The sequence below is a fragment of the Schistocerca cancellata genome, chromosome 2 (genome assembly GCF_023864275.1).
Source record: "Schistocerca cancellata isolate TAMUIC-IGC-003103 chromosome 2, iqSchCanc2.1, whole genome shotgun sequence".
NCBI classification, from domain to species: Eukaryota; Metazoa; Arthropoda; class Insecta; order Orthoptera; family Acrididae; genus Schistocerca; species Schistocerca cancellata.
In genome coordinates, this window is record NC_064627.1 from 843,972,564 (window position 1) to 844,116,742 (window position 144,179).

At 39.6% G+C, this 144,179-nt stretch overlaps 1 protein-coding gene and 1 non-coding gene across 2 annotated transcripts; both read right to left on the bottom strand.

Annotated features, from left to right (window-relative positions):
* Positions 1–43,257: 43,257 nt before the first annotated feature.
* Positions 43,258–104,507, bottom strand: LOC126148564 (sodium-independent sulfate anion transporter-like). The gene is made up of 12 exons (XM_049915764.1): positions 104,322–104,507; positions 99,052–99,247; positions 94,868–95,088; positions 90,802–90,979; positions 90,500–90,676; positions 81,912–82,073; positions 60,455–60,595; positions 55,794–55,939; positions 54,168–54,332; positions 50,277–50,430; positions 43,745–43,881; positions 43,258–43,368 (listed from the first exon to the last, which is right to left on the bottom strand). The coding sequence occupies exons 1-11, from the start codon at positions 104,505–104,507 to the stop codon at positions 43,823–43,825; spliced, it is 1,785 nt and encodes a 594-aa protein (XP_049771721.1). The 3' UTR covers positions 43,258–43,368; positions 43,745–43,822.
* Positions 84,593–84,666, bottom strand: Trnas-cga (transfer RNA serine (anticodon CGA)). The gene has a single exon. It is a non-coding gene; the product is annotated as a tRNA-Ser (tRNA).
* Positions 104,508–144,179: the final 39,672 nt, after the last annotated feature.

The window sequence follows — 144,179 nt, forward strand, 5'->3', positions numbered from 1 at the left end:
TTTGAAACCTGTATTACAGGCAGGCCATGCAGCAGCAGACGACGCCGCTCTTTAGCCGCAGAGAACACAAATATACAAATGAAGACATTTAAAGAAAAAACATGGTGGACATATAAACGGAGACAAACACTTTTCGAAATACAAGGTGCCGTTCACGGGCGTAGAGTCCAAGATAAAATTGTTCAGACACTTCGACACAGGTAGAGACGAAAATTGTCACACGTGAACGTAGGGGCACAAAACGAATAACACTGAATCTTGTAGCACAAAACGACGGCACACACAGAACACGAGGCGTTGATCTCCGGCGCGCGAATTTTCACTATCCGTGTACGAGTCCGGGGACCTGCCAAGAGAGGAGGAGGGGGGGTGGGAGAGGGAGAGGGGAGAGCAGATGCCATTGGCAGGGGAGATAGGGGGAGGGAGGAAGGGGGAGGGGAACCCCGGGGAAGAGGGAAGGAGGGAGGGGATGGGGAAAAAGGAAAGAGAAGGGAGGGAGGGTGCCTAATGGAAAGGACACAGGAAGTGGGGGGGGGAGGATCAAAGCTGATAGGAGGGGTAGATGGAGGGGAGGAGGATATCATCAGGGAGGGAGAGCTGGCGGAAGCCACCTTGGGAGAGGGTGAGGAGGGTGGAGAGATGGAGACTGGGTGGGACGTGGGAATACAGGCGCGGCAGCGGCCGGGGGTGGGAGAGGATGGGTGAGACAAGCGGATGAGGAGGATCGAGTTTGCGGGAGGTGTACAGGGTCCGTATCCTTTCAAGGAAAAGGAGGAGGTGGGGGAAGGGGATGAGATCGTACAGGAGCCGCGTGGGGGAGGGGAGACGGATGCGATAGGCGAGGCGGAGAGCATGGCATTCAAGGATTTGGAGCGATTTATAAAAGGTAGGGGGGGGGGGGCGGAGATCCAGGCCGGATGGGCGTAACAAAGGATAGGGCGGATGAGGGATTTATAGGTGTGGAGGATTGTGGAGGGGTCCAAACCCCACGTACGGCAGGAAAAGGAGCTTGAGAAGACGGAGTCGGGAGCGTGCCTTGGCTTGGATTGTCCGGAGATGGGGAGTCCAGGAGAGGCGACGGTCGAGGGTGACGCCAGGGTACTTAAGGGTGGGAGTGAGGGCGATAGGACGGCCATAGATGGTGAGATAGAAATCAAGGAGGCGGAAGGAAGGGGTGGTTTTGCCTACAATGATCGCCTGGGTTTTGGAGGGATTGACCTTGAGCAACCACCGGTTGCACCAAGCGGTGAAACGGTCAAGATGGGATTGGAGAAGGTGTTGGGAGCGCTGCAGGGTGGGGGCAAGGGCAAGGAAGGCGGTGTCATCGGCAAACTGGAGAAGGTGGACGGGGGGTGACGGCGGCGGCATGTCCGCCGTGTACAAAAGGTACAGAAGGGGGAAGAGGACGGAGCCTTGGGGCACACCGGCGGAGGGGAAAGAGGTGTAGGAATCTGTGTTATGGATGGTGACATAGGAAGGACGGTGGGAGAGAAAGGAGCCGATCAGACGGACGCAGTTAATGGGAAGGGCGAAGGCTTGGAGCTTGAAGAGGACACCGGAATGCCATACGCTTTCATAAGCGCGTTCGAGGTCCAGGGAGAGGAAGATTGCGGAGCGACGGGAATTAAGCTGGTCGGAAAGGAGATGAGTGAGGTGAAGGAGAAGATCGTCGGAAGAGAAGGACGGAACCTGGGATGCCATCTGGTGGCCGGGCGGATCGTGGCCAAGTTGTTCCTGTTTGCAGGAAGGCTGGCTCCTACAAGTTATGTGACCACTTCCCTCGGATGTAATGTTGGTTGCCGGGTCGGTAGGCACACGGCCTACCTACAACACACCCAACGTGATCTGAATGCACAGTCACCTATCAGTCTTCCAGTTTGGTCAAAACTGCCAAATAGTGAGTAGCATATTTCTGTAATAATTTACATGCAATGACAACGAAAACTCCTGTTGTCTTAAAAGTAGGAGTCAAAAAGGATTCACTGACAGAGTCCCAAGGAAGTGCAATTAAGTGAAGTAACTGCTGTTTGGGCCTCAAACCTAGGGCTGGTTTCATGCGGTTCCTGTTACTTGCCAGCTATACTCTTTATTCGATACCACATCAGTCGTGTATACTTAGTGTTAATGTTGTTAACACTTTCCGTCAGTAGACCATCAACAAACAACATGCGAGGCAGTCGTGTGAACAGAGAGCTACTTGAGGTAGGGGCTACTGTGGGTGTACACAATCCTTGCCTTGGTGAGAACTTCGTCATTCAGGCACCGAAACCAGAATGCCAGAGGCAGGAATTGTGCGACACATTAATCAGCCTACGTCGAGTGTGTCTTGTTGGTATGTGGCTGTTTTGTAATACATGTAGACGCTCTTCACATATGTATGTAAAGGAACTATCACTGGGAATAATGCTTATCTGAATAGTTTGTACCTGTCTTCTTGGTTGTATATCTCAAGTAAATGGCGTCACAACAGAACTAACTATCTGAAAAGGTTATATATCCAAAATTTAAAAAAAAAAGTTAAGTAGTAAGGGATAAATGGCTGGGAAATCCTGAAGGACAGGTTCAGCCTTCTAATGGGAATGGTTTTCCCTTTGCTTCGCGCCCTCAGGCACCTTTCCTTCACGAAGTATGAGAGTTGGGTGTTTAAGTGTATGTGACTGTAATGGTGTGTGTTGTGTAGCGTCATTTTCGTGTGGGAGATGATGAGAAAAGGGAGAGGGTGAAACCTGGTGCCGTCTCACATCCCACTCCTCTCGAAGAGCACCAAGGGGACGGCCGAGCTTAACGTCCCCATTTGGCTGACGTATCACCATCAACAGACCCGCATGCACTCATTTCACGAGAAGAGGTTTGGAATTTAATCCAGTACTTTGACGCAGAGATTCGTTGTCAGGGACTTTGTGCTACCAATCCCCGTGTTCCCTCCGCCACAGAGGAAAAGGGACGATTTTCAACAGCTGGTGGGTATCTGGATGCTCACCCATCCAAGTATTGGCCACGGCCGACGGTGCTCAACTTCGTTGGCCTGATGGGAACCGGTGTATCCACCTCAGCACGGCCACTGACCATGTCTAATATTTACGAAGAAGCAAGATGTGTCAACCGCATACTTATGCGCAGATGTGGCTCCTTAATGTATAAAACATTCCTATAGCTCAGTAATGAAACTTTTCGACGGTCTGTAATCAATTATCAGAGCAAAAGCTGAGTGCATCATCGAGAAGATTGTCTTTCTATGCAAGGGAACCAGCTGTCTCAGTAGTTAAAGCACTAGACGTTGATACAGAGGACCGTGTCTTAAATCCCTACCTGGATATCCAAATATAAGTTTAACATAGTTTCCTTAAACCAAATAATGCAGTGGTATGGCCGATTTACACTCCGATATTTACATAATTTACTTTTCTGTGCATCTCTAATAACCTCCACGCTGAACTGATCTTAAACATGTGAACAATCTTCGATGTATATCGCTTTGCCATGAGCCTTGATTGCACTTATTTGTATGTTATTATGTAGGTGGCTTTCTCAGACTCTAGTATAAGAATGTTTTGAATGTATTATGTACACTGGATTTGGCCTGTTAAAACCCTATACTTGATCCTACACCCTTATCAGCAATCATGCACTTGAAAATGATAATGATGTCCAGATTGGCTAATCGTGGAAACTACAAATTGTTATTACAAAATACAACCTTGCAGGAAAAGGACTCCGTTTAATAAAAGGGGAAGAATTCATTATGAGTAATCCATGCATCATTATCCTGAATTAAGGTAATCGGCCTGTGGGAGAAGAACGCAAATATCGGCGCACTGAGACTATTTTTTACAGTCAATACATAGCAATCACTACAGTTCCGCAGACATTATGTCTCAAATCTACAAGATTTCCCCATAAATTGTAATGTGTTATCTATGTAGACAAAGAATGCAAGCAGCTGTAGTCTCTTCCTGAAGTCTCTTCAGCGCTTAACGTGTCAAAGACAGTCATTTCAAGGCACTGACGAGCATTTCGGTGAGTAGAAATTGTTTGTCACAGGGCAATATGAGTCCAACCGCGATAACTGCGCAATGGGGCCGATCTATAGCCTTAACTGCGCAAATAAGTCCTTGCCTGCAGAGCTTGCAGCTCTCTGAGAAGCTTCAGTTACACAACAAATGTATGTGAGACTCTCAGGAGCTGGTCTGTGTGCTGTAAGATAGTGCCCACTGCCGAAGTGTCAGAGGGCGTGTTTGAAAAGAGGAGAAGGCACCTGACAGGGGCAGAGCTGTCACAGGCCGGCAAGTGGGACGGGTAGGTGAACCCACGTCGTCGTCTCGGTCCTTCCAGGGGACTGTGGAAGGTGGAAAGATGGATGGGGTACCGCCAAGGATTGACAGTGGCTATGGTCAGTAAGTCCGAGATTAAGTAATAAATCGCAAAAACGTCCTACCAGAAATCTAAATTAACCAGTATGATCACAACAGTGCAGTGGGTGGGTTACCGCTTGATCGATAATTATACTCCAAAGTTATGGAAGTTGTATCGGCACAGTTACCTGAAACATTATTAGATAATCCTTTAAAAGTCAGTAACTAGTAAATGCATTGAGCGATAATTACAGTCAAGGCGACAGACGCTACCTGAGGCAGTCAGCTGTGGTCACTGATGGTCACGCATCACTATCTCACATACATTCTCAGTTTTATCGTATTTTAATTACAGATCATTATGTAAATGTGTCAGAACGGTGATTCCTCTAGAGAAACACTCATAATGGTTAGACCATGCTGTAACCATGTTTATTTTTCATATGTCTTCTGTAGAGTTTTTAGCTTCATTTATTACTTAAATAGTCATTTGCCCATTAACAAAGCTGCATGTCATTTCACACTGATGCAACTTACATATATTCTGTGACGATCATTAAAAAGAGCACAGAATGACTACCATACTTCTAAACAGGCCACGTTAATCCCTGTCTGTGTAAGTATTACGCATATTTGCACATAAGTTGTTTCTTAATATTGTTTGTCTTAGTTTGTCTTGCTTGGATGACCTAAGCTTCATGGTTCATTCATATGACGTGCGTCAACCTCTCCCCTCTGTGAACCATGCACCTTGTCGCGGTGGGGTGGCTCATGTGACTCAGTCACACAGGCAAAGGTAATGTAGGCACCACCCTGTACTCATCTGACCAAAACTCTTAATTCTCCTGCCACCAAACATCACAAATTACCACTATATCTAACTTCAACCTACCCATTTTTAAGGGTATCTTTTGAGAGGCCAGACAAAAGTGAAGGGGGTCAGAAGCCGTTTCAGCAGTTGCAGCGGGAACAGTCCGTATGGTTGACCGATCTGGCCTTGTAACATCAACTAAAATGACCTTACTATCCTGGTATTACGATCGTCTGAAAGCAAGGGGCATGCAGCTATACTGTACTTTGAAATGATGATGGCAGCCTCATTGGTAAAATATTCCAGAAGTAAAATACTCCCGCACTGGGATCTTCAGGTGAGGACAACACAGGAAGATGTCATCAGAAAAAAAAACTGGCCTTGTACGGATCGGAGCGTGGAATGTTAGATTCATTAATTGGGCACGTAGGTTAGAAAATTTAAAAAGGGAAATGGGAAGGTTGAAATGAGACACGCTGATCAGCCAGAATACTATGACCACCAACCTAGTAGCGATATAAACCCATCCAGACGACAGCAACATCACCTGGCGAGGAATTACTTCTAGTCAGACACACGCCTGGTGCATGTAGTATCAGTGAGCATGCTGTCCGTGTGTAGAATGGGGAAGGCATGTGATCTATCTGAGTTTGGTCGAGGGCGGATTTTGGGGCCCTGGGCGCTCGGCATGAGCATTCGGAAACTGACTGACTTGCCTGGTGTTCGAGGAGTGCTGTGGTGAGTGTCTTCATCACGTGCGAAACCAAGGTGAAACTACTTCCAGACTTCGTGGGGTTGGGCAGGCCATGCCTCATTACAGACGTCGGACGTCGTAGGCTGGAAAGACTGGTAATAAAGGACGGGTGGCGAACTGTGGCGGAACTAACATCAGACGTTAACTCTGGGCAGAGATAACAAGTGTGTCTGAACACACAGTGCACTGAACACTCCTAACGATGGGCCCCCACAGCCGACGATCCTTACATGTGTCAATGTTAGATCAAGACACAGGCAAATACGACAGAAATGGGCACGAGACCAGCAGTACTGGACAATGTCGCAGAGGCAGAGCGTTGTGTGGTCTGATGAATCACCATACCTTCATCGTGCCAGTGGGAGGGCGCGAATCAATCGTTTTCCAGGAGTAGGACGCAGGTAAGTTAGCGGCGGCTCCATTATGCTCTGGAGAACATTCACGTGGTCATCCATGGGTCCAGTGGAGCTCGTGCAAGCCACCATGACGGCCAGGAACTATAGTACACTGGTTGCAGACCATGTACACCCCTTCATGACGATCATGTTTCCCGGCAGGGGCATTTTTCAACAAGATAATGGGCCATGTCACAAGGCCAGGAGTATGATGGAGTGGTTCGAGAAACGCAGTGTCGAGTTCCAAGTGATGTGCTGGCCTCTCAACTCGCCATATCTGAACCCAGTCGAACACATCTGGGATGTGATTGAGCGTGGGATTCCCTCCCCGGAATTTATGGGAATTAGGTGACTTGTGTGTGCAGATGTGGTGTCAGCTCCATCCAGCGACCTACCAAGGCTTCCATGCTACGACGCGTGTCAAAGGTGGACATACTGGTTATTAAGTAATGGTCATAATGTTCTGGCTAATCAGTGTATAGTAGGAATTAATGAAGTTCGGTGGCAGGATGAGCAGGACCAAGTGAGTACAGGATTACAAATACAAAATCAAATAGGGATACAAAGGATTAGGTCTGATTATGAATAAGAAAAGAGGAATGCAAGTACCTTACAACGAACAGGATAGTGAACATATTATTTTAGCCAAAGCGGACACAAAGCCAACACCCGCTACAGTAGTGGAAATGTATATGCCAACTAGGTTGGCAGATGATGGAGAGACTTAAAGAATGTAAGATGAAATAAAATAAATTATTCAAATAGTTAAGGGAGAGCAAAATTTATAGTGACGACTGACTGGAATTCGAAAGTAGGTAAAAGAAGAGAATGAAAAATAGTAGGTGAATATGGACTAGTGGAAAGCAATGAAAGATGAAGCCGCCTGGTAGAATTTGGCACAGAAGATAATTTAATCATAGCTAACACTTCAGCGAAGAATCAGAAAAGAAGGGTGTATACGTGGAAGAGACATGGAGACACTGTAATTTTTCAGATTCATTGTACAACGGTAAATCAGAGATTTCGAAACCAGATCTTAAGTTTTAAGACATTTCGAGGGGCAGATGTTGACTCTGGCCACAGTTCATTGGTAGCTAACTGCAGATTAAAACCATAGAAATTGAGAAGAGGTAGGGAATTTAGAATATGGAACCTGGATACAGAAAAATTAAAGAGGCCTTTGGAGCTCAGACGGAAAACCAGTATTAAGCAAGGAAAACAGAGGTACAACGTAGAAGTAGCGTATAGAGGGGCTATACAAGGTAAATGAATTTAAAGGTACTATTATAGAAAGGGAAGAGGACATAGATGAAGATTATATGGGAGATATGATACTGCGAGAACAGTGTCACACAGCACTGAAAGACCTAAGCCGAAACAATGAACCGGGAGTAGACGACATTCAGTCAGAACTACTGACCGCCTTCGGAGAGCCAGCCATGACGAAACTTTCCCATCTGTCACGGAAGATGTCGAGACAGGCGAATTACCCTCATGCTCGAAGAAGACTAATATAAGAACGAAGTCTTTCGCGATGGCACTGTTGTATGATACATTCTCTGACTTCTTGCCACGTCAATTCAGGGTAAAACCTCGAGCTTTCGACGATTTCCACCAACGTCATCGTCAGGAGCAACTTACTATCAGACTCGTTGCTGTGGTGGTCCTATATAACCCAAAGGCGGCTTCCGATTGGTCGGTAATTACGTCATCGTCAGGAGCAATTTACTATCAGACTCGTTGCTGTAGTGGTCCTATATAACCCAAAGGCGGCTTCCGATTGGTCGGTAATTACGTCACGCTGACGCTGATGGTGTCAACGTCTGATCTAGTTGCGTCACCACTCCCGCCGTAGGGTAAACATAGCAACGGAATACTATGGCTCTTTTCTGCATTAACAGCTCACTTCCATGAACCGCTAAGATTATATCCGCCTTCACGGTTGAAGTTTTTCTCATATATTCTTATCTCTACAGCCTCTTTAATTATAGGGTCCCCCCATGTGGAAGCCTGGGACAAAACTTTTGTTTCGTCAAACAGTATTTTATGTTTGTTTGTGAGGTTGTGCTCTGCAACTGCTGACTACTTCAACTCACGATTTTCAATATGCCGTGTAGAACATCAACGGCATATTAAAAATCGTGCTGGAAATGCCCATGATTGTATTTGTTATCTTGTCACCTGCATTTACTAAAATATGACGAATTTCGTTTTTAAATTTTTCTTGTATGTTTTCATCTTGCTCCACAGCAAACTGCTGAACAGTATCTCCTGTTGTTCCCTGTGCAGTTTTGATTTTCACGACGTGCCAATACAAAGTATGCACTGTCGCAGGCAAATCTTTGTAAGCTTTCTTTAGTTCGGTAAATTCCGTTCTAATATTCTGAAAGTCAAGTGCTACATGGTTATAATTCTGATCCAAATCTGATCATAGCTGTGCGGTCACCTTGATCTGTAATGCAGATGCCACACATTCAAAGTTAGCTTCCAGCCACTTCGTTTGTTTTACAGCAACACCCTCTAAATTCGATCTTAACATCTCTTCAAAAAATTTGCAAAAATCAGGAAACGATCTGGGTAGCGTGTCAGCGGTGTACCGTGTGATCAGTGTGCAACAAGAATCATTCGGTCAAATGACATCCCTTCGCTTGCTCCAAAGTCCGTTGCTCACCCTGCAGTTTCCTGATTCTGGAGATCCTTTCGTGTTGTTTTGGAGCGATATCCAGTTCTGCAGTGACTTTTGCAGCTGTCGTCCTATTTTTCGTTAGAATCTTCTTTAATGACCGCCTGTCACGATAACTTAACATCCTCTTTCGTCTCCGCTGTGATTTAGTGAATTAAGTTTTTCTACTTTCTCTGTATGCGGCGTAAATTTTCGATACGATGCCTCTTGAAACTGCAAACACTTCGGATATCTTGGTTACTGAAGCACCCTCCATAAGGGCACCAAGAATGTGGCCACGTTCAAAGTCACTTAGCTCCAACACAATGCTCCCACAATTGCCCAGAACGCTGTGCAGGTAAGCAATGACTTTATTGCTCATATGACGTGTTTCGAAATTTATCCATTATCAGATACCCAGGACCGATTACTGCACGTAGATATAGCGTTTCACAAACAATTTGAAAGTGCTCCTAGCTGCCTGGTAATGGATAAAGCCCAGAATATGTCATATGAGTAATAAAGTCATTCCTTGCCTGACGTTTAACTTTTACGATAGTGATCCAGTCAGCCTGAATACAGAATTGCTCATTGTTTTAAGTTCAAGTTTGACGTCGGATAACAAATGACAAAAGAAATATTTTTTCATTTGATATAGTTATAAATTAATAGTTTTTCGCCAAATTCCATGATTCCAGGCCAACGGGATGTACCTTACACGTTTTCCTGAGCGAGTTTGCGAGAATTAAAATATGTGACATAAATGGCGGTATTTTTTGATTGCACTGACTTAAAAGTTTCAATTTTCTGCACCGCCAATAGACTATAGACCTCAGTATGAGATAAAAATTTCAACTTGATACGTCTACTCGTTTTTGAGAAAAAGGGTTTTTAATAACGGGACATACAAACGGACAACAATGCCATCGTTTAAGGGTTCCGTTTTTACCGACTGACGCACTAAACCCTAAAAAAGGAACTGAATACTATTAAACGAAAAGTTAATTGTGTTATCACACTGGAAAAATGTATAGAACCCTCAACTCGCTCATTTTAAATTTATTTATTGCACGCATTCGTGAGGATACGGAAATCAACTGCAACTGCTTCAAAACAACGCAGTCCATTTCCCATATGAGAACTCTGGGACAGAGTGGCATTTGTAATACTATTGATTGGCGACTCCATGTTGTCTTGTGCACTACGACCAGATAACAGGTATACTTGAAAAGAGAGTCTATGTGATTGCCGTAAGCTTAGTGACAACAGTGCATCCTAATTATACAATATAGCACTGGAGATGGTCGCTCAGTGACAGAAAATCGATTTTGCGATAGTAAAAAATATACGACCAATGCTGTCTCTCTTTTCAATTATATTTGTAATACTGATTGAAATTGCTTGGCAAATCGCTCGTATGTGGAGTGTCGAGGCGAGCGACGGATTACAGGCGATACCGCATGCTACGGACAGCTGAGAGCCGTCCCTCGTGTGAGGAGGGGCTCTTTAGGCAGCAGACAGTCCGACGCCAGATACAGCGCCTTTTCTCGAAATGACAATCGGTCGCCGGCAGAATTACAACTTCCCTCAGAATTCAGATGAAACTGGAGGGCAAAATTCGCTAAAATATGAAACTGGAACAATAGACTCTCCTACAAATGGACGAATTTTGCTATCTCAAAACTGGAATATCTAAAGTAGGAAAATGCAAAAATAAAAAAAAAAATCATGAAGCAGGACGGTTAGCTACAAAAAGAAACCGCTCGTAACATCGAAAAAAATGAACAATATTGCAAGAAAGGAAGACTCATGAAAAGCTGTGTTTGGAGTATAGCTCTGAATAGTTCTGAAACATGGACAACGTGGACGAGAGAAATGAAACGATTGGAAGCCTTCGAAATATGATATTTCAGGGGACTGTAGATAACACTGGTTCATCGAGTGAGGAATGAAAAAGTGTTTCGATAAGTCAACGAAACAAAATGCCTAATAACGAAGACAATCAAAAGGAGAGATGGAGTGGTCGGTCACGTATCACAACATCCATTTCTGTCGTTTCTGAAAACTTTAGTTGAAAGGGCGCTGGAAAAAAGGGCCGACTTCGGTATGTGTACTGTGTACATAAGGTAGATCACTGATGATGCAGACGCACCAGTTTTACTGTAATGAGAAGAACAGCTAGCAAGTGGCAGAATCGACAACTGCATCAAACCAAGCTTAGGTTTGGCGATGGAAACAACGAAAGTTATGTCTTTATTATAACTTTAACTTTATTATTTATTATCAAATATTGCAATAATGTGCGACAGCAGTGAGATGTTACACTATTTAACTGAAAAAATCGAAATTGTAAGTGAGTAATTTCGCTTATCCTTTAGCTTGCTTGACATGGAAATAATGATGCCAGAGATCGAAGTAGAAATGTTTCCAATAGCTGATATTAGTTTTACCGAGAACGCATGTTTTCCGAGCTGCAGAACAGAAGCTCAGAGGCGGATGTTTTTGTCGACAGAACGCGCGTTTGCCTAGTGGTGATCTCAGTTGTAGTTAAGACAGCGCCGATATTCTTGGGTGACGTAACTGATTAGCTACGGCTGTAGCAGGTGGTTTGGAATTCCTTTCGCAACTCCTGGAGTTGTTAATTACCGTAGTTTGTAATGCACAAGGAACTAGCTAATGGAATGTGATACTCAGCGCTATGCTTATGGCTTCAAAAATGGTTCAAATGGCTCTGAGCACTATGGGACTTAACAGCTATGGGCATCAGTCCCCTAGAACTTAGAACTACTTAAACCTAACTAACCTAAGGACAGCACACAACACCCAGCCATCACGAGGCAGAGAAAATCCCTGACCCCGCCGGGAATCGAACCCGGGAACCCGGGCGTGGGAAGCGAGAACGCTACCGCGCTATGCTTATGTTTACTGCAACTACTACACGCATGTCTTAGCTAAGAAGGTATAATTACAAACTGCATATATACAACCTGACTAACCAATGACTTGTATTTGATATATTTTTCCTCTAGAATGGTCTCCCGCAGGTCGGTGCTGTCGTTTCGTGATAGAGACGCGTTTTATGGTTGTTACAGCTTTCCAGCCGAATAAACGCCCAGAGACTTGCCTTCTTTCTGTAAATGAATTACGTAACGTATGGCCATTAAAACCAGAAAGTATATAAAGTGGCGAAATATTGCTTAATGTGCTCATACAGTGTAGCAGCAACCAACATAGCTGATTTGTAGGCATACACTGTGCTATATTTAGTACACAGAGCTGCCACCTCAGGGCAACATTGGCTGTGACCCGGCTGAAAATAGAGCCAACTGATGTTTGGATCACAGACACGAGTAAGTCGTTCCATACCTTTTGAACTGTATGCTAGAATTCATCAATACCCGTCCCGATACCCGTGCGTGTTAAAGCACTGCTTCCGGAACGGTGAGAGGCGCCGACCCCGGATCGAGTGCATCTGGCGGATTAACGACGAGGATCAGTGTGCTTGGCTGCCTGGATGTGGCTTTTAGGCGGTTTTCCACACAAACTGAGGTGAATTCTGGGCTGATACCCATGTTCCGCCTCCGTTATACATTTTGCAGACATTTAGAAAACTTTCGGTCACTTTGAAATGAATAACGCTACATGCAGACACCTGGGGTATGCATATTGCGTCCCATGAGGTGCCGGGGTGGCAATAGGAATGGCATTTGTCTACTCCTTGAAATTAACCACACCAAATTCGTTAGACCACGCCGACCCTGCGCTTATGGGGGCCAAAGGCACAAGAAAAAGAAGAGGATGTTACAGTTCAGTCCGCGAGCAAATGTTTTCATTGGGTGAGAGATCTGGAAAACGTCTTGGTCAGGACAACATTGTGGTTGACTAGGCCAGCACGGGCAACATACGGTCTTGTTATATCTTGTTGAATGGTAACATCATAGAGATGTCAAAGATAGGACGTATCCCCAGGCTATATCACGTACTGTCCAAATTACCATCCACACGAACCAGAGGTGACTGTGTTGTCTACCTTATGGCAAGGGGAATCACTGTAGTGGTCATCGTGCTGACACCCTGCAGTTGTCCGAACACTCCATGTGCATAAATGTCTTGCTGCAAAAACCCAATTTCGTGTCTCAAGCTTCGTGACATGACTGTTTGAGCGTGTATGGCCGGGAGAACAGTACAAAAGTCATGGGATAGCAATATGCACATATGCAGATTGCAGCAGTGTCACGTGGACAGGGTAGAAAAGGGCATTGCATTGGGGGAGCCGTCAATTGTATACGAGTGATTCATGTGAAAGGGTTTCCAACGTGATTATGGCCGCACGATGGGAATTAAGAGACTTTGAACGCATAATGATGGTTGGAGCTAGACGTATGGGACATTCCATTTCGGAAATCGTAGGAGAATTCAATGTTACGAGATTCACAGTGTCAAGAGTATACTGAGAATACCGAATTATAGACATTACGGACGACGCAGTGGCTGACGGCCGTCTGCTAACGACCGAGAGCAGCGGCATTTGCGTAATGCTGTCAGTGCTAGCAGACAAGCAAATAGCAGCAGAAATTAATGTGGGCGTACGACGACCGTTTCCTTTAGGACAGAGCTGCGATATTTGAAGTTAATGGGCCACAGCAGCAGACGAGAGATGCGGGTGTCTTTGCTGACGGCACGTCATCGCATGCAGCGCCTTTCCTGGGCTCGTGACACTGGACAACTGGAAAACCGTGCCCTGGTCTGATGAGCCCCGATTTCAGTTGGTAAAAGCTGATGGTACATTTCGAGTACGAAGACCCCACGAAGCCGTGGACCCAAGTTATAAACAAGGCCCTGTTGCAAGCTGGTGGTGGCTGAGTAATTGTGTGGCCTGTTCTCTGGTCCAACTGTAACGATCATTGAGTGGAAGTGATTATGTTCAGCTACTTGGAGACTATTTTCAGACAATCATGGGCTTGGTGTTCCCAGACAACGATGTAATTTTTATGATTGACAGTGCACCACGTCACGGGGCTACAACGTTCTGGACTACTCGAGCGAATGGTTTGGCCACCCATATCACCCGACATGTCCATCGAACGTTTATGAGACATAATAGAGACGTCAGTTCGTGCGAAAAATCCTGCACTGACAACACTTCCGCTTCTATGGACGGCTATAGAGGCAGCATGGTTCAATATTTCTGCAGGGGTCTTCCAACGACCTGTTGAGTCCATGCTGCGTCATTGTTAGATAATATTACTGCATTACTTCATGTTACATTCTGAAATCAGAACAGTATTTCTAATGAATAATTTACATTTTTTTTCCTCGTTTTCTGTAACAGCTTTCGAAAACGTTCTTCTTATTACTTATTACTTGTGAGGACACATTACTTGTGGTTGGCTTTGAAATTGGTGAATTTTAGGTATGGGAGAGGTTGTGCATTATATGTAGTTTATTTTTAACTCCTTTTTGTGGTATCCACGCAGCCATGCCCCCAGGAAAGAGTACTCGAAAATAGGCACTACATCATTGTTTACTAAACCTACAACTGTTCCAATAAACGTAGCTCCTTCCTGTGGGTAGTGCACATCTGACCTAGGAAGAAAGGTCCTAGAGTTATCCATCTGATAATGGGCGTATAGGAATTATCACCCAAGATCTCAGAATTGTCGAAGCCTTCCACTCGGCTCCAGACAAGACAGCCACTATCAGTTCTGGGAACGTAGTTGCAAAACGCAAACTGTGCTTCTACACCAAAAGTGTCTTCGATGACGAAGTCAGTAGGCTGTAAGAATCAAGGATGAACTCTGAACAGAGGCAGCAGGCGTCGTTCGTGACGACAAGAGTGACGATTTCCATACGGGTGCGCCTACTGCACTCAGTTGCGTGGATCCTGCCCTTCCTTTCCGGCAAGTCAACCTTTTTCACTAAGGGATTCTATCAACCACTTAAAACTGGAGATATCATTGGCCAGCAAATCCATCCTCTGCTCTTGTCCGAACTTTTCACGAAGATCGACCTCACTGACAACAGACGAGGTGCTCTGTGCTGGCTCAGATGTATCTTTAACAATGGACAGTATAATCTGTCGATAAACAGAAGAGGCAACAGAAGAATCCCCACTCTCTTCTACGCACAAGCTGTTTCACAATGGTATATCGACCCTCCTTCAGTATGCCATTTAAATGAGTGATTGCACATTTTCCAGACACACCAGAGTATGTTCCTTTTCGACTAAATGTTTTAACAATATATTGAACACTAATATAACTAACACAAGAAACTCACAAAAAAAGAAAATCTATGTATACCACCGCAGGCTACGTTGCAAGATGACAAACTGAGTCTTAGTTACCCTGTACGGTATGTAGGGTGTTGTTCGTCAACAGACCACAGTAATGTATACAGAACGATTCCCTGACATTGTTAACAGCCTTTCAGGGACGATGAAGAGGGGAAACTATATCAATTTGAGGTAGGGGTTCCTGGTCTCATAATGATCAAGTCGAAAGTTGTAAGCGAAAATCGTTTTTCTACCTCTGACAGTGGAATACATGTGCTTAGGATTATCTACATGCATGGAAAATGGTGGCACCCACGCCACCTTTTAGCCATCACGTGGCAAGCCCGTCCTCCTTATCTATCATGTGACACCCACCCTTCCTTCGCCCCTGCCCTCTCCATTCAATCACAGCTTAGTGTTAAAATGAGGCAGTGAAGCAGGATGTAGTTTCAATAAACAAATTAATTAAATAAAATTACAAAAATCCAACGAGCCCAGTTGTGCTTTATACCCATTCCCAGTCTTCCTCTGCAGCCAGTCTCAGTCATGTATTAAAATGATGTGTAAGAATGTAGTCAAGTTGAAATTAGGTAGCCTTCACTTTAAAATCGAAGATATGTGTTATTTCGGTAAAAGTCAATGAAATTTGTGTACACATACAGATCTCTGTATTTCATCGGCATCATATTAAAATGAGCCGTAAAAAATTAATGCCAACTTTTATTATTTCCTTGGAAGTCAAAGCTCGTATTTGTGTACATGCGTAATTTTGAAATGATGCATAATAATGGTGGTAAATTGCTTTACTTCCGTGAATGTCAATGAAAGTTGTCTCTGAATTGCGTGAGGGCGCGCGCGCACCCGCACCCACACGCACACGCACACACACACATACGTACCTCTCTATTTCATACGTCAAATCCCTTGTACACGCTGTCTTTCTTACAAAGAAAACCAGTAATTGTGTGTATAAAGCTTTATTTCCTTTCTTTTTCTTCATAAAAGCAGACATGCACGCAGGCACGCACGCTCACACACACACACACACACACACACACACACACACACACACACATTGCGTAACGTTCGACCTCTGTATTTCATCACTCTCTTGTTTTCATCCTTAATGTTTATGTCAGCGGCTCCACGCTAGGGTATTAACTTTATTTTGCAGTACAAAAAGTTTTCTATGCTCTATTGATAATGGTAAACATGCTGTGACACAGTAGAAACCACTGTCTTCGAACTGGACCGGCCGATGTAGCCGAGCGGTTCTAGGCGCTTCAGTCTGGAACCGCGCGACCGCTACGGTCGCAGGTTCGAAACCTGTCTCGGGCATGGATGTGTGTGCTGTCCTTAGGTTAGTTACGTTTAAGTACTTCTAAGTTCTAGGACCGAGCGAGGTGGCGCAGTGGTTAGCACACTGGACTCGCATTCGGGAGGACGACGGTTCAATCCCGTCTCCGGCCATCCTGATTTAGGTTTTCCGTGATTTCCCTAAATCGCTTCAGGCAAATGCCGGGATGGTTCCTTTGAAAGGGCGCGGCCGATTTCCTTCCCCATCCTTCCCTCACCCGAGCTTGCGCTCCGTCTCTAATGACCTCGTTGTCGACGGGACGTTAAACACTAATATCCTCCTCCTCCTCCTAAGTTCTAGGGTACTGATGACCTCAGATGATAAGTCCCTAAGTGCTCAGAGCCATTTGAACCATTTGAATTTGAACTGGATATTTTCCCGAAATTGTATGCGTCAGAGTCGTTCTGAGAACTGTGTACGATTTACTAGCATTTGCTAAGAGGTTTCAGCTGCTGCTGGGAGCGTCATCTACTGGAGGTGTTAGCTATGGGGTCTTAATACGTAAACGGTGAACGGTTAAACGGCTCAGTACTTTGTTAGGTTATATGCTGATATACTATCGACAGGAGCGACATAGTGTTTGTGGTGTCACCGCCAGACACCACACTTGCTAGGTGGTAGCATTTAAATCGACCGCGGTTGGTTAGTATACGTGGGACCCGCGTGTCGCCACTATCAGTGATTGCAGACCGAGCGCCGCCACACAGCAGGTCTAGTCTAGACTCCCTAGCACTCGCCCAGTTGTACAGCCGACTTTGCTAGCGATGGTTCACTGTCTACGATGGTTCACTGTCTACATACGCTATCATTTACAGAGACGACAGTTAAGCATAGCCTTCAGCTACGTCATTTGCTACGACCTAGCAAGGTACCACATTCAGTTACTATAATTACTATCTTCGAGAATGTTTTCTGAACAGATAATATTGTGAATCATGTACCGTCAAGAGCGACGTTCATCATTAATGGATTAAAGTTAAGTATCAAACTAATTACGTCCGCTTTCTGAATTCTCATTCCCTGTCATGTTCCAGACCTCACGTCAGTATAGTTCTTCCCTTTTCACGCCAGCCTGCGTGAGCTAAAACGCGTGCATTTCGGCCTCCACTCGTAACACGGTGTTGGCTCTTCAGCCAACACAAAAGTGTTTTTAAGCCATAAAAGAAGAAGTAACGATCTCATGCGGATGTGGTAGTGTTCACTAGGAATATCTATCGAACGAGATCAGTGTAATGTGCATGACGGCAACACTGAAATAGGAATTTTACGTGAGCTTTTTATAACGTTGTTTGTTGCATTAAGAGATAAGCTGTAAAATTACGTTGGTAACAGATAACGATGAAAATCGAAATACGAGGCAAGTTCATAAAATAAGTGTAGTAGACTTCTATACGATTTTAGACAAAGAGTTTTTGTAAAAATACTACACGATATTTTCGACACACTTGTTGAGCATTTCTATACATAACCGACATCCCATTCAGAGCATGCGGTGAGCCGTGGCACAAGCTACTTTGTGTCTCCTCGAAGATCTCTCACGAAAGCTCATTCCCCACTTCAGAACCTCTTTTTCCATCCGCTCATCGGCTGAAAACTTAATTCCACTTATCTGTGTCTTCATGGAGGTGAAAAAATGATAATTTGAAGGCTACAAATCAGGGAAATACGGGGAGGGGTTCAAATATCCCAAGCAAATGGATCGAAGAGTGCCTTGGTGGCTAAGGCTGCGTGAGGTCGGGCGTTGTCGTACGGCAAGCACACTCTTCTCTTCAGCATTCCCCTCCGCTTGTTTTTAATGCTCCTTTTGAGTTTTTTTTGCCATCCCACAATATCGTTGTGCATTTATGGTCTCCCCATGAGGCAGAAATTCGACCAAAATGATGCCTTTTCGGTTCCAAACAATGATCCCATGACTTTTTTTTTTGGCCGAAGTTGTGGTTTTCAAATTTTTGACTAAGGGGAATTGATATGATGCCACTATGACGACTGTCTTTTTGTCTCGGGCGTTTATTAAAACACACACGTCACAACAGAACTATGAAAATCGTCACCTTCCAGTTCAAGTCGCTCAAGAAATTCGCGGGAGCTACTGAGCCCATTTTTCTTGTGCTGCTCTGTGAGTTACGTTGGGACCCAGCTCGCGTACAGTTTCCGGTATCCCAGCGTTTCTGTGAGGGTTTCGCATAAGAGTTCTGGAGAGATGTGGAAAGATCGCAGAAATTTCACCCACTATCAATCGATGGTGTTCACGAGCAGTTTTATCGATTTTTGCACCAACTCACCACTCAAAATGGATGGTCTCCTCCCCTCCTGTTCGTCTTAAATATTTGTTCTGCCTGCACTAAACTCCCTACGCCAATTAAAGACACTCGTTCTGTTCATAACACTTTCGTCGAAAAAAGTTTTGCTTCGCGAAAAATCTTCTGTAGGTGTTATTCCATCAGCGAGTAGGAAGTGGATCACAGCGTGTGGCTCACACTTGGCGGGATTTCTTACTAACATCTTTCATGCAACTGGACACTACAACATGGGTTTACGCATTACCGTGTTGCTGCGACGCTCGCTCTGGTCAGGGGATCCCCTCTACCACTCAGTATTGCCAACCCTCAGAAAATAATGCCCACAGCGTGTTATGGTCACAGTACACTTACGTTCTGAAAAAGCCTCATATGTCAAAGATAATTTCCATACATAAGTACCACAAAGATATAATTATTGTTATCAAAGTAATAAGAGGAGCTTTATGTGTTAGTGAATATTTAGATAAAGGATACTCTAAGATTTCACGAAATTCCACTATAAATCTACATAAACGGACCCTAAGGTGTTTTGAGGAAATCTGAACAGCTACGTGAAGCTTAAAACGATAAATACCAAGCACATGGGCCAAGAAACATCTTTAGAGTAACTGCGTACTTATAGAATATCATCACCACCCTCGTACACTGCTTTTGATAAGGTAATATACTACATTCTCTTTAGCCCTAACCTGCTGGGTTATATGTCACTGACAATCTGTATCTGCTCCAAAATTTAACATCGGGACTTTCCATAATCAATGAGCGAGTTTTTTTAATTAGTATAATGTATTTGATTTAGATGTGAATATTTTAAAAATGTGATAGAGTAGAATTTAGGCACTGATATTTATCTACATACAATACAAATAAAACTTCTTGTCTACAGTTTAATATCACATACAATTAGTAACTTCTCATTTCAAAAATTATCAAGTCAACAACCTATGAGTACCTCTCTCTATTTCTCTCGTCCCCACAGAGACCAGTATTTTGTGGTACTCTACTGAAAATTATTTTGTAGTTAATCGATGACAAAACTACTCTCAAAATAATCAACATTTATATAAAAACAATTAAGCAACATTCACCTTTCATAATTTGCTGACTGCAGTAGGCACTGAGAGATGAAGAAGCTTGCACAGGATAGAGTAACATGGAGAGCTGCATCTCTGGATTGAAGACCACAACAACAACAACAACAATTTGCTGACTAGCTGTATAAAAGCTGTCGTCCAAAGTAGCTCATAGATCACCCTTTTATATAAAAATGTATGTGAAATGTTATGGGACTTAACTGCTAAGGTCATCAGTTCCTAAGCTTACACACTACTTAACCTAAATTATCCTAAGGACAAACACACACATCCATGCCCGAGGGAGGACTCGAACCTCCGCCGGGACAAGCCTCACCCTTTTATACACTCCTGGAAATGGAAAAAAGAACACATTGACACCGGTGTGTCAGACCCACCATACTTGCTCCGGACACTGCGAGAGGGCTGTACAAGCAATGATCACACGCACGGCACAGCGGACACACCAGGAACCGCGGTGTTGGCCGTCGAATGGCGCTAGCTGCGCAGCATTTGTGCACCGCCGCCGTCAGTGTCAGCCAGTTTGCCGTGGCATACGGAGCTCCATCGCAGTCTTTAACTCACGATAACATGTTAGAACAGTGAAGGGTAGCTTCCAAAAGTGTTCCGAATAAAAAACTGATAATAACGGACTTAGACTAAAAACGAAGACTAACATATGGTAGCAAATCTCGCAGAAAAGACTAGCTTAATATGAAGAAAACCAGTGTGAACAATACCCATACAGTGAAGGGAAACGATCATAATTCTGAATTATAGACATATTATAGGTAAAAGTCATAAACTGTCGATAGTGAAGAAAATTGATTACGAGTAACGTAAAGCGATACGCCGAGCGACGGAACGCAAAGTCCCGAGAGTAGGTCGCAGTGCGCCAGCTGACACGCACTACGCGTGAGTTTCGCAAGTAGGCCAAACTGCGCTGGCCGCAGCGAACCGGTGTTGCTAAGCACGACTCGTGTTTCCGCGCCCAACCGCGGGAGTCAGCAGCTTACGCGAGCTCACAGTCCCCACCTGGTCCCGCGAAGCACGTGGCCGGCTGACTTGCGGAGCTGACCGCGGCGCTCGGTGTCGATCGGACATCGCCGGCGAAGCCACCTAGCCCACATTCGGCCTCGTTCTGTGACGTATCGCTTTTGGGACTTACGTATCCCAATGTGGTGCCGCACACGCAACACCTACCAAATAACGGTCACTCTTTAAGAACAATAACACAGATCCGCAATCCTGGATCGAGCACGCCAACTAAGTGGTGCCAACACCACACCCAAGTCCACGAAAGGGACGCTTAGTAGAGCGCAGAGCAGCACCAGTTGCAAAGTATCGCCTATAGGCATGGCGTCTGGTGTCCACGAATATGCCGTCATGTCACCGAGCCAGAAGATCGCTGCAATTGACGAGTTATTAAATGACATTGGGGCGGAATTAAAGGCCAAACACGTATCGAGTAGCGTACTGAATACGATAAGGAATAAAATATTCCCTTTGGCTTTTCAACTCACGTCAGCAGAAGCAAAGGTCGAGCTGCTGCAAGAGCAGAACAAAGATCTACTGCGCGAACTTCAGCACTCAGCTGACCCAGTTAAGGACCTTAGAATTGAGTCTCTCACAGAACAGGTCAACAAACTCGAGGAAGACAATACAAAACTCGCTGAAATAAACCAAGAGCTCAGGGACCAAATTAGGGATCTGACAGGAAAGGTTACTGAACAGGCACAGCAACAGGCCAAGACACTAACATACGCTGCGGCACTCTCCACCGCACCCAAAGAACATAAACGCATTGAGGTGGCAAAAGCCAAGCAGGCAACCACTCTCTTCATAAAGTCTACCAACAACCAAGACACGAAAACAATAAAACAAACGTTGACAAAAAACATCAACCCAAGACGAGACAACCTACACATTAAGTCAATAAGAAACACGAAGACAGCTGTGATTGTCGAAGCAGCAACACAGGAGGACTGTAGGAAAATAATAGAAAAGACGAAAGATATTGAGAATATCGCGTGTGAGGGGCCCAGAAAGCGGCAACCTTTGGTGATAGTCTATCGAGTGACAGACACTATCTCGGATAGAGAATTTCTTGAGTGTTTATACGACCAAAATCTTAGTGACGATTTCACAAAAGACGAATTCGACAAAGACGTGAAAATCAGATTCCGCACAGGGCCCAAAGGAAAGGGATACAACCACCAAGTGTTGGAAGTCACACCAAGAATTTATTGGTACCTCACCAAAAAAGGAAGGGTGTACATAGACTTCCAATCCCTATCTGTCAAAGACTTTACGTCAGTGAGCCAGTGTTACAACTGTTGTGACCTTGGCCATACAACCAAAGCCTGCGCAGACACAGGTACGACCTGTTCAAGGTGTGGCAAAAAGGGCCACAAACGCGCGGACTGTCGAGCATCAGAGCCCATCGATTGCATCCCGTGCAGGAACAGAAACCGAATCTGCAATAAGAGCAGGGGTGGCGTCTGCCAGACCTACAAACAGCTGCTTGATAGACTAATTGACAGTACTGACTATGGCAACTGAACACCCCCCTGAGTCAAACAACATGCTCCATAAATCAACCCCTGTAAAAATAAGATCATACAAGTCACCATCCACCAGGCACAGAAACCATCTACGTGCAATACTCTGGCGTAAGAGGCAAAAACTATTACCTGACGACTACCCCAACAATGGTCACATTCCAGGCTTGATACACAATACAAACCTGGAGGACAGCCATCATGCAATCAATGAATACATAGACGACCTAACACTCACAGGACAAATGTCACCAGAAGCCGCCAAACTAATCAAAAGACAAATAATGTACTGGATGACATTCCAGACGACCCTTATGAACAGGATAGACGAACTCGAAGACGAACTACTGAGAATAGACATGATAACCCCAAATCCTGATACCGACAGACCAGAAAACCATACCACACATGACCAACCAAAGCAACTGCACAAAACAGCGTTGCTAACCACCCAAGACCACCCATCCACTCCAGCACAACGACGCACATACGACACTACAAAATGCGAAGGACGCATCAAACCAATCAAATTCATACAAGGTGAGACCTTGAACCCAACGGTGCTAAACACAACCGTAACGCAAGCCAGCACAACTGGAGCCGAAACGGAAAACATGGACAAATCAGACACCTCAGACTGTAATCAAATCAAACGCAAAATAACTCTCTCTGACTCACTGACAGAGGAAGAAGACGACGTCTATTATTGCCCTTACGCCAGAGATTGTAGTGTTCATAACAATGATATTCGAAACCGTAATACCGACCTTGAACAGGCCACAGCGCCGGCAGACACCACGAATGCCACACAAAAAGCCGCAGCAACAACCGCAACAAAAGTTTGCGGAGGGTCTGGCAACAGAGGCGACAGCGGGCATAACATACCAAAAGCTGTTATGTCTGTCACAGGTAGCGCAGACGAGCAGTCAAGTGGGAACCAAATCACGTCAAATCAATGCAGAATGGAGGCACAAACAACCAACACATCTGATACACATCAAGACTGCACAAACGAAACACACACAAAAAACAAAAGAATCATCGCAGCCTTTAGGAAACTAAAACCGCATAGAAAACCCAAACAGCCTAAGAGAGTCCCGAAAGTGAAAGCGTGTGACGACCAATCTCGGCAATCGCTGGCTGCCTCAAAACCTAGTGATACGAAAGTGCATACCCCTGATGATACCAACACCTTCGCAACCCCCCAACCAACAGCCTCAATGCCGACGCCCAAGGAAACCCCCACAACAACCAACGAGGAAGCCAATCCAGCGCCCCCGGCAGAGGTGCACAACAACGCCACTACACCATCACGACACGTCACGGCTGCAGAGACGCCAACACACGCCATCGACACCGATAGTTTTAGTTACGATAAGCTAGATATAAATGTAAAATTAAGTAGGCTAGAAAAAAGAGACATCTTAGAGACGGCACAGCGGATGCTCATCCGCACCCTACACCCGTACGGCCAATCTGTTTGTTTCCGTACATCAGAGCAAACCGATAGAGTGATTCTCAAAACGGAGAATATTCCAACAGATCCAGACAGCCTACTAGACCTGCTCATGCAAGTGTGCGCCCGCAGGGAGGAACCATTCGATATGGACAAGCTTTACAAGGATCACGTAAGGGCCTATGGGAGAACATACTTCGATTACAGTCAAACTGGCAGCAAGTGCTACGCCACAGTTAAACACCCAAACTGCTAATAGCACAGCTTAATGCTATGCGGAGTATACTTGTAAATTCGGAGCTCCCACGGGTCCTACGTGAACTAAAAAGTGACATTCTGTGCATACAGGAGCCCTACACTAGACAAGGGCATATCCCCAACTTTCCTCCAAGTGCGGTGACGGTTGCGGAGGGGACAGGCTGCATGGCATCTGTCATAATCCTAAACAAAGAAATACATCCAGTCAAAATTACAGAACTCTGTTCCGAGCACCTAGTTACAGTTGAAGTCACACACAAGGGGGATACTTGGATCATCGCGTCGCTTTACGCCCAATTCTGTCATTGCATCAAACCATACGCAGACCTCATCAGAGATGTTGCGCAATACGCTGGCAACAAAAAACTTCTCATCTGTGCAGACATAAATGCCAGATCAACCCTGTGGCATTCAGACAGAACTGACGACAGAGGTAGAATAATAAATGACATCATCCAAGAAAACAGACTACACGTACTCAACAAGGAAGGACATCACCCGACTCACATCGGACACAACGGTCATTCATCAAACATAGACATCACCCTCGTTAATAACGCCGCCATCAACCACGTACGAGACTGGACCGTACATGACCAGATCACTGCTAGCGACCACAACATCATCACACTAACCTTAAGTGGCACACCAAACGTCAACACAGAAACACTACCAAAAAGACTATTATTTGACAAAACAGATTGGGACAGGGTCAGACAAAAAATACATGAGCACAAACCGCAAGACATCACCGGCAGTGTTGATTACAGAGCACACATGCTGACAGATATCATCACACACATACAGAACACCTGCATACCCACAAAAAGAATGACAAAACACCAAAATATTCCCTGGACTACACAATTAACACGACTCAAACAAGACTCAAAACGTAAACGTAAACTTTACCAACGAGCAATTTCAGATAGAGAAAGACAATTACGACTACACGACTACCGGCTTGCCAAGGATAAATATAAACTTGAGCTGAATAAGACCAGGAAAGACCACTGGAACAGCCATGTAGCAGCACAAACACAACTAAACATTTGGGGGGAACCATACAAAATCGTGACAGAGAAAATTAAGAGCCCACTGGTTCTGGGAACGCTGCGACAGGAGGATGGTGAGATGACTAAGGGCTGGAGACGCACAGCGGAGTTCCTGCTGAGCAAACTCCTGCCCGACGACATCGCAGACACAGACACACCACAACATGCAGCGGTGAGACGCGAAGTAGACACAGTATACACCACACCAACCGTCACCTGTCCATTTGCGCAGGAAGAAGTGGCGACAGCGATCTCAGAACTCAAAAACAAAAAGGCGCCTGGACCGGATGGTATCCACTCTGAGGTACTGAAACAAATTGCACCGCAGATCATCCCGTTTCTCACAACGTTGTTAAACGATGCATTAAGGCTGGGCCGTGTGCCTGCAGTGTGGAAGACCTCGAAGGCGGTTATCATCAAAAAGGCTCCAGACAAAGACACATCAGACCCCAAGTCATACAGACCAATTTGCCTTATCAATACACTCGGTAAAGTACAAGAAAAACTACTCTGCAAAAGACTACAAGCACACCGAACACTACGGGGACTGACACCACACCAATATGGCTTCAGGGAAGGGAAATCTATAGACGACGCAATTAACAGAGCACTCCAAATAGTACACGACACACCCTCCAAATACACACTTGCAGTTATGATAGACATCTCAGGTGCCTTCGACAACCTCTGGTGGCCGGCCTTGTTCAAGAGGCTCAGACACCTGCAGGTACCGGAGTCTCTGTATAATAGTTTCATGGACTACTGCAGAGACAGAACGGTCGTTTGGCAAATGGACAACCAGAAAGTGATTAAACGAATTACAAAAGGCTGTCCACAAGGGTCGATCTGCGGCCCCATCTTCTGGGACATAGTTATAGAACCGCTCCTACTGTTGCTAGAGGAGCACATCTTGACAGATGGAGCTGTCGCTTATGCTGATGATCTACTCGTCGTAGTTTCAGCAAATAACCGTGCCCAGCTAGAAGAAAGAGCCAATGGAACACTTAGGACAATAACCCAATGGTGCACAGATAATAAATTAAAGATAGCAGGAAACAAAACAACTTATACATTGCTAAAGGGTATCCTGCGCAGGAACCCAATAGTCAAAATCAGGGACACTAACATAAAAAGACTAGCAGTCACACGCTATCTAGGAGTATACATTGATGAACGATTGAACTTCCACGGACACATGCGAATATGCACAAACAAAGCAGAAAAGATACTACACAAACTGGCTAGGCTAAATTCGGAACAATTCAGACTACCCCTGTCAGTGACACGAACATACCATTGCGCTCTCTTCGAGTCAGTACTATGCTTTGCTGCCAGTACGTGGGCCCACAGGTTAAATCTCTCAACCAACAGAACCATTGTACGTCGAGGCCAAAGAAGTGTTCTACTTCGACTAACAGGGGCATTTAACACAACATCAAATGACGCACTATGTGTCGTCATGGGAATTTTCCCCATAGATATCACCATCAGGTACCGCGCAGCAATGTACTGGCTTAGGATGGGGAGAATAGACCAGGTTCGGCAGATCGCTGGTGTACCGATTGAGACAACACGCCAACTCAGAGCATGGCGAGTGGATACCTGGCAGATCGAGTGGGCCAACAGCGATAAGGGCCGCCGTGTATACAACTTCTTCCCTGACATCCGGGAAAGACTAAAACTAAAACATATTGATCCCAGCCGCGGTATGGTACATTTCATCACAGGACATGGCCCTTATCCCACGCACCTGTACCGCGTGAGTCTGCAGCAGACTAATAGATGCACATGCGGGGAAGAAGGTTCCCCTGAACATACTGTCTTCTTCTGCGGACAACGCACGAACATAAGACACACAGTACACATAAATCGCCTGAACACACAGAACGAACTACATGCCATAATACGCGACCCGGAAAGGTGGACTGAACTCAACAAACTAACGGACGAAATCTCGAAGATCCAACAAATAGAATACTTGCGCAACAGACCCTACCGAAGGCAAGTCGGTCCAAACAGACGTCACGATGCCCAGGGGGACACAGATATGATTAGCACCACGAGTGATGAAGAAGAAACAGATACAGACCAGGACACCAACACAGATATTGAAGCGTCCAGCGCGGATGATCCATAGTGTCAACCAAGTTAAATTCAAAGAATAGAGTGGAACAACCGACAAGAGGTGCACAAGTCACACACAATCCTAAAAACAGATTGCACCTTATATATAAACAGTTAACAGCATCTCCATGTTCAATAAGAGCTTAAAGCTAGGTACCTCTTCAAGGGACCTACGCCTTCCGCTAAGAGGCAGCGCACAGTCTGTATGGAAGGATCTTAATTGTGGTCCCTCTCTTTTGAGCCCAACCCGACGGATACCTATGGTAGATCGGGGAAAACCACCGCTCAGGCTGTGTTGCTGGCGGGGCCGGAAGGTGCTAACTGCCACACCACGTATCATTGTAAGTCTCATTGGCTCAGTGTGAACTTTTTGTACAACTAACCTACACAGCCTATACCTCAACCTCCACTATACTAAGAACTTCTCATCTGAAGCTTAAAGTTGGGCACCTCTTCAAGGGACCCACGCCCCCCTGGTAAGAGGCGGCGCACGTCCTGGATGGAAGGATCTTAATTGTGGTTCCTCTCTTTTGAGCCCAACCCGACGGATACCTATGGTAGATCGGGGAAAACCACCGTTCAGGTCGTGTTGTCGGCGGGGCCGGGAGGTGCTTGCACCTGATGTACTCTACGAGGAGCCTTGTAGGCCCAACACAAACCGTTAGCGTCATTACCTTATTACTTTTACTACGAGTACCCTTTCATTAGCAACTTTGAGCCAAGCACAAAATCAGTTACCTCTCTATTGTATATCGTAAATAGTTTAGTAGGCTGGACATGGAGGTCTTAGTCTTAGTTTCTAGCTTTAACGTATCGTAATCTCTTCTAGTTAAGATAGTTTTTAGGATAGTAGATGTTAAAGGCATGGTGAGCAACGGCCAGCGTCTTGAGGTTCATTCCAAGACCCGGGCCGCCGCCCACAACCAGGTGACGGGCAATATTATACCCATAACTTCTCTATTCAGTTCTCTTCCCTCCTTCTTTCTAAATATTTAATTTCGTTTTGTTTATTAATTTCTTACTTGATTTTGTATTAGTTATACGTTTTTCTAATGCTGCACAAAAAAAAAAATAGATATCAAATGGATCTAAACAGAGCCCGCCTTCACGTGGCGGGACACGGGCAACGGTGTGAGTGGGGACGGGAGCCGGTGTGGTGTTACTTTCAGTCACTGCGGACCCCGGACCCAGTCACAGCGGCTAAGTGGCAATATACGACCCACCATAAGAAATTAGACGGTGGGTCATAAAATATAAGCAGCTAGTGAAAAAAAAAAAAAGTGTAGTCTTTAACACTGGTAGCATGCCGCGACAGCGTGGACGTGAACCGTATGTGCAGTTGACGGACTTTGAGCGAGGGCGTATAGTGGGCATGCGGGAGGCCGGGTGGACGTACCGCCGAATTGCTCAACACGTGGGGCGTGAGGTCTCCACAGTACATCGATGTTGTCGCCAGTGGTCGGCGGAAGGTGCACGTGCCCGTCGACCTGGGACCGGACCGCAGCGACGCACGGATGCACGCCAAGACCGTAGGATCCTACGCAGTGCCGTAGGGGACCGCACCGCCACTTCCCAGCAAATTAGGGACACTGTTGCTCCTGGGGTATCGGCGAGGACCATTCGCAACCGTCTCCATGAAGCTGGGCTACGGTCCCGCACACCGTTAGGCCGTCTTCCGCTCACGCCCCAACATCGTGCAGCCCGCCTCCAGTGGTGACGCGACAGGCGTGAATGGAGGGACGAATGGAGACGTGTCGTCTTCAGCGATGAGAGTCGCTTCTGCCTTGGTGCCAATGATGGTCGTATGCGTGTTTGGCGCCGTGCAAGTGAGCGCCACAATCAGGACTGCATACGACCGAGGCACACAGGGCCAACACCCGGCATCATGATGTGGGGAGCGATCTCATACACTGGCCGTACACCACTGGTGATCGTCGAGGGGACACTGAATAGTGCACGGTACATCCAAACCGTCATCGAACCCACCGTTCTACCATTCCTAGACCGGCAAGGGAACTTGCTGTTCCAACAGGACAATGCACGTCCGCATGTATCCCGTGCCACCCAACGTGCTCTACAAGGTGTAAGTCAACTACCCTGGCCAGCAAGATCTCCGGATCTGTCCCCCATTGAGCATGTTTGGGACTGGATGAAGCGTCGTCTCACGCGGTCTGCACGTCCAGCACGAACGCTGGTCCAACTGAGGCGCCAGGTGGAAATGGCATGGCAAGCCGTTCCACAGGACTACATCCAGCATCTCTACGATCGTCTCCATGGGAGAATAGCAGCCTGCATTGCTGCGAAAGGTGGATATACACTGTACTAGTGCCGACATTGTGCATGCTCTGTTGCCTGTGTCTATGTGCCTGTGGTTCTGTCAGTGTGATCATGTGATGTATCTGACCCCAGGAATGTGTCAATAAAGTTTCCCCTTCCTGGGACAATGAATTCACGGTGTTCTTATTTCAATTTCCAGGAGTGTATTTTATCATGTGTCGCTTAGATAGCAAAGTGAAAATTAATAATGTGCTGCATCCTGACACAAAATCCGGACATTTTAAGTCGTTACACGAATGGAGGAAAAGGCAGTATAAGAAAAAATTACCGAAAGAGTCTGCAGATGTACAAATAGTCTTCAGAAAATTATCACGAGGAAAAATAATTCACTGTTTGAGATGCTGGAAGTAGATACATTGTGGGCATGGTGCTGTGGTTTATACAAATACTCTTATGCAGTTTTCCAAGCAAAATGCGGGAACCTGTATTTTTAAGTATCTGAAGGGGCCTTGTATCTCTCTCTAAAGCTGCTGGTTCACAACGCGTTGTATTTTTCCGTCTTTAAGGCTGTCGTTTGTAGTTTACGTAATGGATAATGAGCAGAATTTTCTCTGGAAGCATCCTGTTTGAATTTCGAATCTATGTTTCTTGCAGGTAATGATATATGTACCACAAGGCGCAAATGCAGAAGGTATTGTTTGAATTTCGAAACGATACGACATGGACTCTCGAGAAAAAATGTACAGCACTTACATTATCCGTTGAATACTACACAAGGTGGGTGTGCAACATCTTTTAAATGGCAGAACTGACAAAGGCATAACTCAAGTTGTGCATAATTGCACACTGTGAGATTTGATGGCCGCCACCACCTCGCCGCCGCACACGAGCCATGTTGAAAAGTATTTGTATTTTACATCATAATCGAAAGTTCTCTGAACAATTTCTTGGACTTTTTAAAAACAATCAAGTATTTATCACACTATGGTTCAAATGGCTCTGAGCACTATGGGACTCAACTGCTGAGGTCATTAGTCCCCTAGAACTTAGAACTGGTTAAACCTAACTAACCTAAGGACATCACACACAACCATGCCCGAGGCAGGATTCGAACCTGCGACCGTAGCGGTCTCGCGGTTCCAGACTGCAGCGACAGAACCGCGCGGCCACTTCGGCCGGCTATCACACTATGGATGTAGGTTAATGATATATTACTTGATGAAATAAAACTTGATGTTTCTGTTAACCATTTCATTTCGTTAAATGGCTTACAATTCTGTCAATGCATTTTACTCTCAGCTTGGCGTATCAAGACACATCTGCTGATTAGGCAGCAGCAACACTGAGCTCACTGACTGAGCATTCAACAAATCCCATAGCCAACCATTGTATTATGGCACACGTGTCAATTAGGAACTGGCGAGCCTGAATTACTGACTTTATATTTTGCAAGCCTCAACTTGTTTTGACTGGGTGAAACACGAAATTTATGTACTGAAAAGTCTGAACTCTTTGACTGTGCATTTTGAGAGCTCCAAATTGTCTCTAGTTGACGAAATATCAAATTGATGCAGTGGCAAGCCTGAACTTGCTGACTATGCATTTTGGAAATCTCAGTTTGTCTGGACTTTTCGACTGAATGACGTATGCAACTGCATCAACGCACATTCGTAGATATCAGCAATTGCAGAACGCAGCTGTAAGGGACTATAATCACGAGAGAAATCACTCAAGGAGGATATTGATGTGTTATCAGAATATCCGTTAACATCACTTTCCGTCTACGTGAGCAGGTCTCCGAAAAAAATGTAAATATAACATATATACAGGGTGATTCAAAAAGAATACCACAACTTTAAAAATGTGTATTTAATGAAAGAAACATAATATAACCTTCTATTATACATCATTACAAAGAGTATTTAAAAAGGTTTTTTTTCACTCAAAAACAAGTTCAGAGATGTTCAATATGGCCCCCTCCAGACACTCGAGCAATATCAACCCGATACTCCAACTCGTTCCACACTCTCTGTAGCATATCATGAAACGTCCCCTTTGAACAGTTTATGCACGACTGTGCTTAACCTGACACACAATGTTTTTAGCGCAACGCAATCTGACTTTCAATAATCCCTACAAAACAATGGCCCTGACTAACTTTAACCTATACCTTTCACAAATCACTTACCTCACAAAAATCTTCGTTACTGGAACTACTGCAATACAGCGAGCGCCACTACTGCCAGCTAAATAGAAGATTCAAACTACTGAAGGCACTAACTACTGATAGGGATAGTTAGCAAATGAAAGATATTAATAGAGAACAAACAATGTATTTACCTTAATATCGTCACAAGTCATAATATATGTAATTTCAAAACTCCGCCATCTCTCTCCTCACATCCACCACTGCTGGCGGCTCACCTCCAACTGCGCAATGCTACGCGCTGTTAACATTCAGCTGCCCCTCTACAATGGCAGACAACAATGCAAACTAGCCACAGATTGCACACAGCACAGCCAGTGATTTTCGTACAGAGCGCTACGTAATGTTGCCAATAAGAAACATAAACTGCCTACTTACATTAAAGAAAGCATAAACAACCTACTTACATAGAGAAAACATAAACAGCCTACTTACAATCAGGCGTAACAGTTTGGATAGCTGCTGTTATTTCTCGTTTCAAATCATCAATGGTGGCTGGGAGAGGTGGCCGAAACACCATATCCTTAACATACCCCCATAAGAAAAAATCGCAGGGGGTAAGATGAGGGCTTCTTGGAGGCCAGTGATGAAGTGCTCTGTCACGGGCTGCCTGGCGGCCGATCCATCGCCTCGGGTAGTTGACGTTCAGGTAGTTACGGACAGATAAGTGCCAATGTGGTGGCGCTCCATCCAGCTGAAATATGAATTGTTGTGCTTCTTGTTCGAGCTGAGGGAACAGCCAATTCTCTAACATCTCCAGATACTGTAGTCCAGTTACAGTAGCACCTTCGAAGAAAAAGGGACCAAAAACTTTATTGGCTGAAGTGGCACAGAAAACGTTCACCTTAGGCGAGTCACGTTCATGCTGAGTTGTTTCCCGCAGATTCTCAGTGCCCCATATAGAGACATTGTGACGGTTGACTTTCCCGTTAGTGTGGAAAGTTACTTCATCACTAAACACAATCTTTGAAACGAAAGATTCACCTTTTTCCATTTGAGCAAGGATAAAATCACAGAAATCGATTCTTTTAATCTTATCAGCTGCAGACAGTGCTTGAACCAATTTCAGACGATAAGGTTTCATAACTAACCTTTTTCGTAGGACTCTCCATACAGTTGATTGTGGAATTTGCAGCTCTCTGCTAGCTCTGCGAGTCGATTTTCCTGGGCTGCGAACAAATGCTTGCTGGATGCGTGCTACATTTTCATCACTCGTTCTCGGCCGTCCAGAACTTTTCCCTTTGCACAAACACCCGTTCTCTGTAAACTGTTTATACCAACGTTTAATACACCACCTATCAGGAGGTTTAACACCATACTTCGTTCGAAATGCACGCTGAACAACTGTCATCGATTCACTTCTGCCGTACTCAATAACACAAAAAGCTTTCTGTTGAACGGTCGCCATCTTAGCATCAACTGACGCTGACGCCTAGTCAACAGCGCCTCAAGCGAACAAATGTACAACTAAATGAAACTTTATAGCTCCCTTAATTCGCCGACAGATAGTGCTTAGCTCTGCCTTTTGTCGTTGCAGAGTTTTAAATTCCTAAAGTTGTGGTATTCTTTTTGAATCACCCTGTATAATACTGTCAACAATATGACATCTTTTTACCACTGACTACTTGCTATATCTAAGGCATGTTTTTTCTGTTCCGTGTTGCAGAATATGCACTGCCATTTGTCTATAATGCTCGATCGGAACAGCGACCAAAGAAATGCAGCAGCTGTCGTAAAAATATCCTAAAATTGGATGCTTTTGGCAACATTCTAGAAGCAAATGTAAATCTTACATTTCTAACGACTGATTCTTCTTCTTGAAATGTTTCTGCTTAAACAGTTTGTTCAAAAAGCCTCTTCCAGTCTTCTCTTTTCTCCTGCAGGCATGTTTCAGACCTTGCCATATCTATGAATGCAACTACATTGTCTTTCCTAAAGCCTACTTTTTATTTCGTTCAATGTTGTAGAATCTGCAAGCAAAAATACAGCAGCTCGATCATTAGCAGTGCAGAACATGCAGCACTTAGTGCTCGATTGGTGTAGAAGAAGAATGTTGCCGACGGAGAAGTCTCTCTGCAGGCTAAATATCAGCGTTGCCAATTTTGAGACTTTGTTGTACTAGCAATAATGTGCGAAACAGCATCAAAATCATTAAATCAGGTCATCTTGAATAGACTATTGTTGACTCTGCATGTAGAAGGCGAATATCTACAGATGTGATTGATAATACGTTTGAGTTTAAGGAGCCTAGAAATTTCTTGGATCCATTTCATATTTTCAAGAACAGGGTTCGCCTAATTAACCAAGCGCTTAAATCAATTGTTCACTTTTTTGCAAGTTTCTCTTGCCCAAGTCACGCAAAGAAAGGCAAATGTATCTCAAGACAAACAATGTGTGTTTAATATCATCTGAACTTATTGATGATTGGTACTAAATTAATGTCATGGATAAGCTGCTAAAGTTAGTTCATACTTTTCAAAAGATAGATCCCCGTTGGGTATTGAAGGAAATAGTTATTTTGTGTACTGGTTGCATAGCTGTTTATAATTAACGCTCCACACACCTGTCTCTGCATGATTAAACATAATTTATAAATGTAATATTTTTGACAAACTGTTTTATGTGTATATGTAAGTATTGCTGCTAACAAGTATTGCTCGTATTTCTTACCATTATTTCCAAATAACCCTTCCACCTGAAAATTCCTGTATCCATGACGTGCATACATCAGGTGCTGAATAACGGTCTTTGACCGAAACCGGCCGCGCAAAAGAGAATACATTGAACAGCATTTTAACGTGTTGCATAACGCCGTTTCTACAGTTTATAAAAGCTATGGTACAGAATCTACATAACGTATTTCCATGCGTAATGTTCACAGTATCTCGGAGCGATATGCTTTTAATGTAAGAGGTTTCAAAATTTTCTTCATTATTTGTCAGCGTAGGATAGACTGCAAAACAATTTTTACTACGCATAAATTGCTCCTTTCCATACCAGAGAAAAGCCAAGCTTTAAATAGTGGAGTCATTTTTACTGTTAGTGTTGTATTTATAACTGTTTTCGTTATTTCTAAGCTGGTATCAGTTACTATCGACAAACTTCTCAAGGAAGTAAATGTCTTGCGAGGATGTTGTGAGAACACCTAGTTGTTCAAATAGTTGTTACAAAATTTAGATGATTAGCACAACGTATTGCATTTACTTGTGTAGTTCTTTCATATGACATTAATCACCCAAAAGAAACGTGAATCTTGCCACAGTTTGGTGGCTTGTGTGTCTCAACGATACAGATAGCCGAACGGTGAGTGCAAACCATAACAGAAGGGGAACCGGTGGAGAGGCAAGACAAACCTCGTATACACGGTCCAGTCTCATTAGTGTGGCGACCACCTATGCTTGACGTCAGAGTGGAATAACTACTCATAGATGTCACATGGTAGCACTAGCAGTGGAGGGTAAAAGCGAGACGAGAGAGGGTGAAGGGGACGCGGAAACAGTCCAGTCGTTGTCGTAACGCAGAAACGGAGAAATTTATCTGGCGTGCAGAAGGGCATGACCATTGGCTACGGTCCAGTAGTGGAAGCTTTCCCGAAGTGTCTAAATGTGTACACTGTTCTATCCATTTTGGTTAAAGTGTACCGTGAATGGCAAAATGGTGCTATCCAAAACCGACACCAAGGTAACTGTGGTACACCACAGACCATAGATGACAAGGGTGTACGACGGTTGCAGAGATGTGTATGGGGAATAGACGTGCAACTCTTGAGTAACTGACCACACAGAAGAACCAAGCGTCTACCAACAGTGACTCCTCAACGACTGTTCAGCGAATGTTGTTGCGTACGGGCCTCCACAGAAAGCGCCTTTCTCGTGCACCGTTGCTGGTTGCTGTCCATTGGCGACGAAACCTCGAATTTGCACGCCAGTACCGCAACAGGTGGCCTTTCCAGATGAATCACCTTTTTTGCTACCTCGGACATAAAACTGTTGGCGTGTATGGCGTGAAACGGCTGAAAGCAAATCCCTGCAGCAATCGTCGGAAGGGTAGGAGGCGGGGCAGGGAGCTTTATTGTTTGCGGAATGTTTTCGTGGCATTCCTGAGTGATGTTCTCATTCTGGAAGGCACAATGGATCAACATAAGTCTGCATCTATCCTTGACGACCTTATGCAGACTTTTGACAGATGGTCACATTAATGTGACTGGACAGTGTATTTCCGGAGCTTGGAACGTTTGATCCTTAATAGGGTAGGTAGGTTAGAAAATCTGAAAGAGAAAGGGGTAGGATGAAGTTAGATGTAGTGGGAATTTGTAGCGTTACGTCGTAGGAAGAACAGGACTTCTGTTCAGGTGAGCAAAGGGTTATAAATATAACATCAAATAGTCCAATGCTGGACTAGGTCTAATAATGAATAAGAAAATGGGAATACAAGTACGCTTCTTTGAACCATGGAGTGACTGCTCCATCGTAGCCAAAATAGACACGAATCCAAAACCTACTACAATAGTGCAAGTTTATATGCCAATTAGCTCCACAGGTGATGAAGAGATTGAAAGGATGTACGATGAGACCAAATAAATTATTCAGGTAGTTAAGAGATGTGAAAATTTAACTGTGATGGGGACTGGAATTCGAAAGTAAAAAGAGGAAGAGAAGCAACAATAAAAAGAAACATGAACTGGGGGAAAGGGATGCATAGAGCACAGTTTAGTCACTGTTGACTAGTAAAAGAAGGTTACACACGCGAATGAGACATGGAGGCACTGGAAGGGTTCAAAAAGACTATATAATGGTAACACAGAGATTTAGAAACCAGATATTAAACTGCAAAATGTTTCCGTGCTCTAGTGTGAATTCTCGACATAATTTATGTACTACATGGTATCGCAGCAATATTTATGATATAGGCCTATATTTATTCATCGTGTCTGGGTAAAAGCGAGCTGAAGTGCAGTACAAGTTCAAGCCTTTCTGTATGTCCCATTCTTCCGCAATGGTAAATGCCGCATCTTAAAACTGATCACGTCTCTCAGTATGATGGAACACCTCCTCCAACCTCCCCGTATACAGACACACATGCATTGGGGTATGGAGTTTCCCATGTTTTTAAATCAACATCTACCAACTCGTGTGATAGGTCGAAGTGGAAGAGATGACACATTTTTGTCTTGGCATCCTATAGATGAACTACACTTTCCTAAAATTCTCCCAAAAAAACTTAATTTGCCATGCTTCTTATTCGCCTTCCCTCACAGGTACCGTCTTTAGATGCTTGTCCCATTTCGTGTCGCTTCGCAACGTTGCGCCCAGATATTTAATCGACATGACTCTGTAAAGCAGTATATCATAGACATCCGGACCTGCCACTAATGCATTTATGAATGAAAACACACACGACACTGTTTTAATATTCCAAAACGGATTTATATGGATATGGTTATGTGAAACACCTAGTGTATCAGAGCAATTTCAAAACACCAACTGTTCATTTATAATGCGTTAGCGTCGGCGGCTCCACATATGCCTCAGTATATATGACGTGAAGTGGGTCACTTAATCTGAGATCATTCTTATTGATCCCAGAAATCCTGTTGTTTGTTATTAGCCATGGATATGGGACAAGTCACAATTACAATTTGAACAAATGTTATAATTAACTCATAACATGAAAAAAAAAACAATGGGTGTGGAGCAAGTTAGAGTATTACGGTATTCGTTCGTAGTAAGAAAAAATAACAAAAAATCAGCTAAAATCAAAGAGTTTTTAAGGAAACCATTAACTTCGCTATTTTCGACACACTGTCAGAAAAATATCGACAACTGTAGAAATAATCAGCCATAAATTTATGGTACAGATGAAAACATTCACCTTGGCCATTTTAGACTGGCAATCATCCTTCTTTGCTATCCATCCAAAATTACCCGTGTGCACGAGTTGCTTCCTGTTGACCTGTCAGCAGGAGAGACCTTTGCTTTAGAATTTCTTCCTCACATGGAAGTGGACAGACAAAGCCCACTTCCATCTGACAGGATATGTCAATAGACAGAATTGTTGAATATCGCCAATGAAACATCCATATGCAAATCAACCAGTACCACTTTATCCTGAAACTATCACTTTGTGGTGCAGATTTATGGCATCATTTATCAAGGGGCTCTATTTTTTCAAAGAGACAGGTGCTTCCAGTCTGTTACCTGTACTATAACAGGTAAGCACAATGAGTGTCTTTTGTGCAACCACGTCGTTCCAGCTCTCCAGCAGCATGGATGTGTGGATGGGATCATTTTTATGTAAGATGGTGAACCTGCGCACATTGAAAATCTGGTTAAACAACTGCTGAAGTGCCATTATGGAAATGCTAGAATTATCAGCCACCATTTTCCTACAGCCTGGCCGTCCTGATGACCTGATCTTAATCTGTGTGACTTCTGGCTTTGGGTCTACCTGAAAGATGTTGTGTTCAGTGTTCCGATTGCAAACTTATCTGCACTGAAGGCATGCATTGTGCAACACATTCTGAACATGACCGCAGAAACACTTTGATCAGTTGTGGAACATGCTGTTTCTCAATTTGAACTTGGTGCAGAAAATGGTGGATAGCATACTGAACATGTTTTGTGCCAGTCACATGGAAATTAATAATCCAATTTGATTTTGATTGATTCTTTTTATCTGGTTTTTGGACTCAGTTAAAAACCAATATGACTGATGCTTTTTATGCGGTTTTTGGCCTCAGGACAATTAAAAACTGATTTTTCCCATCTAATGTTATATGACCTTGCCGTGTAAGTGATTAAGTAACTAACAGTATCACACCCGTACACCCATGCACACGGAGCATTACAGTTTGTTTAACGTCAAATGTACACCTTAGGCATTGTTTTATGATTCATAAGTCATTTGTAGTTGACCACTATTAAATTATGATGCTTACAGCAGAATCTATTGCTACATTTTGTAACTTTATTTTTCTGCCATGTGTTTTCTCACTTCTCTGATAATATCCCATTGCAATTTGACATCATATAATAAGGGAAACTAATAAGCAGAAGAGGGAATAATCATGCACAAAACGTACCTGAAGAAAGCAATATTTCTTTCCTACATTATAATGTAGATTTATTAGGTAATAAGATTGATGTTTTCAACCACTATCTTACAGATATTACACCCCACATACTAGTTGTCAGTGAACACCAAAAATGTGCAGATAACATACACTTGTTTAAAATCCAAAATTATTCATAAACTGATTTTTACTGTCATTCTAACCATAAAGGTGGAGGAGTGGCTATCTACCTGAGAACAAATAACTTAGTAGAATCTTACGAAGGTATTGCTTGGGTAAAAGGGTATTTCTCTGATTTGCACTGTGAAATTGTAGCAGTTAAGTTAAAATTCTTGTCTGTTGTATACTTTATCTTAGGACTGTATAGATCACCAAATGGAAATTTTGAATTATTTCTTAATTCCCTTGATATAGTATTATGTAAATTAATGTCCAAGCTAGAACATATGGGTGTTATATTATTAGGGGATATTAATGTCAACATGTTACAAGAGTCTCAAGAAAGCAAATGCTTCAAAGACTGTATCCATTCTTATGGGGCAAAAGATCTGGTGGGAGACATACCCACTAGAATCATTCCAACTAATATAAGCTCTATGGATCATGTTATTACTAATTGTGAAAATATTGCCACAGCTGCTGTCGTAAATGGTCTCATCTCTGACCATCTAGGTCAACTATTAGTGCTAAAGGGAGATCCTTCTATAAAACCAAAGATAATTTATGAATACAAAAGAAACCTCTCTGTTATCAACATTGCCAGACTGAGTGAGAGCCTTGGTCATGAATCTTGCATCTAGTATTTCAAGCCAAAAGAGTGAACAATAAATGGGATGCTTCCTAGATACATTACATTTTCATATAAATAATACTATTCCCATCAGAAAGATAAATATTAATTAGAATAAGGCAAGACAGTCAATGCCCATTGAATTAGATAATTCTACCAAAGAACTGAAAGAAAAAATGGAAGAAATGAATTTGATACAAAAAGAGATAAAAAACAATGAGCACAGGGATAAATACAAACAATATAAGTACCAGTTTCGCAAACAAGTCAAAAGATTGAAGGCTGAGAAGATTAACTCTACGAAAGTCAGGTTGTATCTTGAAGACCTGTTGGTCAATAGTAAATGAAATAAGAGACAATAAAACAAAACTAAAAGGTAACATCAACATTCAGATATCTATTAACAATGTCACCAATCCTCAGGAGATCAGTAACATTTTTAATGACTATTTTATAGATGTCATAGAATCTGACTTTTCTACCTCAGATAAAGTACCTGTTGGAAGTCTTGCTGAGGACAGTTCTGCACCTAATCAACTCCATGAACTTGAAATCAAGGATATTTTGTATCTCATCAGAGAATGTAAAAACAAAAAATCCGCTGGCTGGGATGAAATTTTTACTTAAACAGTGTGAAAATAATCTAGCATATTCTTTGGTGCAGCTAGTAAATAGTGTCTTAAAAGTAGGAGTGTTCCCTGACATACTAAACTAACCATTGTTAAACCTCTTTACAAGAAAAGTGACAAACAACTAGTAGAAAATTACAGACCACTCGCTTTAACTTCCATTTTTAGCAAGTTAATTGTAAAAGTAATTCAGAAATATATGTTACAGCATTAAAATAGGCACAACATCTTGGAAGATTTTCAGCATGGCTCCAGAAGTGGTCATAGCACCATGACTGTAACACTTCAGTTTATACTGAAAGTTCTTGGCAAAATTGATGAAAGCATGCAAGTAGCTGGAGTTTTACTAGACTTATCTAAGGCTTTTGATAGGGTTGATCATAAGGTACTTCTGTCAAAACTGGCCAGAGATGGCATAAGTGGAAAACTATTGCACCTGATCACATCACATTTAAAAAATAGAGACAGTATACCTCAATCTGACACAATAATGGAATACATTAAAAAGTTATACATCAAGAGTCAGGAATATTAAATTTGGTGTGCCTCAGGGATTGATAATTGGTCTCTTCCTTTACATTAATGACTTACCAAAGATAGAAAAATATTATACCTTCATTACAATGTATGCAGATGACACTTCAGGCCTTTGTTGGGGAAATGATATTCTTAATCTTGATACAGAGGTAAAAAGATTTATAGATTTTGGAAAGGAAAAGTTTAAAAATGACAATCTAATAGTCAACTTACAAAAAATAATTCCCTTCAATGTTGGTGATTTGCAAACTTGTATTGATTCTCAAGATAGTAATATTTTAGGAGAAATCTGCAGTGAGTGTAAATTCCTAGGTATATGCATAGATAGCAAACTACTATGGATACAACAAATTGACAATGTATGTGCAAGGCTATCATCTAGCCTATATGTTTTAAGAAGAATAACTCCATACATCAATACCCAAACAATGAGGATGATGTATTTTGGTTTAATATATCCCTTTCCAGCATATGGTCTTTCATTGTAGGGCGGGGCTTCCAAAAATCATGTAGATTGAGTATTTAAACTCCAGAAAAGAGCCTTGAGAATATTAGGCAAAAAAGGTGCTAGAACATCAAGTAAGGTATTGTTTACAGATTTTTAAATTGTAACTAACTATTCTATATATATGTTTGAAACAATAGTATTAACTGTAGAAGATAAGAAATATACATGTTGTAATGCAGAAATTCATGATCACAATACCAGACAAGTACAAAATTTCCATATGATAAACAAAAGACTAAAAAAACAGCAAACAGTCCACACAATAATGAAGCAAAATACTTCAATGCATTGCCAAATGAATTGAAGGTAATAACTGGAGAGACATCCAAAAAACATCTAAAACTGTAGCTCATTGAGCAGTGCTTCTATAGCCTACTGTAGAAACTAAAATCTAAAGTATTATTATGTCAAATAATTTCAACTACTTTCTTAAGTTCCTATTATAAAGTAAATTTAGATTGTACACTGTTGTATTGTACTATCAATTGCCATGCATGTAATAGCATGTTTCACACAAATCAATTACAAAAAATTACTAGTGGTGTTAATTGTACAACAGTTTCAAAGTTTAACTTTTATTATAATCACCCTGTACATAACTCTTGTAATCATTACAAGTGTACAGAGCATATTAATTCTCTTTCCCTCCTGAAGCGGCAATCTTCCTTTTCTCCAGTCCAATATGATAAGCCACCTTCTTAAAATGAGAAACATTTTACAGAGAGTTGTTTTTATCACTGTAATATGACATTGCAAGAATATCAATTTGAAATACATTATACACTGTTAGTTGAGAGACAAGCAACTGAAATATTCAACAATGCAGTGTAGTGAAATCATTACATTATTTATCCAAAACTTTATAGCCCATTCATTATCATAAATTTGAATACCAGTTAATAATAGGACTACATTTCCTGGAGAAAGGGAAAAAATATTCATTTTATATTTTCTGTAGTAACCCTTGCTACACAGATAAAAACATTATACTTTTATTCTTCAGGCTTTCCTGGCAAAGCATTGTCATGTTGAATAATTGGGTTTCTGCTGGTCATTCATGTCTTTCCTGCACAATATTTCAACTGCGTGACTCGCAGTCTTCTTCAGGTGCCATCTGCTACTGCTGTGAGTAGCAGACCGAACCTGAAGAAGACTGCAAGCCATAAAGTTGAAATGTCATGCCGGAAAGACACAATAACTGCCAGAGACCCAAGTATTCAACATGATACTATACTGTTGATATAATAAGTCTCCAGTCAAGCTTGTTACAATGGAACTTGGAGAGCACATGCAGTTTTAGCCATAAGTTTTGAGAAACATCTAGCATCTGCTTATATCATTGAGACTTTTGCTCCATGTACTGTGAGTATTACATCACTGTTTCATTAATAGTGAACCAGTCCCAAATTAGCATAAAGTTAGCATAAGGAGTCATAAAAATCTTCAGTGTTGTTTTGACAAATCAGGTCAAAGCAAATACGTCACAGCTTTCTTTTTCAGAAAATAAGGTGCATAATAAATTTGATTTATCTACTGATTTTGTTACTATTGCAATTAAAGACAGTTTTTGTACTTCAGCTTTTCAGAAGGAAGTAAATTTATTGAAAATTTATTGATTGGTTTTCAGCTTTGTACATACTACCACCTAATAACATCTTTTGCCCTTGCTTCAGCTGTGTTGAAAACCAGTTGTCATGTATTGTACTATCAGTAATATAAATATGTCTTCAGTTACAGCACACATTTTGGCAGTCTCTTTCCTCAAAGCATTATACTGATTCATATTTAATCATTTGCACTTGAGGAACCACCATTTTCAAGTTGATGAGGATTCTCATAAGCTTCTTCGTGGTAGTCATCCAGTTACAAAACTGAGATCATAAATACCATTTTGTGCAGCCATGTACTTTTTGTGAGCTGTAAAACAAAACTTAAATTAATTTGCATATTTGAGATTTTTCATATTTGCTGACACAGGAAATATTTCAAACCTCCAATAAATCAATTATAACAATTAAAAACACACAACATGAAAATATTTTTTTAGAAAAAAAAAAGAACTGGCTCCTGAGCAATAAGTACATTAGCCCAGTTTAGGGAACTGTTGCACCCATCTCCCAGTGGGAAACCTTTGAAAGTCAACCTTCCAAGTACTGGAAGGTAAAGTACAGCAAACTAGAGTAAACATATGCATGTGCTTTACATCCTGTTCAGATGCATGTATGAAATGTTGTTAATCAGAGGCAGTCACAGATCTGAAAATGTTACAAATAGTAATGGAAGTAGATCTTACCTGTGATAAGACTCTCATCATGATAAACAACAAATTCTGTTTGATGTAGTCCTCAGAACATCTTCACTATGCTTGGCTTTAATTTACGGAAGAAAGGTGGCTGTTGTCTTTTACTGAAGTCATGTGTAAGGAATCGCCTGCAAGTAATTAATAACTAAATTTTCTTTCCTCCTGAGATTAAATCATCATATTAGGCTACAACAACATATGAGGTCTGTTCAAAAAATTCCCAAACTTTGTCCACAAAATTTTTCTATGCTTACCTTTTACTTATTGTGCATGGCCTCCCTTGAAAAATTCCCCTCCACGAATGATGCACTGCTCCCAACATTGTTCCTACTTCCAAAAGTAGTCTTGGTATGTCTCTTGGTGATCAACTGAGGCATCATTGGTGAAGTTTATTTCAATCTCATCTGTCATTGCAAATCTTCATCCTTTCAATTGGGTTTTCAAATTTGGAACTTAAAAACCATCTTCAGGGGCAAGGTCTGGAGTGTATGGAGGATGAGACAGCACAGTGATTTCGTTTTTTGTGCAATAATCATACACCAAGAGGGATGAATGTGCAGGGGCATTATCATGATTTAAGAGCCATAAACTGTTTAACCACATTTCAGGCCGTTTATTTCTCACATTTTTCACAGGCATTACAACATATCCTGATAGCACAACCGATTAACAGTTCATCCCTGTGCCATGAATTCATGATGAACTAATACTTCAAAGTCAAAGAAAACTATTAGCATGGCTTTTACATTTGACCTCACCTGACTTGCTTTGTTTGGTCTCGGAGAACCTTTACTGACCCATTGTGAAGATTGAACCTTGGTCTTGACACACGTTGCATCATCAGTTATGATTCTCTTAAGGAACATCTTGTTCCCTTTCACACCATCCAAAAGCTCTTCACAGCCTGCAAGGAGAACGTCTTTCTGGTCTTGACTCATGTGCCATGGGACAACCTTGGTGGCAACATGGACGCACTCCACGATGCTGTGCAAGGATTTCACAGCATGAAACAACTGTAATGTTACATTCTTCTGTATTCCCTAGGACAGGCAGTGTTCAAAGTGGCAGGCAGGAGTTCGTTGACATTCACGACATGAGTGTCGGAGGTAGTCGTCGAAGGGTGTTCTGAACAAAGGTCATCTTTAACTTCTGTGCAGCTATTTTTTAAACCATTGAACTATTCATAACACTGAGTATGGCTTAAGCACTCATAACTATACACTTCCTGCTTCCTTTACTGTGTCTCTGTAAAGGTTTTCTTGAGTTTCATGCAAAATTTAATGGAGATGATTGCTCCTCTAACTCTGTGACCTCAAAATTCGCAAACTGTGCAACACAGTGCCCTATTCAATACAGCACAGAATAATAACTAACAGACATACAACACTGAAACTTCTCGCAGTTACACATTAAACAAAAGACATGTGCAGGTTGCCAGCCATATTTTGCTCCAGCACACCATTGGTGCAAATTTATAAACGTTCTGGAACTTTTTGAACAGATCTTGTAGTTATTGCAATTGGAAAAGCAGGCAGCATATAGCACACAATTTCTCAAAAACAAAGTCCTAACGAAATATAACAGTGGAAAATCCAAGATGGAATGAAACAATATTATGAAAAGGAAAGTTGCTACTCACCATATAGCAGAGATGCTGAGTCACAGATAGGCACAACAAAGAGACTGTCACAAATGAAGCTTTCAGCCAGTAAGGCCTCCGCCCAAAACCAATGACAGACACCCACACATACACACGAAAATGCAACTCACACACACATGACTGCAGTTTCACGCAACTGATGCTACACTGCAAACAGCAGCAGCAGTGCATGATGGAAGTTGTGACTGGGTGGGGGTAAGGAGGGGGCTGGGGTGGGTAGGGGATGGAAGTTGTGACTGGGTGGGGGTAAGGAGGGGGCTGGGGTGGGTAGGGGAAGGGATATTAGGGTAGGGATGGCGGACAGTGCAGTGCTGCAGGGGAGCGCACAGGGTTGAGGTGGAGAGAGGGTGTAGGGCAGTTATGGGCAGACAGGAGGTTAGACGGAGAGCAGGTAGAGGTGGGCATGGGTGGGGGGAGGGAGGGTTGGGGGTGGGGTGGGGTGGGGAAGGATAGCAGAAATGGAGAGATGTAAAAAGACTGGGTGCAATGGTGGAATGAGGGCTGTGAAGTGCTGGAATGGGAACAGGGAAGGGGCTGGATGGGTGACAACAATGGCTAATGATGCCACAGTGACCCCATTTCAGAAATCCAGCAGGATCTCCAGTCACTCCTCAAATCATTAGGCCCATCGCAGAACCTCTCCCAAGACTCCGTCTCTCTGTTCACCCCTACCACTCCCCTCACTCCTACCTTCTACATGTCTCTCCTAACCACCCAGGATGCCCAATTGTGGCCAATTACTGTGTTCTTGTAGACCAACACCTTGAACCTATTACCCAGAATCTTTCCTCTCAAAAAAAAAAAAAGATACTAACCATCTCCTTCATTGACTCTCCACAGTTTCTGTCTCTTTACCACATAGTGCCCTGCTCCACACTGTTGATGCCCCCTCCCTTTACACTAACATCCCTAATGCCCATGGCCTTACCACTATTGAACACTTCCTTTCCCAGTGTCTGATAATTTCCAAACCAACAACCTCCTTCCTAGTCACCATGACCAACTATTTACTCACTCACAATTACTTCTCCTTTGAAGGCATTACCTACAAACAAATCCAGGGTACAGCAATGGGCACCATCATGGCACTATCCTATGCCAATCTATTCATGGGCCATCTAGAGAAATCCTTCCTAAACACCCAGAATCCTAACCCCTCATCTGGTTCAGATTCATTGATGACATCTTTGCAACCTGGATTGAGGGTGAGGATACCCTATCCACATTCCTCCAGAACCTCAACAACTTCTCCCCCATTTGCTTCATCTGGTCCTAGTCAACCCAACAAGCCACCTTCCTAGATGTTGACCTCCATCTCAAAGATGGCTACATCAGTACTTCTGTCCATATCAAACCTACTAACTGCCAGCAACACCTCCACTTAAACAGCTGCCACCCATTCTATACCAAGAAGTCCCTTCCTTATAGCTGTGGTCATAGCATCTGCAGTGACAAGTGGCTCATCTCAAAATATACCAACTGTCGCACTGAAGCCTTTACAGACCATAGTTATCCTCACAACCTTGTACTAAAACAAATCTCTTGTGCCTTATCTTTCAGACTTCCACCACCTCCCAAAGTCCCAACATCCGGCCACAGAGGAGCTTTCCCCTTGTAACTCAGTGCCACCCAGGACTGGAGTAACTGAATTACATTCTCCACCAGGGTTTCAACTACCCCTTGTCATGCTGTGAAATGAGAAATGCCCTTCCTAAAATCCTTCCCAACCCTCCCACAGTGGTATTCTGCCGTTCACTGAACATAGACAATATACTCATCCATCCCTGCACCACCCCTGCTCCCAACCCCTTACCTCATGCCTCATCCCCTGTAATAGACCTAGATGCAAGACCTGTCCTATACATCTTCCAACCACCACCTACTCCAGTCCAGCCACAAACATCACCTGTCCCATCAAAGGCAGGGTACCTGTGATACCAGTTGTGTGATCTACAATCTAAGCTGCAACCACTGAGCCACATTCTTTTTGGGCACGTCAACCAACAAGCTGTCTGTCTGCATGAATTGCCACTGACAAACTGTGGCCAAGAAATAAGTGAGCCACCCTGTTGCTGAGCATGCTACCAAACATGACATCCTTCATTTGAATGACTGCTTCACAGCCTGTGCCATATGGATCCTTCCCACCAACACCAGCTTTTCCGAATTGCGCAGGTGGGAACTTTCCCTGCAATACATCCTACATGCCTGTAACCCTCCTGGCCTCAACCTTTGTTAGTCGTTGTCCTCACCTATTCAGCCTCTTACTTGTTTCGCATTCCAGCACTACACAGCCCTCATTCCACCATCGCACCCAGTCTTTTTACTTATCTCCTTTTCTACTACCCCCCTCCCCGCCCCAGCGTCCTCCTTACCCCCACCCAGTCACCACTCTCATCATGCACTGGTGCTACTGCTCAAAGTTGCTTCAGACTGCAGTCATGTGTGTGAGAGTTGCATTTGTATGAGTGCGTATGTGTGTGTGTGTGTGTGTGTATGTGTGTGTGTGTGCGTGTGTGTGTATCTGTTGTCTATTTTTGATGAATGCTTTACTGGCCAAAAGCTTTATTTGCGACAATCTTTTTGTTGTGCCTATCTGCGACTCAGCACCTCTACTATATGGTGAGTAGCAACTTTCCTTTTCATAATGTTGTAACAAAATATAAATATTTTACCCTTGGTTTCCATTTTATGTGACACATTGTAGGTGAACTGGGGGGACACATACACATTTGCAATAAAGTGGCACTTCCTGACAGCTTTCTGAGAAATATATACTACTACTACAATCACTGATGAAAAAGTAAACGTAAGAAATTAATATAATGAGGGAAACATATGTGAGCACAGGTGTGAGCACACACTTGTGTGTGTGCATGTGCATGGGGCATATGCACGTGCCTGCAAGTACACGTTGTGCAACTTGAGACTTGACAGATTATCTATAACAAAAAATGAAAGAAAAAGTGTGATTATATACATTGTTTTTCCATGTTCACATAGTAAGGAGAGCCTCATTGATGTGGAACATGTCAGAATGCAGATCTTTCTAGATAACTTATCTCCTTTTTATTGTGTGGGCTTTACTCAGTCACATAATGCAACATTATTTTTAGAAACTGATAATTAGAACTCTGGTTTTTGTGACAACTTTTTTGAGTGCACAACCACTTTGTATCATATTCACCAATGTTTATGTCACTTTTCTAAATGGACTCCATTACTGTGGATCAGTATCAAATTCAGATCTGAAATTAAATGAAATGTTGTGAGGCTAGGGTCTCCCGTTGGGTAGACAGTCACCTGGAGCAAGTCTTTTGAGTTGATGCCATTAGGCGACTTGCGTGTCAATGGGGATGATATGATGATGATGTGGACAACACAACACCCAGTCCCTGAGTGGAGAAAATCTCTGACCCAGCCGGGAACTGAAACTGGACCCCTTTGCATGGCATTTTGTTGTGCTGATCACTCAGCTATCAGGGCAGACTTATATGTTGATATTTCATTCATTTCATAATACATGAACCAAGCCTTGCAGTTAGTAGAATTATAGACAACTTCCAGCAAGAATGCTTGACAAGGTACTGATAAAAACTTATTGTAACATTTTTATAAACTGTTAATTGTTGCAGTTATGACAACAACAGATTGATAGTACAGTATCTGTGTATACTGTTTCATTAACTTCATAACATGCAGTTCATTGCTGCCCTTACTTCTGCAAAATTATGCAGATTGCTCTTATAGGTTACCTAAAATTCTAAAACCAGTATTCATTCATCATTTCCAGCACAATGGGTTGATGTTGGTTTGTGAGAGGTTTCAGCATCTTGTAATTGGCTTTCCAAACCAGTCACATTGGAACTCTGACAGCATGTGCAGTTTCAACAAAACAGTTGGGAGAAGCATCTAGCATCTGCTTGTACCATTGAAACTTTTGCTCCATGTACTTTGAGTGTTACACCACTGTTTCACTAATAATGAACCAGTCCCAAATTAACATAAGGAGTCATACAAATCTTTAGTGTTGATTTGGCAAATCAATTCAAAGAAAATACTTTGCATCTTTCTTTTTGAAAACTAGGTTCATAACACGTTTGGTTTATCTACTGATTTTGTCACTGTTGTAATTACAGACCATTTTGTACTTAGGCATTAGAGAAGAAAGTAAATTTATTGATTGGTTTTCAGCTTCATACATGCTGCCACCTAATAATATCTTTTGCCCTTGCTTCTGTTGTGTTGAAAACCAGTTGTTATATATTGTACTGGCACTAATATAAATATGTCTTCAGTTACAGTGCACATTTTGCTAATTTTGATTCTCAAAGCATTATACTGATTTATCTTTAATCATTTTCACTTGAGGAACCACCAATTTCAAGTTCATGACGATTCTAGTAAGCTTCTTCATGGTAGTCATCCAGTACCAACAAAACTGATTTCAGAAATACCATTTCATGAAGCCGTGTACTTTTTGTGAACTGTGAAACAAGGCATAAACTAATTCTCACATTTGAGCTTTCTCATAGCTGCTGACACTAAAAATATTTCAGACCTCCAATAAATCAAATACAACAGTTAAAAACACACAACATGAAAATATTAAAAAAAGAAAACTGGCCCCTCAGCAATAAGGAATTGTGTAGGGAATTGTTGTTCCCCTCACTCAGTGGGAAACCACTGCATGTCAGCCTCCCAAGTACTGGAATGGAAACCATGTTTAAAGTATAGCAACTAGAGTAAACAATTTTTGTGTGCTTAACATCCTGTTCAAATACATGTGTGGAATGCTGTTAATCGGAGACAAACAGTTACTGAACTGAAAATGTTACAAACAGTAATGGAAGTAGATCTTACCTCTGATAAGACTCTCCAGTTCATTCTCATCTTGATAATCAACAAATTCTGTTGGATGTAGTCCTTGGAACATTTTCACTATGCTTGGCTTTAGTTTATAGAAGAAAAGTGGCTGTTGTCTTTTACTGAAGTCATGTGTAAGGCGGTCAACCACCTGTAAGTAATTAATAATAATAATAATAATAATTTTTTTTTTTTTTGCTTCTTGAGGTTAGGTCACTGGTATACTATGTTATCACATTAGGCTACAACAATGTATTTATAGAGCATGATTACATACAAAAAGCATGATTAAATACACTGTTTTTCCATGTTCACATAGTAAGGAAATCCTCATCAATATGGAACACATCAGAATAGATAACTTGTCTCTCTTTTCTTGTGTGGAACAGGTGCTACCACTGCAGCAAGGCCATTGGCCATGCCTGTGGCTTTTGTTAGGTTGGTGTGTTTACTATTGATCCACTGCCACATCCAGATATGATATTTCATTGTGTTCATAGTATCAATTGCTAAAAAATGTTAGCAAGCCTAATTTTCCATTGGAAGGTAGGAATGAAAAGTCAGGGTTGATCATTATTAATAGCATTAATGAGGCTGCTTCACTGGGGATGGCAGTAAACATTGTGTAGCCTCAGTCACCAACAAGTACTTCAGTACTAATACAGTACTTTGTCTCTGTACTCACATGCTCCACGTCCATCAATACTAGTCCATAACTCTCAGTAAAGCGGAGTTGACCGCACCTCTCACTCCTTCCGTAGAATCAAAAATAGAGTTCATTAACAACAAACACTAGATTTAGCATGAAATGTTAGTAAATGAGATATTTATATTGTACTGGCCCAATACATCGTCATGATGAATGGCACTTGCAACAACAACCAAAACAGTGGTGTGTATAACAACACAGCTAGAGAGTCACACACTCAAACAAGTTTTATGAAAGACTAGCATATATATTGTGTATTGTGTATTGAATTGGACACCTAGAAACAATGGAGAATCTTCATCCTGCTGTAGCCCTCAGTGGTTCACAACTCCACAACAGGCCACAGCAGTCAACCCAGCCCACCGCCGCCCCACGCCGAATCCACGGTTATTGTGCAGTTCAGCCCCCAGTGGATCCTCCTGGGATCATCTATTACCAGACAAGTGTAACCCCAAATGTTTGCGTGGTAGAGTAATTATGGTGTATGCTTACGTGGAGACAGTGTATGCGCAGCAATTGCCAGTATAATGCAAATGAGACGGAATAAGGGGAACCAGCCAGAATTCACCAAGGCAGATGGAAAACTGCCTTAACAACTATCCACAGCCTGGCCGGCACACCAGACCTTGACACGAATCCGCTGGGCTTATTTTTGTCAGGGACCGGCACACCTTCCTGCTCGAGGAGCAGCACATTAGACAGCACAGCTAGCCGGGTGGGCAACGATTAGCTTAGTACCAGGCATTACCTGGGTATGTATTTATTCCTGCCTTCTATTAATCCACCTCCTTCTTCCACCTCTGTCTGTCCACCTCCTCCACAACCCACTCTCTGTTAATCTCCTCCTACCCCTCTCTCTATCCATCTCCTCCTGCCTCCTCTCTCTGTCAATCTGCTCCCCCCCCCCCCCCTCTCCTCCCTGCCCCTTCTGTCCATCTGCTTCTTCACTCTCTATCCACATCCATCTTTCCTGTCTTATTCCATCTTCTCTTACTCTCTTTGTCAATCTCTTCCTCCCATCTCTTTGTCAATGTCCTCCTCCCCCTCTCCTTGTTAATCTCCCCCCTTTACATTCCTGTGACCATTTCCTCCTCTCCCCTCTCTCTGTCCATCTCCTACTCTTCCCTTTCTCTGTTCATTTCCTCCTCCCCTGCACATGTTCATCTCCTCCTCCCCCATCTCTCTGCCTGTCTCTTCCTCCCTCCGTGTCTGTCCACCCCCTCCTGTTCTCTTTCCTGTGCATCTCCCTTCCCCTCTCAATGTCCATTTCTCCCTGTCATATCTCTGTCCATCTCCTTGTCCTCCTATGTGTGCTTATCTCCTCCACCCCCCTCACTGTGTGTCTGTCTGCTTGTCCTCCACTCTCTGTCCACATTATCAAACTCACCTGAATAGGAGACTAGTGGTTCTTACCACTACAGTACTTTAGTAACTCAAGTAATATGGATATGGTTCATAATAGTGAAGTTCATATTTGATCAAATAACTGTGCACAAGTTATTTTCTTGAATGAATCTCTGTGAGACATTACATAAAAATTAGCAGTATTTGGGAAACTAAGATAAATAGTTGACATTATGACAAAAGTAAAGCAAACTGAATTTTGTTTAGATTAACAAATCACTCTAAAAGTAGATTTCCTTTGAGTGTATGGAAAATGGAATGACTGGGCATCACTAACCTTCAGGAGGCAAAATTTCAGTATTTCTGATAGACACAGTTGCATGGAGAAAAACTGTTACTTAGGTTTTGGATCTGTTATTTCCTGTCTCAGGGAGGAAGGAGGGATAGGTTTTGAAGGTGAGGAAGGTTGGCAGGTTACTCTGATCCCAGTTGGAGAGGAACCCACCTGCTGAGAAGATGGGATGAGACACTGATAAAGGGTGAGGCATCTGAGAGAATAGGAGGTTAATGATGTTCTATGGTAAACACTGTACCAGCCAACTGAAATTCAGATCTGATAGAAGGACAGAATGAGAATCAGGATGAGAAGTGGATACATAGTGTGATTAAGAGCTAAAAGGAAAACAGATGAAGAAAAAACAAAAAGAGAGATGCTAAACAAGTTATAGAATAAATAAGGAACTACAACAATAAAAAATAATACTACCAATGGAAATCAAGTTTTCAAAATTGTAATTAGTGGGAGAAGGAGAACTGTTAGTAGAGCTACAGCCAAAATACTTGTGGTATGTGAGAATGTGGTGGGTGCAATTCAACAGTACAGGGAAAGTAGAGCTGAATGGGAGAATTTAAATGGCCTGTGGTTCCTTGGGGCACTTAGATTCGTTAAGTTGCGGCAGTGAGTGTGTTCAGCAAATGAACTGTGAGTACCCCAGGTTGGACAATTCTTCTGTGTCAAAGGCAAAATTTCAGGTGTTACCACCAGTCATATTTAAAAATTACAAAAAATAGTACCTAGTTCTCACAACTGTTAGTGCGTTTCTTATGCAAAAACCTAGGAACCTAAAGTTCCAGGCACATTCATCTCAATCTGGGACTTGAGTTGCCTACCATTTTATTCCAACCTTTCCCAACTTGTCCCTCTTTCCTCTGTAATAAAGGAACTAACATTTTTTTAAAGTTAAGAACAATTTATTCCATTTTTACATGACAATCACACTAAGAATTTTTCCTCCTGGAGTTAATACATGGCCAGCCACTCTGCCTCCTTGTAAATTTACAAACTGAAATTTAATTTTGAATGCAGGAGATGTCCATTGTGGTTAGCACTTATTCTCACACATCCTTCAGCGCTCCTTTTCAATTACACATTTGTGCTGGGTACTGTCATGTGACTTGCAGAAATTGAGGTGGGTCCCTAATTTGCAACCTCGACATGTATTGTTTTTATGCAAGGATAATACTCTTCAGTAATGTGGATAATTTGTTGTACACAGACTGGTGATAAACAGTACCTAATAATTTACCAGTATCTGGTATGAAGCTAAGTGTGTCACCCACAATTTCTGTCCAAAAATTGATACCAAAGCAAATATAAGGCCTCATTTCCATAATTATTTGAGGATTTATGTACATTTGCCCTCAGCTGGTTACTGCCTTAATTTATTATCCCACTCTGTGTGGATTGCACATCATGCATAATTAAACTGCAAGCCATGAACTCTGTCTCTTTGTTCACAGAAATTTACTAATGAAAGTATGAAATAATTTATTACCTTGGCTGCAGTGTAGTCTGACACAAATATATGTGAACAATTAATTACAACAGGCATATCATTCCTCATGCTGTGCTTCACCACCAAGTTGCGTACATATTCAACAGAAGGAAAAATAAGACACCTATCTGGAGTAAGCTCTAGATAGTCAGTACCCTCTGCAGTCTGAAATGAATGAGAAGTTTATCATTAATGAGAATCTAGTTAACCTGTTAATATACTACAAGTAATTATTCATGGAAAAAAGCTACTGCCTTTATAGAAAGTACAAGAGTTATTACTTTTTGTGTACGATATATTATTGTGTTAATTATCAGATAGACAAAAGTTTGGGTGTAAATGCAAATGTAAGATCATGTTAGACTCACCAGAAATAAAATGATGCTGACAGATTTGAATTGGAACTTTGGAGAACAAATGTTATCTACAATAAAATCTTGCTTTGCATCACATACCAGAGCTACATTTACACCATATTTTCTTTCTTTTTCTGTCCTTCCCTTTCATTATAACATCCCAGAGCCTAAACATCCATTCATTTTATTGTTCCATTAATCTTCAGTTGCCTAAAAGACCTGTGTGCTTGTGTTCCTTTTGTGGTGTTTTCTTCTTCCATATCATTCCTCTTCTGCCTCCTGTTGTTTCATTTCCTATGACTTCTGGCTGTGTTAAATGTTATTACAACTTTTGTTCTTATATTTACATTATGTTCTTTGTTTACACTTATATTTTCATTCCTAGTTAAAATCTCTAAAGATTTCCTTTTTTCCCTATTAAAAAAAAAAAAAATCACTTAACTCCGCCCACACAGGCCATAAAGTCTCAATGGTACTGACTGGTCACCTGGCCACCTTGCCATCCTCAGCCCACAGGGATCACCTGATGCGGATATGGAGGGGTATATGGTCTGCTCCCCTGGCCATATGTCAGTTTCTGAGACCGGAGTCACTACTTCTCAATCAAGTAGCTCCTCAGTTTCTCTCACATGGGGTGAGTTCACCCCACTTGCCAACAGACCGGATGGTCACCCGTCCAAGTGCTAGGCCAGCCTGACAGCACTTAGCTTCGGTGATCTGATGGGAATCGGCGTTACCACTGTGGTAAGGCTGTTATCCTATATCCTCATGTAATGGGATGGACATGTTGATCAGCTATGTTGGAAATCTTTTCAGTGGGTGCATATTAGTCTGTCCAGTAGTTCACCTGGATATCCTGTTTTGCAAATTTTATTCATAAATGAATCAGGTCTTGATAATTTTTTTCAGAATTTCACTCCTGAGTCATTCACTCAGTGTTCCGACTGTAACGAGACAGAGATTAGCTTTCTCCATGTTCTTTTTGAATCCCTCCATTTCAGTTTATTAGCATGTACTTCATTCCAAATTGTACTTGAATACATGTTTTTGACCATTTATTTAGAATAACCTAGAATCTCACTTAACATCTTATATGTCTTTTCCTTTGTGAAATTTTTCCTTGTCAATGTCAAGGGTGTTGTAATGTATGATATTAATTCTGGAAACTCAAAATTTAATTTTAAGTTTTATGTTAGTCTGAATACGTTTGCTAGGTCAGTTTTATCAAGTGAAATGATGATAAGTCAAATTTCGAACTATAAATACTTACTTTCTTTGTCTCAATCGTTATTTTTGGTCGTGCAACATTGTAAAGAATGAACACTACATTCAAACCAATTCCCACAAGGATTCCCAGTTCCAGTTGCAGTATCAGACAGGCAAAAAGTGTTGCAAATCCAGAGATCAGATCATTTTCTGGAAAGAAGGAACATTTTCATTTTGCAGATTATGATCAGGCAATGAAAGCAATACAATATAGCATAATTACTTCACAGAGTCTGTTATGTAACCTAGAAACAATCATGTAGCATTATCATCTGGCTACCCCCAAGGGATGGACAAGCTGCATATTAAGCGAAGTTTTCTTTCAGGGGAAACATACTGTATAATTTTCTTCACACTGTATATTACATCTTAAGGATAACCAAATATCTGCTTAAATTACTTTTTGTATTTGTGTTGCTGATTTCTTGAAAGAAGGGAAACAGTAAACACTCCTCCTCTTAAGTAACACAAAGGTGAAAATCTAGCTCAATGTCCCTTCTAACAGACAGACATAGCAGCAAACATGAAAAGAAAAATTCTTATTTTATACAATTTATAATGTCAGGACAATTCTATTTCAGTCTTGGCAGTAGAAATTATAGTTGATGACAATTATATAGGGTCACAGAGCATGAAGCAAGGTACCAAAATGCTGTACAAAATTGAACAAATATGTCAAAAATGCTCTACTATAAAGTAGAGCATTTTGATTAAATTAACATATTATTGTTTTAAATTAGATTTTCACTTTTGTGTTGTTATTATTTAATGATTAAATAATTCCAAACTTTGGAAAAAACAGAGGCAAACATCAGTGGAAAGACTTTGATTTAAGGGTGGTTTCAGAACAAAAGTTGCCTTTTTTCCATCCAGATGCTACCAGTTCTATTAAATAAATGTCGTGTGGCTAGGGCCTCACGTTGGGTAGACCGTTTGCCGGATGCAAGTCTTTCGATTTGACGCCACTTCGGTGACTTCCACGTCAATGGGGATGAAATGGTGATGATTAGGACAACACAACACCCTGTCCCTGAGCAGAGAAAATCTCCGACCCAGCCGGAAACTGAACCCGGGCCTTGAACATTGACATTCTGTCGCACTGACCACTCAGCTACCGGGGGTGGATACCAGTTCTATTAGAAAGCAGATATCATTGTCTGCTTTATTGATCATAAAAATGTGTTTGACAGTTTCAAACATCACATACTTGTTTACCAGCTTAAACTCAATCAACATAATTGTACTACATCTACGTGACTAATCTGCAGTTCAGACTTAAATGCCTGGCACAGGGTTCTTCAAACCACCTTCGGACTATGTCCCTACTGTTCCACTCTATAACAGTGTGTGGGAAAAATGAATACTTAAATCTTCCCAAATGATCTCTGATTTCTCGCATTTTATTAGGATGGTCATTTCTCCTTCACACTTTGGCAAACAATAAAGAATTTTCACATCCAGCAGAGAAAGTTGGTAATTAAAATTTTTTGTGTAAAGATCTCACGGCAATCAAAAAAACACCTTTGTTTATTGACTTCCAGCCCAACTCACTTATCATATCTATTACACTTTCTCCCCTCTTCCTTGATGATACAAAACCAGTTGCCCTTCTTAGGACTTTTTGAATGTCCCCCATCAATCCTGTTGGGTAAGGATCCTATACTGCACAACAGTACTATAGCAGAGGATGGGAAAGTGTAGAATCAAACAGCACAGATCAAAGACAGAGAGAAAATTTCATATGACATCAGTATACTGAAAGGTTCCAGGAAAAACATATATCTTCTATTCTCTTAAAGTTATCTTCTGAAACTATTTTTTTCAAAAAGTATTAGACAGTTTTGACAAAGTAACCAAAATCAGCGGTGTAGCTCATGCAAAACAAAGTGTCAACAGTGCAGAAGCACATTTATGTTCTGAGCACTGGGCAAATCCATCCTTATGTTCCAAAAGAGGGGCCACATTAGTTGACTGTGCCTGCCAGTCTGCACACTTCAAGAGTTCTCGTTGCTATCTCTTTACTAAATCACAGGTCACCACAGTCTTCAGACACCATAGGTACAGTAAAAGTTCTTCATCATCAGACATGTGTGACTATATGATTACATGCAATGCCATTAAATTGTGGTCAGAAGGGGCACATCAGGTAGCAAAAATATCATTAAAAGGTGTGCTAGAAATGGTTGCAACTCCTGCTAGCTACTCCAGTCATGCAAGAGAATAAAGAGAGTAAAAGAGGTGAGGAGAAACATAGTTAGAAGTACTTCTTCAGTTCAGAACAGATGCAAAAGAAGCTGAGGAAAATTTTATATTTTGCTAATATTGACAAACAGATTGTCAGGGGACTGACAGATAATTACCACATGATACATGCTTCCCATCCAACCCAAATTCTCTACCTGTCACACACAAGTAGCATCCCCATGTATTAGCCCCACCGCTCATAGGGTTTGCTAAGTTCCGCAGGAGTTCAGAAGATATGGTGCATCCAGACATGTCCAACAGAACAGACACCAAATATCAGGAAATCAATATATTTATTCTTTGCTTATCATTTATAAGGAACTAAACAATAGTCATAATAACTTACTGAGATACATTGCAGAAACTAATATGTAGCATAGTGAACCACTTATTATTCAGCATTATTTCACAATTATGCATTAGATATAAACCTAGTTTATTAAATGTTGTGGAAAAGAAATATACCTGTCAGTAGACATCACAAATTTTTAGTTGTTTAATTGCTTAGCTTCATGTTCCTTGGGTCATTTGCATCATAAATCATAATGATAGGGAATAAGTCATTTTACATTCACATTACAGACTAAATTTGTAAATATGACTATGAGCTGAACAGGGAAACATTCCATGTGGGAAAAATATATATAAAAACAAGGGTGCTGTAACTTACCAAACAAATGCGTTGGTATGTTGATAGAGACAATAACAAAGATTCCCCCTAAGGTAAGTAAAACCCACATCCTTTCGTCTTTCCCTCTCCTTCCCTCTTTCCTGATGAAGCAACCTTGGGTTGCGAAAGCTTGAAATTTGTGTGTGTGTTTGTGTGTTTTTTACTGTGTCTATCAACATACCATAGCTTTCTTGTTTGGTAAGTTACAGCATCTTTGTATCTTTGTTATATATATATATACGTGTGTGTGTGTGTGTGTGTGTGTGTGTGTGTGTGTGTGTGTGAGAGAGAGAGAGAGAGAGAGAGAGAGAGAGAGAGAGAGAGAGAGAGAGTTAGTAATTCCTACCCGACACCTTTTACAGAATACAATAATAGAAACTCTTCTACAGAATAAAAAGGAGAAACTTTTTCAATTTTACTTTGTTTCCCGTCAGGCATTTTATATCACTGCTAAGTTATCAAAAGTTTTAGTTGCAGCATTGTGTATCCCCTTTTGTGCTAAAGACAGCCTTAAAATGGAGTAATGGGTGTCATTTTTCTTTCTGGCATTTCCGTTATGTAATTCATTGCTCCTTTTGACAGCAGAAGATTATTTACAGTAAACTTCATGAAACAGTACATGTACTGTGAAGCAGTAGTTAGAATGCTCAACACCTTAAACAAATGTCTACAAAATGAACATGAGTGAGCATCATATATAATTCTTACAACACGATTTTGAGCGATGAAGATGTTCTTTCTTAATAATGAGTTAACCCAGAATACTATTCTGTACAACGTTTTGATGTCTTTGCTTTGATTCTAAGTGAGAATGTGACTGAACTAAGTTGTTGTAGGAGTTCCAAAATGTGTTTTTTCTAGTTTAAATTCTTGTCAATGTAGACACCTAAGTTTCCACACCATTTATTATTTCCTCACCATGTGTTAAACTTATTATTGGTGTATTATCCCTAGATGTGCAGATTTTAATACGCTGTATTTTTTTTTACTAACACATGATAAGTCTGACTATTATCAGAGCTCCAATGAAAGAAAAATACCTTACTGCAATGTACACTAATTTGAAACACAATTCTGTGAACCTGTAAAACCCTAGGATATTATCAGCATTAGCTGTATTTGGCATATTGAAGAATAAGGATTCACTGGATCCACAATGGTCCTATTATGAGGATATTAATTTTTGGAGCCAATAATACAGTCTCACAGTAGGATTTGCTTTTCTTTATAAAAGCTTTCACCTTGTCTCACAGTGCTTGTTACCTTCTTCTCTGATTTACTAGATAGTCAATATATAAAATCAAACATTTTGAACTAAAAAATTTGTTTGTTAATAGATTTCATATTGAGTTTAAGGTCATGCTAAAGCTTGATATGAGGCATACATATTAATGTCAAATACTGCTCCTCTAGCTTGACTAAACACAGGGAAGTTACTGTGTCAACCAAAAGCTGACTCCCTGATCTTGTCAAGAACAATGCAAATTAATGAACATTTAGACAAAGTGCATATTTTGTTCTCAGTAACTTGATCTTCCAGTCATTACTTCTGTTTTCATTGCACATCATATTTCTAGTTTTGTACTGATAAATTTACACCACTTCATTCATATAGACAGATGGATTTAAGCTCTGGGTTTCATTTTTAATCAGATAAGTAATTCATGTATTGATGATTATAATTGTAATTGTATGTCTTCCTCTGTGCATTGATAGATAAATTAACCATATGTTAGCATGTGAATACTTACTCTTTGTTTTCCAGATTGGGACAACAACTTTGACTTCAACCATAAATATCACAGCAGCTATGATTATGGCAGCAAGACATGATTTTGGTATAAAGCAGAAACAATCAGCAAAGAAAAGAAGAGATAAAATCACCAAAAGTCCTGTGAAAAAGAGAGAAAAAAATTGCAGATGACTGTCATCTCCATTTCACATTTATAAGTTAGTATTGGAGTACACAACAAACCCACATGTCTTATATAGTTACAAAACACTATTTTTTAGTATTAAGTTATGACAATGATAAATAGAAGATTGTTAGGAACATCTTTTAATTTCCCATAGCAGTTTTCTATTTGTCTAAAATTTTCCATTCTTACACTTGTAAAAATAGTGCAGAACAATATCAGAACAGTATCACATAAGTGAAAATGTCTAATTTTTCAATTCAAAACAAAATAAGTAGCCTACATAAATGGAAAACTAAGATATTATTCAGTTTCAGTTTTGATTTTTGTACATTGTACCTTGAATGATATAAGCAAAAATACTCATTGTTTTACTTTGTGGAAATTTTGTCATCATCAGCTATGCAGCAACGACTGCCAGATGATGGTTTCATCCAAATATCTCCATGCACTATGGTATTTAACAATTGGCATCCATGTTGCTCCTCTGTTTTAGTTAACATCACCGACCCACCTTTAGATCATCTTCTCATTTTTTTTCTTATTTCTTGAATCCACTGAAGAGATTCCAAGTACCATCTACCACTTATGTTCTTGGCTACACATCTTGATGTCCCCCCATTATCATCATTATGAAGTCCTCCACTTCAGTTTGTTCTCCCATCCATCGGCTTACTTTCTTTACTCACCTACTTAGTTATTGTCTTCAGTTGCACTAAATACTAAAATTCATCAACTGACTCTATAAATCTGTGGCAGCTTAATTTCTCTGAGTGGAGAATATGTTCTGTAAGCCTGTAACAATTACACAAGTTATTTATATTGTGCTAAGTGTGGTGACTGTGTCTCTGTGGTGTGTCACCATTCTGCTATCCCACCTCCAGTACCCCATTCCTCCCTGTGGTGACCCTGAATTTCCACACTGTGCTGCAATTTTGCTTTTAATCTGAAAATCTGCCACATTGATTAGACCATCGAGAATGCTGCCTTCACAAACAGTACAGCCTCACTGCTTTTTGGCAATGTTGATATCTCTCAACAAGTGCCTGTGAATTACATAAACATTCTGTGTGCAAAATTGCTAAATGTTTGCAAAGACTTGGATGGTACAACAGTGCTGAAAGACATAGCAACAATGCCTTCATTTTTGCACCAGCTCTCATCATCACTGATGTGAAGCAGCAAACTGCGCCATGACGAGTGCCAAACTTACTGAGTGAGTTCATAATAAACATTCCACATTTTACATTGAGTGAATCTATTCCTGGTACTTCTGATAAAAGTGCTGCAGAGAATCACAATAAACAATAGCCGCCTGCCTCGGTCACAAATGTTAATCTAAGTGCCTTCGATCTTTGCACAGGAAAAGTCATCACGTGTTTCAACACTAGTGATTACGAGTGTTATGACACTTGCTTCTACAACCTGAACTGTAAGGACACATCCCACAATGCCATTACAGTTGAACAACAATGCCCCACATCATATCACTCCATCATTCTGTTTCATCACCCATCAACCAGCAGACCATGGGATCAAGGTTTACATGATCTTTCAGTACCTGTGCATTCCAATTTTCCAATTCCAGTTGTAGTGGTTCATGTCATGTGAGAGTAAAAGATATGTGGCTGAACAAATATTATTTGAAGTGTACTTGCGTGCAACTGACTGCAAGGAAACAGCATTATTGCTGACACTTTCTATTCCTTGAACTAAGAGAGCTTTGGTTTGATGTTCACCATTGTGAAAAGATGTAGTCTAGCTTGTAATCTTAATGAGTGTGGATGAACATATTACGGCTTAAGAGAGAAGAGATTGTTGTGAGACCACCATCTTTAATTGAAAGGCATTTTCTGTTCTTAAACCAAATTCTCAGCAGCATAAACAAGGTTTATTCTTCATCTTATGGTTTCACATTTTCAGATATTTAAGCATGCCTACGAGACATTTCTTTGGACTAGTTAGGCTTGAACCTGTAAACTCTATATGGCCATTAATGTAAAGACTTTTAAACAAATGTGCTTCAATGGACAGGCTTCCACAGAAAGGAGAATTGGATCATAGTTAATGTAGACTAAGATTCTTTCAGATTTAGCTCACAGTTTGATGGCCAGCAAAGACATTGAGAACAGCTTACAGTCAGCATGTGGCAGCAGATCTCTAGTGTACCTTGTACAATCCACTGAACATAAACATCGTCTCATGAGATCTGTTTGGTTATTTATTCATTTCAAAGATCTACATTCTTTTCTTAGAGAGACTGATTACTAAAGAACAAATTCCTTGAATCCATAATAATAATAATAATAACACTTAACCAGACTTAACGTCTGAGAAAGTAAAGAAATGATAATAATACTTAAATCAAAGCAGTAATTAAATGAATAATAATAATAGTAATAGTAATAATAATAATAATAATAATAATAATAACAGACAAATGTAAGAAAAATAGCATAGTCAAGGGAAAACACACTAAACAAGAAGATTACATATTGGATAACCACAGCGACTGCATAGAAGCGATGGAAAAAACAGATGCCTATAAATATCTAGGATACAGACAAAAAATAGGAATAGATAATACAAATGTTAAAGAAGAACTAAAAGAAAAATATAGACAAAGACTAACAAAAATACTGAAAACAGAATTGACAGCAAGAAACAAGACAAAAGCTATAAATACTTATGCTATACCAGTATTGACCTACTCATTTGGAGTAGTGAAATGGAGTGACACAGACCTAGAAGCACTCAATACACTTACACAATCACAATGCCACAAATATAGAATACATCAAATACATTCAGCAACAGAAAGATTCACATTAAGCAGAAAGGAAGGTGGAAGGGGATTTATAGATATAAAAAACCTACATTATGGACAGGTAGACAATTTAAGAAAATTCTTTCTAGAACGAGCAGAAACTAGCAAAATACACAAAGCAATCACTCATATAAATACATCAGCTACACCATTGCAATTTCATAACCACTTCTACAACCCTTTAGATCACATAACATCAACAGATACAAAGAAAGTAAATTGCAAAAAGAAAACACTACACGGCAAGCACCCGTATCATCTAACACAGCCACACATAGATCAAGACGCATCCAACACATGGCTAAGAAACGGCAATATATACAGTGAGACGGAAGGATTCATGATCGCAATACAGGATCAAACAATAAACACCAGATATTACAGCAAGCATATTATTAAAGATCCCAATACCACAACAGATAAAGGCAGACTTTGCAAACAACAAACAGAAACAATAGATCACATCACAAGCGGATGTACAATACTAGCAAATACAGAATACCCTAGAAGACATGACAATGTAGCAAAAATAATACATCAACAACTTGCCATAAAACATAAACTAATAAAACAACACGTTCCCACATACAAGTACACACCACAAAATGTACTGGAGAATGATGAATACAAATTATACTGGAACAGAACGATTATAACAGATAAAACAACACCACATAACAAACCTGACATCATACTCACCAATAAAAAGAAGAAATTAACACAACTAATTGAAATATCTATACCCAACACAACAAATATACAGAAGAAAACAGGAGAAAAAATTGAAAAATACATCCAACTGGCTGAGGAAGCCAAGGACATGTGGCATCAGGATAAAGTCGACATTATCCCAATTATACTATCAACTACAGGAGTCATACCTCACAATATTCACCAGTACATCAATGCAATACAGCTACATCCAAACATATATACAACTACAAAAATCTGTAATTATTGATACATGTTCAATTACCCGAAAGTTCCTAAATGCAATATAACATATACCATACAGTTACAAGGAAGTCACGCTTGACCGAGGTCCGCGTCACGTTCCATTTTTAACCAGACTTAAGTCTGAGAAAAAAAAGTCAATAATAATAATAATAATAAACCCTGTGGAGGCCCGGGAAAAGAATAGGCCTCCGGTATGTTCTGCTAGTCATAAAAGGCGACGAAAAGAACAAACCACTAATAGGGCTAACCCCCCTTTTAGTGTGATTACTTGGTTCAGGACAGAACTAAAGAAGCCTCGGACAAGCGCCGTCATGGTCGGGGACGACGCTTGAACCCTATGCCCGCCCACAATGGTAATGACACTGCTAGCCAACTGGAAAATGATTTAAATCCAAATAGAGGTGTTTTGCAGGATATGCTTCCTGCAACCACCCTAGAAGGAAAACAAAGACAGAGGATGAGATGGTCAGATGAAGTTAATAGACACCTCATGTTCTGTTATTACCAAGCAACAAACCTAGGAACCAACACAACTGGATACAGATCACAAGTACACACAACATTTATTACCAGATACCCGGAATTAAAATTTTTAACAGAACAACGACTAGCTGATCAGATCCGTGTAATAATAAAAAATAACAGGATACCCCAGTCAGAATTAGAAAACATCAAACAACAAGTACAACAAATACTGGAACAAAATAATGTGCAATCAGAAGAAGAAGAAAATACAGTAATGGACTCAAACATCCCAGAGCAAACAAACAAAGAACAACACGCATCAATTAAACAATCAGAGGAAAATGAAATCTTAAGACAGCCACCAGAACAAGCACAAATAGAACACGAAGAGACACATGTGTTAGATATAGAAGAGAAATTTCAGCTGACATATATAGAATACAAAGACACAAATACAGACATTAGACCATTCTTGCATAGACCGCCAAATAACCCACAAGTTGAAACAACAATAAAAACTATCAACACAATCATACACAACAAAATAAATGAAAACACAACTATGGAAGAGTTACAACTACTGGTTTATATAGGAGCACTCACTACACTAAAAATACACACTAGGCAGAGATCAGAACAAACCAACACACAGAAGAAACCCAAAAAACCAGCATGGCAACACAGGCTACAGATCAGAATAGAAAAACTGAGAAAAGACATCGGACAGCTAACACAATTTATAAGAAATGAAATATCAGACAAAAAACGAAAAAGGTTAGGTAAAATCTCACAACAAGAAGCAATAGAGCAATTAGATGAAAAAAAGCAGAAATTACAAGCATTGGCCAAACGACTTAGAAGATACAAAAAAAGTGAAAATAGAAGGAAACAAAACCAAACATTCAACACAAACCAAAAGAGATTTTACCAAACAATGGATAACACACACATTAAAATAGACAATCCACCAAACATAACAGACATGGAACACTTCTGGAGCAACATATGGTCAAACCCGGTACAACATAACAGGCATGCACGGTGGATACAAGCAGAAACAGACACATACAAGATGATACCACAAATGCCTGAAGTGATAATTTTGCAACATGAAGTCACCCGAGCAATTAATTCTACACACAATTGGAAAGCCCCTGGAAATGATAAAATAGCAAATTACTGGCTAAAGAAGTTCACCTCAACACATTCACATCTCACTAAATTGTTTAACAGTTACATTGCAGACCCATACACATTCCCTGATACACTTGCACATGGAATAACCTATCTGAAACCTAAAGATCAAGCAGACACAGCAAACCCAGCTAAATATCGCCCCATAACATGCCTACCAACAATATACAAAATATTAACTTCAGTCATCACACAGAAATTAATGACACATACAACACAGAACAAAATTATAAATGAAGAACAAAAAGGCTGCTGCAAAGGAGCATGAGGATGTAAAGAGCAACTGATAATAGATACAGAGGTGACATATCAAGCTAAAACTAAACAAAGGTCCCTACACTACGCATACATTGATTACCAAAAAGCCTTTGATAGTGTACCCCACTCATGGTTACTACAGATATTGGAAATATACAAAGTAGATCCTAAATTGATACAGTTTCTAAACATAGTAATGAAAAACTGGAAAACCACACTTAATATCCAAACAAATTCAGATAACATCACATCACTGCCAATACAGATTAAGCGTGGAATATACCAAGGAGACTCATTAAGTCCCTTCTGGTTCTGTCTTGCTCTGAACCCACTATCCAACATGCTAAATAATACAAATTATGGATACAATATTACTGGAACATACCCACACAAAATCACACATTTGCTATACATGGATGATCTAAAACTACTGGCAGCAACGAATCAACAACTCAACCAATTACTAAAGATAACAGAAGTATTCAGCAATGATATAAATATGGCTTTTGGAACAGACAAATGTAAGAAAAATAGCATAGTCAAGGGAAAACACACTAAACAAGAAGATTACATATTGGATAACCACAGCAACTGCATAGAAGCGATGGAAAAAACAGATGCCTATAAATATCTAGGATACAGACAAAAAATAGGAATAGATAATACAAATGTTAAAGAAGAACTAAAAGAAAAATATAGACAAAGACTAACAAAAATACTGAAAACAGAATTGACAGCAAGAAACAAGACAAAAGCTATAAATACTTATGCTATACCAGTATTGACCTACTCATTTGGAGTAGTGAAATGGAGTGACACAGACCTAGAAGCACTCAATACACTTACACAATCACAATGCCACAAATATAGAATACATCAAATACATTCAGCAACAGAAAGATTCACATTAAGCAGAAAGGAAGGTGGAAGGGGATTTATAGATATAAAAAACCTACATTATGGACAGGTAGACAATTTAAGAAAATTCTTTCTAGAACGAGCAGAAACTAGCAAAATACACAAAGCAATCACTCATATAAATACATCAGCTACACCATTGCAATTTCATAACCACTTTTACAACCCTTTAGATCACATAACATCAACAGATACAAAGAAAGTAAATTGCAAAAAGAAAACACTACACGGCAAGCACCCGTATCATCTAACACAGCCACACATAGATCAAGACGCATCCAACACATGGCTAAGAAACGGCAATATATACAGTGAGACGGAAGGATTCATGATCGCAATACAGGATCAAACAATAAACACCAGATATTACAGCAAGCATATTATTAAAGATCCCAATACCACAACAGATAAAGGCAGACTTTGCAAACAACAAACAGAAACAGTAGATCACATCACAAGCGGATGTACAATACTAGCAAATACAGAATACCCCAGAAGACATGACAATGTAGCAAAAATAATACATCAACAACTTGCCATAAAACATAAACTAATAAAACAACACGTTCCCACATACAAGTACACACCACAAAATGTACTGAAGAATGATGAATACAAATTATACTGGAACAGAATGATTATAACAGATAAAACAACACCACATAACAAACCTGACATCATACTCACCAATAAAAAGAAGAAATTAACACAACTAATTGAAATATCTATACCCAACACAACAAATATACAGAAGAAAACAGGAGAAAAAATTGAAAAATACATCCAACTAGCTGAGGAAGTCAAGGACATGTGGCATCAGGATAAAGTTGACATTATACCAATTATACTATCAACTACAGGAGTCATACCTCACAATATCCACCAGTACATCAATGCAATACAGCTACATCCAAACATATATATACAACTACAAAAATCTGAAATTATTGATACATGTTCAATTACCCGAAAGTTCCTAAATGCAATATAACATATGCCATACAGTTACAAGGAAGTCACGCTTGATCAAGGTCCGCGTCACGTTCCATTTTTAACCAGACATAACATCTGGGAAAGGAAAGAAATAATAATAAAAGCACTTCAGTTTTGTCTCTGAAAGGAACTTTTCAACACAGATCTCCATACAATAACTGGGTTCAGGGTGAAATAACACCTCCTCTCATGAATAATTACATCTCAATAAAATTACAACAATTTACCTTTTGTGTGAGAGGGAGTTACATAGTTCCGACCATTGTGACTAAACATGAGTTCTATGAGACAGACTATGGTGTCATTCACATACCAGCCGTGCCACTCGTGCTGGGCACCACAACCAACTCGGTTCCAGTCCATCACTGTGCTTTGCATGTGCATCACCCACATACAGCACCAAAACCAAGTATGGACTCCAAGTACGCATTTTTCACGACCACACATCGGCAAGGTCAGATACCACTACATCCCAGTTCGAGTGATGTCGCACCTGCATCAGCCAAATCGTGTATGACTACATGTCTGCACAACCTCCATGAGACACTGCTTGTGCTGCTGGATAATAAATGGACCATGCCTTACTTCTTTATGGTGGCACAACCTCATGTTCACTCTCACATACATTTTCCACCATCTCAGACATCTGACATTGGGAGAGTCATACCTACCACACTGGCCTGGGAACTTCTCTCACATGCAGAGCAATTCTATGATCTGCCATCTGAGCTGTACGCATATCACTGTGTGACACTGGTGTCACCTGCACCTTAATGTGAACTGCTGCTTCATGTACTTCCCTATGTCAAACTGCATTTCATGTCCATCTTGCGTATCGATGCTCCTGCAGCTCCCAAATTTCCTACACCATGCCATGCCTATCTCATGATGGTGCCTCATGATCAAACCACTGATTGCCATCATACTGTCCACCACCATCTGAAACCACCATTGTTCCATGTGGATTCTCTCATGATGTGGTTTGCTCTCAGCGAGAGTTTGATGTCAGCCAGTAACCTCACTGGGGACAACGAGAAGTTTGCCACTATTCTTAACCATCTGAGAGGCACTGTGGATCTTATTAGCAACTTGCTTCTGAGTGTTCCAGCTTCTCATACGAAACTGCCAAGATACTACTGCTACAGTGATTAACACGCACACCTGAACAATAGCTACATCTAATTGTCAATGAGACTACTTTGGGAACCAGCATGCTGTCCCACTTCAGCTCCACCTGCAAGTTCTAATTGATCTAACACTACTGCCTGATCATGTGTTACTGATACTTTGGTTCCTAAAACTGCCAGAGAACATCCAGACAGCAAGGCAGGCACATAAGGAGGCACCTCTAGAGCCAAAACATGACATTCTAATCAATAATCAACAGCCCAACACTGCAGTCAATGCCCAGTACAACTGCACCAAAACTGATTTTACACAATCTTAGCCGAGCTGCCCTGACATTCTGCACAACTGCAGACTGCCTGATGACGGCCAGACTGACCTGAACTAGGCTCTGCCCCCCACCTCTACCAACCCAAGTCCCTTTTACTCCTCGGGCACAAAACAGTTGCTAGCTCGACAGCCGAAGTTGTTGATAACCCAGCTGTCCACTGCTCTGACTCTGTGTGTACATAAAATCTTTGCTAACCAAGTGCATTGCCTGCTTCCATGCCCAACACATAGCAGCGCTACTGCTGGTTTCACACCAGATTTGGGAAGGATGCACAGCACTGCAGATAACCCTGCACCTGCCCAAACTAGAGCAGTGACCTGGGTAGGTGCACCAGGCTGTCTTCATTAACAAAATGCCAATGCATACAATGACAAAAGAGCACCGACACAGTGTTTCAGTGGGCAGATGGTTGCCAATTATTCATCCTTTATAGGCATCTGCTAACCTATTTCCTCATTGACACCAGGTTTGACATGAGCACTCTACCACCTGATCTAGGGCCTGATACACTGTCCCTGTCGCCACTGCAACTGTGTATGGCCAATGACACTGTAATCACATTTGGTGAACTGTGCACATCATGCTTGACCTCAGAACAAATATACAAATGTTTTGGACGCTCCTAATTGCAGAGACAGTTGAACCAGTCCTGGGAACTGATTTCCTCTGGCACTACCAACTACTGCCAGATTTAAATCACACCCTCTTATTAGGACAGGGCAACCAGGAGCCAACGTGTGGTATGGTCAGTAAGACAACAAGCTGCTGGCACAGCAATGCCCTTGGTCACACTGCTGCAGCTCAGTACATCACTTGAACTGAAGCAACAGAGTGAAGCACTTTACAACCAGTTATGCTTAAAGGCAGCTGAATACTTACCATTACAACATGACAACAAAGTCACACACCTTAACAACAAACAACTACAGAGACAAATTTTGGACACCACCGTATCTCTATATGCAGCTTAACAGCACCTTCATGCCCTTCATCACATTGACATGATCACTAATGTGGTGCTGCTACTAAAGACACTTCTCAGCTCAGTGAAGCAACACAATCCTCACTTGAGTACACTCCCAAGACAATGCCGTGTGATGTTAACTGTGACAATGAGTCACATCATGCTCCACCTCCTGGACTCACTCTATACTCCCCCATTAGACCACATACACTCTGTGCCATGCAGGGTTGTACAGTCTACCACTTTACAACCGCACCAGGTCTCCCTGTCTGTTGTCACCCCCACCATCTAGCTCCCTATAAACTTAAAGTGGCTAAAGCTGCAGCTGACGTACCTCTGTGAGCTGCCAGAGTCAGACCATCAGACAGTGCTTGGGCCTCCTCAATTAAAATATTTCCTAAAATGAATGATACTTGGTGCATATGTGGCGACTAATGCTATGCCAATGCCCGTACAGTCATTGACAGCAACCCCATTCTGAACTTGCATGATTTTTCCCACATCTTGACTGGGGCAAAAAATTTTCAGTGGCATCGATTGCAAAACAGCATACCTGAAAATTCCAATGGCAGCCAAGGATGTACCAAAAACTGTGATAATCATACCATTCAGTCTCTCTGAGATGTTCTACATGCCATAAGGAGTAAAAAATGTGGGACAGACATGGAAAAGATTTGTTGACATTGTACTCTTCAGTTTGCCTTTTTTTACACCCATATAGATGATGTCATAATCTTTTTTGCAAATACAAGCAAGATCACAATGACTACCTGCAAATCATCCTCAATAAGCTGACCTCTCACAGGAATGTGTAAAATATGACAAGAGCCAACTTTGGGAACCCTATGTGACCTTTGTCAGACATCACGTTGATGCGTTCAGTTTGCATCCTCCCTACAACTATCAAGTTTTTGGGGTCATAACTTTTTACAGGAACCAACTACTACACACTGCTGAAATCTTACTACCACTCACACAAGCATTGAGCGGCCAAAATACATTTGGTAAATGATGCCTCGATTAGACACTACAAAATGCGGATGACCTATGACAAAATAAAAAAAACCCTGTTGCACCAATGATGCTTGCCCACCCATTGCCTGACGTGATGTACAACTAATTATTGCATCCAGTGCTAGCAATCAAGTGATCAGGACTGCCTTACTGCAAGAGATTAGTGGAATTACTCAGCCATTCAAATTTTTCTCGTGCAAACGTACTGACTCTCAGAAAATATAATCCACATTTGATTGCAAACTACTAGCCATATATGAAGTAGTTTATCACTTTCAGGGTGATATTGAGGGGGGACCTATTATCATAATACTGTCCATTGCGCATTAACAGACAAATTTCAGAACCCGTCGGGGGATTCCGCGCTCATGACATTCCACCACTTACATTTCGTAGCACAGTTCACTACCGCTTTGTGATACATCAAAGGTACTGATAATATTGTTGTGGACTACCTTTCCCATATTGCAGCTACCTCCACCCAGATGGACTTTGATAGGATCACAGATGCACAAGTAATAGATGCCGATCGTCACAGCATGTTTAGCAAACCAGACACTGTGCTGCAATTGCAACAACACATGCTACCTGATGCTATGAAACAAGTTTTGTGTGATGTTTGAGATGGGTGGGTCTGATCAGTTATCCCAGAATTGTATTGCAGACAATTTTTGACTTTCTCCGCAACCTTGGATACACGAGCATGTGTCCTACGACATGCCTCATCACAGAATGCTTTGTCTGGCCTGACATTAGAAAGGATTGTGCCATGTGGTCCAGGACTTGCATTCCATGCTGGCAAGCAAACCCTGGCCATCACATACAGCCCCCTTTTGGTAAATTCCTGATTCCAAAGGGGTGGTTCCAGCATGTCCATATTGACATCTTAGGGTCACTTCCATTATTTGCATGGTTATCATCATATTCTGCCAATGATATATCGCATGACGCTCTAGGTGGAGGCCATGACCATTTCCTAAATATCAGCAGGGACAGTAGCAAAAACTTTTGTCAACATTTGGATAGCAAGTTTCAGCTACCCAGCATCCTTAACTTTGGACCCAGGTTGGCAGATTGAATACCAACTGTTTTACACCAACTATGCAGATGGTACCAGTTCCATACAACTGCCTACCACCCCCAGTCCAATGGCCTCATGAAACTGTGGCATCAAACAACGAAAGTCACTATCCTGCACCACTCAGAATCATGAGAGGAGGTGCTTCCATGGGTTCTCTGGGGCATTTACACAGCACATAAAGATGACACTGACATTTCACTTGCCAGAATACTATACCTTGAGCCCTTCACCCTACCTGCTGAATTTGTAGTGCATGGAACAATTCTCTCAGACCAGGACTTACCAGACTTGAATCGGCAGTTGAAGGGCTTGAAGTGACTGCAACAGCAAGCAGAAATCTAAAGATACCAGTATTTGAATACTGACCCTTATTTTGACCAGAACTGAGATGGAATCTTCCTACACCTCAGTCAGGGGCCTGAAGATGGTGTAGTAAATGACCAAAACTGGTAGCCAGATAAAATAAGTTTGGAAATTTGATGGCTGAAAATTAACATCCTTACCAGACTTAGTTGCATGCATGTACACACATACATAAAACATCTGTCTGCCGCCCCCCTCCTATCACATGACACTATGAATTTTTATTCATTAAGACCTGGCGACATGTTCTCATGTGATGCTATATACAGACCTAGTGGAACCCAACCCACTATTGCAATTTACAGGGCCAATGCAAGTGTTGATAGGAGATACAAACACTTTTGATATCAAAATTAATGGAAAACAAATAACAGTATCAATGAACCAGCTTAAACTGGTGTGGACTTCAGTGGACTTGTCACAACAGACAGGCCCCGCAACACCTCCTGTGGACACTTTAATGCAAGAAAATGCTGCCAACATGCCTACCTCTTCAAATACCACTATCGAGCCAGTAACAATTAAAACTGCCACCCAGATTATGTCCTAATCTGCTAATACTGCCAGCAGAAACCCATAGAATGCACTACTGATGTCACACTTGGGGCATGCCCTGCGTCACCCCCTCCCCTCCCCCCCCTCCCCCCTCCCCCTCTCCTCAAGGCACACCTTCCTTGCTGACTACAATGTGTCTTCCATCACATTCACCATTTCACAGCCATCTGCATCACTTCTGACAGATCACATCCCGCTACAGCCACTCTCTCCTCATATGTACTCCGCATTATGGGGGGGGGGGGGGGGAGGGGGGGGGTAGATGGGGAGTGAAAAAGAGGGGTGCTCTGTGTTGGCGTACAATCTCTGGTACCCCAATTTCTTCAAATCCATTGTTAAATTGAAAAATATTCTTTTTAATGTGTTGATAGTACACTACTTTAGTCGTATTATTGCTTCAGTTCTCCCATTTGTTGATGAAGATTATCTACACTAGAGACAAACAACACAGTGTCATCAGAAAACTGAAGTTAGGCAAGACATGCTGCATTTAATCCACAGACATTCTTTATTTTCACAGCTTAGAAATATGAAAACTTCCTCTAGAGCTCTTGACAATAGAGTGACTGTTCAGAATGTTTCAGAATCTGCCTCTGTTACATGATAATCTAATCCCAAAACAGAATATTCTATAGTAATTATACTAAAAATGTGTATATTTAAGTGTCAAGCCATGATTGTAGAGCTTCTCATGGCCAGACGTCTCTTATGACTCCAAATTTGCTTTTACTGGGATGACATCAAATGTAAGCTGTCAGTATGCCAATATATACTAAATCAGTGCTTTTGTTTTCACTAGCTGTGAGTCCCAATTATGTGGAAATTGAATTGAAAGCTTTCCAAGAGGTAATGAGTCACAGCAAAGTGATAATACATATTCATTTTTCATAACTCCATTGAGAAATTTTTAAAATAAGGTTACCAGTCATACCACTGGCCTACCTTTACAGTTCCAATTACACCAAGTATCCATATTCAAGTCACAGTCATGCAGATATTTTTGATCTTTAAGAGTGATTCAGAATCTGCCTCTGTTTCATGATAATCTAATCCCAAAACACAATATTCTCTAGTAAAACTGTGTGGGTTTAAAAGTGTCAAGACACGATTCCCCTCATCTGTTGACCTCCCATTTGAAGTCTTCTTCTGACTTATCAATAATGGCATAGTGAGATGATCTGTCACAGTTCTACCCAATTAATGAGTGAGTTACTGTATGTTATGAATAAAATTTTGATAATTAGATCAAAGTAGTCATCAGCATAATTGTTGCTCATGTAAGTACTAATGGTGGCTGGATAAATGTGTTAGTCTGCATGAAAAATTATACATCCTTATCATAAACTGAATGCTAGAAGGCACATAGCCATCACTATGTTGGTGAGGGGTTTCCACATATTCTTTACTTTACTATGGTGCAGGTAAGAATTTGATAACTAGACTACAGTTAGTAAAGTTAAGTGCAAATTCCATGGCTGAGATAATAGCTTGCACTGAATAATAGAAGAATGTATCCATGAATGTGCAGTATTTCACCATGTAAATGAAACAGTGATTCTCTGAAGAAATGACGTAGCTGCCTTCATATTATTCATACTACTTCTTTTGCCTATATTGTTGGGAAAACATATCTCTCATACTAATATCTTAGATTCATGTTTTTTGTTTTTTATTTTTTGTATTTTGTCAGCTGTGTCTTGAACATAATGTGAATATTTTCTGTCTTAATTTTTACGTGTTTTTGTCTATGATCATTTTTGTATTTTTCATCCTTCAATTACGTAATGGGCCAAAATACCAAGAACAATCGTGTTATGTAACTGAGATGACAGGGTGTTTCATGTGTGATGCCTGGGAAAGCCCACTGCCCACACAGTAGATTTACCAGCTGTTGTTCCCTGTATCTGCTGCAAGATGGTTGCAAGTGCTTCCCCTGAGTGTTTCATGTATGATTCCTGTGCTCAGTCTGGGACCTCCCTGCCCATATTATTGATTGTATGTGTGTTTTCTTTTGAGTTTTTTTGTCAATTTTCATTTTCTATGGTATAGACCCCCTCTTGAACCATGGACCTTGCCGTTGGTGGGGAGGCTTGCGTGCCTCAGCGATACAGATGGCCGTACCGTAGGTGCAACCACAACGGAGGGGTATCTGTTGAGAGGCCAGACAAACATGTGGTTCCTGAAGAGGCGCAGCAGCCTTTTCAGTAGTTGCAGGGGCAACAGTCTGGATGATTGACTGATCTGGCCTTGTAACATTAACCAAAACGGCCTTGCTGTGCTGGTACTGCAAACGGCTGAAAGCAAGGGGAAACTACAGCCGTAATTTTTCCCGAGGACATGCAGCTCTACTGTATGATTAAATGATGATGGCGTCCTCTTGGGTAAAATATTCCGGAGCTAAATTGGCCCCCATTTGGATCTCCGAGCGGGGACTACTCAAGAGGACGTCGTTATCAGGAGAAAGAAAACTGGCGTTCTACGGATTGGAGCGTGGAATGTCAGATCACTTAATCGGGCAGGTAGGTTAGAAAATTTAAAAAGGGAGATGGATAGGTTAAAGTTAGATATAGTGGGAATTAGTGAAGTTCGGTGGCAGGAGGAACAAGACTTTTGGTCAGGTGATTACAGGGTTATAAATACAAAATCAAATAGGGGTAATGCAGGAGTAGGTTTAATAATGAATAAAAAAATAGGAGTGCGGGTTAGCTACTACAAACAGCATAGTGAACACATTATTGTGGCCAAGATAGACACAAAGCCCATGCCTACTACAGTAGTACAAGTTTATATGCCAACTAGCTCTGCAGATGATGAAGAAATAGATGAAATGTATGACGAGATAAAAGAAATTATTCAGGTAGTGAAGGGAGACGAAAATTTAATAGTCATGGGTGACTGGAATTCGTCAGTAGGAAAAGGGAGAGAAGGAAACATAGTAGGTGAATATGGATTGGGGGGAAGGAATGAAAGAGGAAGCCGCCTTGTAGAATTTTGCACAGAGCATAACTTAATCATAGCTAACACTTGGTTCAAGAATCATGAAAGGAGACTGTGTACATGGAAGAAGCCTGGAGATACTGACAGGTTTCAGATAGATTATATAATGGTAAGACAGAGATTTAGGAACCAGGTTTTAAATTGTAAGACATTTCCTGGGGCAGATGTAGATTCTGATCACAATCTATTGGTTATGAACTGCAGATTGAAACTGAAGAAACTGCAAAAAGGTGGGAATTTAAGGAGATGGGACCTGGATAAACTGAAAGAACCAGAGGTTGTAGAGAGTTTCAGGGAGAGCATTAGGGAACAATTGACTGGAATGGGGGGAAGAAATACAGTAGAAGAAGAATGGGTAGCTCTGAGGGATGAAGTGGTGAAGGCAGCAGAGGATCAAGTAGGTAAAAAGACGCGGGCTAATAGAAATCCTTGGGTAACAGAAGAAATATTGAATTTAATTGATGAAAGGAGAAAATATAAAAATGCAGTAAATGAAGCAGGCAAAAAGGATTACAAACGTCTCAAAAATGAAATCGACAGGAAGTGCAAAATGGCTAAGCAGGGATGGCTAGAGGACAAATGTAAGGATGTAGAGGCTTGTCTCACTAGGGGTAAGATAGATACTGCCTACAGGAAAATTAAAGAGACCTTTGGAGAAAAGAGAACCACTTGTATGAATATCAAGAGCTCAGATGGCAACCCAGTTCTAAGCAAAGAAGGGAAAGCAGAAAGGTGGAAGGAGTATATAGAGGGTTTATACAAGGGCGATGTACTTGAGGACAATATTATGGAAATGGAAGAGGATGTAGATGAAGATGAAATGGGAGATAAGATACTGCGTGAAGAGTTTGACAGAGCACTGAAAGACCTGAGTCAAAACAAGGCCCCGGGAGTAGACAACATTCCATTAGAACTACTGATGGCCTCGGGAGAGCCAGTCATGACAAAACTCTACCATCTGGTGAGCACGATGTATGAGACAGGCGAAATACCCTCAGACTTTAAGAAGAATATAATAATTCCAATCCCAAAGAAAGCAGGTGTTGACAGATGTGAAAGTTACCAAACTATCAGTTTAATAAGTCACAGCTGCAAAATACTAACGCGAATTCTTTACAGACGAATGGAAAAACTGGTAGAAGCCGACCTCGGGGAAGATCAGTTTGGATTCCGTAGAAATGTTGGAACACGTGAGGCAATACTGACCTTACGACTTATCTTGGAAGAAAGATTAAGAAAAGGCAAACCTACATTTCTAGCATTTGTAGACTTAGAGAAAGCTTTTGACAATGTTGACTGGAATACTCTCTTTCAAATTCTGAAGGTGGCAGGGGTAAAATACAGGGAGCGAAAGGCTATTTACAGTTTGTACAGAAACCAGATGGCAGTTATAAGAGTCGAGGGGCATGAAAGGGAAGCAGTGGTTGGGAAAGGAGTGAGACAGGGTTGTAGCCTCTCCCCGATGTTATTCAATCTGTATATTGAGCAAGCAGTAAAGGAAACAAAAGAAAAATTCGGAGTAGGTATTAAAATTCATGGAGAAGAAGTAAAAACTTTGAGGTTCGCCGATGACATTGTAATTCTGTCAGAGACAGCAAAGGACTTGGAAGAGCAGTTGAACGGAATGGAGAGTGTCTTGAAAGGAGGATACAAGATGAACATCAACAAAAGCAAAACGAGGATAATGGAATGTAGTCAAATTAAGTCGGGTGATGCTGAGGGAATTAGATTAGGAAATGAGACACTTAAAGTAGTAAACGAGTTTTGCTATTTAGGGAGTAAAATAACCGATGATGGTCGAAGTAGAGAGGATATAAAATGTAGACTGGCAATGGCAAGGAAAGCGTTTCTCAAGAAGAGAAATTTGTTAACATCGAATATAAATTTAGGTGTCAGGAAGTCGTTTCTGAAAGTATTTGTATGGAGTGTAGCCATGTATGGAAGTGAGACATGGACGATAACTAGTTTGGACAAGAAGAGAATAGAAGCTTTCGAAATGTGGTGCTACAGAAGAATGCTGAAGATAAGGTGGGTAGATCACGTAACTAATGAGGAGGTATTGAATAGGATTGGAGAGAAGAGAAGTTTGTGGCACAACTTGACTAGAAGAAGGGATCGGTTGGTAGGACATGTTCTGAGGCATCGAGGGATCACAAATTTAGCATTGGAGGGCAGCGTGGAGGGTAAAAATCATAGAGGGAGACCAAGAGATGAATACACTAAGCAGATTCAGAAGGATGTAGGTTGCAGTAGGTACTGGGAGATGAAGAAGCTTGCACAGGATAGGGTAGCATGGAGAGCTGCATCAAACCAGTCTCAGGACTGAAGACCACAACAACAATATGGTATAGACAAAGGGTCTGTGAGTGTTCATTGTCTTGAACTATGCAAAAACAGAATCTTATGTGAAATGTCAGCTTGCATTCATACGAAAATTTCCCAGTGTATGCATTCCCAGTGGTTTAACGATACATACATTCATGAAGAAATTGAGAGACTGGATCCATGTTAGACAAACAAAGGTCAGGAGAACACAGTGTTTTAATTGAAAATACATTAGATGAGGTAGGAGAGGCCTCAGAAAGAAGTTTGAGAAAATCATTACATTGTTTAGCACTTCAGACTGGTGTGTCAGTAGCATCTACTCACAGAGCTGTGCACAAACTCAACATTGGAACCATGTGAAATAACAGTAATGCATCAGCTGGCTAACTCAGATACTGTTTCTTGTCATCATTATTGCTACTGTCTGTTACAGTCAGTACATGATGAGAAGGTCAATCCTGAAATGCTTTTTTTTCTGAGGAAGTGTGGTGATATTTGTCAAGGTACGTAGATTAATGGAACAATCAGTGTTCGAGCTCTGAAAATCCTCATCAGTTACAGCAATGGCCTCTGCATGATGTGAAAACAGGAGCATGTTGTGAAGTTAGTTCAAGATGAATTATTTTTCTTTTTCCATAGAACAGTAACTTCTGATAGGTATATGAACCATAGACTGCACCCATTTTTTAGAGTACTAACACCTAGTGAAGAGATGAATGGTTATTTCATGCAAGGCAATGCAAGACCACACACTGCCAGTGCTCTATTACATTAATACAAAGTGTTTTGGTGATAAAACAGTTAGGGTTCCCAACCTTTTTACTGGGAAAATAAGAGATTGAGAAGGAATCCTGCAAAACAATCATTTCAAATAAGATTCTTCTTACAAACAACGGTAGGAATACATTTATAATGTGCATGAATGTTTTATTTTACAATGTTGCTTGTATTAATTAACAGTCTTTGCATCTTTTTGCAAAGATTAATTCCATTTTAGATATGTAAAGCATTATATACAGCTCAAATTAAAATTCTCTGCTACTTACAGTTCTGCTTTTATAAACTAGGAGGTTCATTTGTTGCGCAGTTCGATCTATATATGGTTCATCAGGGAAAGAATATTTTTTGCCTTAGCATTTGAACTAGGAGTAATTCTTAATAAAAACCCAATTAATTTTAGCAAATTTGGAACCTGAAGATTTTTGGCTCGCAAGGTACAGAAAACATAAAGCCAGCTTCTGTTTCCATTCCCTCCCATGAACAAACTTCGATTCAAAATGTATTCTGCATTACAATGGTCATCATACAAACAATCTCCAATTACATTATCTAACCAAAATGAGTCAATTACTTCTTGGAAATGTTTAAATTTTAGCTTGGACCATAGACAAAGAGGCATCCAAGATTGTGCTGCCATTGGTAAATGATCACCAAATTGGAAATTCTTGACTAAATAGGTTTTCAGTTAGACTTAAAAGTCCAGAAAATTATCTTCAAGGCATTTTCTGAAACAATAAACTTATTGAAAACTTTATTTCCTCTTCTACCAAAATATTTCATTCTTTGCTCAGTTTTACTAATCAGAGTCTTGGCTGCATCAAAAGTTTCCTTTATACTAACATCAGAGTGTTCTAAAAAGCTAGAACATTCTGAAACAACTGCACCAATGTGGGAAAAATGTTGAATAAATGTCTGTGGGTAACCATCTTTCAATGTCATCAAAATCATCTAAAAATAACTTCAGAGCTTTGGGACAACCATCACTACTTCTAATGTGACTTTTAATGGGTTCCCAATTTGTAACAACTCTGACAACTGCATGTGTTAAAGAAAGCCATCTAGTTGGTAAATGTAGGAGAACATCACTTCATTCTGCACCTAAAAATTCAAAAAAGGACTTTAAACTTTCCGTTCACTTGCAGAAATGGATAAGTGACCACACAGCTTTAGGAACGGTTTACTTGTTCACCACAGAGGTAGAGATAGTAGGGAAAGCCATGATGTGTCAGGCAAAATAAATTGTTTTAACAACCACTGCAAAAGTTAGAAAAATATGGGATGAATTCAAAATGTTACAGGACATGGGAACTGACCAAAAAAATAGTCAAAATATGGGATTTCCCTGGAAATACGGGAGAGTTGGAACCCTAAGGACAGTTGACCGGCCTCCTCATTCTCTAGATCTAATTCTTTATAACTTTTATTTTTGGGGTATGTTAAGTGATAAGGTACATGCAAACAATCCCTATACACTAAAAGACAGGGTTTGGCTATTCATTTTCCAAATTTCTACAGCTGACATTGACATTCAATGAGTGTTTGGAAATGTGTTCAGAAGGCATCAATCTGCTCTTTCCATAGAGGTACATCATTTTGAACAACTGCTATAAATAAATATCAGCTTAATTTAATCAGATTGCATCACAATTTACATCCAGGTCAGGAGAAGTGCAAGCAGCCATCTTGCAGTAGGTGGAGGAAGCCAACAGCTGGTAAATCTGCCATGTGAGCTGTGGGCTTACCCCAGGCATCATGTGTGAAACACCCATTAGATAAAATATGACTGAGACACAAAAAATATATAAATAAAATAAAAATTCAAACAGAATAAATATGGTAAGTAAATAAATTATTGAAATGAAAGATAATAAAACGTAAGAAATTAAATAGCTGTAAAAACTTCACTATGATATCTAAGGGTCATTTAGTTGATAAGTGAAGCCACTGGCCCACTAAAATAAAATTCAATCAAATATTCTCTCTGTAACTGAGATACAAAACTGAGAATTATTGAATACTCTGGAAGAAATATGGTATAACATTTGCAATTTTTCTTTTGTAATTACTACTACTTTCTTTTGTGCTTATACTTCTGCTGAACAGGTTTTAGTGACAATGTATCATTTGAATTTAAAGCACAATCACCTGTGTAAAGCCCTCCAAATGTTGTCCTGACTCCACTTGAATTGTTAACGGCACTGCGAGCTAGGGCTCCAGTTCCTGGGAAGCCCTGGACAAAAGAGTTACCAATATTGGAAATGCCAATGGCAAGTAGTTCTTGTGTGGCATCTGTAGGTTTACCATTAGCTGAAAAATAAAACAGACTGGTTTAACAATGCTGTTATTTAAATTCTTTTAATAGTTTAGGTTAACACATGTGAACAGTAAGTACTATCTTAGACTAGATGTTTAAAATTTCTTGTTTCAAAAATATTTGAGAATTAATAATGACTGAGGATAAAGAAATTTAAAGAAAAGTGTATTGCTAAATTCTTTCAATAATTTTCACCGAATCACATCAGAAAACAAGTAACAACTGCTTCCTCAAATTTCTGAATATGAAACAAATGCGGGTAGTAATATTCATTGTTGTATAAAGAAAATGTGAGTTGGCACAGTGATTAGAGCTAGAATTTTCATTTGGGAGGAGTGGGGTTCTAGTTCCCAACTGGACATCCAGATTTAGGTCTTTTGCAACTTCCTGAATCAAGGCAGAACAAATATGTAGTCATAAGCAGGAATGAACTAATTGCATTAAGTCTGAACTGAAAAACAAACACGATGAACAAGTACATAATTGTAATGAAGAACCAGAAAACTACAGTGCATTTAAATTGAACTTAAAGCTCAGTAGGCTCAAGCAAAGAGATATTCTTGAAACTACACAAAGATTAGTTATGCAATTATCACATGAAAAGGGTTATTCTATTTGCTTCCCTACAACTGATTAGATGGATTGTATAATCATTTGTATAGAAAACTTGTGCACTGATATGAAATGAGGTTGCTAATTTCCTGAGATAGGCCTGTGGGTGGCATTCAGGAGATACCAACATTAATAAAATGTACAAAGACCTTGTTAGGGCTCATGGGAGAGTGTACTTTGACCTAGAACAAACAAATGTGAAGTGCTACATGTATACAATGCAGCCATGAAGTTCTTGCAGCTCAATGCTATGGGGAGTAGAACTGTAAATGTGGAACTCCCCAGGCTGACCCAAGACTTTAATGTTGATGTCATGTGTGTTCAAGAACCATACAGCAGAAATGGAAAATTAGTATGTTTCCCACCTCCCCAAACAACTCAGATAACGGGAGATAGATAGGCTATGGTGGCTGTATTGATAATGGACACCAGGTGCCAGACTACAAATATCACACAGTTGTGCAACAGGAATGTTGTAACAGTGCGGGTTACCAAGGGCACAGACACATGGGTATTGGCATCATTATATACCCAGTACTCCTATATAAATCAACCATATACAGTCATGGTTCAACAGATAACAGTTTACTCAAAAGGGAAGATGATTGTTGCAGCTGACTTCAGTGCCAGATCCACCTTGTGGCATTGCAATCGGACTGATGACCGAGGTCAGATCATCAAGGACATTCTAAGAGCGAATAACCAGTACATGGTGTGTGTATCTGAATTTAATGATAGGTGGTCACAATACAGTTATCATTGGCATGAAGACTATAGCTCATCATACACAATCATCAAACAACAGCAGGGCAAATTGAGAGGGGATTCAAAACTATGTAAGAGATAAACTAATGGGAAACATAAACAAAAGTGTAGACCTAAGGGCATATAACTTAAGCAATTATTACAAACTGTCCAACAAAAATACATACCAACTTTCAATAACCAATGTAAGACAGATGTTCCCTGGAGCCCCAAGATATCTAGACTAAGACAGGATATGAGATGCAAGAAAAGACTCTACCAGAAGGCAGTTACCGCTTAGGATAGATATATTTGGCTACAAGAATACAGGGACACAAAAACAACATTCAAAACTGTACTAATCATTACTAGAGAAGAATACTGGGAATGCTATGTCACAGCACAACACATCTACCACAGAACACGTGGGGAATACTATACAAACTTATAACTGAGAAAAATAAGTCCAATCTGGTACTGGCTACCCTAAGACAGGATAACAGAACAGCACAATATCTGCTCTATAAACTCCTCCCTGATGATGATCCTTGAACAGATACACAAGCACACACATGCGTTCAGGAGGCAGAGTTTAGGTATTACACTAAAGAAACTGTGACCTGCCTGTTTGTGCAAGTAGAGGTCTTGCTAGCAATTAATGGCTTGAAAAACAAGAAAGCACTAGAACCACTTGGAAAAATTGTGCCAGGTCTCACCACAGATAACTCAATATTTAACAAATCTAATAAATGACACTCTGAGGCTTGGACAGGTGCCTCTAGTCTGGAAAAGAACCAACACAGTAATTATTACAAAATTTGTGGATAAGGATCCATTGGGACAAAAATCCTATTCACCAATTTCCTTGTTAAATACACTGGTTAAAGTCCATGAGAGGCTTCTATGTAGCTGCCTTCAAGCTCACAGGAAATTCCATGGCCTCAGTCAGCACAAATTTGAGTTTAGACCAGGAAAATATATTGACAATCTGATTAATCAGGCTTTCAAAATTGTAGAAAACAAATTACAGAAGTATGCAGTTGTGATTCTTATTGATATTGCTGGTTTGGTGGCCAGAAATATTTGCTCTAGAATGAGATTTTCACTCTGCAGCGGAGTGTGCGCTGATATGAAACTTCCCGGCAGATTAAAACTGTGTGCGGGCCGAGACTCGAACTCGGGACCTTTGCCTTTCGCGGGCAAGTGCTCTACCAACTGAGCTACCCAAGCATGACTCATGCCCTGTCATCACGGCTTTACTTTGCCAGTACATCGTCTCCTACCTCCCAAACTTTACAGCAGCTCTCCTGCGAACATTGCAGAACTAGCACTCCTGAAAGAAAGGATATTGCGGAGACATGGCTTAACCACAGCCTGGGGGATGTTTCCAGAATGAGATTTTCACTCTGCTGTGGAGTGTGTGCTGATATGAAACTTCCTGGCAGATTAAAACTGTGTGCTGGGCTGAGATCGAACTCGGGACCTTTGCCTTTCGCGAGCATGTGCTCTACCAACTGAGCTACCCAAGCATGACTCATGCCCCGTCCTCACAGCTTTACTTCTGCCAGTAAACTTCTGTAAAGTTTGGAAGGTAGGAGACGAGGTACTGGCAGAAGTAAAGCTGTGAGGATGGGGCGTGAGTCGTGCTTGGGTAGCTCAGTTGGTAGAGCACTTGCCCGCGAAAAGCAAAGGTCCCAAGTTTGAGTCTCGGCCCGGCACACAGTTTTAATCTGCCAGGAAGTTTCAATATTTGCTCTATTTCGAGAACTGCAAGTACCTGGGTCCCTGTACAACAATCTTTGAGACTATTGTAGGAACAGAGCAGTTGAGTGGCAAGAAGGCAACCACAAGGTTGTAAAAAGGATTACCAAATAATGTCCAATCCATGGACCCATCTTCTGGGTTATCACAATTGAACTGCTCTTGAATTTAATTGAGGAGATGGGATCATTCTGTACGCTGATGACCTGTTAGTTGTGATATCAGTCAAAACAAGAACAGTGTTGGAAAACAAGGCCAGTGGTGTAACCAAAACAAATTATCCATAGCAGCACAAAAACAGTATTCATAATGCTTAAAGGTTCACTATAAAGACACCTGGCAATTAAAATAAACAACACAAACATAAAATGTGAAGTAGTAACTAAATATTTTGTGGTACTTATTGAAAAATGACATTGCTTCAACAAACAAAGCCAAAAGTCTACTTTACAAATTAGCGACATTAAATTTGACAATATACAGGCTACCACTCACACACATAAGTATGTACCACTGTGCATTTTTTGTCAGTAATGAGCTTTGCAGCTAGTACATGGGCACATAGACTCCTTCTCATCATGAACAAGATTACTGTTAGGAGGTGGCAGAGGAGTGTGCTACTTAGACTATCTGAGGCGCTGATTTACTGTATGTGGTGCTCGGAATATACCTGATTGACATAACCATCAGATATCAGACTGTAACATACTGGCTAAAGATCAGTAGACTTGAGAGAGTGTTGCAGATCACTGGGCAGCACACAGAAGATAGGCGCCAACTAAAAAATTGGCATGTGAACTCTTGGCAAAAAGGGTGCGACAAGACTGATAAGGGCCATCAAGTCTATTCATTTTTCCCCAATATCAGGGAGTGGTTATGGTTGTGCCATGTCAACCCCAGCCATGACATGGTTATTTTGTGACTGGGTATTGCCCTTACTCTACACACTTGTAGCGTATGTTGCTTTCATAAAGTAATCATTTGCACTTGCAGGAAAATTGGTTCCACAGAACATTTCCTTTTGAAATGCATTAGATACAGGTGCTTATGTAACAACATAGAAGACATAATGGAAACAACTCTATATATACAATGCACTGTGGAACCCAGATACATGGACACAGCTGAATGCAAGCACCAACAACATCTCGAAAGCAGAACATGACATATACAAACAGACTTATCAATACAGAAGGTGCAGAAGACAAAGACAGGCTGACACAGAGAGCTCAAGTGGCTCCAGTACTGACAATGATATGAGTGACAGTGGCAACACTGACATAACATACACATAAAATATAGGTAACATAAAACACGTAAAACATGCACAACTATTCACATGAACATTAATCAAAAATTGCAATCTATATCTTGTTATGAATTAATGTAATTAAAAGTAGGAGTAATTAGAATAGTTCACACATACATGTTGTTCTAGAATCAATGTTAGAACCTGTACTCACTATAAATGAACATATCATTGTAAATGTAATAATATGAATGGAATATAAATTTTATATAAAGTAAACAAGCAAAAGCAAACACTGTGAATACACATTGGAAACAGATCATGCATATTACACAAGTCTACAAAATTAATGGGTCCACTACTTAAAAAGTTATAGTTTTATTCTACAAAAATGTTTTTACAAGATTAATAATAGGTTAGTGGTGGCTTGTTATTTCTCCTAAAGCTATTTAGGAACAGTATGTGACTTAATTAGATTACATTGAGACAGGTTATCATTCCAAAGCCATGTGGAGTTTGTTTACTAACTTACCTAGCTGTAGTAGCTGTTACGTAACCTAACAAACATCAACTCACACAGCACTCTAACAAACAACATCGGCATAGATTAGGTCTGCATGGACTGAACAATTCAAGTTTTCCCAAAGAGGGACTTTCATGTGGAGAATAACTAAAATGGGTAGCTCCACATATGGACACTGGACTTGAAGTTCAATAACAAATAGCCTTCCCCAGATGGTGTTGGTGAAGCTACATCTATATCTTCTGCTATTCTCTTCTTAAGTTATACCATAAATTTATAATTTCCTACTTCCAAAATTCCTGTACTTTACTTTTAAAAATAAGTGTAATTGCTGTAAGTAAGTAAAAGATAACAGCAAAGTGAAGACCTGAAAATTCCATGCAGCGCCACCTCCAAGTGGTGCTGACTGGGCAACGGTGCCCATGGCCTCAACTGCATAGCACAATTATTTTAACTGAATCAACTCTGAGTTCTTGGTGAAACATTATAAAGTGTTTTTTTTGCCACATTTCACAAATTTTACTACAAAATCTAGGTTTTGGTTTATCAGCCCATTATCATCTTTGGAATCAGTAATGTACGTGAAAATGGGCTTATAACTCAAAACCTAGGTTGTGTAATAACCGTAATAAAATTTGTGAAACAAGGCAATAAGCAGTGTTTGTGTAGTTAATGCATAGCACAATATTGCTGCATGCTGGTGGCCATGGTTACTGTCTAAGAGATCTGTATGGAACACTATGGCCTGCATATAGCTATAAAATGGCAGGCCCCAGTGGTCATAATGCAGCTTGAAAAAAAGATCCTGAATCTATAAGGAAAATGCAGGATGATTGCTTTTAAATGGTCATGGCCAATTTTCTTTGTTCTATAGGACTGTATGCTTCATATGTGTGCATGATAAAAGCACAGAATTTTCACAGTTTAAGTCTGTGACTGGACACTGAGATTAAGGTTTTCAGTAGTTTCCATGAATCAACTGAGGCAAGCGCCAGGATGGTTCCTTTGAAAAGGATGTGGGCAGTCTCCTTCACCATCCTCACCCTACTGGATCATATGTGCAATATTTAATAAAGTCATTTCAGAATTACAGTAATAGCTCACACAACAAACCCTGTTAACGTAAAGATATTTAAATGTCAAACACAGAACAGTAGTTATTCCTACAACTCAAGTATATTAAAGTGTTAATTTTTTAATAGAGCTAGAGGAGAGGAGAAAATTTTTTTCTTGGGATGCTATACCTTCTTTGGTGGGCATTGCTAGCATCAAAGAGCTATTTAACTCACATAACTGAATACCAGTAATCATGTATATAAACTCATGAATGATGATTGTAAAAGACAAATGAGATTACACTCCAAAGTTGTTGGTTGCCTTTCCAAAGAAGAATGTAGGATGAATAAACGGGAATTAATGCGAAAAAATTATCTTATGGCATAATAGGCAGATATACTTTTGTGATTAATGGAGTGTGATTGATTTACTGGAAAAACACTTTAATAATTTTTTTCAATCTTCAAGTTTTGCTTTATCTTTTTTCTTTTGCATCTTTTCACCTTCTATAAGCTTTTTCTTCAGTTGGTCCCCATTGCTGTCCATCTTCAGTCCTACTTACAGCCTTAACTCTCCATTTTTTTAACTTACTGCTCACCTTGTCTCTAACTTCTAACTTATTATATACATATGAATATAATAGAGGGAAACATTCCACGTGGGAAAAATATATCTAAAAACAAAGATGACGTGACTTACCAAATGAAAGTGCTGGCAGATCAATAGACACACAAACAAACACAAACATAGACACAAAATTCAAGCTTTCACAACCAACGGTTGCTTCATCAGGAAAGAGGGAAGGAGAGGGAAAGACGAAAGGATGTGGGTTTTAAGGGAGAGGGTAAGGAGTCATTCCAATCCCGGGAGCGGAAAGACTTACCTTAGGGGGAAAAAAGGACAGGTATACACTCACACACACGCACATATCCATCTGCACATACACAGACACAAGCAGACATTTATATACATATTTATATACATATTATATACATATTTACTATTTGGTCAAAATCTTCAGAAACCAGTCCTGTCATTTGAAAGATGCCAATCATGTAACAAACAGCACACAGAAACTTGTTTTTATATTATAGTGTTGATTTCTGCTATGACTTTTCCTCAAGTTCTGATTCTTTGGAGATGATGAGGGGTATTACCATATTTTGGACAAATAGATATAACACACAGATGACTATTTTATCTTAAATACAATAATAAAAGAATAGATTGCTACTCACCATACAGAGGAGACACTGAGTAGCACACAGGCACAACAAAATGATTGCTCTATTTTAAGTTTTTGTCCAAAAGGCCTTATTCTAAAGTAGAAAATACAAACACATTCATGCATAAAGCACACACACACACACACACACACACACACACACACACACACACACACACACACACATGACCACTGCCTCTGGCCACTGATGCCAGACTGCTATAGCAGGTCAGCCTCAGTGGCCAGAGATAGTTGTCGTGTGTGTGTGAGTTGTGTTTGTGTGAATGTGCATGCATTTTACACTTTAGAAATATGCCTTTTGGCCAAAAGCTTAAATGTATAGCAGTCTTTTTGTTGTACCAGACTTCAACTCAGTACATCCTCTATATGGTAAGCAGCAATGTATCCTTCTCATAATACTGTCATTATTGCATCTTGGATTTTCCATTGTTTGATTTTTATTGTATCCTGAAGGCATTACATCTGCTATCCAACAAGACAGCCTAATTTTTCTCAATCCCTCAAGCAGATGGTTCTTGCATTGTAGTGTGTAACATTATTGCATTGATACAGAATACTGGTACTGAACAAAAATAATGGTCCATTCCCAAACAAAGAAGAAGAGTCTCAGGCAATAAAACAACAGCCACCAAATTTCGGTGTTACCACAACACAATGCAGTAAATGTTTTCCACAATATATCTCACTGATAAACACAGAAATGTCTGACAGCCAGTTAAGTCTATGATTTGTGTTTGAGCTTAGTGCTTCCCTAACATTTACACCTTACAGTATCATGAACAAGGCATTGGATTCATGTACATTATATACAGTCTCCCTGACAGAACTCTGTATTGATTCATTCTGACAGAAAAATTAAATACAGTGTTGATGGATAGTGTGTGAACTTGGATGCAGAGCCTGCTGTTTGAGAGTAAGCTCAATGGACTGGCTAGAGCTTTCTAACCCCATTATACATTACCCATTGGTGACAAGTCATTTTGGATGATCCTCTTACTCTGACATGCTGCATCTCTCCTGGGAAAGAATACTACCTGAGACTCTTCCTTCTTTTGTTAGATGAAGGAACCTAATATGCTGCATGTTAGTGATACAGTTGCTTCTGTGTATGTCTGTTGTCACAACTTAAGCAAAAGCTTTTTCTGTCATGATGTACCTAGAAAGCCTTTCAGTAAAGCCAAAGAAAAGGGTGAAATGAAATAATATTATGTAAAAAACCTGAACTTACAGAATGCCTTGCAGACAGCAATATTTTCCAATAGTGCTACAAGAGGTACAATAAAAATTCCAAATCCAAGGTGTGAACACATGTCACCAAATGAATATGTAACTGTGGAATTTCCTGTTTCTAATGTCACAGTAAATGGCGGTAACTGGAAAGCTGGAAGTCCAGGAGGAATGGGACCTAAAGAAAAAGGATATTCACATATTAGTCAACATCACATACAGGTATTAATAATGCACTAGGATTGAATACTAACTTTTTTATTTCACAAAGTTTCTAAATGATAAATGAATTTAAAAACGAACCTATTAAGTTAAGAGGTGAATCCCCTGAGAGTGATAGCTGATGTCCTATGATGCCACATACAACCACTAGGATAGCATTGCGAGAAGTCCCAGTAAGCCAGATAGCTTTGTTTAGAATCCTGTGGGTGGTCGTCTTCTCTTCATCATCTTTTGGTCCTATTTTAAAATTTGCCAATACCTGTAACAGTCAAATTTGTCTATGAATGATGATTGCTGTAAAACACTAAAAATAAGAATCTAAGAGTTCAATTTTTTCATAAACATCATGCCATCTGCTTTGTTCAGGTGCCTTCTATAGCTGTGTTGACACAAAAGAAACTTAAATAATAGTGTCTGTATACAAATCATACAGATAATTAGGTACATAAACAAACACAAATTATACAGATACAGATAAAAATCATACAGATAACCAAATACATAAACCAAATGAATTCTAAGTTAACATTATATCCAGTGACACATGGCTACGTTTAATTTAAGTCACTGATGTCCTCAAATTCATAAAATTCATGTACTCATCAACACTATAAAACCTTTTTCCCTTGAGCTCATTTTTTAAAATGTGCAGCTTTGATATCTCAGCAGTGGCGTAGTGTGAGGGGAGACTTTGAGACTTAGTCTCCCCTGTATTCATGCTTTAAAAAGATGCAATATTAATTCATAACAAAAATATAAACAGATTTCTACCAAGAGCACTAAATGTGCGAAAACATCAGTTTTGTAGGCCGTGCCACCGCACCCTGAGAATTGGTGTATCTGCCTGCTTGAGACTCGATTGCTCTCAGTCTCTGCCTCTCTGTGTGCGCCTGAGCGTTAGTGGCATTCTTGGCTCCCCCCCCCCCCCCCCCCCCCCCCCACTTCCCCTTCCACGAAGGCCAGTGCGCTGCACTTGCTAGCAGGTATCGAGACTAGTCTCTGCCGCTTTTATGCTGGCGTTTAACACGGAAGTGAACAGTTGCACGGTTTGTGTTCATAGTCATTCTTGTGTGATTTTAGTGCATATTTTCGTTGTGTCGCCAACATGAGTGAGCCAGCAACTGCACATTTTATACAATTTTTATTAAAAACGCCTTTTTCTACATTAACATACGAAAAAAAGTGCGAATTGAAGGACAAATGACCTACTCCTACACTCCGTGTAGTTTTAAGTGAAGCCAAACAAAAACACACTTTTCAGACTGCCTGGTACGAAAAGTATGCTTGGCTGACTGCGAATGCAATTAATAACAGATTATATTGTTATACATGTCTTCTGTTTGGTGGTGAAAAGGAATGATGCAATAAAGAACTTTGACAGGGAGCACAAAAGCATCAGATATCAAAGTGTCACCTGCAGAACATAGACTCATTTCAGTTACTGGGCAAAAGTAGAATTGAGCACGCCCTTCCTGGAGCCACTCGTCTGACAGCAATAAAATACAACAAAAATGGTTCAAATGGTTCTGAGCACTATGGGGCTCAACATCTGAGGTCATCAGTCCCCTAGAACTTAGAACTACTTAAACTTAACTAACCTAAGGACATCACACACATCCATTCCCGAGGCAGGATTCGAACCTGTGACCGTAGCAGTCGTGCGGCTCCAGACTGTAGCGTCTAGAACCACTTGGTCACTCTGGCCAGCAAAATACAACAAACAAGTTGCATCCAGCAGGAGAGTATTGGCTCATCTTATTCAGGCAATTGTATTTCTTTGTAAACAAGAACTAGACTTTTGCGGCCATCGAGAAGATGAAACCTCCAGCAACAAATGTAACTATCTCGAATTGTTGGATTTACTAGCTCAAGGAGAGCAGTTAATCTGAGACCATCTGTCATCATCTTCAACCTTCAAAGGAACTTCTCCAGATATACAGAATGATGTAATAGAAATGATAACTTTGGCAGCTAATGAGAAAAAAATTCTGAAATTCAGAACTGCAAATTCATTTCGATTCAAGCTGGTGAAACATAAGACGTGTCATGCAAGAGTCTAATGAGTATAATATTCAGGAACTGTATTGCAGACAAAATTGAGGAAAGATTAACTGGATTTTACAATGTTTCTGGAGATAAAACTGCTAAAGGTTTGTCAAACATTATTCATGCAGTATTGAAAGAATAGAATGTGGAAGGGAAAGTGGTTAGTCAAACATATGATGGCACTTTAGTAATGGCGGGCAGAGAAAGAGGACTACAACAATTGGTGAAGCAGTTCTGCCCCTATGTGCTGTTTATTCATTGTTATGAACACTAGCTGAATTTGGTACTAATACATGCCTCCAAAACCATTCAACAAGTACGCATGTTTGTAAGTGATCTTACTGCATTCCATATGTTTTATCAGCAAATCATCAAAATGAACTGTATTGCTAACTGAGAAGGGATTTAAACTGCCACCTGCAAACAACACTCGCCAGAACTTTCGTTCCAGGGCAGTTTCAAGAACATCTAATCATTTCTCAGGGCTATATAGTGTTTTTAATTGTATATTTGATGATACAGACTCTCAGTGGGACCCAGAATCTTTGAGCTGTGGTGTGGGAATGAAACGACAGATGGATGATCCTATGTTTGTCTACTTGCTGTGCTACTACCGAGGGTGTTTCGTTTATGTTGAACATCTCATTAATGTGCTTCAGTCAAAATCTGTCAGTATAACTGCTTGCCATGATGAAATAAGAACTGTTTTGAGAAACTTACAAAAATTAAGAACGGAAACATTCGTTGATGAATGCATTAAATGCAGCTTGTGTTTGAATGGCAACTTATCATTCTGTGACAGTCAAAAGACATCTCTCAGGGCACTAACTTACGAGATACTGGATTTGCAAATTGTTCAGATGGAAAGAAGGTTTCCCCAAATTCAGTTTGTTGAACTTCTGAACGAAAAGTGTTTTCCGAACTATCAACAAGAATTCCCAAAGTTGATACTGCTTCACTTATTAGAACAGTATTCTTTTTTCAAACAAGAACAACTTGAAAGTGAACTGTGTAACATAAACGCTGATAAGAAAAAACACTTATTTCAAGGAATCCTCTTAAAGTACATTGTCAACAGTGATTTAGACTCCGTTTATGAAGAAACTTCGAAGTTCCTTGCATTTGGTTTTGGCCCTACCAGCAATACAGCAAGCAGTGAACGAAGCATGAGTGCTCTTCAACGAGTAAAGAATTGTTCATTATGCTGCGACAAGTTGAAAATGCACATCAAGTGAAGAATTATTTAAGGAATTCAATGTCCAATATCCAACTGTCATTTTTGAGCACGTTAGCCATAGAAAAGACACTACCTGGAGAGCTATCCAGTGATCAGATCTTTGTAGACCACATTATAGGCTTATTCGTGGAAAGAAAAGACAGGCACATTGCACTTTTGTACAAGAAAATATAAGTGCTTCTTCTCCTGCTGCTGGGGTTCTAAAAATTTGTCATCGTTTCTTGACAAGTTAGTTATTATTATTATTATTATTAGTTGTGGTGGTAGTAGTAGTGGTAGTAGTCGTAGTAGCTGTTGTTGTTTTATTTGATGCATTTTGCTTAATTTGTTTAAATTATTGTTTATTGTACTATTTTTTCTCCCTATAATAACTGCAGAGTCTCCCCAACCTTGACAAACATGCTACGCCACTGCATCTTAATAACTCTACAAAGAATTTTGGGATGATATATCGCACTTTTTTATTACTGGGCTTTCTGATGTATGTCTCTATGGAAGTCAATTCTGTGTCTAGTTCCATAGTCATGGTAATCATTGCACATAGCAAAAAAATGGGGATGGGATTTCAAAAGGCACATATTTTCATAGATATATACTTATGGAAGAGTCATAACTTTCATTTCTTTGAATATTTTCCTACTGGACTCCCTAGGTGCAACCTCTTTCAAAATTCTTATTGCTCATTTTTTAATAATAAAGAAGTGTTTTGCTAGACTTGAAAACCCCAAAATAAGACATTACACAGTAGCAGACTAGTTCATCGAGAACCAAAACTGGATCAATTAAAATGATAAACATCTGGACTTTGCCAATTGCAGAATCACACTACAGTTCTTGTTGTTAAATCACAAGGTAACAACTCACCCTCATCAATAGCAGCACCACAATGCAGACAACACCCAAAACACTATCATAGAGTTTTGTGTTATGCATGTTCTTGAAAAGACTTCCCCATACTTCAATGAAAGTACTGCCCTCTGCTGTGATTCCCAACAAATCCTTCATCTGTGATGTTACAATCATGAGAGCAGCTGCTGATGTGAAACCTGATGACACTGGTCCAGATATGAAGTCAATAATGAAACCTGCAAAAACAAGATGAAAAAATGTTTTAATCCACTGCTGATCAAGAATTCTGTTTTTGTATCTGGGATGCGTGAATATTATATATTTACTATAATATTATTTATATTATATTTTGTAGTAAAATATCTTTGTAAACAGTGCATCTCATCTGACTATGAGTGAATAAAAATGTAGTTCTGCATGGCATTGTTCACTGGGATATCCCCTTGGGGTTCAGCCACCTAATTCTGAAAAGCTTTCTTTTCAAGCTAACTGGAAACTTTTCTCAGCAAAATGTATAATGAGTTCAAGTTCTTTCCAGTTGGTAGGAATCAATTTGTTATTAAAGTCTACCCAGTCATCTTGGTCTATGATTGAGGACAGGCACAGAGGAGTATGTTACTGGTAACATGATCTCCATGTTTTCTAAATTTGTGTTGTGACTGCATGCCAGTTTCAAATCCCCATCTGTTCAGACTAGATCAAACAAGAGCAAGGACATGTTCATATCTGGCATTAAGTCCCAATAATGAAATTTTATCTGAAATATTTATTTTATTTTTATGTTAACATACTTACTGTTACTAGATGATGAGAAAGGAACATACATTGTAGCCTGGGAGACATACAGAATATTTTTTGGTAGCTCATGTGATTCATGCATGTTTCACACGCACATTTCCAAGCACACGTATAACACAAGAAATAATCTAAAACATGAAGTTACATTACATCAAAAAACTGAGGCTTCAATAAAATGAAAATAAATGAATGAAAACTTAAAAAGTGGTCTACATCACACAAAACCAATCGATGTTACACAAATTCTGTGTAGTCATGTAGTGAGGTTGTTCAGAGAAAATGGTTACTTCATTAGAATGACAACTGGTGAAGGTATAATAGACAAGCAAACACAAACTTGGTCACTTTTGAATAAAGTTTCAAACTATAGGGGTCTGTTACAAGTTATGAATGCAGATGTTCATGTTCAGTGTAAAATTTTTTGTCTGGCATGCCAAGAGAACCCATTTACAAAATGTGGTGTGCTGCAGAGGTTAAAGCTGCCACAGTTCAATGTCAAATGTCTCACCTTTAATCAGTCTCTGCTGAACACAATGGTTGATTTAGAAGTTCCTCCTATGTGACTTCACTAAACACAGGATATTTTAAATATTAATAATAGTCCTTGTGTGTGGCCATTTGCAAGGCATTTGCTACCTCAAGTGAGGCCTACAATTTTCTCACTCATTGTGATGCTCTTTGTAAGAGATGCACGTAGTTTTATCTCTGTTGCCAAGGAAGCTTTTTCTAGGACTGGTGGCTGTTACAGTCTCAAGTTTGAAGAAGAGGGGACATCACTGGTACATGCAGTAGACAAACACTAATAGACTGAATGTTACATGCTTCTAGGCATTAAATTAAAATTCAATCTATCTCTAAGACATCACTCATTTATACAGAGACAAAAAATCAGATATGGTCTTACATCACAACCTGTCACATCCTTCCTATAATATAAGTAGAACATAAAACAGGAAACATTGCAGGAACACCTGTCACAAATTTTGAATCCAATGTAATGAAACACTGCACTTTTGGACAGTTTAAAATGAAGTTTGCAGCATTACTACTTCTGCATTTTCAGCTACCTACTGAGAGACCGCAGGGAGAAATTTGATAAAATTCCCATGTCACTGTTGTAGTACAGTTTGTTACAGAAGAATACATGTAATACAACACCTTTAAGATGAAGATCACTGACTAATGTGACAGAGGTTAGGAGTAATTTTAACCTGAAAAGTATTGTTAAATAGTTGAATTTTGATACCATTAAGGGTTTGTAAATTGTTTAGACTTCAATTTTGAATGTGAGTGTTACACTTTTGGAGAGAATGGGGTATGAGACAATTAAAACATTTACAAACTGAGCTTTTTTCATGTAGTTTTTCCCTTAGTGCATCATATATAGATCAAGAGCAGTTTCTTTCTTGCAAATGGTATCACCCATTACAAAGAATGTGTGTGGAAGCCATGGTTCAAATTTTCAAAACATTATCTGCTAAACAAACAGATCTGTTTGCAGGGTTGGCACATTAGGAAGCTTTATTCCAAGTGTCTTTCCTGCTCACTATTAAGGTTGTGTTTTTTTGCAGAAAATATAGATGGGTAGCTATTTTTCCCACAGATGTGCAGGATTCCTTTCCAAGTTGCAAGGTGTTAAATGAGGCAGTGGAGCTTATCTGTTCTACACGTTGTTCATCAGTATGAAAGACATAGCAAGTTCAGCTGTAAAATGTAACATAACAATCAGATTAATAACAGAAAACTTAAGGTTCAATAACTACAAATTTTGAGCTTTGTAATGTTGGCCACAACTACACAATGTGGAGCTGCAAACAGTACCAGGTCAGAACATGTCCTGAGCAATAACAGGAGCAGTTTCACAAAGAATACTAGCCCTGAATTTAGAGCAAAATACTTGGAACTTTTATGTGATGTAATCCATCAGCTACACCATGTGTGTGACAAATAATTACTCAAGTTATTTCAAGCATGATTGGTCTCACAGTTCTTGTCTCATTTATTTATTTATTTATTTAGCATCCGTGTCATCATACAAATGATATTGGACTTGTCATACACAGAAATTAAAATATAGAATGTACAAAATGAAATTGTCTATAATAAATGACAGCAAACTTACAGTTTCTTTCCACATAAATGGTTTATAGTAATTTGCATTTCAGTAACAATATATAACTTGTACTATAAATGGTAAAGTATAATAAAAGCTGAAACAAACAAAGATAGAAAAATTTGGAGGTTAGTTTGTAATGACATTTGCTTGGTCTTCAAGATATTCGTTTATTGAATAGCAACATTTATCAATTAAAAATTTTCTAAGTTCCAATTTAAAAGTTGTATTGTCCTTTAAATCTCTCTAGGGTTTATTACACATCTCCTGTTTGAATTGTTTCACCGGCAACACTTCATTGCACTACTCTCATTGAGCTTGTCACAGTGCAAGTTATCATACTTTAATGTAAATGGGGGGGATATATCATTTGGATGAATCATAGAAATGTTGTTTACTTTTAATTATTTCATTCCCCTTTACATTTTTCATAGTTTGCTTACAATACATGGACATAATATGCATCAAAATAACTGTTGGAGACTTCTGTCCATTACCTAATATATGTTTTCTGAATTTATCTTGCACTTTTAATTCTTACGATGAAATATGCCTTAAATATAGGAAAGTTCTTTTTAAATGTGACACAAACATAAACATTAGGCAATGTTACAAGTCAGTCTGTTGCTACAATCTTTATTTGGTATTCACATTCATTGGTTTTGCCTACTCTCAACCAAATTATCACCTTTCAATGTAACTTAGACCTCTAGTGATACTACATACTGCCATTGCAGCCAATTTCAGGGATAAAATATCTCATTTTACCATTCATAGGTACAATATTAAAAAATAGGCAATGTAAGTTTTATGATGTATCCTACTAAAGAACGTACTTTTTACTTTTCAATCCAATCTCATGTCAGTGTACATTAATTTTAGTTTGCTAGGCAACCCACTAGCCTCTTGTTGATCATCAGGAATAATCACATTCAAAAGAATTAGAGAATTCCATATCTTCTCAGTAACATATGGGTCTGATGCTTCCAGTGGCAGGAAGCAGAGATATATAAATCTCAGCATTGTAATTTATGCTAAACCAAATAAATAAATTTACAGTATGACTTAAAACATCCAATAGAACAAAATAAATAGCATAAGCATGGGTTTCCAGGCAGTAAAACAATATAGAAAACAGTCATATATAAATGTTTGAATGTTCATACTTCTTAATATTTTGAACATTAACCTTTGTGACACATAACTGTGAATTCTGTCTTAATCTAATCATTTATGCATTTACATTGAAATGAAACATCAAAAGAAAAAATGAAGCAGATTTGCTTACCGAGACCCAGGATCCCCATAATGACCTGGATGACTCCGGTGAGGAAGCAAAGAAGCACGGCATGTTCAGGACCCAAGCCACGCACTGACTGAAATGTCAGCAGAGAGATGACAGCAGAAGGGCCCATGGGTACATCCTTGCAACTGCCAAAAAGCATGTACAGGATGCAGCCCATGAAAGAGCCATACAACCCATACTGGAACATACAAAAAGATGGTGGCTTCTCTGCAAGTGCATGTTATTGTGGAGTATAGTGTCCTGATTGATTTCCGATAAGGATTCAAAAAGAAATAACTGTCAAATGGGAATAATTTGCTACAAGGGGGATGCATGTGGCTTCAGCTTTAACCAAAATATATACAATAGCCTCTTGTATACATCATGGTAGGCTCACAACAGATAAAATATACCTTGGTCTTGCCATATTGCATAGAGAAAATAAGTGATTCAGTTTAAAGTGATACTTTTAGTCTACTGTAACTTGAAATTTATAGACATAAAATGAAATCTGCTGGTGGCATTCTCAGCAAAGAAGTGTAGTAATTCCACTGTAATATCTTCCTCAAAACTGAAACATGTGCAAAATTTCATTTTGTTGCAGCTGCAAATTGCTCCTAGGTAACAGGAAGCTTATTGTAGAGAACAAGTCACAACTTTCTGTGAAATAATGACTACATTATTTTCATATATAACAAAGTGAACCAATGTGTTCCATTTGTGGTGTCAACAGTTCAATTACATTCACCTAGATGTCAATAATTAGCTTTTTTTTAACAGAATTTATATTGTACAGTTAGTATTGTATACTATGAGTTAATTTTATAAGGGAATGAAGGCTATAGTTGTAAAATTTTGTTATGTTGCCTTTCTACAAATATAATACAATTTTTTAAAGTAATGTTGTAACATGAACTGTCTATACTGTGTCTTGTTCTCTACACCCAGGAGGGTGCTTTAACGACATGACTGAATTTTCTCATATTGAGAACTGTGAAGGAGTTGTCTATGTCTTACTTGGGAGAAAAACTTTCAGTAGTGAGGATTGCAGAAATTAGTCTGTATTGTTGACAAATGGTTTCAACAGGTGTAACTGTAATTTTATGGTCTTAAAAATTTTTTTTCACTTGTGTTCCATTTGAGAACTTGTACCTCATGCCATGTTGTCATTATAGTGGGTAAAATACAGTACATTATACAGGATGTCCATAAAGTCCCTTTACAACTTCAAAATTTTATTACAATAGCAGTTGTTGAAATATTTTAACAAAATTTCTGTTATTGTAGTCACTGTTTACTAAAGTTTTTATGTATACTAAAATTTTGTGTTTAAGATACTCTGTTGATGGAAGGAACTGAATCTCTACAAAATGGCAACTCCCCAAGAGAAGGCACAATGTGTGCCCTGGTTTATTGAGACAAAATCGGATGTTCAGACTCAATGAAACTTCAGAACGAAGTTATGAAGAGATCCACCATCATGCCCTTCAATCCATGCATGGCACAAAAAATTTATGGAGACAGGGACTGTGTTGGATAAAGGGAGGAGCAGGTGACCAAGAACACCCAAGGAAAACATCGATTGTGTTTTAAACGTCTTCACTCGTTCACCTACGAAGTCCATCTGCACTACTGCCAGAAAGTTGCAACTACCACATTCAGCTGTGCATAAGGTCCTCCACAAGAACTTATGGTTGTACACTTACAGAGTGCAACTGTTACAGACACTTGAGCCAAACGACAAGCCAAAATGGACAGAGTTTGCACTCAACATGCTGGAACACCTTTTAGAGGATGAAGCATTTGTCAGGTAAGTTTGTTTCAGTGACGAGGCAACTTTTCATGTTTCTCGGACATTAAACAGACACACTGTGAGACTCTGGGGATCTGAACACCCCTATGTGACTAGGGAGCTTCATTGGGATAGTCCAAAAGTGCATGTGTGGTGTGGAATCATGTGCAACCAAATAATTGATCGATTTTTCTTCAATGAGTCAACAATTACTGCAGATGTTTACCTCAACCTTCTGACCAAATATGTAGCACCGAAATTGATTGGCTTACAATCAACTATCATTTTCCAGCAAGATGGTGCACCAACACATTGGGGACTGCATGTTCATTGGTTCTTCAATGAAACATTTCCAGGCAGATGGATTAGGAGGGATGGGCCAATTCATAGCCACCACGTTCACCAGATATCACTCTCTTTAACTTTTTTCTATGGGGATATGTAAAAGATATCGTGTATCAGACACAGATATGGGACATTACTGACTTGAAGCAAAGGATTCATAATGCCATTGCCACCATTGATGATGCTATGCTACAGCGAACATGGCAAGAGATTGAGTACCGTCTTGAAGTGCTTCATGCAACTAAATGTGCCCATATAGAGGTCTATTAAACACTGTCAAAATTTTTTTATAAATACTAATTACAATAAAAGATATGTTGTTAAAATATTTCAATAACTGCTGTTGTAATAAAATTTTGAAGTTGTAAAGGGACTTTATGGACACCCTGTACATAGGTTTGTCAAAAATAAAACCATTCTACCTCTGACTTTATGATTTGGGTAAGTTGGATCGATGAAATATGTAACATGTCATACACAAACCTTTGTGAGTGCTACATATGTGAACATTCCCATGTGCACAAGGTAGTTTTCAACTGTAAATGGTTTTATTTTTGACAAACCTACATATAACATACTGTATTTTATCCTCCATAATGATGACATGACACGAAGTATGAACTCACAATGGAACACATTTTCTAACAAAAATTTTTTGAAGCCAGAAGATGACAGTTACAACTGTCAGAACCAGTTGTTAACAATAAAGACTTATTTTGATGACTTGTTCATCATTGTATTTAGATTGAACAAACCATATGTTTTACTTCTTTAAAACACCTTGGATTATAATTATAGACGAGCAGCACTTTCTTTTATCATTCATAAACAATTTTAACTTAAATATTTGGCAACAACAGAAGTCACATTTCAAACATAAAATTTTTTTAAAATGTATACTCTAATTTGGATCATTGTATAATTTCATTGTATGTATTCATATTTGTGTGTAGGCTTTATATGGAACTCTGCATTTCAATTTGTTACTACTGTGATCCTATCTGGTGGCTGACTATAATATCTATGATGTTTGGTTGGTTGGTTCCTTTGAGAGAGGGAACCAAACAGTGAGGTCACTGGCCCCATCAGATTATGGAAGGAATTGGCCATACCTTTTCAAAGGAAACATCCTGGCATGTGTCTAAAGTGATTTAGGAAAGTCATGGAGAACTTAAATGAGGATGGCCAGAGACAGGTCGGAACCATCACCCACCCAAATGTGAGTCCAGTGCACTGCACCACCTCGCTCGGTCTCTGCTATGTTTACTACCCAGTGTCAGTGTGTATGTGGCTTTTAAGTGAGCATGAGCATGTACATTCAGTGCACAGTATATGGTATTTTATATAATGATTGTTTTACCTTTGACATACTAATATACTACGCCATGCATGTTCTTGGATTGTTTATTTATTATGTGTTACAAATCATTGTACACATGGATGAGCTGCTTTGAAGTGTAGTGAATATGGTACATTATGAATCCATATTATGTTAAAAATATTATGTAGATGTCTCACACCCAGTTTTTGTGTTTACTGAGTCTACACTTTACAGATCTGAAGATGATAAAAAAGTTTTGCCAAAACCGGTAATCTAAATATATGCTCTACTAAAGTGATCATGGGATTTTGAAATGGATACTTCTATTTTCATAAGGGTCTGTGGAAAATATCTTCCAGCTGCTGTACCAGCAATTCAGACAGTATATGAAATGGCAGATAGCACATACCAGTATGACTCATGGTTTGAAATCATTCCCTCATCCAGGGAAATTAAGTTTACATCACAAATCCAATGCAGTGATGGTGCATGGAACAACTTCTGTTTCAATGTGTAAGGATAGTTTGTAAGAAAGACTTGAAAAACTTGACTGCAAGTCTAACTACATGGATGGGCAGGTAGGAAAGTACATAATTAAATCGATGTACCTGACAGTTTTTCAATTTTTGTATCTCCAAATAGCTAACAGGAAACTTCTGGAAATAGATGTTTCTTTGATGTTACTTGCAACTCTCCACAACTATTTTAATAGTCTGACTTGCATAAGACATGTGGTACACATCCACATTAAGAGAACTGGATTGTCTTTTACATTACAAAGAAAACTTCCTATTTTTGTTGATGGGAGCGAAAAACTCTAGCTACCTTGTTTCCATAGGAGACTACCAAACTTTTTAGAGATTGGGTATATAAAAAATTCTTAGCACCTCTTGTTGTTTATCATTCAAAACATTTTCCTCAGGTTTCATTTATTTTGCCTGCTACACTCATTCAGTTTGTTGATCTGAGCACCCAGAACACTATTTGTAGGTGTTATAATCCTTTATCAAGGCTGTAGTTATCTAAAAGCATTTGAGCTCTATGGGCCAGATACTTTCATTTTGAACTTCTTTGCAATACGTGGCCCAAGGCATGGGTACATGTTTTCTATGTATGTATTGAGATGCAGGGAATTCTCTTATTGGAACTTTGTCTGAATCTCAGCTTGTCCACTTGACTCGAAGATAAAACACATGCTGACATTATCATGTCTTGTGGAAATTAAAGTACTAATTCTTAAAAAACTTTATTTGTAGTAATTATTTAATTTATTAACTAACTTCTAAAGTAAATACCATTTTCATCAATAATACTGGTTCTAGTTGCAACATATTATTGTAGTAATATTTAGGAGATTAAATTCGCATTCAGTTTGTCTCTTTGTAGCTCAAATAACAAAAACCCATTGCTACTGCTAACCATATCCTCCTTTTCATGCTAACGGTGCTCTGCTGCTCATTTTTGTCTCACAGCCCCTTGAGAAATGAAAATCACACCTCTTCCCCCCCCCCCCCCCCCCCCACACACACACACACACATACCTCCTCCATATCATCCCTCTTCTCCATTCCTCACCCCATGGGATGCTAGAGCTGAGGTTGAGTTGAGATCTACTGTGTCAAAGTGTCACACTTTGATCAGACAGAATTTACGTAGTTTGTGCACAAGTGTGGCAACAGTAGGAGGAAAGGGGTCGATGGAGGGAAGACAGGCTGGTTTGTATGGAGGGGGTGGGGGAGGATGTAGTAATGTATACATAGAGGACAGCAGCCAGGAAAATGTGTAGATGAAACATAGCTCTGATGGCAGTAGCACCTGAGCTGGAAGACCAACAATGCTGGCGTAGGCGAGTGACTGGGGAATCACAGTGAGTCCAACGGTGATGCCGGCCACCAAATCCCCCACAGCATCCTCTGTAGAGTAGTGTGGCAGCCATGACAGCATGGGCAGCCTCTTGAGCAGTGTCTTCTGTGAGAATGCTCTCTTCAGCCAAATGTGCATCCTCTGGTGCAGGGACTTTTCTGAACAGAGTGAAGCCACTGTACAGTCAAAATGATTACCGTGGTAACTGCTGCCATTAAGTGACAAGTGGCAACAGTCTTTATGGAACTGTTTATAGGCACAAAATGTCCAAGATATACCATGTATGTAAAATATATAGAGGAAGCATTGTAATATATAGTGACTACACCTTTTGCTGAAAGCAAGTTACTGATCATTATAAGTACCCATTCTACTGAATAAAGCATTATGATTTTTCAGAATGCAGTTCACATAAAAATACAGGGTTCCTAAGTATTGTACATGATTAAAGTAATCATGCTCCCAAATTAAACTCCAGCTAATTTCATAGCACCAAGTCCTTTATGGACAGGACAACATTCTTACAGATAACAAATTATTACAGTTAGTGGTGAGTCACCTGTGAAATGTTTTCTATACAAATGCACACACCAATACATCTAAATGTACACACTATGTGTAAATATTTTTTTGTTGAGACCAATCTTAGATTTTACAAAATATTTCTCTTTGATCTAAGGAAAATGACAGAAATGCTAATCTTGTCTCAAATATTCCCAATGGATAAGCCCCTTGTCCTACTTGTAGTTGGTATTTGACTAAAAAGAAATTTGTTAGGCACATACTGAAACTGTAAACCCTCTTTGAAATATCACCCTTTAGACACTTCTTTGCAGCTTTCTGGGATTGTCTTCGAAAGTAGTGAGACTATGTACAACACATGTGTCCCCATACATAAGTAGGCAGGAAATATATTGTGCACAAAAACTGCCAACTTCAATTCAGTTATTCTCATTTGGTTCACAAAGCGTCACCATAAAACTCATATACTGTTCGATCTATGGTAATAAATTCATCAACCTCCAAGTCCAGTCTGGTGGGGATCGCAAACACTGAAGCAATACTCCAGAAAGGGTCAGACTCAAGTTCTATATGCAGTCTCCTTTATACAGGGTGGTCCATTGATCGTGACTGTGTCAAATATCTCGCAAAATAAGCATCAAATGAAAAAACTACAAAGAAAGAAACTTGTCTAGCTTGAAGGGGGAAATCAAATGGCACTAAGGTTGGCCTGCTAGATGGCACTGCCATAGGTCAAATGGATATCAACTGCGTTTTTTTTAAAAATAGGAACCCCTTTTTTTATTACATATTCGTGTAGTATGTAAAGAAATATGAATGTTTTAGTTGGGCCACTTTTTTCGCTTCGTGATAGATGGCACTGTAATAGTCACAAACATATAGCTCACAATTTTAGATGAACAGTTGGTAACAGGTAGATTTTTAAAATTAAAATACAGAATGTAGGTACGTTTGAACATTTTATTTCGGTTGTTCCAATGTGATACATGTACCTCTGTGAACTTATCATTTCTGAGAATGCATGCTGTTATAGTGTGATTACCTGTAAATACCACATTAATGCAATAAATGCTCAAAATGATGTCCGTCAACCTCAATGCATTTGGCAATACATGTAGCGACATTCTTCTCAACAGGGAGTAGTTCGCCTTCCGTAATGTTTGCACACGCATTGACAATGTGCTGACACATGTTGTCAGGCATTGTCAGTGGATCAAGATAGCAAATATCCTTTCTTTACGTACTACACAAATATGTAATAAAACATGAGGGTTCCTATTTAAAAAAATGCAATTGATGTCCATTTGACCTATGGCAGCGCCATCTAGCGGGCCAACCATAGCACCATCTGGTTTCCCCCTTCAAGCTAGACGAGTTTCGTTCTTTGTAGTTTTTTCATTTGCTGCTTATTTCATGAGATATTTGGCCCAGTCACTATCAATGGATCACCCTGTAGATGAACTAGTTTCCTAAAATTCTCCCAATAAACTGAAGTCGACCATTTGCCTTCCCTACATGCTTGTCCCACTTCATATCACTTAGCCACATTACATCCAGATGTCCGCCCCTGGTAGTTGAGTGGTCAGCGCAACAGAATGTCAATCCTAAGGGCCTGGGTTTGATTCCTGGCTGGGTCAGAGATTTTCTCTGCTCAGGGCTGAGTGTTTGTGTCATCCTCATCATTTCATCATCATTCATGAACGTGGTGAGACTGGACTGTGTAAATATTGGGACTTTGTATAGGTGCTGATAACTGTGTAGTGGAGTGCCCCACAAACCAAACATTAATCATCACGCCAACTGGAAGTTCTGCATAAGTCATCTTGTTATACTCCTACAGTCACTCAGTGATGACACCATTCTGTACACCATAGCCTCATCAGCAAACAGCTGCACACTGCTGCTCACCCCATCCGACACATCATTTATGCATATAAAAAATAGCTCCTGATGATACCCCTATCTCTGGTGAACACATGGCATCAAAGACATTGTACTGTGTTCCATTACATAAAAAGTCTTTGAGCCACTCACATATCTGTACACCTATTCCATATGCACCTACATTCATTAACAGGTTGCTGCAGGGCATTGTATCAAACACTTCTCAGAAATTTAGGCAGCAAGCTGAGTTTCACATGAATATCGCTTTCTAAATCTGTACTAATTTGTAGACAGAAGTATTTATGGCTAAAGAAAATTTATTATATTCAAACTTACCGCTGATAATGTATGTGTATTTTTCCCAGTAGTTACCAGCTACCATTATTGAATGCTCGAGGGTATTTCTGCACTATCAGACTGAGGCTACTTTTCAATAATTCTATGACTGGTGTGTCAGATTCTGGTGGTCAGTGGAAATACATGGTTCTTAATATAACTCCACTGACCATGTTATTCTTATCCTCAGTGGTTCACAACTGGATTCATTTTGGTGCTTACTAGATCTAATGCTTGTGCTTGCCTAATAAAAACCCCTACTTGTGAATGTCTAACCTATTTTTCAAATATATATTTGACATGTTGTCAAAAAAATCTCAGATTCCTTCTTTGGGTTTCAGCCCATTCTCAGTTTGTAGTAAGATGTTAGGGTAACAGTTTTATACGAGAGACGTGAGTTCTGGTGTCTTGCTGGAATTCTCCATCAGAACATCAAATTTGGATTTGTATCCAGTCTGCTGAAATAATTGGTTTATTTGGTGCTAGTTTTCTGCTGAGAGTCTTGCTGAATGTATTCCTGATGATATCAAGGACGGCACTAAAAATTGTTGTTCATTCCTTCCTTTCAAAGAATCATCCCGCCTGTATTCCTTCTTGTGTTGAGGGCTTGTAATAGACACATCCAAAACTTAAAAAATGACTTCTCCTGATTGCACAGTTATGCTCATGCATGTCTTTATAGGGAAATAACAAAAGGGAAATGCCTTTACTTTGTTCTAGGAAGGGTCACTTCAGTTTATTTATTGAGAGATTATGGGATTTATAGTGAGATGGACAAGTTCTTAACATGACAGTCATGGAGATTTGATTCCTGTCATGCACATAAGATTTCTTAGATAAGATGATCTTCATAAGCTTACCAGATTACTAGTGGACTGGGTTACAACATTTCCTGTACAACTTCAGGCTAAGTACAAGGCTTAACATGTCAGCTGTTAATTGAGGTGCTACCAGTTTAAAAATAGGCAGTCACAGTGCAGTATTATGACTCACATGTCAGCACATTGGTTGCTAGATGTGAGAGTTCACTTACTTTGAATCCTTCACCAATACATTACTTCCACTGTTGTGCAGTTTGGTGTTGTGTTAGACATCTTCCCTCCAGATCCTATAATTAATTTTATGATACATCTATTCACTCAAATACATCGAACTCCTTAGAGAAAATTGGTGAAATTTAATCTGTTGTTCAGTTGTGTTTTGTAGAAAATTGTATTCATACAATGTGAAGTATTTCAAGAAAAGTTTTATGCTGTTTGTCAAGTAGTTAAATGGAGGCAAGTGTTACATCACTAGATTTTTCTCTCAGAACCATGCCAAAGATCCTCATAATGTTCCAATCAAGGAACTGGGCTGTTTAGGCGAGGTGTTAGAGTCTGCTGGCATATTCAATAAACCACACTTCTGCAAAGACCGGCCTTTATCAGGGAACAAAATCTGTACCCTGGGACTTATTTGATAACTTACACTGTGCTTTCTTCTGAAGAAGCTAGATGCTGTGACACATATTCTGGTCCCTAACTAACTATCTGGATTTATGTTCATCACAGATGATTCCATCAGGAAAGCCATAGCAGCTTTGTTCACTCATTCTTGTCCAGTGTTAGACTGTATTCTTTGTCTAGTGGTTTCAGTGCCTTTTTTGGTCAATTCAGGTTTGGTGTACCACATTCAAATTAGCCACCAGCATAAGAAACAGTGTCCTAAACAACCAAGACTTGAGATAAGTGTCTTGCCCTGCCAATGACAATTGGTTTCAAACACGATATGAATTGCTGCTGTCACTTAATGCAGGTCTATCTCGAGCAGATTCTGAACAAACATTATGAAGGGAAAGGCGTGTAACTAATATTTGACCTTGCACAATGCCACTGCACATAAAGCTCCACGTCTTTGATGGTCAAACAACAGAGATATTGCACAGCACCTGATTGGAGCCTTGTGGTGCAGATCAAGGAATCACGATCAGAAATTGGTAGCTAAGGTAGAATATTCAAAATTTCTAGGTGTATGCATTGATGAGGGGTTGAACTGGAAAAATCACACTGAGGATCTGCTGAAACATTTGAGTTCAGCTACTTATGCTATTAGGGTTATTGAAAATTTTGGCGATATACATCTGAGTAAATTAGCTTACCACGCCTATTTTCAGTCTCTGTTTTCATATGGCATCATATTCTGGGGTAACTCATCATTGAGTAAAAGGGTGTTCATTGCACAAAAGCGCGTAATCAGAATGATTGCTGGAGCTCATCCAAGATCATCCTGCAGACACTTATTTAAAGAGCTAGAAATCTTCACTGTAGTCTCACAATATGTATATTCACATATCAAATTTGTTATTAACAATCCGAACGAATTCAAAAGTAATAGCAGTGTGCATGGCTACAACACTAGGAGAAATGATGATCTTCACTACTCAAGGTTAAATCTAACTTTGGTTCAGAAGGGGGTAAATTATGCTGCCACAAAAGTCTTTGGTCACTTACCTAATAGCATCAAAAGTCTGACAGATAGCCATATAGCATTTAAAAGGAAATTAAAAGAATTTTTTAATGGCAACTCCTTCTACTAATTACATGAATTTTTGGATATAGTAAGTGGGTAATTTCCCAATCTCCACAAAAAAAAAAAAAAAAAAAAAAAAAAAAAAAAAAAAAATGAGTGTCATGTAATATTTTGTCTAATGTAATATCTTGTATAGGCACCTTTTATTAATCTGACACATTCCACATCATTACGAAGTGTCGTATTCATGATCTATGAAACAAATACTAATCTAATCTAATCTAAACGATTGCTGCTCTTTTCAAATGATGCAAGCCGTCACACAATAAGGCGTTTAATCAGTATTTTATGAAGGGTGTAATTCAGACCAAAGACAGTTTTGTGATGTTTTAATGGTGTTTCTCTGCCATGACTTTGGCCTACTTTTTGGGTTGCTGTGGACATGAGACTGGATTTTTATTTCTCGGTTACAAAATGTAGCTGTTTCTTCAGAATTTCATGATTAGTGTGCTGTGGACACTCCCATCATCCAAGATGATAACAGCCATATTCACATGTCTGTCCATATGTGTTCAGTGCTTATTGTAGTTCAACTGACTGGATAGTTCACAAGACCCTAATCTTACCAAAAATGTTTGGAACTACTTGAAGTCTAGCGATCAATGTCTCTGCAATAGTAGTAGATCTGTGGGATGTAATCATCACAGAATCATACATTGCTAAGCATTTGTCATAGATCTACAAGCTTCATTTAATAAGTAATGCAATACATTTTCTTTCTGAAAGGAGGCTGGTTTTATTCAGAGTTCCAATATACCATATTAGTACCCATTGTTACTGGTACAAAACATGAGGTTTCGACACAATTACCATTCAATGCAGTGGCATAATGCCACCTTCTGGTAGAGCCTGTATCTCACATGGAGGGCTATCCACAAAGTACATTACGTTTTCGTTTGTGTCCGTTAGAGGCGCGTCTAGCGCGGCCATCTTGGTGTCATGGCATTCCGCCGCTCAGTCGGCATCCTGCCGTGCTAGTGAGAGATTCGTGCTGTACTCCGTTGAGTTACTGTGACAGTTTGAAATGTCAGCGTTAATTGAAAATGCTGCGAAGTGTGAAGTGCGTGCTGTAATAAGGTTTCTGACTGCAAAAAACTGTACACCGATAGAAATCTATCGGCAGTTTTGTGAAGTGTATGGGGACAACATAATCACTGAAGGTTGAGTGCGTCAATGGGTCATAAAATTTAAAAATGGCCGAACTAACGTTCACGACGAAGAGCGAAGTGGAAGACCCAGCATAGTGACTGCTGAACTTGTCGAAAAAGTCGATGCCGCGGTCCGTGAAAACCGTAATTTCACAATAACGGAACTCTCTAAGAGTTTTCCACCAATTTCACGAAGTTTGTTGCACGAAATCATTACCGAAAAGCTTGGTTACCACAAGTTTTGTGCAAGATGGATACCAAAAATCTTGACAGAGATTTACAAAAATCAGCGAATGGCTGCAACGCTAACGTTTTTGGATGCTTACGAGAAAGATGGCGACTCATTACTCGATCGCATCGTTACTGGTGACGAAACATGGGTTAAGCATGTGAACTGCGAGACAAAATTGCAGTCAATGCAGTGGGAGCACGCAAGTTCCCCCCAAAAACCCAAGAAATGCATGCAGAAAATGTCGGCAAGGAAGGTGATGGCGACTGTCCTTTGGGACTGAAAAGGTGTGATTTTTGTGGATTTCCTGGAAAGGGGCACTACAATAAACTCTCAAAGGTATTGCCAAACTCTGCACAACCTCAGAAGAGCAATACAAAACAAGCACAGGGGAAAGTTGGGCTCAAAGATCTTGCTGATTCACGACAACGCCCGGGCCCACACGGCAAATGCCACTCGTGAAGTTCTCGAATCTTTTTAAGTGGGAGTTGTTTCCTCATCCGCCGTACAGTCCCGACCTGGCACCGAGCGACTTCTACTTACTCCCAACACTGAAGAAGTGGTTGGCTATGCAGCGTTTTGATGACAACGCACAGCTTCAAGAAGAGGTAACCATGTGGTTGAAGGCGCAGGCAGACGAATTTTACGACGAAGGAATTTCCAAGCTCGTCCATCGCTACGATAAGTGCCTTAATTTAAGTGGCAACTATGCAGAAAAGTAATATTAAGTGTGGCTTTCATCTGTATATAATAAAAAAATTTTTCCAATAGTTTATTTATTTTTAATTCCAAAACGTAATGTACTTTGTGGATAGCCTTCGTACTATTCTACTGGTCAAAGTCTCAGCCAATGACTTGCAGGTTCAATATCCTCCCCATCATCCATGTAATGCTTCCCACAGAGTTTATCTTCCATTTTCTGGCGCTGCAGTCCGGAACCGCGGGACTGCTACGGTCGCAGGTTCGAATCCTGCCTAGGGCATGGGTGTGTGTGATGTCCTTAGGTTAGTTAGGTTTAAGTAGTTCTAAGTTCTAGGGGACTTATGACCTAAGATGTTGAGTCCCATAGTGCTCAGAGCCATTTGAACCATTTCTTTTATCTTCCATTGGGCCAAACAGCTGGAAGTTAGAAGAATCAAATTCCGAGCTATAGGATGGATGAGAAGAACAGTTCAATAAAGCTTCGTAACCTCCTCTCCTGACTTACATGAGGTGTGGTGGCGTCATTTACATTTTTGTGGCGATGAGCAAGTTGAAGGTGTTTCTTCAGATACTGAGGGTAGCACAGTGCACTTCAGAGTTAATTGTTGCACCTAGAGGGAGTAAATCAAGCAGAATAACCGCTTCAGAGTCTCACAAGACCGCCACCACGACTTTACTGGCTGAGGGAGTAGCTTTGGACTTTTTCTTTAGAGAAAAGGTGGTGTGGCACCGCTTCATGGACTGCCATTTTATTTCCAACTCGAAGTGATTAACCTATGTTTCATCTCTTGTCTTGACATTCTACAAAAAGCTGTCATAAACACTCTGGTATTGTGCAAGCATTTTGGCATAGATGGCCCTTTGTTGCTGTTTATGGTCTTCTGTTTGGTGGTAGGGAACCTAGTGGGCACACACCTTTGAGTACCCCAGCTGGGAGCCAATTGTGTCAGCACCACCAACAAAGACGTCCAGTTGTGCAGTGAGGTGTTTGATTGTGATCTATCAATCACCTCAAATGACAGTGCCCATAATTTCCAACATTGCGGGAGTCACAGCAGTATGTGGTCAGCTGGCACATTGTAGGCTAGACAGGTTTGTTTGATCTTGCGACGATGACAAATGCCTCGCCCCATGACTCATCGTACTTTTGTTCAGTGTTAGGTCTCCGTAGACATTCTGCAAACGCCTATGAATATTTGAGGTGCCCTGGTTTTCTGCCAGAAGAAACTCAATGACAGCTATCGGCTTGCAATGCACCTCCATTACAGATGCCATTTTGGAGGCTATGTGTAGTACTGCCACCTATTGGAACATCCTGAAACCATTCAGGTCGAAATATTCCATGATGTCCCTCAACAAATTCTGTATTTTTTCTACCGAGATTAACCGAGAAAGGAAATGAGTTGCATTACATATAGAATACCCCTCACACAGTAACTGGATTAGGCTGGATTTGGCGTTACTGAAGATATTGTTGACTCTATCCCTCATCGATTTGAGGCTATTAACAAGACTAGAAATAGTGTTGCAGGGTGACTGATTTTTGTCCATTGTGCTTAGCTATGCCAGTAGGGGCTGGAAACTGATCTCCAGTCCATTGCACAGCAAGAATCTCAGTGTGGAAAGAAGATGGTCACCCAATTCTTAACGAAAACTGAGTATCTGATCTCAGTTCTTTAGGAATAGTTACTTCTAGCAACTGTATGATACGCCGCTCGTGACAAATTCGTAAATGTTGCACTTCGAAATTTTCTTATTCAAAGGTAAGCGACCTTATTTTGCCTCGCAAAGTTGACTACCCGCAACAAGAACATATGCACCTTCTGCCAGGCATAGTGCTCCATAAGTCCTAAGACTGAAGAGAACAATCAAGGCTAGCATTGCTCCTTCGAAGATGAGGCTGGAGAACCCTAAGTTAACTGAATTTCTCAACAGGGGTGAACTGATTCTTTCTGCTGGTGGTTTCAAAGAATGAAAAAGTGCATGTTTGTGGGAACAGTTGCTAACCGTCGAGTAAATTGACACGGCTAAAGCTTTTCTGCATATGCTTCATGCCTGCTATGATTTTTTTTAAATGTATTGTGCATTTTTATTTCCAAATAATTATTTTCTTTAAATTTACAACTCACAACTACGCTCCAATTTACTGCCGAGATCTTTAGACTATAGGGTGACCCAAAAGTCCGTTAACAATTGAAAACGCAGTAATTCACGAAATTATGTAGGTACAGAGGTAAAAATTGTTACACTTTACTGAAACGAATAACGAGAGCAAAAACTCTCCAGCAGATGGCGCTGGACTGCAACACATCAGTGACGCTTTTATGCGGGATGGCCCACCGCAGCATATTTGCTACACGTATGAAGGATCTCTTGCGCATATCGTTTGGTGAGGATCACGTGCTGAGCTGCAACTTTCGTTATTCTTTGCCTCCCAGGTCCCCGGACCCCAGCTCGTGTGATTATTCGTTGTTGGGTTACTTGAAGTCGCAAATCTACCGCGATCGTCCGACCTCATCAGGGATGCTAAAAGACAATATCCGATGGCAATTTATCGCCATACCTGAGTACAGTACTAAATTCAGTTAGAATGTGATATCTGGTAACAGAGTATTGAAGTCATGTTTACGCATTGCTGATGGTAATAACACGTATTTTCAAATGTTTTAAGTGCTTAACGATTAAATATGACGTTACAAAAAGTTTCTGACTCCGTCCAGTAAAATCTCCATTAAGTTTTCAAAAATGCTTTGAATTTTTGTGAGACAGTTGCTCAGGAAGGCCAAAAGTAGTATTTGTATGAGAGTTCTGGGACAGAGAGTAACTTTTTTTTTTTTAATTCCCTGATGTAAAACAGTGATTTCAATTTTACTATATCCCCTATTTAAGAAATGTGTCTATATCCATGAAAGATATTCTCATTTATTTAAAAAAATTAAAATCTAATAATATTTTTCTTTATAAATAAGTTCTACCAATTCGTGTTTATCTATACCCATGAACGAAATTTTCATTTGTTTAAAAAAATTAAAAACTATTAAATCATTTTCATTAGAAATACGTTCTACCAAGTAGTGTTTACCAATACCCATGAACGACATTTTCATTAGTTTAAAAAAATAAAGTTCTAATTAATTTTCTCTTTGTAAATAAGTTGTATCAGATCGCCTTTATCTATTTCAACAAAAGAAATTTTCATTTAAATACTCAAAGGTACATTTCAACCATAAACGTTTTATTTTTTAAAAATTAATTTTTTATATAAATAAAAAGTAAAAAAGATTTTTCAAAGCTGAGTTATTTCAAGACTTATTGTAAAGAAAAATATGAAATGAGTTATACTCATTGAAAAAGTTATTGTGAATAAAAAGATTACTTAAAAATTACCAGACCAGATCCTTTAGAATTCATTGATTATTTTAACGTGAAAGAAATGAGGAAGAGAGAACTAACATATAAAACCACAAAAGAACTTTGTACAGTTTTTGAAATGAGAATTTTCAAGAAATTATTCTAAACTTAATAAAGAAAAATTAATCCATCTTATTCTAAATTTGGAGGCCAACACTAATAATAACAAAAATGAATAGAATAAAAGTTTTTTAAAAAAAAATTCATAAAATGTGTAATGGGAAGTTTGAAAACTTAGTCTGAACTTAATAAATGGCAATTAATTGGTCTTACCAAAAGATCTGGAGGTAATATTAATAAGAACAATAATGAATTGAATAAAAAATCATTAAAAGGTATACGTAAAACCTGTAAAACAAAGAATTTAAAAAATTATTCTAAACTTAATAAACAACAATTAATCGATCGTACTCGGAATACCAAGGTTAATATTAACTATAACAATAATCAAACGATTGAAAATTCAGATTAAGATCAAGAAATGAAACAAGAATCTCGTCAGGAAAAGTTTTAAGTTTATACCTTCCTAGATTATGACTTTTAAAACAACTTATGAATTTAATAATACTGAAAATATTGTTAAACGACAAGAAGTTTTTAATCAAAATAAAGAAGTAGCAATCAGAAAATTTAAGAAAATATTAATACAAAGACAACCAATTAAAATTAATATGAAGTTTTATTGTAATTTTAAAAGACAAGGCGAAATACAAGAAACTGATTTTACGACAAGTAATGAAGTTTTGTTAACAATTGATTAAGAAGAGCATTATCAAAAATCAGTGAATAAACTATTGACTGATGGAAGAAATGGAAAGGAAAAATCTGATTGGTCTTTACCTTTTATAAATAATTTAGAATTAAGTGTTAATAGATGCAAGCCAATTTCCGATTCTTCTTATATCGATTTACCAAAAGAAATTAATACAAAGAAGCTGTAATTAATATTAAAAATATAAAAAAAACTCTTTGCTTTATTCAATAAAATTTGCTTTGTATTCAGCAGCTCATGTTTGGGAAAGAGGTAGGAAATATAAAAATACTAGGTTAGAAATAGATGAAAATTTTGCGAAATAAAAAACTAATTTTCCTTTCCAGTTAACAGGTATTCCAAAATCTGAGTCTAGACCAAATATTTCCATGATGTTTATACTTATGATAAAAATTGTTATTGAATATCTTCTTTACTACAAAAAATAAATAAACAAGAAAACATGTTAATCTTTGTTTAATTAAAAAATTCACATTATTGTTGGATAAAAAATTTATGCAAATAAATTAATTCACAAATAAGTGAATACACTGGAAAATTTGTCCCTGCGATAGATTTTAAGATATTTTCATTCACAGATAGACAATTACAAAAATGATTGTAAAGAACATTAAGCAGTAAAAATAAATATGCCTAAAAAGGGTGAAAAAATTAAATTTAAAAGATATAATGATCCTTCAAGGGTACATTTTGTAATTCATTCTGATTTCGAATGTCTTAAAAGATGTTAACCTTTGTCAACTAAATCTGGGCAAAGCTTGTATAGATATACATCCAAACCACATACCATTTTCATTAAATTATTGTGTGAAATACTCCAACAGCACTTTTAAACTCTGGCATATACTGTAAAGAGTCTACAGAAAAATTCTCTGAAATGTTAAAACATGCATCTAGAAAACTTAAAAAATATATATATACGAAAGAAATGTACCAATGGTAATGACAAAACCAGATAAAATAAATTTTTAAAACTCAATAACATGTTTTATTAGTGAAGAAGAATTTACAGAAGTAGGAAAAAAGTAAGTGATCATTGTCATTTAACAGGAAAACAATGAGGAATGCTCATGGATATTGGTAATCTTAATTACAAAACCCTTTCTTTTATTCCATTTTATATTCATAATTTAACAAATTACAATCTTCATTTGCTTGTCAAAGATTTGGCAATAGATACTCAAAATATATTTACTTAAGATGGATTAACTGTAAGATTTTTAATACTTTTAAATTTATGGCCTCAAATGTTACAAAAGAACAGTTAAAATAAACAACAAAAGATTTCAAAGATGAACAATTACAATTAATAATTAAAAAAGGCATTGATCCTTATGAAAATATGAATTCTGAATATAACTTAAAAGAAGTAACTCTAACTGAAAAAGTAAGTTTTTATTCAAGACTTAATAAATCTAATATTTCCAATAAAGGTTATAATCATGCAAAATTAATTTGGAAAAAATTTCATATTTAAAATTTTAGATGAATTTACAAGATTTTGTAATAACTCTGACATTTATATATTTTTGAAAATTCTAGAGATAATAACATTAAATCTTATAAATTCGACCCAGTTAGTATTTTACAGCACTGGTTTATCTTGGGATCTATGTTAAAGTGACACAAATTGAATTAGATTTATTAAACGATTGTGAGAATATTGTTTTTATTCATAAAGGTAATCAAGGGGAATTTCACAAAATATCAAAATATATGGTATGGTAAATAAAAATGTAAATACATGACATTTTTCACCCAGAAAAACAATCAAATTACATTACATATTTGAATGCCAATAATTTATATGATTAGGCAGTGACTCAAATTATACCATTTAAAAATTTCGAATGATAAGATCCAGAAAATTGGAAAACTGCAAAATTACTCGAAACAACAGATGATATAAATATGATTATATTTTTGTTGTCAATTTCGAATATGCAATTGAATTACACGATTTGCACAAGGATTACCACTTGCATCCAAAGAAGGAAGTAAACTATTAACAACATTCAATAATAAAGAAAAAATTGTTTTACATTACAAAAATTTTAAACACTGGTTCAAACTTGGGTTAAAATTAACGAAAAAACCATAAAATCTTGTCATTTCAACAATCAGATTGGTTGAAATAAGGCACCTATTTTAATACTTAGAAAAAATGCTGCTAACGAATTTCAAAAAGATTTTTTTAAAAATAATGAATAACTCTGTTATTGGTAAAACCGATGGAAAATATTTGAAACAGACTGAATGTTAAAATAAAAAGATACTGAAAATGATGCACATATTTTATTTCAAAGCCAAAACATGAACACACTACCACATTTTCAGAAAATCTAGTATCATTTCATATGAAAAAAAACTATACTAAAATTCAATAAATCAGTTTACATTGTAATGAGTATTTTAGTTATTTCCAAAATGAAAATGTACAATTTTCATTAGAATGTAATAACACAATAATATGGCGAAAATACTGATTTATGTCACTTGAAAACAGATTCGTTTATTTTCGCTATAAAAACTGAAGGTTTTTCAACGACATGAATCCTATGATAAGCAAATTTGGTAGAAGCGATTATTCAAAAGATAATATTTATGAAATTCAACATTTAAACAAGAGAGTTTTAGGAAAAATGAAACACAAAAACTGTTGGAAAATTATGTCATAACACTTTAGATTAAGATCGAAAATATATACTTATATGGCAGAAGATCAAGAATATAAAAAACCTACAGGAGTTAAAAAAAATCTGTTGTAAAACATAAAATTACCTTTAACAGTTATCAAAATGGTTTAAATGACAAAATAAAATAATACAGAAAAATGAATTTAATTATCTCTTTTAGACGTGAATTATATAGATAGAATGAAATGAAATTGTTTTCAGTACCAACAATGAGAGATGGAGTTTATTACAAGATGGAATAAATACTTTACCATATGGCCATTGTTGAATTAATGAATTGCCCTCCAAATAATTAATCTTACTAATAACTTTTAAATACTTTTTTATGACATTGTAATTTTTGTGTGTTTTCAAATATATTTAAAAAGAAATTTGCCACAAAAACATTTGAACTTTTGGTGATACTTATCTTTATGTTTTTGATAACCAAAAGATTTTCTCTCTTCTTTTGGTCGATTATAGCCACAATTTTGAATATATTTATAAAATTTTTAACTAATTTTTTACAAACTCCACAAGAATTTTTTTATTCCTGTTACTGATTAGTTGTTTTTTATTATGATTTATTTTCCTTTTATTCATTTTGTTATTTTTTATAAAAACAATACAACCCATTTTTGAAGGCGTATTCTGTTCTGTTACTTTTATATCTTAATTAATTTTTTTTCATCTTTACACAATGGACAAATCACTTTACTTGTACTTTTCATTTATAAAGAAAAAATTTATGTAAAATTTTTAAGTAACTTAATAAATTTTATTATATATTTATGGATTCATTTTTAGATCATAAACATAAGAATCTTACATATAATGATAAACAAATGTCAATAATTATTGATGAAAATAATAATCCATGGTTTATTTATTGGAAAGGATTATATTCACCTTACATTACATTCACATTACTGAAGTGACAGATAAGATGACGGACAGTGCAGTGTATCGTATTGAGAACACTCTTGTGATGATCGGAAAAGTGGCAGAAGAAGGAGGATATATGAAGAAGGAAATGAAGAACAACTTACTAGAGGCCGTGAGTGAAATAAGAAAATGTTTAGAATCTTTGAAAAACGAAAGAAAAGCAAATAAGGTGGAGAATAGGAATCCTACAAGAGAGGATAGGAACATCCAACAAGAGACGAGTGCGGGAGAAGACAGCTGCACTGGTGGACAACTAGGGACATCTATTGGAGAAACTCAGGAAACAGCACATAGCGTACAGTGGCCTGCTGGGCACGTAGCGACATCTATTGGCGAAACACAGGAAACAGCACATAGCGGACAGTGGACTGCTAGTCACCTAGCGACATCTATTGGCGAAACGCAGGAAACAGCACATAGCAGACAGAGACAGACGGAAGAGACACCTACGGGATCTGAGAAGAACTTCAACGGAGACATCGGTGTGGGTAGCTTTCTGGAAAAAGCAAAAAAAGACGGAAATAAGACGGAAATGGGAGAACTGAGGCATAAAGTGGAGGAGATAACTGATTACCTAAAAAGCCAACTAGGGATATTAATACAAGAGCAAATAAAGAAAACTCTAGAGAAGGAAAGCCACCTAGACGCAGAGAAAACCAAAACTGATGGAAACAACATACAAACTAAATACAACAACAAAGTAAAACCAGAGGGAACGACAATATACAGAAATCCTCTGCTCCAGCAACAAAATCAGTTACAAGTCCAAATCAATGCACATGAGTAACATAATAAAACCCAAAATCAGGGTAATGAACTAGAGGAACCGACTTGGAGTACTGCAGCAGGGAGGAGCTGGTACAGAAGAAACCAGATTAATTATAAAACCATAATGGGTATCAAAAAAGACGAAGAAATGCAAGCAGCAGAAACAACAGCGTGGCTATACATCGGTAACTTAAAGAGAACCACCACAACTGCTACAGTAGTGAAATATCTTAACAAGAACGGAATACTGGGACAACTAGAATGTGAAGAACTGCGCACACTGGGCGACAAAAAAGCTTTCAAAGTAGGCATTCCGTTTGAAAAGCTACAAATCACACACGAACCAGAATTCTGGCCAGAAAACATAAAAGTACGTCGATTTCGTTTCCCAAGACGATCAGTGGAAAAGGGAGCAGAGCTCAACTAAACTAAGAAGAAAACCAGAAGAGCAAGAAATAGAAGCAGTCTTGTGGAATACAGAGGGAGTAAAAAGTGCTCTTAACCTAACACCAACAGACATTCTGCAAAACTCGGACCTTGCAATTCTAACGGAAACCTTCCTGATAGACAGCTGGCAACATAAAGACTTCTATAATTATCACCTAATGGCAAAGTAGGGAGAAAGAGGACGACCCATGGGAGGAATATCTATCCTACTGAAACCCCGGATGACGCCCACCAAAAAAATCATAAAACAAGAAAATAGTATGCTAATAGAAGCGGCAAACGTAAATATAATTGCAGCCTATTTTAAACCGCACACAAATGCTGTAGAAATAATTGACGAAATAGTCACACTCATCAAACAATGCGACAGCATACCCACCATTATCGCAGGCGATCTCAACTGCAGAATAGACACAGAAAACTATAAAACAAAACTAGTCGTTGAAACCCTAGAAGAAGGTGGTTTCACCCTACTTAACGATAGACAGATACCTACATACATATGCCACAATGGGAAGAGCATCATTGATATCGCATTAACAAGAGGAGACATAGGAGGAAGTATTCAACCAATATGGCATGACTCCATTACTCCTATACGAAAGCACATTCCAATGAAGTTAAAAATAAATATCTTCACGTCACCGCCAGCAAGAAAGACCCACCCAATCACACAAAGAAAAATTGATATAGAAAAATTAACAAACGAGCCAGAACAGTTAACAGAAATAGAAACTTTCATAGAGGAAGGAGACCTTGAAAAAGCAACAGACCAAACAGAAGACGTCCTAAAAAATTCAGTGATACAAACAATCCCCAAAACAAGGACGGCCAAAAGATGGTTCGATGCTGAATGCTACAGCAAAAGGAACTCTGTTCTAAGAATCCTCCACAGACTAAGAAACCAGCATGACGAGGAAACATACAAACTGTACGCAGAAGAGAGGAGAATCTACAAAAAACTAATAGAAGAGAAGAAAAAAGAATACATAGAAAGTGAGGTAAAAAGAGAAGCGGATGAAGCAGAGATAGACCCATACATAGCAGCAAGACCAAGAAAAAGGGCTCATACATCAAATATAGACCTGAAGGAATGGGAAGACCACTTCAGTAAGATACTGAACAGACGAGGACTCAAAACACCCCCAAAGAAAGAGAAAACAACATCAAACTGAGGAAAAAGACAATACATGGGAACCCCTAAATGAAGATGATGTGAAAGAAGTAATAAAAGCACTGAAGAACAAGAAAGCAGCAGGACCTGATAATATATATCATGAACATGTAAAAGATGCAAAAGAGGCCCTCCAACACATATGGACCAAACTGTTTAACAAATGCCTGGTACTTGGAAGAATTCCGACACAATGGAGACACTCGACAATAAAAGTTCTCTACAAAGGTAGAGGAGACCCAATGGACCCAAACAAGTACAGAGGCAGAGCCCTGGAAAATACTCAATTCAAGATGTTTTCAAAGATAATAACACAAAAAATCCAAGCCTCTGTGGACAGTCATCTCCCAGAACGACAAATGGGTTTCAGATCTGGAAGATCAACACTTACGGCAGCCAGGCTTCTTCTAAACAACATCGATGATGCAGTACAAAAGAAACAAATCTTCTACACAGTGTTCATAGACTTTACCAAAGCCTTTGACCTATTGGAAATAGAGCTTATAGTCCGAAAACTGGAAAACGCAATGGGAGAAGATAGCGTATGGGCAAGAATAATCAAATCAATCCTCGAATACAACTTAATTACAATATCTGACAACCTGTCTTTTTCGAATCCCATTCTGCAATCGAACGGAGTCTTACAGGGTGACCCAATGAGCCCTTTGTTGTACATTCTTGCCACTGAAGAAGTACTCCGAATTGGAGAAAATGAAGAAGATGTGTATGTATATGCATACGCTAACGACACAGCCGTAGGTTCAACAGATATACAGAAGCTGCAGAGAATCATTGAGAAAATAGACAGATGGTGCAGTGAACACAAACTACACATAAACATAACAAAGACAGAAATGGTAATTTTCAGAAAAGGAGGCAAAACACCCAAGAATGCGGAAATTAGTATCAGAGGACAAAAAATAAAAATCTCATCAGACTTTAAATACCTAGGAGTGACATTGCAACCAACAGCCAAATGCTTCACAAAACATACATCAGAACGTGCAGCCCAAGCAATAATAGCAATACAGGACATCAAAAACATCCGCCTACTCAGTCTAGAAACAGCCATGAAATTATTCAACACAAAAATCTTGCCAATCCTGGTCTATGGGATGGAGGTTATATGGGACCACCTGACAGAAAAAAATCTAGAAACACTAGAAAAGGTAAAATCGACCTATCTAAAAAGAGCACTAGGTCTCTCAAAGACAACAAGATCTAGACTAGTGTACCTGCTAGCGAGAGAGACAGTCCTAATTGAAGACATCAGACTTCGATATATGATGCCACACAGCAGGGCTTCCAGAAAGCAACTGAAGATCATGGAGGGCAAACTAGAAAAAATATGGCCGGAGTTTTATGGCACCGAAGCAATGACGAACCACTCATGGACAGCACCAAACTTCGAACAGCGACATGTCGTAACTAGACTTTCTATCCTGGCTTTCATCATCTAATCCACAAGAACAAAACTTATCATGACCCAATCGCAACATGTGTATGTGAACTGTGCAACGAAGCCTGTGAACGATATCACATAGAACTGTGCAGTAAAAGAGTGAAATCGATAAATGAATATGCAAAAACGTAAAATGTAAATGTAAAATGTTAAGCAAAGTAACTGTATATGGCTATTTGGCTGCAATTTTATTAAATAACATTCACATCACTTGTCTTTGCTATAAGCTACAGTGGATTACTGTGTATTCTTGCATTTGATAATATGGTATCAGTCACAGAATTCCTAGCACAACGCAGACACACCCTCATCATTTGCTTTGTGAAATAATTTATTGCAACAGTCCTTGTGGGGAAAATAGGTTGCCTGTCTCATCGTCATGTTTCACATTTCATGGTTAGCTTCCATCCAGATCCTGTCTTCCATAGTGGGCGATGCATAGAAGTCCTCCAGTATGTTCTTTTTCTTCTCATTCAGATCTTGCAGAAGCTGTTTGAAGTCAGCCCTAGCTGAGAGTATGAGCTTGCATCTTAGACCCTCTATCAGGAATGTCTTCCTGGTAAGTTCATATACTAGCCTCGATCTTGAGTTCTGCAGGATTCCTAAAATTCTTTTCAGGTATCTAGACTTAACTCGCTCCAATTCTTCCAGCTGTTTGTATGTGAGGTATTCTTCTACTGATTCCAGGCAATACGTCAGGACAGGTAGTATCTTCAGCCTAAACAGGTCCATAGCTGTCTGTGCTGATCAATAGTTGTGTGATGTTGCTGATTTCATTCATAACTCTAGTGGCTGCCACTGCTCTAGATCCTATATGTAGTCTGAAACTTTTTCCCATTGTTTGGACTGTGATGCCTAGATATTTTAAATAGTTAACTCAGTTGAGTGGTTTTCCATTGTATTTGACATTCTACGCTGCAGTGAGTCTTCTTTCTTTCCTGAACACTACCAACTCTATCTTCTCTGCGTTTATCTTGATGTCCTTTCGCTCCGCCCATTCGTTTAGTGTGTTTAGCGCTACTTGTAGTTTGTCAATATCTGCCACTGTGATGACCATGTCATCAGCGTCTATGTACATGCTTGTTCCTGCCATTCCTTTGCTGAGATCGTGTGTGAAGACGTTAAACAGGATAGGGCTGAGTGGATCACCTTGTAGGACGCCGTTCGTCTGTAGCAGCCAGTCGGATATGTCTACTCCAAAATCTATTTGTATGTGATTTTCGAGCATTATATTCGATTTCAGGGTCGTTGTACTCGTTCTTCCAGTTAGTTCCTCCAGTTTGTCTATTAAAACCTTTCTGTTGATCAGGTCGACGGTTTTTCAGTAGTCAACAAAAACCACATAGAGTTTTAGTTTGGGTTTCCTATTTTGTGTTTTCTTTGTTTCAATAGGTTTTTTACTGTCAGGGTCATGAACCATCCCTTCCTAAAACCGAACTGCTACTCTGATATAAGAGGTTAGATCTTCTCTGCCAGCCTTTTGGCGAGTATCCCCACTAGGAGTTTCAGTGGCATGAATTCCAATGCTATTCCTCTGTACACGTTTGGGTTCTCTGTGTCTCCTTTCCCCTCATATAGTAGTTTCATTGTTGACTTTCTCCATTCGCCCAGAATGTTTTCAAGTTTCATATATTTATTTGGAAGGGAGGCCCGTGTTGGCAGGTACTCTTGTGCTGTCTGTTTTAAGTGTTCATTTCTTATTCCATCTGTTCCTGTTGCTCTCTTGTTCCTCATTTTCTGTATCGCTTTCACAATTTCATCTGTTGTGAGGATCTCATCAGCCTGTGGGATCCTAGATGTTTTGATCGTGGGTCTTGTTTCTTTTGAACAGATTACTTTTCTTATGTAGTCTTTCCATGTTTCCATGGGGATATCGGGCTGTATTTTTTGCTTTTTCGGTCTCAGTCCTAGGTATGGGTCTTTTCCTGACTCCTCCAGCATTTTCTTTTGTTCTTCTTCCAGGCATTGCTCCTTATATTTCTTCCATTCTCGTTGGTATTCTGTGGTGGTTGTGCTTGCCGTTTGATCTCTAGTTTTATTTTGATATCAAAATATACTCTATTTCTTTTGATAAAACAATACGCATAATAAATATTATTTTCAGTACCAAACATGTACAAATTTTCAATAAAAAGTTGCATTTATATAAAAAATTTATAAGACAATTTTATATGTATCGATCCAACTATTGTGTGAATTTTCAGATAACAACTATATATCATATACTTTATTATTTTTCTTTTTAAAAACATTTTCAACAAGCTAAACACCTGGATAATTCGTTTATGGTAGTTCTTGTTCATAAAAACATCCTTTTACTTCTTATCCACTAAAAGCTTTTAAACTGTAAGTGACTGGTTTAAAATGAATACGTCTCAAATTTCAAATATTTGCATTGACCAGTTTGCAGTATATCCTTTTGCGAAGATTCCTTTTTATTTACTAAGTCTTACCGTATCACTTATTTTATACTTAGTGTGAGTATCTGGTAAATTCAGTACATAATCGGTTTTCAATAATGTTTTACCATTTTCTGTCTTTACTTCTTCTGGTTCCATTTTTATTGTTGAATGTTTTTGTTATTATATTCATCAACTAGATTTTTAACTAAAACAATTCATTTATACTTTTCTTTTAAGCCAAATTTTTTCTGCATCTTTTATTTCAGAGTCTTATTAAATCTTTCAGTAATTGATGCTTTTAATTCTGCGAAGTTGAATAGTGGTTAATGCTGCATTGTTAATCAATTCTTGAAATTCTTTATTGTAAAATTCTCCACCAAATCTCTCGGATGACGTATTTTGAATATTTTTCGAAAGAATCGACAATGTTCTTAGCTGTTTTATGTTTACCTGGAACAGCCCAAACTAATTTTGAAGGAACATCAATAATAGTTAATAAATATCTATATCCTTTAATTATGTGTGATATTTCTTCCAAATTACCAGAATCCTTTTTGACTAAATGAGCCTACCATAAATCATCAATTCCGAAAGAAAAAACATTTTTCCTTATAAAATATTTTCTTACCGTTTTATTTATTTCATTAAGACTCTGTTCATGAAAATTTAGACCATTACCTACAAATTTTTAAACACATTTACTCTTCTTAGTGTTACAAATCGAACAAAGACCTTCAAGACCTTCAATTTCTATGGAGATTCTCTGTTTCAGTAAATTTTTTACACTTGAAACAGTAGATGTGATAATCGTAAAAGATCGAACGATTGTTCATTTATATAGATAAACAAATTAAATAACTATTTTTCTAACCTATCATCTTCATTTGTTCCTCAAATCAATTCACCAAATCAAGTTACTTTTAATTCTACTAGTATACTTTCAACAGCATTTTTCAGTATTACAGTTAGAAAACTGTTTAAAAATAACAAAATGATTAAAAGATATATTTTATTTATATTTTCATCAAAAACAAAAACTTCATTAAGAATAAAATCATACTTATCAGAACTATGGATGTTTTCTTCAGCCCCTTTTACCAAGAATATTTGATTAGTTATTTATCAGAGTTTTTATTTTGAAGATTACTTATTTGATGCATGGTGTTAAATCTACCTTTGAAAAGTAATCTGGAAAAGCTTTTCCAATTTCATTTTTGTAAAGTAATTAGTTAAAGTGTTGTAGTTATCACTGTGAATATGGTTAATTTTTTAATTAAAATCCATTTGATTTAAATCATTATCGAACTGTGTTAAAATACAATTGTACTAAACCAGTCATTTGTTTTTCTAAAAATCGGTTATTAACAACATTAATTTATTGATATGATCTTCTAAATTGATTATTCTTCTACCAAAAAACTAATGCAACTTTTACTTTAATTAAGAATCTTGCTAAATTGTTTTCGAAACTGTAGAATGGAATCTTCGATTTTTAGGTCGACTGATTATTGAAAACTTTGAATATCTTTAAATTTTGTTTCTAATGACTTTAATGATGGTTTTATCTTTTCCTTTATTTTATGATCTACAGATGATTGAATACCATATGTCATATTTGTCTGTCATCAACTGATTTTGCTATTGCTGCTGCACCAGCACCTAATGATCTTATAGCAGAAAATGCTTTAAGTAAAATTGGTAAAAATCTGCCTTTTTGTTTTGTTGAACCAACTTTCTTATTCATTAAATATTTAATAATTTTTTTACAAGAGGAATACATAATGCAATGAGTAAATTTCTATCAGCTGTCTTATCTCTCGTCGCTTTTTGATAATCAGTTAAAAATTTAATAATACTATTAAATTGTTCATTTTTTAATTTGACATCACCAGTTTTAGTTTTGTTTTACCATTCAGAAGTAAAGTGCAATCAATACGGAAGTTACTCATTAATACAGATGGGAAGTACCCTATAGATCTTAATGTATAAGTTTGCGAATCTCAAAATATGTGACAGAAATGGCCATATCTTTCGATTGCGTTGACTTAGAAACTTCATTGTTTTACTTCACCAGGGACTATAAACTACAGTATATGACATAAATTTCAACTTGATACGTTAATCCATTCCTGAGAAAATCGGTTTTTAATAGTCGGACAGAGAATATGACAGACACATGGACAACAAAGTGATCTTAAATGGGTTCTGTTTCACTTATCTTGGTACGGATTCCAAAAATTAGTTGAAACAAGAGAAACGATGCATGTAAGTTCGGCATATCACAATGCCAGAGTGATATGCAGTTGTCAATTAAAGGATCATAGTGCTGGAATAATGTGAAAAATAAGCTGCATCTTAACTCATAAATTTTATTTTGTGCATAATTTTCCAGACCAATATATATGTCTTTAGTTCTTTGATCACTTCAGAATAAAGTAGTACTGCGACATTAGGAACATGGTTTCTAACTTTTCCCGATGAGGCCTGGTTCATTCTGTCCCTGTATGTGAACTTATTCCATCAAAAAATCTGCATTGAACAGACATCATACAGTGTTAAATTGTACGTTTAGTGCGCTATATCTGGGTCAGTTTTATTTTAGGCCTGTGTGAGATCAACAAAATGCTGTGAATTTTAAAAGTGCAAATACGAATAAACTGATTTTGTGACCAATAGCTTTCAATACCCGTGATGGATGAAGATGTCTGACAAGATTGCCATGATAAACAGCGTAAGTGCTACTGCCAGTTTGGATGACACAGTCAGGTCAGTCTTTGGAATTTGTCTTATAGAGATAATTTGCAGGAAGAAGGTTACAGTGTCTATAACGCTTGAAATTCTTTTGTTCAGAATAAAAGCCCACTTTGTTCGGTAGAAACTTTTCAGCTGAAGAATCGCTAGTAATAAAACTGACCTAGAAATAAAAGAAATAATTTACTACTTACTTTCGACAAATAAGGCGTACAGTTGAGATAAAGCAGAAACAAATCACTTTCATATGCAGCTAATAAATAAAAGAGTATAGATTCCCATATTCAAGGACACAGATAAAAAGTAACAAACCATTCTTCATGTCGATCCAGTGGCAAATGTTCTATTAAATTACATTTCAATTGTCTCTTTGATTTCATCAGAAAAAAGGATATTCCCAGTCAATTTCACTTAAATAAGGAATTCTATACTCTTTTTTTAAATTAGTCTTCTTCGAGGATGTATTTCACCTTTTATTACTGATCGTGTTAGAACACAAACTAAATTGTTGCAGCATATTATCCATCCGGTTTTCAAGTGCACTAACCCCACCACTGTAACGGTAGTCAGTCTTCAGACAGGTTTCGCCACCATTGTCACCAAACAGTAAACTACCAACTATGGTATTAGCATGGTATTGACTTAAAGATGGATTGTAAGAGTTTCAGTACAGCTTTGTAGCTGACCACTCAACTTCTCAGGCTACCTTGTCAAGGATGCTGAGATACTGCAAAGTGATTTTCCTTGGTGAGAGGACTAGAATAGGGTGCACAGCCATTTGGGGAGAACTGAGGATCCATTTTGAATGTAGGTAGCGGCTCTATTTTGGGTATCCTGACATTAATGACACCAAGAGTGCTTTGATACCTATAAAACTCTCTATCTGAAAACACCTTGTAAGGTCCAACAATTCCGACCGACTGCTGTGTCTTTCTCTGCCAATAGGCGTCAATCGATGTAGATGTGGGCTGGCATGGGTTAAGCACACCATTCTCCTGACTGTTGTCAATTTTCGTGACCAGAGCTGCTACTTCTCAATCAAGTATCCCCTCACTTGGCCTCACAGCAGCTGAATGCACCGTCCTTGCCAACAACGGTCGGCAGACAAGGATGGTCATCCATCCAAGTTGCTAGCCAAACCCAACAGCACTTAACTCCTACACCAAAGAAAACGAAGTAAAAAACATTCTAGAATTCGAATCAAGAAAAGCAGCCAACATGAGTGACTTAGAAGTAAATATCCTTGGAGTAGTGAAGCAACTTAAATCACATAAAAGCAAGTCTTCCAGTCCAGTTTATGTATCAATCATGTTCCTTTCAGAGTATGCTGATGCAATAGCTCCATACTTAACAATCATACACAACAGCTTGCTAGACAAAACATCTGTACCCAAAGACTGGAAAGTTCTATAGATCAAACCAAAATTCAAGAAAGGTATTAGGAGTAATTCACTAAATTACGGGCTCATATCATTAACATCAATATACAGCAGGGTTTTGGAACATATATTGTGTGCGAACATTATGAATTACCTCGAAGAGAACGGTCTATTGACACATAGTCAACACGGGTTTAGAAAACATCGTTCTTGTGAAACACAACTACCACTTTACTAATACGAAGTGTTGAGTGGTACTGACAAGGGATTTCAAATTGATTCCGTGTTTCTAGATTGCCAGAATGCTTTTGACACTGTACAGGGGGGGGGGGGGGGGGATTTCCCCCCCTCTGCATCAGACCATCCCCTCCTCTGGTTTTAGTTTATGCATCTCAACCTGGGATGTTTATTTCCCACGCATTGGAGTAAAACTTTACATATAATTTAAATTTGTGGAGTTGAACACTGAAAGTTTTTAATAATACTATTAATATGTTTCAGTTTTCTATCATCAGAATAAGTACAACTTTTCACAAATGTGCCTCTACTTTCTGAATTCCCCCTCGTATATCAGTACCCGTATGTAGATGATTTTGTAAATAAGCTTTACCTATAATGTACTTTTAAAGATATGACAAGGGATGGCTTTTCTGATAGTGCATACGCGTCAATAGTGAGTTTCGGCACTAACATCTATTTATAAATAGCTGTTTAACCATGCGTAACGCCACGGTCCAAACTAGTAACATATATAATTCTACTAACCCCCTAAGACATCCCCCCCCCCCCCACTGGTAAAAGCACAAATCGCACCCTGCACTGTACCACACAAGCTGCTTGAAGTGAAATTGCGTGCTTATGAAATATCGTCTCAGTTATGTGGCTGGATTCGTCATTTACTGTCAGAGCTCGCTGTCAGCAGCAATTGATGGAGTCATCAAGTAAAACAGAAGTGGTTTCTGGCGTTCCACAAGGTAGTGTCAGAAGCCCTCTGATGTTCCTTATCTATATAAACATTTTAAAGGACAAATTGAGCAGCAGTCTTAGATTGTTAGCTGATGATGTTGTGTTTATCCTCTAGTAATGTCATTAGAAGATCAAAAAAATTGCAAAACGGTTTAGAAAAGATATCTGTATGGTGAAAAAATTGGCAATTGACTCTAAATAATGAACAGTGTGAGGTCATCTGCATCAGTGCTGAAAGGAATCCGTTAAACTTCGGTTACACGATAAATCAGTCAAATGTAAAGGGCATAAATAAAGCTAAATACCTAGCAATTACAATTACGAACAACTTAAAACGGAAAAAAAACACATACAAAATTTTGTGGGGAAGGCAAGCCGAAGCTGCGTCTTATTGGCAGAACACTTTCAAAATGCAAGAGATCTACTAAAGAGACTGTCTGCACTATGCTTGTACGTCCTCTTTTGGAGTATTGCTGCGCCGTCAGGACTGCTTACCAGATAGGATTAACGGAGTACATCTAGAAAGTTCAAAAAAGAGCAGCAAATTTTGCAATAGTGGAGAGTGTGTCACGAGCATGATACAGGATTTGGGGTGGACATCATTAAAACAAAGGCATTTTTCGTTGCAGTGGAATGTCCTCATGAAATTTCAATCACCAACTTTGTCCTCCGAATACGAAGACGTTTTTTTGACGCCGACCTACATACGGGGAAAGAATCGGCATAATAAAATAAGGGAAATGAGAGCATACGCTGAAAGATACAAGTGATCGTTCTTTTCCGCGTGCTGTTCGAGATTGGAATAATAAAGAATTACTATGAAGCTGGTTCGATGAAACCTCTGTCAGGCACTCAGTGTGATTTGCATAGTATCCATGTAGATGTAGATGGTGATCTGACGGGACCAGTGTTACCACCACTGGAAAGTCGTTGGCTTTGTTAACTATAGGGTGTGCAAAATAAAACTGGTCCAGAAAATGTTTCATACACCTTACGACAGGCAACCCAACTGATATCTTAAGGTACATAAAATATTTTATGGGGCAGTTTTATTTTGGCCACCCTGTACATGCCATTCCATGTCGCTGTCCAATGACCCTGATAGAATGGAATGACACGGCTATCAGTAGGCAGCAGATGGTACAAGGTGTCTAAATCAAAATAACTGCTGTCTAAGAACGGAACAGAAGTATACACATGGGCAGTTGAATTAAAAATAGCTACTGTGTTGGACGAGACAGCACTGCAGGAACAGAACATTTCAGTTTTGAGTGACTGAGATGTGACCATTGGCATGACAGTCGAGCATAGGACGAGTGAAGCGGTTGATACGATTGCATTTGGTTGCTGCCAGATCATATGTACCCAAGCAATAATATGTTCATGATGGGGGTGGCCAGTGTTAAACGCGGACTGCAAAAGCAAATAGACATTGTGATATAATTTTGTTGAGTTATCCGCTCTTTCCATAAATAAAAAATCAGTGGACAGCACTCGAATTACACTCGATCGATAGTTTCAGAAGAAGCCCTTTGTTCGTCGTAAACTAAATTTGCGCGTAATAAAAATTGTTTCATAAGCTTCACAGATGTTGCAGGACTAATAAATAACGTCTTCAGACGATCTCTTGTTCATCAGCACACGAGACTCAAACTATACAATACGCCGGCCAAACTAACCCTCTTGTGTGGCAGCGAAGCTTGGACACTCTGCAGAGATGACGAACCCAGACTAATGAGCACCGAGAGGCGGTTGGTGAGCATAGCTGGCTATGGGAGAGCAAAAGGTCTGATGACATCCTTAAGGATCTCAAAGCAAAACCAACTCTCAACACAGTACAGAACGTCTTGGAAAGACCGTGCACTACAGATGACTGGCCAGAACCCCCACTCCCACCCCCGCCCCAGAAAAATCCTCCAATACCGAACCAAAGGTAGAAGAGAGGAAGGAAGTACAGAAGGGACGTGGATTGAAACCGTAACAGGCCAGCAGGCCTAAACTGGATGGAAAGAAGAATAGGATAAAATTGTTTGAAATTATCTCTCTCTTTTCAAAACAGTATATTTGCTTCCATGTACTTTATAAGGCTTCTTCTCGCAATTCAGAGGTCTCTCTCCGACATTACTAAGATTTATTGGTAGTCAGAACAATAAGTTATGTGCAGCATAACTAAGGACCAGTTCCGCAAATCCTCAGGTGAGAACACTGCTCAACTTACTTTAGAACAATCTCTTTAAGAAGATTCTGAAAGTAGTGAGAACTCACATTTGATGTACGAAGTCAAAATACCTCAGTACAGGAAGTTTATTTCAACTGAAAAGCGACGCAGTTAATATTAGTTACTTAAAACGTAGATATAAATGCCACAGTAACTTACGAAATATTTTGTCCTGGCAAAATGCGAGTCAAGATTCGTAACCTATGAATGAATTACAATCCTTTGATGCGTATAAGCCAACCATATTCCGTTAAGTTTTTCTTATCTTCTTAGATTGATTTTCGTTTCCATATGTTTTTAGCTCTTCCATCCCCTTTATCAGTCTAGCGTAATCAATATACTATTAAATACAAACAGAAACGGTTATCTTTGGGAGGTTCTGTTTTGATCCACTGAATAATATTAAAAATATGCCTTCAATGTCGTTTGAAACAGTACAAATGATAATTAGATTTATACAACTTTTGTAATTTTGACTTCGGTCTTGGTTGACATGCCACGACAACCATAATGGAAGAAGCTGCCTCACGTGAAAGTGGACAGTTGAGGGCCGTCCTGGCAGAGTTTTTCAGTGAGTCACAATAGGTGGGGGCGATAGTTTCAGATGACATTGTACATAGAAGATTCTGATAAGTAGTATTGTCGCAACACTAGTGAAAACCATACTTATTTTGCGCTGAATGATGATAAGCAAAGATTTCGCCAAGTTTTTGTTTGTTTTGCAACCTTAAATATCATCTCAAACGTCAAATGAAGAAATGGACATGCAGCCAGGACGAATCAACAACCACAAGATACGCTGTCCAATAACATCAATGTGACTACCTTTCAAAAGCCTGAATAACCAACTCTTGCAACTGTAAGATGTGTAGAAAGAGAGTCAGTGAGTTTTTGGATGGGTCAACATGAATGTGGAGCCATGACGACTCCAGTGATGTGGCTGGATGTGCTAGGTTTCTTGGCTGTGGATCCAGGGCGCGAACAGGCTGTTCAAGGTGTTCCCACTGGAGTAATTGCACAAAGAGAGTTATGGTGCCAGTTTGATATAAAACTGATATCAAATCAATTATGCAAATTAAATAATAGATCAATTAATTATCCCTCTTCCTGGTGACATCATGGATTTATCTCATCTGGCACATGTCCCTTACCACTCACCCCCTGAAAATGGCGGGAAATTTGAATTTTGGTGAGAAACTCAAATTGGAATGAATATAAAATTTCGTGCGTGTTCATCTTGAGGTCAGAGACCAATGGGCTTAGTCCATAACGCCACCACCTGAGGATACTGCTGGCCCTCCCCCACTCCCATCTCCCCTCCTGTCATGTGGTGTAAAGCAAGATGATAGTCCAAAAAAGAAAGGGCATGAACAAATAGGAACACTGAATCCAGTCATATGACAGGCTTTGGTCAATAAGATCCCAGCATCTGGTGATGTCATAGGACTAGATTTAAGAAGAGCTCGGTTCTGCTGGAACAGCACCAGCTGCAGAAGAAGAACCATGAAGCATCATCATCAGCAGCAGTCTAGGTCTGGCACAGCTCTGCAGAGAGGAAGAAATGGAAAAATAAGTACCACATATTACATCTTTGTCTGTAATTAGCATTAATAATTGGTTGTTTTGTGTCTTGATCTGAATGTGATGCTTCCTCCTCCTTGTTCAGCTGTATCCTTTGACCTGCCAATACCTGCAAGGGTCACCACCAACATGTCGATTGCTGCCGCATCTGGGCTCACAGCAACCTTAGCCACCATCTTGTTGAGACCTGCACCTACCTCTGCACCTGCAGCAGCAGCAACCGCCAACATGTGCGAACCTGAGCGATCATGTGGGATTCTGTAGTGCAAATGCCACACTTGCTGGAGCAGAACAAGGAGCTGTTATTGCCTACACCACTCATCGATTTGTATGATGAGGATGCACTGTCTGTTACCAATGCCTCGAGTGCTGCTGGTGGTCCTAAACAACAAGATGGAGGACAGTACTGGTCACCAACATATGACTTGCCCACTAGAACGTCTTTGTGGTAGCCCAGTGGGAGAGTGCAGTTCTTGTGGATAAGAAGGTACCAAGTGTGATCATGCTTTTAAGTTCTGCATACAATTCAACTCCTAGTGGAACTAAATGTGTAAATGGGGGTATAGAAGCAAATCATGGCTGGGGCTTGCACATGAGGATAGAAATGGAAAATGCGTCGAGGGTGTTGGAATACCTATTTCTAATTTCGACTAGGATGAAGTATGTCTTGTGGAGCACCACATCGATCAGCAGAGGACCACACAGTATTATCCAACTCATAATCAACAGGACATTTGCCTTACTGATATGCCATATTTACTACAACAGTGTGTTATGACTCTGCACTATGTGTGAAATCAAGTGATATGTGTCATGCCACAGTTATGAGCTGATACACTGTAGATAGTGCACTTTGCCTTGCACTGGACAGACTGAGTCAATGGTTTCCAAGCACAGAATCCGCATGCAATGATGTAAACTTTCTATGTTTGCATAGTATACATGCTGATGATTTGGAACAGTACCTTAATTTCTGCATTAATGCAGAGCCAAAAGAGAGGCAGGTTAAAGATACATGGAAAAGCCAAAGTACTGTGAGGTGCCCTTTGGTGTGAGGAATTTATTACGTATCAAAAAGCTTTATTTAGGAAATACTAAACAGGTGCAAGGAAGACAAAGAAAGAGTCTGATGATTTCTTTTTGAATACTGCATCCAATGCATGATTTTTAAATTAAGAATGGGTATATATAACCTCAAACTGTGTTTGTATTTTATTTAATACCTCTCTCATTATAGTCCAGTTATTACATTTTTAATATCAATGTTGCACCTATAATCATGCAGCAACAGACAATTGCCTGAAACACCTCCTCACCAGTCATTGTCAAACTAAATGATTAAGTTACTTTTCACACACACACACACACACACAGATATATATATATATATATATATATATATATATATATATATATATATATATATATAGGGTGAGTCACCTAACATTACTGCTGGATATACACTCCTGGAAATGGAAAATAGAACACATTGACACCGGTGTGTCAGACCCACCACACTTGCTCCGGACACTGCGAGAGGGCTGTACAAGCAATGATCACATGCACGGCACAGCGGACACACCAGGAACCGCGGTGTTGGCCGTCGAATGGCGCTAGCTGGGCAGCATTTGTGCACCGCCGCCGTCAGTGTCAGCCAGTTTGCCGTGGCATACGGAGCTCCATCGCAGTCTTTAACACTGGTAGCATGCCGCGACAGCGTGGACGTGAACCGTATGTGCAGTTGACGGACTTTGAGCGAGGGCGTATAGTGGGCGTGCGGGAGGCCGGGTGGACGTACCGCCGAATTGCTCAACACGTGGGGCGTGAGGTCTCCACAGTACATTGATGTTGTCGCCAGTGGTCGGCGGAAGGTGCACGTGCCCGTCGACCTGGGACCGGACCGCAGCGACGCACGGATGCACGCCAAGAGCGTAGGATCCTACGCAGTGCCGTAGGGGACCGCCCCGCCACTTCCCAGCAAATTAGGGACACTGTTGCTCCTGGGGTATCGGCGAGGACCATTCGCAACCGTCTCCATGAAGCTGGGCTACGGTCCCGCACACCATTAGACCGTCTTCCGCTCACGCCCCAACATCGTGCAGCCCGCCTCCAGTGGTGTCGCGACAGGCGTGAATGGAGGGACGAATGGAGACGTGTCGTCTTCAGCGATGAGAGTCGCTTCTGCCTTGGTGCCAATGATGGTCGTATGCGTGTTTGGCGCCGTGCAGGTGAGCGCCACAATCAGGACTGCATACGACCGAGGCACACAGGGCCAACACCCGGCATCATGGTGTGGGGAGCGATCTCCTACACTGGCCGTACACCACTGGTGATCGTCGAGGGGACACTGAATAGTGCACGGTACATCCAAACCGTCATCGAACCCATCGTTCTACCATTCCTAGGCCGGCAAGGGAACTTGCTGTTCCAACAGGACAATGCACGTCCGCATGTATCCCGTGCCACCCAACGTGCTCTAGAAGGTGTAAGTCAACTACCCTGGCCAGCAAGATCTCCGGATCTGTCCCCCATTGAGCATGTTTGGGACTGGATGAAGCGTCGTCTCACGCGGTCTGCACGTCCAGCACGAACGCTGGTCCAACTGAGGCGCCAGGTGGAAATGGCATGGCAAGCCATTCCACAGGACTACATCCAGCATCTCTACGATCGTCTCCATGGGAGAATAGCAGTCTGCATTGCTGCGAAAGGTGGATATACACTGTACTAGTGCCGACATTGTGCATGCTCTGTTGCCTGTGTCTATGTGCCTGTGGTTCTGCCAGTGTGATCATGTGATGCATCTGACCCCAGGAATGTGTCAATAAAGTTTCCCCTTCCTGGGACAATGAATTCATGGTGTTCTTATTTCAATTTCCAGGAGTGTATATATATATATATATATATATATATATATGTGTGTGTGTGTGTGTGTGTGTGTGTGTGTGTGTTATTACCATCCTTACAAGTATGTATGTGTCTTCCTACACGTGCCCACTACTTGTCGGTACCTGACATAGTTGGTATCATGGCATCCTCTTCACAAGGACTGTGTTGTGAGTGACTAGTCCTGTGAAGATGTAGAAGGAGACGGAGAATGGAATACTCCTTCCTTGTAATATACGAGCAATTATTGTAGGTCCACTCAATTGTGGCAAGACTAATGTTCTCATGACGCTGCTAACACCCCTAGATGGAGTCCAATTGAACATGTCTGTGTATTTTCAAAAACACTGTTTCAACAAAAGTATCAGTTATTACAGGAGATACTGTGTGCTGCAAAAGGCATTGCATAGATGACATTCAGTGTAAGCGGTGAAATCCCCCCCCCCCTGCCCAAAAAAAACAAGTAAAGCTAAACAATGTGTTCATATTTGATGGTGCTTCTATGGAAAAACCAAGACCAAATTCGAAAACATTTCTGATTGGGTCGTCATAATGGTGCTGATTTATTTTATCTAAGTCAAACATGTTCCAGAATCCCAAAACAGTTGGTTAGGCATAATGCAAACACCATTATAGCCTTCAGACAAGACAGTCTGAATTTAAAGCACATTTACCAATCATATTTTGGAACTGACATGTTGTTCAATGATTTTGTAAAGATACATGCTGATTGCTGGTTTCATTCACACTATGGGTTTCTCGTTATTGATAAAACACGAAAACTGAATGATGGTAGGTATAGGCATAACTTCTAAGAATTTCTGTATGTGTATAACCCGATAAGAGAGGTGAATACGTCAGTATGTGCTGAACCATGGACAAATTTGCACGCATGCCTGGCTCTCTACCTGAGTACAGGTGGAAGTGAAAATTCAGACTATCGTGCACAAAATTCGAAGTATGCACAGGGAGCTAGAGACATATTACCAGACTTTTATGAGAATGATCAACACATTGAGCCAGTTAACAAAATCGATAAGAAAGCAACTGACATAACTGAAAAGGTTGAGGCTATTGAGGGGAAAGCAGATGTAGAGGCCCTTGTTATTTGAGAAGGGGGAGCAGCCACGTATTAAGAGGAAGAAGGGTGGATATGTAAAGAATCATGCTGCAGAAAAGTCTGATTAGTATACACAGAGATATCAACCAAGCAGACAGTCATCCAGGTGCAGAAAGCTGTTTGAGAGAAATTGCGGTTGCTAAGGTTAGGGTGTATGGATCGACAGCAAACACTAAGAGAGACCTTCAAGCCGGTTGCTGTATCTCTCAGGCAGCACTCAGAAAAAATAAAACCACATAATAACGATGGTATTGTCATTGGTGAATTCATTATCCGTCACGCCGCTGGCCAGATGGATAGAACATTCAAAATAAGCAGTGGATGACCGTACGTAATGGACATGCAACCTATAAATGTAACTGATGGTACAATACAGATGGGTGATAGGCAGTTTGAGAGAACGCCTGGCTTAATGAACCTTATTTTCCTAAGAGCTACAAAAAACCGTATAAATTATTCAGCTAGTGGTAGGGAAATGTACCATGCAGTACTGTATTTGATTGATGTACATACAATCGTAGAAAGCCAGAACAACAAGAAGTGTTAACTCATTATAAAATCAATACTTAGCGGTGAAAACAACAGCAACAGTAACGGTGATGGTATTGACATTGAGCATAAAGCAGTGAACAATCGAATCTCACAGTATGTACTACATTACGACGCCCCCAACGAGCTAACAGATCGACTACCTCTGCACATGGCATCAGCTTCTGCAGGTAATACAGTTCATTCGAATAAGGTTGTTTCAATAATGTCTGAGCTTAGAGAGAGGTATCATCGAATAAGTGTGGAGATAGTAGATCGAGAACTGCACAAACCATCACGCAAAACATACACTCATAGGCTTGGATGATTTATAGCAGACTAATCTTGTAGATATGAGGAAACATTCTAACGAGAATAATGGACTTAAATACATTTAAATGGTTATTGATACATACTGTAGATTTATCTGCACATTACCTGTTAAAACAAAAATGGGAAGAAATGTAGCAGATGTGTGTGTTTGCTACAGGTAGGGTTTGAAGCAGGATCCTAGCAAATTTTACAAGTCACATCAGACTGTGGACATATTGCCTATCAGCACAATCCGAGATGAGTGTAACATTGCAACGAACTGCTATCTCAACGACAGTCTGATTCACTCTATTTGAAGGCTCTTCCCCTCAGTTGCAACGGAGTATATGATTGTTGAGACTCCTACCAATCCAATATATCTTCCCGTGACAGTTCAGACATTGGACTGTTTGGAATTTCGTATTGTGGACCAGAGTAATCAACTTGTTGACTTTCGTGGTGGGGAAATCATCTAAGACAGGATGACCAGTGCACGCAATTCACAGCATGTCACTTTGCCGCCAAACCGCAAAGTGATAACACGTGCGAACAGTTGCCTTGAAACTTTGCAATGACGTCCTCACTCAATATAACCAGTCCAGTAGAGTATGATGAGCGAACTATACATTAAGAATACTTCACGCATAAACCTCACGCCTCAACCACATTTAACAAGAATGATGAAATTAGGATTGCCATCCAGCACCAAGACGCGCTGGTGCTTCCATGCAAGAGTTTTATATATTTAGAGGGATCATTCAAGGAAACGGACGGCAGCGCTATAGTGGGATCCTACCTTACAAGTAACGCCTTAGTGTTCCTGTTTCAAGAGATACGCTAAGAACTAAATGGGTCTGAGATAGACCATACACACAGTGTCTGCATAATATCAACCCTTAAAACATACATCTCGGCACCACCCACGGATCTGAATGGTTTAGAAAATACGGTATGGTTCACAAATGATCCGATCGGTAGAACAGTTGCAAAATACAAGCGATTAACTGCTGGGATACATCTAAAAATGCTTATGGGCTTCTTTGAGGGCATGAAGTAGATTATTATGAGTGATAAACAGGAACTCATTCTGGTACGGAGTGCAATGGATAATAACTCATACACTCAAGGTGCTCGAGAGGAGAATATGATCACAAGGAGAAAGAAAATATGAAAAATGCCTCACATCAGTGTATCAGACGAGGAGTGTTTCAAGCTTTTAAAAGTTTTGAATTCTGGTACATATCTACCACAAACATTCCGCTTTTGGGAGGTTTTCGAGTACCCTGTGTTACCGACTGCAAGTAGACAAACATGGGCTATTAAAACCTCCTCTCTGCTGTGGACGCCAAGATTCATCATACTTGCATTCCAGACTGATAGAAAAGGGAATACAGCAAATGATTCCACTGTATTCGACAGTTTCATGTTAATTAATGCCAGAACCTACCTGAATTCCGAATTCTACCCATATGACAATTTACTTCTGCAATAGGATGCAAATGTATACAGCCTAGCATAAGACACGTATGCGGGGTTCTGTGCTTCTTACTATGAAAGTGCTGAAGAAGAAGGAGGAGAATGTTTACTCAATCCATGGAAATTCAAGGATTCATCGTAATAGACTGCTCAAAACAGAACAAGATAATTAAATCTGGACGTACAGATGTAAACTTGAATTTGAATATTTGGAAAATTTCCCAGAACACACTGCAGCGTGTGCTCTGCTTCTGCATGACCATATGATTAACTATCTACTGTCCACTCACCAGTGTTGTGTAGAGAGCTGTATAAATGAACAAGTGCTGCGGCATACCCAGTGCATTCCAATATGGTATCAAAAGGCGTGAACATCATTGCAGGCGCTCAGGGTTTCTGTGATGATGAGCGTAGACACTTCATATTTAAAAATATTGCATTCACAGCATACACAGAAGACGCTGGAATAATTGAGACATTCACAGCAAACACTGTATCACTGAGATCTTTGAAGGATGTGAAGTGTGCTAAAACATGGAAGAGTGCAATGTGGTTAACACATTTCTACCATGGAATTCACTGGGATTATCATGAAATATCCCATAAAGACATTTTGACGTCGCTTCAATTATTCGACCACACGGATACCATCATCTACTTGAAGGACAATGAGAAGATATGGATGCATCAAATCTTCACGTTTGGTGCTATTCAAGACCTGGAACTCTACAGGTGTCCTGCTCTCCATCGACTCAAGAAGATGTGTGAAAATAGTGTTTCTGTGTCTGCTTATGAAAATGTAAAATTACTTTCAAGTTGGATGAAAAATAAACGAATTTTTTCCTCATAACAAGTGTGTATATTCTTTACTAATTTCACTCTGATCCATGTAGATTAGCCTAGATACCGTGCCTGTGATTTGCCTCAAGCACTGGCAACGTAATTTTAGACATGTTTGCTACATGTCTCTGGAAGCAGACACAGTCAAGTGCTACCTGCTTCCATAACCCAATATGGGCAGCATGATAGGCTAAATCCCATGTCACCATTTGGTTTTTCTTTACCTTAAACGTTATCTCACTCTCATGCTTCAAATTAATATCTCATGTGTCTTGAACAGCCTTCATATACAGTTGTGAGGGGAGGGACTTGTAAAATAAAAACAAATACTTATCGTAGCGAATAACAATTTTTTTTTTATTCGGACATAAATATTCGCATCCCCCCCATGAACCATGGACCTTGCCGCTGGTGGGGAGGCTTGCGTGCCTCAGCGATACAGATGGCCGTACCGTAGGTGCAACCACAACGGAGGGGTATCTGTTGAGAGGCCAGACAAACATGTGGTTCCTGAAGAGGGGCAGCAGCCTTTTCAGTAGTTGCAGGGGCAACAGTCTGGATGATTGACTGATCTGGCCTTGTAACATTAACCAAAACGGCCTTGCTGTGCTGGTACTGCGAACGGCTGAAAGCAAGGGGAAACTACAGCCGTAATTTTTCCCGAGGACATGCAGCTCTACTGTATGATTAAATGATGATGGCATCCTCTTGGGTAAAATATTCCGGAGGTAAAATAGTCCCCCATTCGGATCTCCGGGCGGGGACTACTCAGGAGGATGTCGTTATCAGGAGAAAGAAAACTGGCGTTCTACGGATCGGAGCGTGGAATGTCAGATCCCTTAATCGGGCAGGTAGGTTAGAAAATTTAAAAAGGGAAATGGATAGGTTAAAGTTAGATATAGTGGGAATTAGTGAAGTTCGGTGGCAGGAGGAACAAGACTTTTGGTCAGGTGATTACAGGGTTATAAATACAAAATCAAATAGGGGTAATGCAGGAGTAGGTTTAATAATGAATAAAAAAATAGGAGTGCGGGTTAGCTACTACAAACAGCATAGTGAACGCATTATTGTGGCCAAGATAGACACAAAGCCCATGCCTACTACAGTAGTACAAGTTTATATGCCAACTACCTCTGCAGATGATGAAGAAATAGATGAAATGTATGACGAGATAAAAGAAATTATTCAGGTAGTGAAAGGAGACGAAAATTTAATAGTCATGGGTGACTGGAATTCGTCAGTAGGAAAAGGGAGAGATGATGATGATGATGATGTTTGGTTTGTGGGGCGCTCAACAGCGTGGTTATCAGCGCCCGTACAATTACCCAATCTTCGCTCAGTCCAATTGCGCCACTTTCCTGGATGATGATGAAATGATGAGGACAACACAAACACCCAGTCATCTCGAGGCAGGTGAAAATCCCTGACCCCGCCGGGAATCGAACCCGGGACCCCGTGAAAAGGGAGAGAAGGAAACATAGTAGGTGAACATGGATTGGGGGGAAGGAATGAAAGAGGAAGCCGCCTTGTAGAATTTTGCACAGAGCATAACTTAATCATAGCCAACACTTGGTTCAAGAATCATAAAAGAAGATTGTATACCTGGAAGAATCCTGGAGATACTAGTAGGTATCAGATAGATTATATAATGGTAAGACAGAGATTTAGGAACCAGGTTTTAAACTGTAAGACATTTCCTGGGGCAGATGTGGATTCTGACCATTGGTTATGAACAGCAGATTGAAACTGAAGAAACTGCAAAAAGGTGGGAATTTAAGGGGATGGGACCTGGATAAACTGAAAGAACCAGAGGTTGTAGAGAGTTTCAGGGAGAGCATAAGGGAACAATTGACAGGAATGGGGGAAAGAAATACAGTAGAAGAAGAATGGGTAGCTCTGAGGGATGAAGTAGTGAAGGCAGCAGAGGATCAAGTAGGTAAAAAGACGAGGGCTAATAGAAATCCTTGGGTAACAGAAGAAATATTGAATTTAATTGATGAAAGGAGAAAATACAAAAATGCAGTAAATGAAGCAGGCAAAAAGGAATACAGACGTCTCAAAAATGATATCGACAGGAAGTGCAAAATGGCTAAGCAGGGATGGCTAGAGTTCAAATGTAAGGATGTAGAGGCTTGTCTCACTAGGGGTAAGATAGATACTGCCTACAGGAAAATTAAAGAGACCTTTGGAGAGAAGAGAACCACTTGTATGAATATCAAGAGCTCAGATGGCAACCCAGTTCTAAGCAAAGAAGGGAAGGCAGAAAGGTGGAAGGAGTATATAGAGGGTTTATACAAGGGCGATGTACTTG

What these genes read in the sequence shown, in the direction of transcription:
- LOC126148564 (XM_049915764.1), bottom strand. Translation starts at nt 104,507, where the DNA reads ATGCACATTTGGCTGAAGAGAGCATTCTCACAGAAGACACTGCTCAAG. An exon ending in TGGTGCTGCTATTGATGAGG is followed by an intron (nt 90,980 to 94,867) that starts GTGAGTTGTTAC and finishes TGACTGTTACAG; the next exon opens with GTATTGGCAAATTTTAAAAT. An exon ending in ATTTGGAGGGCTTTACACAG is followed by an intron (nt 60,596 to 81,911) that starts GTGATTGTGCTT and finishes TCTTTTTCACAG; the next exon opens with GACTTTTGGTGATTTTATCT.